Source organism: Tachypleus tridentatus, chromosome 8 (assembly GCF_004210375.1).
Source record: "Tachypleus tridentatus isolate NWPU-2018 chromosome 8, ASM421037v1, whole genome shotgun sequence".
NCBI classification, from domain to species: Eukaryota; Metazoa; Arthropoda; class Merostomata; order Xiphosura; family Limulidae; genus Tachypleus; species Tachypleus tridentatus.
Genome location: NC_134832.1, coordinates 84,766,609 through 84,886,988, shown reverse-complemented (window position 1 = coordinate 84,886,988; position 120,380 = coordinate 84,766,609). Strand labels below are relative to the sequence as shown.

General features: G+C 34.2%; 2 protein-coding genes across 2 annotated transcripts in view; one reads left to right on the top strand and one right to left on the bottom strand.

Annotated features, from left to right (window-relative positions):
- The first annotated feature begins 22,600 nt into the window (after positions 1–22,600).
- PolG1 (DNA polymerase gamma, catalytic subunit tam) lies at positions 22,601–116,506 on the top strand. The gene is made up of 26 exons (XM_076452422.1): positions 22,601–22,748; positions 29,731–30,127; positions 36,611–36,924; positions 46,269–46,467; positions 46,660–46,857; positions 48,251–48,397; positions 56,833–56,973; positions 68,559–68,638; positions 70,041–70,223; positions 73,367–73,529; positions 76,238–76,350; positions 76,869–76,965; positions 84,458–84,597; positions 87,225–87,378; positions 87,739–87,840; positions 87,998–88,155; positions 88,492–88,545; positions 89,369–89,486; positions 94,172–94,307; positions 98,429–98,535; positions 105,529–105,668; positions 106,930–107,016; positions 113,030–113,144; positions 114,460–114,711; positions 114,990–115,107; positions 116,366–116,506. Exons 2-26 carry the CDS (start codon positions 29,756–29,758, stop codon positions 116,461–116,463), a joined length of 3,786 nt encoding a protein of 1,261 aa, XP_076308537.1. The 5' UTR covers positions 22,601–22,748; positions 29,731–29,755; the 3' UTR covers positions 116,464–116,506.
- Positions 116,507–120,048: 3,542 nt separating this feature from the next.
- Positions 120,049–120,380, bottom strand: part of mRpL43 (mitochondrial ribosomal protein L43) — a 1,562-nt gene continuing 1,230 nt past the window's right edge. Inside the window, exon 1 of the mRNA XM_076449907.1 lies at positions 120,049–120,380. This exon is cut by the window's right edge and continues 1,230 nt beyond it. The gene's annotated coding sequence lies outside the window, so the exon portion shown is untranslated.

Sequence of the window (120,380 nt, the reverse complement as noted above, 5' to 3'; positions counted from 1 at the left end):
ATTGTCCTTTCTCTGATCAGGCTATATGTGAACCCTATTATACCAGTTGGACTTTCAGGCTCATATATAACTGAATTTGAGTGTTTCAGTTGAAAGTCAAATCAAATAACTAAAATCGAGTATAGTTCGATCTTAAAAACATATTTTACACGTCCATATTTTCTCTACCAAAACGATATAAGAACTTATCCTAATTTTAGCAACCACGTTTTTAATATAGTAAGCAATGAATGTAAAAAATACAACTCGCGATATTGAAAACAATGCTGTTGTTGAAAGATGTGGTTTTTCATAACCTCAACAAAAAACGTTAAAATCAATACCCAAAAAGAATGTTATGTGTGCCAGAATCAGGTAGAAGTAAAACGTGGAATGGAAAGTTAAAGTACTGCGTTAATTAATATTTCTAAGCCAAAAATAATAAGTGTAGAACTTAATTACATCTTGCTGTCCTTCAGTAGAAATAAGCAGTATATATTTTGAATAAATCAGTTTAAAGGTTATACAATTACACGTAATTACAAGGCACACATAATATACACTTTAAGTTTAGAGTATGTTTTGTACAGATAACTTTTAGGCAGAAAAATTCAGTAGGCGTTGCTTACCTTGTAAAAATGACATTGTTGATACTTTTGTAATAGCTTTTGTCGTCGAGAGTTTTTTGGTTTATTCAGTAAGAATAAAAATACAAAGTCCAGCCCACATAATAATATGAAAGAATTTTATTTCATCAATTAAAAGTCCTACGCATTTCATGTATTGGCCTAACGTTTAACTTGTTAGTTTTCTTCCGCACCTGCGCCACGTTTTCATATCTCTTGGTCTTTAGTTCTTTATTGAAACACAAGCTCAGTATTGTTACATATTAACTAGATACTGCTTGGCCTTGGCAGACAAAGTGACTAACAAATGCTATTAAAATAACTAAATTAAAGCCTATATATCCTCAATGTATATTTATTAGCTCAATATTTCGCTTAATATAAGTTTATTAATCCAGTTGAAATTCTCCTACCTTTGTGAACTTGCAAAACATCGTCAGCATCTGACGAAGGTATGAAAGCGATATATTGAGCTCAGACAGAAACATTCTGGAAATGTAGGCCATGCATTTAGTTACCTTAATAGAAATGCCTCGTAATAAACTCTAGTAAATAATAATAATCATGACTAACAAATTTGCTACCTCAATAATTTCTCATCACTTATTATCTAATTCGTGTTTTTATACCTCACAAATCACCTTTTAAACTTTTGAGACGGTTCGAATCATAAGGCTCAAGCTTATCACGTGACTACAAATCTCACTCTGGCGAAACGATATAAATATCTGTTTGTTTTGTTTGTTTTTGAATTTCGCACAAAGCTACTCGAGGGCTATCTGTGCTAGCCATCCCTAATTTAGCAGTGTAAGACTAGATGGAAGGCAGCTAGTCATCACCACCCACCGCCAACTCTTGGGCTACTCTTTTACCAACGAATAGTGGGATTGACCGTCACTTTTATAACGCCCCCACGGCTGGGAGGGCGAGCATGTTTGGCGCGACGGGGATCCGAACCCGCGACCCTCAGATTACGAGTCACACGCCCTAACACGCTTGGCCATGCCGGGCCTTAAAAATAAGAATAGATATAAATGTAAATAATGAGTGTTTTCTTACAGCAAAGCCACATCGAGCTATCTGCTGAGCCCACCGAATAAATATCTGAATTATATAATTTTACTCTTGTTATGTATTTTTATTTTTAATTTCGGACGAGTCACCAATTTATTACGTCATGTAAAATATGTGTTCCTATCTTAAATAGTTTCTTTGGTTTGTTTCGAATTTCGCACAAAGCTACATGAAGGCTATCTGCGCTTTTCTTTGTTTGTTTTTGAATTTCGCGCAAAGCTACTCGAGGACTATCTGCGCTAGCCGTCCCTAATTTAGCAGTGTAAGACTACACCAGCTCTTGAACTACTCGTTTACCAGCGAATAGTGGGATTGATCGTCACATTATAACGCCTCCACGGGTGAAAGAGCGAGCATATTTGGTGTGACGGGGTTTCGAACCCGCGACTCTCAGATTGCGAGTCGAGTACCTTAACCCCCTGGCCATGCCGGGCCTACTTTCTTAAATAACGGGGAAGTTGAATTTGAGCTTAGTAGTTAATTAAATGTTAATATGTATTAGATTTATGTCACTTTAAAACAAGATTGATATATACAATTTCCTTTTTTAACACAAATATATTTTAATATTCAAACATAAAAACAATGCAATTTATAATAACGGTTATTACAAATGATAATTTATATACAAGAGTTTTACATACTTACAGAACTAAATATTTTATCGACGATCCAGGTCCATGACAAACAAATTAATTCTAAGTTAATATTACCACCACACGCTTAAGATAGCTCGCTGTCGTTTCTTAGTTGGCCTTACACTAGGTACTGATGAAGATATTTAATGTTCTCATAGAAATTCTAACGTCCGAAGTAATTTGCTGTAGTTGAATGGTTTGTGATATTCGAAATCTATAAACGTTCCTGGTCCAACTCTGTAGTTTTCCAATTAATAGACGTTAATCACAATTATAACTACCTAGGCTTACAGCGCGCTGACTGTAGTTGTCCAGTAATATATATATCCGTCTCTTGGCTAGTCGCTTTTGATAAGAATCACTCGAGTTTGTAGAAATTTCAACAAAATTCTCGTGCGCTTTCGTTAAACAAGTATTGTTGATTTTTACACTTTCAAGAATTCTCAACAAATTTTAAGAACAGGCGAGACGTGCGCAATACACAGTTAAGAATATGCGTCACAGGCAGGAAAAAAAAGCTATAATGGAAGTAGCGTAGGCACACATATGTGAGCTGCGTTTTCAAATATCCGAAAAATACCATGTTTTGTATAAAGAAAACAAGTTTATCCAACTTCCTTTTCATCTCACAAGAGGGCGGAGAGAGTGTGTATGTGTTTTCTTACAGCAAAGTCACATCAGACTGTGTCTATCGAGGGAGTTGAACGTTTAATTTTAGCGTTGTAAATCCGAAGAACAGGGAGACAGGGTGGAGAGACGAAAAAGGAAATAATTCTTTCATTGCTAAAATACTTCCTTTTTTTCTATATATTTTTTCTTAAACATGAATCATTTGTTTGAGCATATTTTCATCACAAAAAATTAAAGATGGTGTTTATTTTATATGTTTTTGAAATATTTATTTGTTTTCGGAAAATAACTGAGCATACATCAACTTGATTAATTTGGGAATAAAAAAACCGCCCAATACAAGTCAAGATATCGCTAACATATAAATGTTAACTATAATGTGAAAAGGATTATTATGACATTTGACCTGTGCAATTTTTTTTCATATGCCATATTATGACATTTGATCTTTGCAATTTTTTCACTCACCAATTGGACAGAATGAGATGTTCTTAGTTATACGAGACATTGCGTAGGAATTTTGAATTACAAACTTACATTTAAATATCAATAACTGAGAATTCAGTAGTCATAAGTTATTTCGTAAAAACAGACATATTAGAAGGTTAAATAAATAAGTGATATAGAAAGTAGCGGCCTCTCGTAGTGATAAACTTCGATCAGAAAGGAGTATTAGATGTTTCATGAAATAATGAGGAGTAATGATTGTTTTTTAATTCAATATAAATCTCTACGTCTTGCACAAAAATAAGTTCCATTTTTTCTTATTATTTCTATAAAATAATATTTAGTCTTTGTGTGTGCGTGCGTGCATTTATCTCCTTTTAAGATGTTTTCTGTCGCTTATATTTTTTATCTTGGTATCTGGATTTTAAAACGTAAAAGTTTCGCTTTAAACTTGGATCATGACTTTATGGAATGATACCTTAAACACAATAAGATCGCCTTCTCTAGTTCTGAGATACGACAATTTTAAGAACGTTTATTTTGAAAAATACGTTGAATGTCTTAACATTAGAAAATATTGTATCTTAATCAGAAAATAGCAAGCTGAAAGCTTTAAAAAGTTTCGAAAGTTTTGTTTTTCTCAGAAACATAAAGGTTATATGTTCCACATTTTGGTGAAAACGTTAGTGTTTGTACGTAGCAAAATATATGGCAAAAATCACACATGGTATAAGAAATATATAGTTAACAGCCATGTCAAAACACAACTCGCACAAGTACAACAATAGTTTGTATGTATAATAAAATACAATAAGTTACAAATAACGAAACAAAAGACAATTAAAAAATAATGCAATTTAAAAGTAGTTTTTAAGTATTGTAACTTGAAAATAACAAAAAACAATGACAAATATTGCCTTTCCAAATATTTTAAAAGTTTCAACATTGAAAACAATATCACAGTGCATGATAAATATTATAGTACATGTTTTATTTTTAAAGCAGTATAAGTAATCAGATAGTTAAAAATCATAAAGAATATTACAATGTGACAGATTGCACGACTGAATTTATTTTACACATACTTTCCTTAGCCGATTTTATATGGTTTACAAGTATTTGAATACTTTTATATGGTGCGGTATGGTCAGATCGTTAAAGCACCCGACTCCTAATCTGAGAGTCGCGGGTTCGAATCCCCATCACACTAAACGTGCTCGCCATTTTAACCGTCGGGGCGTTATAATATGATAGTCAATCCCACTATTCGTTGGTGAAAAAGTAGCCCAAGAGTTGGCGGTGGGTGGTAATGGCTAGCTGCCTTTCCTCTAGTCTTACACTGCAAAATTAGGGACGGCTAGCGCAAATAGCTCTCTTGTGGCTTTGCGCGAAATTCAAACCAAACTCTTAAACATTGTATGGGAGAAACACTAAATCATTAATACTCCAAACATTTTTTTTCTTTTCAAATGTTTTTTAGCAAGAACAGTTATCAGAAATGCAAATCATAATTACTATGCGCGTAAAACTAATAAATACGAAATGGAACTTTGACAAAATATTTCCTATTGAAAAAATGAGAGGTTGAGTAACGCATTTTATTATACACTGCGAAACTTTAGGTAAAGTTACTAAGACCTGCAATAATGTGAATGCTGATCGTAATTCAGTACAATTACAGTTTATCCCATATAAGACATTTTCCATAACATCATCCAACAGAGTTAGTTGTGATATGTTGTTGCTTACTGGAATTGTTCTGTGACTGTTGAATGTAGTAACATACAGCCCTTCAACATAAAATACTTAGAAAATTATTTTTTGCTTAAGTTGTTTCTTTATAAAAATAATTTTTTGAATAAACATAATCGTAAAATCACCCCTTCTGTTTCAGTAGAATTCTCTCAAAATTTAGGTTTTCCAGACTTAAGTCATTTGAAATAATCTATGTATATATATATTAAGCTGAGTTGGCTGATGAACTGTTTGTAATTTAAATTTTACAACCTACGGATGAGGTTTCAACTGAACGAGAAAGTTTAAAATGAAATTCGTGAAGTTGACGCCAAACGAAGGTAACATTCGATAATGCGCATAGTACGGATATCCTTGCAATGGATAAATGGTTTATGTACTACTTCTTAAAATTATGAAAGGGGGCGGCCCTTGCACTCATTTACAAGGGTGCAAGATATTACAATCTGATAAAGATCTATTGTTTCCTTGTTGTTGGTTTTGTTGTTTCTATGTATTACAGAACACCTTTTAACTGTTACGAATAGGCGAATAATGTTCAATGTATTAAGGCTTTCAAAAACAAGTAATAGCCTTTTCTATTTTACAACTTGGCCTGGCACGCCCAAGTGGTTAGGCCTCTCGACTCACAATTTTAGGGTGACAAGTTCGACTCCCCGTCACACCAAACATGCTCGCCCTTTCAGCTATGGGAACATTATTATGTTTTCGGTCAAACGCACTATTCATTGGTAAAAGAGAAGTCCAAGAGTTGGTGGTGAGTGGTGATGCCTAGTTGCCTTCTTTCTAGTATTACATTGCTAATGTAGAGATGGTTTGCGCAGATAGTCCTCCTGTGGCTTTGCGTGAAATTTTGAATAAGAAAAAGTTTCCAATTTTCAGTTCTATGGGATAAACATTGTCAAATCTATTAATTTCAGTTAGCAAGGAAAATGATTTTATTGAATGAAACACGTTGGCGAAAAAGTTAATTTTTTATGTTGAATAAACTTACAATGTTAAAATCTAGGGCTCGATTCCATGTTATGGACAAAGTGCATGTAAGCCATTGACTAACTTTATGCTGAAATACCATTAAGAAGCTTCGTAATTTGTGGGGAAAAATAGGTTAATAGAGGTTTCTTCTCATCAGACTTAATGATAGGTATTTTTGACCACATTTTGTTGTTATTTTGATAACTAGCCTTTTTTATTTTTTATTAAAATTTGATGAACTTAGTAATTTTGAAACTTATATCCTGGAGTTACTGTGTTTTCTTAATAGGCTTCTACTCTGACGCGAAAACAAGTACCCGAAAAGTTCTAGTCTTTTTAATTACCATGTCTTTCTTAAATATCCCGAATGAGAAAAATTGACATCGTTGACCACATTGTTTTTAATTGTTTGAAGCTACTGCCATCTATGGGTAGAGACAAAGACTATCGTCTCCATGTTCCTACATAAACGAGTGAAGGCTAATCATTTGATAATTTCAACATAGACCATGGATGAGAAACGTATTTTAATTATTGGAAATGTAAAACATACATATAAACCCTGGTTGGATTTTGACTATAAAATATGCGAAATCTGTTTATATCTTTAAAAATATACCAGTCAGTGTGAGCTAAAATCTACAATATGGATAGAAATTGTTGCGCTACATAACAGTTAAATGGAAAATAGCATTTTATATGCATTTTCAATTTCAGTTCCTAATATAAAACTGGTTCTAAAAATTAGCATGGTAAAAAATAAGACAGATAATCGTCACCATTTCATGCAAAATAAGAGTGTTTTACGTAAAAACACTAACAAAGTTTATGAAACCCATTTTCATTGATTTAAAGTAATAAATTTTATTACAGTTATTTTCAAAACCTTTGATTTCTACAAGTGTAGGTGATCTTTTCACACAACACACGCACATTAGTCAAAAAAGTCATTAAGTTCCTTTCTATCTAGCTGCCTGTTGTTCTGGGTCAATAACTTAATGTATCACCTTTGTTTCTATAGAGTTATACATGCCAAGTGTGAAAGTAGTCCTTTTCACTGGCAGATCAGATGATGTTTTAAGATGTGCGCTTTCTTATAACATAACCACATTGGCTACTATGCTGAACCATCGACGAGTGTGTGTTTTCTTATAGCAAACCCACATCGGACCATCTTCTGAGCCCACCGAGGGGAATCGAGCCCCTGGTTTTAGCGTCGTAGATCCGTAGACTTACCTTTGTGCTAGCGTGGGGCACCATCAACGAGAATCAAACCCTTGATTTTAGCATTGTAAATCAAGACTTATAACTGTCTCACCGGGGTACTTATGGAGGCTATGGCCCCATTATGATCAATGGGAATGACGTTGGTAGAATGCTGGCTAAACGACTATAGCCAACATGGTGCCAGTAATATCCCAAACCCCACAATAGCACAGCGGTGTGTCTGCGGATTCACACTGCTAAAAACCGGATTTCAAAACACGTGGTGGTCATAGCATAAATTGCCCATTGTGTAGCTTTGTGCTTAATTACAAACAAACAAAAAGTAATAATAATATCCCAAATTTAAATATTAATTACCTAAGTAACCAACCAAGGTTGTTTCAACATTAGCTCAACATAAGTAATCATATTTTAAACTGTTGACCCAAGAAATTATTCATTTTGTTGGATATTGCATACTTTGCTACAAATTTACGGAACGTTACATTTGATAAGATGTTAATGCAATATTTTCCAGTACATATTGTCAGTTCTAAAGGAGTCGAATTGTTCATAGTTGATGTCTGTGGCTTTTGGCGATAAATTCCATCAATAAACGAATAGCACATAGTCTATTTGTTTTAAAATAATATATTAACAACAAATCAAACATGTGCACGAATATTCTTTAATCGAGAGGATATCACAGTTGTACTGTAAAAATAAGTAATTATCTTTTATTCTCAAAAGACAACACAGACTAGTTCCGTTACTTTAGACCAAACCTGATAAGACAATTTTTTCCTATCTCTGTTATTACAATACAGATATAAAACACATTATAGAATTCACACGTTAAGGCTAATCACTTAAACGTTGGTTAACTTCACGTTTTCTTCCACTAATAACTTTTCTGACTGAATTTCCTTGCGCTTACTTTGTTGCCTATATAACTTGTTCAATGAGGCCTAAAGTTTTCTAGAAATTACGAAACGCTATGATGTAACACTATTCATATTAAAAATGTAAAACGAAAACAATACAGACAATTTGAGAAATGTGACATCGAAATAGAAAAATTGAACTACACACAATGCACGGCTTTTTCCGAATTGCGTAGCAAAACTTGTCACTACTATCGCCTTTAAAATAATTACTTTAACACTCATGTTATGAAAACTAAATAGTCATTAAATAATAGGTAACCAAATGAACTAACTAATAACTCTTACACTAAACAATCTTGTATATCCAATAATAAGCTTCTCTTCAAGAACCCCCAGTGGTACAATGGTGTGTCTTCAGACTCCCACTGCTAGAAACTGGGTTTCGACACCCGTGTCGTCTAGAGCATAGATAGCCTGTTGTGCAGATTGGTGCTTAACTTCAAACAAACAAGTCTCTTCATTCCCACACCAAATCTCCACATATCGTCCACACCGACATTTGAAGTTCCCTTCTTGGTATTTCTTTGCATGTAGCAGTTGGTTGGACTTCATCTTAACAATATCCTTCGTATTGACCTTGCATTTCTTGAGGTCTGTCTTGTTTAATCTATCTGTACATTGGCGTAGTAGATCGTGTAACTCTTTCTTCTGCTTGACACTTCATTCTTGTGGTGAATCGTATGTGCTTTCTTGATTCTGTTTCTTTCTTTTAGCAGCCGTATCCAGGATGACAATCATTCTTTTCTTGCCAACACCGTCTTTGTAAATAGCTCTAGCTGCTTTATGTTCAAATTCTGCTGTTGCTTCTTAGTGACGAACTTGCACTCCTTTACAAAATACCCTATCTTATTACAAACACAGCATCTCTTTTCCTATGTATCTATTAATATCTATCCTGTCACCATTGGTGGTTCCTGCTTCTAGTCAATCATCATTAGTTTTGACTTTAATTGTTTATTCTTGACCTTGCCAATTGTACTTCCTCCATGGGCTTCCATATGCGGTTCTGCCAGCTTGATCAGCTCGTTCATGTCTTTTTTTAGCTCTCTCCTTTAGGAACAACGACATGTCAGTTGAGCACGTGAACACGAAATATATGAAATTGACTATTAAGTAGTAACAATGATCTATTACTAGTCAGTTTGACTGACTCTTAATCAATTTAAGCAATTACTCAGTTTGACTACTTCCCAGTGAGAATGACCATGCCCCAGTCAGTTTGACTACTTCCCAGTCACCTTGACTATTTCATAGCAGCACTGCTATGCTAGTCTTAAAGACTACTTTGTGGTCAGGAAGACCAACACCATAGTCAGCACTAACTCATGAACTGACACTCTTGATGTTTCTTATATCATTAAGGTGCAGTTCAAGCAAATGACTGTATACATGCATTTTGTTCCATAAATGCAACAATTGTAACGTGACCAGGGCTAAACTTTGCAAGAATTTATTTATTTATTTACTTTTTTTTTTTTGGGGGGGGGGATAAATTTCTTTCACAAAATATAAATCTACCTAAATAAATCTTATTTATCGACCACTACTATTTCTTCACTGTTTTATTTGACAATTGTGTGTTTATATTGTTGTGTGCGTGTGTTGTATTATTCGAATATGAAATCCAATAGTCAATATATTTATTATTACAATCCACAACGATCTAAGTTATGACTGAAATAAGCTTTCCCCACGTTGTTAACACTCGCGCTGATACTACATGTCCGAGAAATGCATCCGATTCGTATAGTGGTGCGCAGCGAAAATCGAGTACAAGTGGAAAGCAGCTATATTAGGCGCGAACAAGACTATCTCTTTTCCAGAGGGGTGTACCAGGTCGAGTTTATCTGAAGGCGGGAGTTCCTTGTGCAAGGAGGGATGCAGGTATTATTTGTGGAGAGAGGTTGATCATTTCTCAAGGTGGTCGAGGGGGGATTTAGGGGCTCACATACAACAATACATACACGGGGGGTGAAGACACACGGTCCACTTCTTAGCGGCAGCCGAAGGTAGGGATGAAACTATAAACCCAAAGGGGACGGGGGGAGAAATCACACATAGCAATATTTCGTTGCACATTGGAGAATTACATATGACATTTATAGAATTTATAATGACCGAAACTTGTATCGACATTGCATAATTGCCATGCAACCGCGCAGATGACGGAAAGAAGAAATCCCAAGTAAATATTAATCGTTTATGTCTTATTTTACTATACTATGTTTCAATAAAACAATATAAGAATACGAATGTTTAACTTGCTAAATTAGCTAAAGTGAATCTGTCCGTATTTTTTTGTACAACTCGTTATGTGTAAACAAGGATGGTTGCCCGTTACATTGTGTAGGTCTGTACTACTGTAGTCTAGTTGTAGTAGAGTATGAATATTTATATTTAGGTAATGCTTTGAAGCAAGTATGAAATCTAAAACATTCCCCAATCTTGACATCACAAATGCACATATTTGGTATTTTGAATGCATATCCTGTGGAAGAATCAAAAGCCCGCAATGATCCATGTTGCTGCTCTGTTAAATTTAGCGCCAACTACACCGCTGCTACAAAGATTTATTACAGTCACCGCTACACAGATGAAAGTTGTATACTCATTAAAAGAAACCTCGTCTGTTATTACTTTATAGACCTTTGATAACGAAAGATGACATACGATAATACGTAAATAATAATTCCTTATTTTTAATAAATCAGCAGAGATACAAATGCTAAAGCATACACACTTATGCGACGTGTGTATTATGGCGGGATCCACTGACACAGCCAACAATGGAGTTACAAATGGGGGCGGCAAGACAAATCATTTGAAAACAGCGAAAAAGTGAAACATATATTGTGTTTAATGTGTGTTTCTTTAATTTAATATCACAAACTATCTAAAAATCGCTTTAGGTACAAAATGTATTTAAATTTTTAAACTCTATACTTTGAAATCGAATGGTGCGAGACAGGAGCCAACGTCAGGCCGTACACTATAAATAGAAGGCCTGTGATCCTGCAAAATATTTCCCCGACCCCTCTCTCTTCTTTGACCTGACTTATCCTGTCAGATTGCCTGTGAATTCCCTTGGTGAAGAGCGAAACCTTGTCAGTGCATTTGTTGGGGAAGGCGATTTTGTCACCAAAGCATCAGGTTGTACAGTCAACTGCCTCGCATACAACACAGGGACAATGGTTATCAGTAGCTATAAATTCGACAGTCTTTAATTTTCTTCAGTGATCTGTTGCTTTGTTCTTTGGGGAAAACCTTTTTTGATTGCCAAAGATACCAAATTGTTGATTATCACAGACATCTTCATGCTTACATTGTAGAGCCAATGAGAAGCTATGAACTCCTGAGCATTCCAGATCTTTATGATCATTACCCATTGCCTTGTTATGTGAACAAGTGTGAAAATATGATCATCCTACATCACTACATTCGTGACGACTGAATGATGACAACTTTTAAACAGAACTCGGTAATCAGTGGAATATTTTAACCTATTTTATGTAACTTGGTGTGTACCTTCCAGTGACAATTTTCATCAAAAGATTTGACATATTTTATGTAAATTTGTTTTTTCCTTTTTGTGACACATTTCATCACAATTTTCAAACACAGAGAACTTGTGTCATATTAATATGCATCATACATACTTGCACCAAAATAACCACTATCATCACCATCTATTGAGGTTAGACTACTTATATTTGCTTTCACCTTTTAAAGGCTACTATTTGTTAGGGAAAAAACCAAATTGCTCACTTAGCTGATTTATACCAGTCCTGCTGATGTTAAATTTATGGGAATTTAATATATCTTTTTGGTGTTTTGTTGTTGTTCTTCAATGACAACTTTTCTGCATGTGTATACATATAACTCTTTTTTGATCAGTACCATACCTTTAGATTCCAGAGATATGGCTTTTTCCTACCACATTACCTACAATGAAATAAAAATTGTGGTGTCAGTGGATGACCTGGGATTGTTACCCAGTAAGATTTCTGACAACCTAAATCTGGATGTAGATGCTACCAACTTGTCAGCTTAAGTGTACATGGAAGACTGGCAGGACTGGGTGGATGTTCAATGGTCTGACATTCCAAAACCACGAACAAAGTTGCGCGTTTCTCTAGTTTCTAATGCTGGGGCCTCTGACGGAGAGATAGCTGTTGTGGTAAGTCGTTTGTAAGAATGCGCAACCCATTTAAATTTGAGTGATTATAATCATTTATGTAGTCATTGGAAATCACTCTGCGAAAACTTTATTCCGAAGAAAAGAAGTAAAATTGTTTAATATACATTATTCAACATAGCACAATTATTATTGTTAATTTTTTATTACAAATTTAGACCCGTTAAAAATGTATTGTTGACCAAAATCCATCGAACCCTGAAGTGCCTTCAAGCAAGCAGAGTGCATCTTCACTCGGTCCCAGTACTGAACAAATTCAGTCCATATCACCATGGTACGATATGTCCTAATGAATGTCAAACAAATCTTTCAATCTGTTGGAGAAATAGTTTCATCTTTCACTTGAGACAATTAGGCATTAGTTAGTATTTCATTGCAATCAGTCAACCCCAATTGTAAGTGTTGTGAACTATTTGATATTTTCTTTGGTCAGCATCTTACCATTCAAGCTTTAAGCTGAAAATTTGTCAAGTCTGCCTAGATCTAATGCTTTGCTGTTATCGCAAGGGAAGCCTGTTGAAAAAGAAGGTCGCTTCCATTTACTGGATGCAGTCTACACTGAGGGGCCCGGCATGGCCTAGCGCGTAAGGCGTGCGACTCGTAATCCGAGGGTCGCGGGTTCGCGCCCGCGTCGCGCTAAACATGCTCGCTCTCCCAGCCGTGGGGGTGTATAATGTGACGGTCAATCCCACTATTCGTTGGTAAAAGAGTAGCCCAACAGTTGGCGGTGGGTGGTGATGACTAGCTGCCTTCCCTCTAGTCTTACACTGCTAAATTAGGGACGGCTAGCACAGATAGCCCTCGTGTAGCTTTGTGCGAAATTCCCAAACAAACAAACAAACAAACTACACTGAGGTTTCCAACTATACCTTGTAAGTGCTGTGCAGTGAATACAATGTGTATCATTTATGATTACAAGCGTGTAATTATATCTCTTCAGATGTCTTCATCTGTACTTGATAGCCTGCCCAACTTCTGTTTTTCAATATATTCCACTTCAAGGCAGTATGACCAAGTAGTGGATGAAATATTTAAGCGCTACCCTTAGCTGTCAGATGCCCCAAATCTAACACCCAAGGTGTTCGTGTAAGTACTATCCACATGTGCATCATGTTATGTTTGTTGTAAGATATATTTTCATCACAAATATGTTCCTTTATCTGTACATTTGACTTCATGAGCCCAAAAGCCAATGAGCCCAATAAAATTCGTCCTAAAGTGCATAACAGGAATGACCATATCACCACTTGTAAGGGTGTAAATGTATTCTGCAAAAAATATGTTCATTAGTTACAAAATAAATAAAATGGAATTTTTATGTTGCATGATATTAATGAAGAAAAAGTGAAAATTTTGTGGGAAGTTATATTGTTTAAAATATACACAAGTACATACATCTACCAAGGAGGTGTTGTGGAAAATACTATTTTGATACTTTGAAGTATTTGTTTTGTTTGTATACGATGTAACGTGACTCAACTAACGAAGCTCAACTAATTTGACACTAAAGAGAATACATTGTCATGATGAACTCGTACAGCTGATTTATTAACCAGTATGTGTATGACTTTCAGTTTCTCAGATTAAACCTGAAAAATGCCAAAAGTGGTTTAAAAGAAATACTGTTTAAAATAATTATAGTTAGTTATACCAGGGCAGGTTTGTTATTCATTCTCAATAGAACTATTTCTGTCAATTCTAATTGCAAGAGCTGTGGAAGATGAGGCTTCGTCAGAAATTCCAGAATAATAAAAAGCGGAAGGACTCATCATTGCCTATAGTCCAAGAAAGAAAGAAAAAGACGAAAACTGCAACAGGTGACACCCCATCTCCAAACCACATCTCAGAACAGAGGATATATGGATTTAAGCAGTACTTGTGTAAAAAGCCAGTTGGGGAGGATGAAAACCCGTCCGAATTGCAGAAAAAGGGGTGATATTTGTAAAATGAACTTGCTTATGGACAAAACTCTGCATGATCGTAGGAAACTGGTCATTGACAACACTCCTGTCAATGAACTTATAGAGCATTATCCTTTTCTTTTGGCATCACCAGCACAGCTATTGAATGAATTTAAGCGGTTAGGAAATGATGCAGAAAAAGGAGTGTCCAACTTTCTCTCTCAATATAAGGACTCTGTAAATTCTCACCTGCAGGACAGAAACATATCACCAGAAAATAATCCATTGCTAGCATTTCTTATGAAACAGTCCTCACACATGCCTGATGTTACATCTAGTATTGCAATTATTGGTATCCCTTTTCTTCTAAAAGAAAGTAAAAGTATCATGGTGGATACTGAAGTTAGGGAACCTGCTGAGATTGGTATATACATTCAATGTGGTTCAGTTCCTCAGTTTTGTGATCAGGAATTCAAACTATATGTTGATGGCTTTGATATTTGTGCCACTGAAGATTTTGTGGAAGCATTCACTATGTATGTAGGAAGTTTTTATATCTTCAACTTTGCATTTCTAACAAAACTCAAGAAAACTTTCAACTTTGAAAGAGTTGTTCTGAAGCTCTATGATGAGTCCAGGAAAATTACCAAATCTGAAAAAGATGCAGACAGATGTGTTCTTCAGTTGCTTGATCTCTTGAATGTCAAAATACATAGCAGCGGGAAATCTGTCAAAGCATCCAAAGGTAAAGAAAGAGGAAAGTGTTCAAAGCCATAAAGTTATATTAGATCTGGTAATAGTAACTTGTCATGTGTATTTGATCCAGGGTGAATTTTCAAAAACCAAGTGTAAAGTTCAGTTTTTTATTTTCAAATTGTTGCTGCATTTTGAATTTTATTTTGGTACATGTATATTGATGTACACTTTTGTTCAGTTTGGAATAAAAATAGTGCTGCTAAAATGCATTTTATATTTTTCAGGATGGTAGCAGGTTACTGGGACTTAGGTTGAATCATCAGATGGCAGCGGGGTTGACTACTCAGTGCTGGTTCTGCTGACCAGAACTGACTGACGATGGTCTCTTTGCCTAACTGTGACATTGCAGAGATGGTCCTGACCAGGTCAACATGAGTTATCTTCTGTGGTCGTTGGATAGTCATAATGACAACAGTTCATTGTTAATGGGTAGTCATAATGACAACCGCTCCTTGGACGAATAGGGTCACACTGACTATGTCATGAACACTCTGTAGTGGTTTGCAGGTAGGCAATGAGACTATTGTCAGGTAGTCAGCATTGGTCAGAATGACTACCTAACAAAAGTCACAACGACTATCATAGAACAGTCAAATTTATTACCTGCCAGGTATCCCTGCCATCATCACCTGACTATTTTCCGACTACACAATAGTAAAAATGACTCATATTTAATGGTCATATTAGGTATTAATCGATTTTGGCGACTATTTGGAAAGTCTTTTTTGGCACCGCTTGACTATCTGATTTGCTATTCACAAGTCGTCGCCTTGACTAGTTCTTATTTTGAGTGTTGAACGGACTAGGACTCAGTTCGCCAGCATCAAAATCCAGAGTTTTATCAAGTCGTCATGATGGTAAAGTATAGAAGACTTTTTAAAAGAAAAAAAAAGAAGCGTCGCGCTAAACATGCTCGCCCTCCCAGCCGTGGGGGTGTATAATGTCACGGTCAATCCCACTATTCGTTGGTAAAAGAGTAGCCCAAGAGTTGGCGGTGGGTGGTGATGACTAGCTGCCTTCCCTCTAGTCTTACACTGCTAAATTAGGGACGGCTAGCACAGATAGCCCTCGAGTAGCTTTGTGCGAAATTCCCAAACAAACAAACAAACAAACAAACTATAGTAGTATAAATTCGTTAATTTAAAAGTTGTCACAAGCGCATCTGTTGACAAAGGTGTTGGAGAAGCATATGAACTTTGACCTCTAAATGGACTGTAACTGTGAAATATTGATTATTTACATTCTAGAACAGTTTGGTGGTTAAAAGTTATGATCTTATTCTCATGCTTCTAATAGCCAGGTAGTTAGGACGCTTCACTCGTAATCTAAAGGTAATGGGTTCGAATCTGACCCACAAAATATGCCTATTCTTTCAGCCATGGAAACGTTATAATGTTACGATCAGTTTCATTATTTGTTGAGAAAGAGTAACAAAAGAGTTGGTGGTGATGACAAGCTGCCTTCTTTTTAATCTTTCACTGTTAAATTAGAGACGGCTAGCGCAGATAACCTTCTTGTAGCTTTGTGCAAAATCCAAAATAAGCAAATAGAAAAATAACCGTTAAAGTTCTATAATTGTTGTTTTATATTATATGCCATTTGATAAAGTAAGAATTTTGACAATAATTTTAAGAAAAAGAAGAAAAAATAATTTTGTTCATAAAACGTTACGTCCATACATCTACACCTCTTTACATATAATCATTTATTTACTATTAACAAATAAGTTTACGTTTTAATTCGGCATTTTTTCCTTTCATGAACCGATGTTACATGAGCACTGAGCCAACAGTTAAACAAATAGGAGACTCAGCTTGGATTAGCTATGAACTAGGATGTTAGCCCAACTAAGGAACAATGCGCAAATTAAGAAATAGATTTGCCTTCATAAAGGAGGCCCAGCATGGCCAGGTAGTTAAGGCACTCAACTCGTAATCTAAAGGTCTCGGGTTCGAATCCCTGTCGCACCAAATATGCTCACCCTTTCAGCCGTAGGGACGTTATAATATGACGGTCAATCCCACTATTCGATCGCTAAAGAGCAGTCCAGGAGTTGGCAATGGATGGTGATGACGAGCTGTCTTCCCTTTAGTCTTACACTGTTAAGCAAGGAACAGCTAGGGCTGATAGCCCTTGTGTTGCTTTGCGCGAAATTTTACAAACAAACAAAAACCTTCATAAGACACTATGTCATTTATTTTCGATGGATTCAGCAGATAGCCCAGTGTGCCTTTTCCATTTATTTTCTGGAATAATCTTGGAGGGGCGGGCTTGGCTTTACCGGTTATCATACTGTGAATTCAAGAGTTCATAGTTTTTGTACTGTTACTGCTATATGAGCCTGTTGGTACTATAGAAGAAGGGCTGTCAAATACCACTTTTCAAACAGAGTATCCGAATAATTTGCATTGGATGCTATTGAATAGGTGTCTTCCCTCTGGCGTATCAGTTGAAAGTTAGGGGTCACTGTGCACTGCAACATGTACACTGTTGGCCAAAATCTTGAGGTCAATGAACATAAAGAAAAAATATGCATTTTGCATTGTTAGACTCAACCACTTATTTGAGTAGAGCTTCGAAAGATGAAAATAAGAAAAGTGAAAATAAAAATAACAACTTTTTTAGCATTTAATAGGGAAAATGTGAACACTATGAAATTAACCTAAATACTAGCTGTTCAAAAATTTAAGACCATACCAAAAATACGTCCTAAAAACGGAAGGAAATGCCTAACAAGAAGTCTCAGTAGTGAGTTGCATGGCCGTCATTGCGCATAACTGCAAACATTCGCTTTGGCATGGTAGATATAAGCGTTTGCAGAAGACTGGCTGGAATGTTATTCCAAGTGGTGAAGATGGCTTCACGAAGATCATGCACTGTTTGAAATTGACGTCCATTTCTACAGGCTTCCCTTGCCATCCCCCTCCAAACATTTTCAATGGGGTTCAGTTCGGGCGAACACGCTGGATGGTCCTAAAGAATCGCGTTATTCGCCATGAAAATGTCCTTTGTCCTGCGGGCATTGTGGATTAAAGCGTTGTCCTGCTGAAAGATCCAGTCATTTCCACATAAGCGAGGGCCTTCAGTCAACAAGGATGCTCTCTCCAACATGTCAATATAGTCAGCTGCTGTTTGATGCCCCTGTATAACCTGAAGCTCCATTCTTCCATGGAAGAAGAAAGCACCTTAGATCATGAGGAAATCTACTCCACTGTGTCGTGTAGAAAATGTCTCTGGTGGAATATCCTTATCGTGCCAGTAACGTTGGAAGCCATCTTGACCATCCAGGTTAATTTTTTTCTCATCAGAGAACAAAACATTCTTCCACTTTTCTACGTCCCATGTTTGGTGCTTCTCAGCACAGTTTAACCGAGCTGTTTTGTGGTGTGGCTTTTGAAGACGTTTACGGTTTTAAAGCTTTTCTCTCGTAGATGCCGTCTTATTGTTCTTAAGTTGCATTCTGCATTCGTAAGGGCCTTAATCTGGTTCGACGATCCTGGGCAACCCTTCGAATCCTCCTGCTCAACGCCGACGAAATTTTCTTGGGCCGACCATTTGAAATTCTCGTTCCGTATCCCTCAGGGTCTTTTAAGAAATTTGCAACAGCAGCTTTACTTCGCCCAATCTCATCAGCACTGGCACGTTGAAAGAGACCTTGCTTTTGCAGTGCAACAATTTTGCCACGTTCAAACTGTGTCAACCTTTTAGCCTTTGCCGTGTTTTTACCCAATGTTACACAGGAGATGTTGACAACGCAATTGCTTGAACACAAATGACTAAATTTCGTTACGTGTTTACCGATTAACGCTTCGTTTCAGTATGGTCTTAAACTATTGACCAGCTAGTATTTAGGCTAATTTCATAGTGTTTACTATTAAATTTTCTCTATTAAATGCTAAAAATGTTTCTTTTTTTTTCCCCTTTTCTTATTTTCATCTTTCGAAGCTCTTCTCAAATAAGTGGTTGAATCTAACAATCCAAAATGCATATTTTTTCTTTATGTTCATTGGCCTTAAGATTTTGACCAGCAGTGTGTATGAAACAAATAAATATTAATTTTGAATACATAAATTTCTGTTTTACAATAAATATAAATGTGATATATATTTAATCAAACAATTTATTTGAGTAAAAGTGCCATTCTCATATGTTAATGCTTTATTTATTCTTTATGTTAGTAAATGTTTGTTTGTCATTAATTGAAAAGCTACAGAATGGGCTATCTGTGCATTGTGTAGGAAATCATGAATAGGGTTGTTGAAAGAGATGAAAGAAAAATCTTGCAGATCACTATTGTATATACAGTAAAACCTAAGGCGAAATCGCCCGGGACCGAGTAAAATGTCTGGCTTAAGCAGGTTTTCTGGCTTGGACATTGTGAACGTGCATTTCCTTAATTGTATGTAATTGTTGAGCGGAACGTTATACTTGCTTGACTCAAGGGATGTAAGACGTTTGTGAATGAAGTTATTATACTGTTTATGCTATATTTATTCGAATAAGAACTAAAATAGGAATTCAAAACACAAAATTTTAATCAAATTTGTTTGAAGAAAGTGTCTAATTTAAATTGTTTCGTTTTGTTTTTTTAATGGGCTTTCTCGCCAATTCTACGGCCTTTTCACGAAGTTTATTTTCTCCCTTCCTTTTTGCATAAAATTTGATAGCGTTAATATAACTTAACACTTGCGATGAAGTAGAAATTTCTATTTTCTCACTTATTTTCCATTTTGTTCACCTTCTAAATCTCTCACTCTGTTACCATCTTGCGATTCTATTATAGATTTTAACTAAGTTTCTGTTTCTGCGTTCACAGTTTGGATTTCACTAGAATCGTCATAACAAACAACTTCTTCACTATCTCTGCTATTATGAAGAACAAATCCACAGTTTCGAAAGCACTTTATTACGCATTCATCTTTTACGCATTTGATTGAATGACTTAAAAATGCAATTGCATCTAACACATCAATTTTCATGGTCATCTCAGATGCTCTCTTACAATCGTTCATGTTTGCAATAATATGTTGAAGCATCAATTGTCCATATTTCAATTTTATACAATGTATAATTCCATCATCTAGTGGCTGTAACACAGATGTTGTGCATGGAGGTAGAAAGACAAAACGAACATTTGAAAGTTGAACTTTTGGGTGATAAGTTGCATTATCTAGGAAGAGTAGAATGTTCTTATTTTTTTGTTCCATTCTTTTGTTTAATTTGTTCAAAAAATCCTCTAATATAGCACTTGTAAACTATGCTTTATTATTCGCTTTTCATTTCGCAGGAAGTTGATGCTTCCTTAAATTTTCGAAACAGCGCGGATTTTCACTAATTTTCACCATGGATTCTCTACTTTTCCATCAGCAAATACGACCGGAAGTACAGTCAATCGTTCTTTCGAATAGCGACTTCCAGAAAAATGACGGCAGATAAAAAAGCAGAGTATATTTAATCAATACGTACTGTAACAAAATGTCCAAGAATTTATTAATATTTAAACAAATTATTAATTAATTTGTTTGTTTGTTTTGAAATTTCGCACAAAGCTACTCGAGGGCTATCTGTGCTAGCCGTCCCTAATTTTGCAGTGTAAGACTAGAGGGAAGGCAGCTAGTCAATACCACCCACCGCCAACTCTTGGGCTACTCTTTTACCAACGAATAGTGGGATTGACCGTAATATTATAACGACCCCACGGCTGGGAGGGCGAGCATGTTTGGCGCGACGCGGGCGCGAACCCGCGACCGTCGGATTACGAGTCGCACGCCTTACGCGCTAGGCCATGCCAGGCTCCATTATTAATTTAACACGAATTTATTAATATTTCAAAAGTTATTAAATAAATAAGAAATTAATATTCAATCTAAAACATTTTTTCTCACCTTACTTGTTGATAGATGAGGAAGGTGAAAGATAGTTTTCCGTCCGTGTTACGCAGAGTCGCAAACGCAAACGCAAACTAACGTGGCAGGGGTTTAGTTTAGAGAGAGAGAAATCAGAAGAGAAATTTACTATGATTGATTTGATACCCTGTGACTGGGTGAACGGCCCTTTTCAGAATGAGGCTGGGACCTACAGGTCCGATGCCAGAGATTTTGCTGTGGGGGGAAACGGGAGTACCCCGAGAAAACCCACTTTCACGGCCTGGGCGCCGAATAATCTACCCAGACCGTGCCCGGAAGTAGCTGGGAAAAGAAAGAAAGAAAGAAGAAAAAAAAAGAAACTGATGAACTATGTTGGTGGTATACGTGGAAACTGTTAGCTGCAGTCTTGTACATCAGGTGGTAACTTCGTCATGAACTTGTTTACACACTTGAAGCCCATTGGTGCAATTGAAAAACGTAGTCTCGGTGGTGGAACTACTGACTGTTCTTCGGTGAGTTGTTCTTCGCTGGTCTATGATGCTTTGTTTCTTCTCGAGGTTTTGGTTTGAGTTTTTTGCGTGGAGGTAGTTTGTTTTTCAGTTTGTACTGTCGCGTCGATGGTTATCTTGGTAATGGTTTGAGTCTGGCTAGTTGTTGAATTCTGTGGAACTGGGATTGAAGTCTGGCATGAACTGTCCTTTTTCTTTCTTGAACTACTGGAACTTGGCGTGTTACTAACAGTGGGAGTTGTCGTCTTCTGAGTCGAGTTGTCTGAATCTGTCTTCATGTTTCTTCTAATTAGATCTGGACTCGGCGGTATTTTGGTAGTTTCATGTTGGAAGATTTCCGTTGGTTGTTTGCGATATCTGGGTGCTTTGTTTGAACCAGTATTGAGTGGTCGTCGATGTGGGCGTTCGGCTCTAAAATGAAATATATGATAATAACAGCCGTCACGTAACATACAGTCAGCACTGTACTTCGACGTTGTCACTATCTTCATGAAGTGCGTGGGATGGTTACTGTTCTTAGAAAAAATTCGATGAACTGCATATACCTTGGCTTGTATTTGGGGTTTTGTGTTTGTCTAATTTCTTCTGGTTGAATTGATGGGTCGACGCCCCTGAGGAATACAGAATAAAGATTGACTGGACTTTTAGTGGGGGAACAACTTACTTTAAATTCAGTGTTCCATGGCTGGCACGGATAAATTTGGTCTGCAGTAGTGGCTGGTTGGATGGGGATTCCTCCCCGGCGTAAAATACGGGTCCTGGACGGTTCCGTCCGCGTTACGCAGAGTCCGCCATATAAGGGGTCTTTTATAGGAGAAATCTTAAGATAATGTTGCAAAATTTTGATATTTCCGGCTTATATAGGTTTCTGCCAGAGGCAGTTTCCGTCTCAGGCGATATTTTTTGTGGTCTATCTGAATACATAAAAGTAGCTATGTAATTATTTAAAATTATTATGGAATATTTTGTTTTAAATTGGTGTAATAATTTACAAGTCAATAACGTATTAACTCAAAACACAAATAACATGTTATAATTATAAATGAGATATTATTATAAAAATCTAATCTTATATCCACAGAGTGGCGCATAAATATAAACTGACTGTTTTTCGGTATATCGATAGTGCATGTGAAATCAGTGTGGAAATGTTTTTGAATCATTTTTCAACATCAGAGAAACGTGTAACTGTAACACCTAATTTTTAAGACTAAAATCGAAGTTAACATGGTTAACTGTGAGAGTAAGTATAAACAAATATTATTTGTTAATAATTATTAAAAAATAATACACATACAATGGAATTTGGAAACAAGTCAACACAAGATAAAACAATAATCACATCAATTTTGAACGTAAGTAAAAACTGTGAAGTTTCAAGAACGATTATGATTTCGAAGGAGGTTAGACAACAAATGTAGGAGCCACTTGCTATATATTTGTACGTCCTTAAATTGAATAGTGAGTAGATACCGGAAGATACGCTGGCTTATATTATTTCTCTATTTTGTGCTAAAATGCAAGGAAGCTCATAATTATAACTTCTAGGCCTTATAGTTTTTCATCAGTGATGAGAAGAGATTATGAAAGGCCAATAAAAGTGCTTTCCAAAGTCATTTTCTAATTTTGTTTCGTTGTTAACATGATTTCAGTAGGGGAACATTGTGCCTTACTTGGCTTTCAACATTCTTTGAAGAAGGTATTGCTAATGTAGATGAAAGCATGAGAATGTATTTGGTATATCTAGATTTTTCAGAAAGCATTTGATAAAATGGCATGAAAATTGCTACTGTAGATATGGGGGGGATAAGTTGGTATTGGATAAAAAAAGTGGTTGGATGGAAGAAAGAGGAGGGTTGTTGTAAATGGAGTTCACTTGAAGTGGATTAATGTCATAAATGAAGTACCATGGGGTTCATTATTAGGAGTTTTGCTCTTTTTGATTTACATTAATGACAGATAAAGGAATAGTTAATAAATCATTTAAATGTACTGTTGATATTAAAGTGTTAGGTGTTGCTGGCTGTGAGAAGAATATTGTTGCTCTATGAAAGGTTTTGGATTATTTGGTGATTTTGGCAAATAACGATAGGTGGTCTTTAATTATAATAAACATAAGGTATGAGTATAATTTTATGGGAATAACCTTAAGGGTGTTATCAGAGAAAAGGATGTTTGTGTTCTGGCTGATTAGTCTTTTAAGCCATCCAAGTAATGTGCTGTTGCTAGTGGTAGGGCATATATGATTTTAGGTTGCATATATAGATTTGTTGAAAACAAGTCAAATGAGGTTATACTTCAATTGTACAATCCACTGGTAGCCCACATTTGGAGAGTTATGGACATTAAATTTTTGAAAAGAGTTCAGAGGAGGGCTTACTAGGATAATACTTGAGATAAAAAGGCTGTTATATGAGACCATGTTAAAATCTCTTCAAGTTATTTTCTCTTTAAAAAAAGTTGAGGGTATCTGAATGAGGTGTTGAAAACTTAAGGAGATTAACAGTGTTTCTGTATTTGTTTATTTTTTTGCATTTAATGGTGAAAATAGTAGAACCGGGAGACAAATATAAATTTTGACAGGAAAAGTTATATTTAAAGAATGGGTTGCCTTTGAATATGGTTGATGCACTGTGTTCAAGGAGGATTTGGTAAATATTTTAATAAGGTATCGCTTTGAGTATTTATTTTGATTTTAAAATTTTAATGACCTAGATAAACATTAATATCTGCCATTAAGTTTTGTTATATTAGTAGTACTTTGTACATACTGACTATAATCATGATCTTTGGCCATTGATTGTCATACTACCAAGCTTTATATAACAAGCTACTTACATTTAACTAAATTAACTAAACTGCATTATTGATTTATGACTATCACATGATGAAATAATTATTTTAGAGCTGTACTGAATAATATTTTCTAAGTTGTAACTTATCTATATTGATTATGAATGTGAAGACAGTTTTTTTGAGATTTTATGTTGAAAGATAGCATGTATTACAACTTGCAGCTTGAAGTGATCAATTTTTTTTTTTTTATATAAACTTGCATTATCATGTATCCAAAGACTGAACTGGATAGTGTAATTTTCATATGTGTATTCTATGACCTAGAAAACAATATAACATGGGACAGAAGTAATATTTCACATTGTTTTTGTTGACATTTGAGACAAAATAGATAACCAACTATGCCAGTCTTGAGTGCTATAATTTTGTCCTGGATCTGTGTTTAAATTTGTTTTAGTGTGTTCAGGATATTTGGATTGATGAACAATTTGAAAAACCAAGCAAATAAAAGAAAGAATTAAACTCATACAAAATATTGTCATATTTTCAGTTTCTTAACATTTATAAGCCTGGTATGCCCAGGTGGTTAAGGCACTCAACTCATAATGTGAAAGTCACGGGTTCGAATCCCCATCACACCATAGATGTTCATCCTTTCAACTGTGGGGGCATTATAATGTGACTGTCAATCCCATTATTCATTGGTAAAAGAGTAGCCCAAGAGTTGGCAGTGAGTGGTGATGACTAGCTTCCTTCCCTCTAGTCTTGTACTGTTAACTTAGAGACAGCTATCACAGATAGCCCTTGTGTTGACTTGCACAAAATTCAAAACAAACCAAACATTTATAATAAATTCCAGTATGGTACTTCACTCATAAGATTAGCTATTCTCATTTGTTGCATACCACAAGCTTTCCATGCTCTACCTATTGGAATCAAATGCTTCCAATGTGTGTTTCATGCAAATCATATTCATGCATTGCTTATCCACCAACAGGGGCATAGTACACTCATAAGATGCATGTGATTCCCTCTGTGCACCTCAACTGAACTATTCCTTCTCTTTTGGCAGTACTTGCATGTAGACATCTTTTTTCATCTTGTTTAGTGTTTGAGCTTAAATTATTTTCCAAAGCAGTTTCCTTTAACATACTCGGGTTTTGTTTTTTAAAGCATTTTGGGTTACCACTGTAAATGTTTTGTATTCAACAGGTGCTTTCCCACAGGTTTCATGTGATTTGTCTACATTTATTTGCAGGGAGATGGAACATTACATGTGTCAACTTTTGTCTTTGGACATTGCTCCTCTTCCTCCAAAACCTGTGGAATCTGGTAGGCTGACAAGGACCTTAATTACCTGTTTCCATCTCTTGAATTTGCATTACTTTCTAGTACTCTCCCTGAAGATTCTGTTCAGCCTTCTACAGTTTTTTTTACTTCATTTATTGGGTTTGTTATGTTTTATCCCATGTTCCTGTGTATTATGACCTGCATCCTTTATTACTGCCTTCCAATGGCATACCTGTATGTCTGCAGACTTACACTGCAAAAAACTAAGTTTCGATACCCAAGGTGGACAGAGCACAAATAGCCCATTGTGTAGCTTTGTGCTTTATTCCAAATCAAAACTGTTGGGTTCTCCTTTTTCCATTTGTGGGTGGTCTCTAAATCACCCGTTAGTCTCACCCATACCCCATTTTCCTGTCTTTGTCTTACCCTTGCAACTCTTGTGTGGTGCCTTTTCATAATCCATCTCCTGTCTGAGGCTCTTCACAGAAATTCTGATGGGTTTTCTGGGGATATACTCTGCTTTCTTACCTCCACTTTGGCTTGTTTGTTGCCTTTGGTTTTGGCTTTACAATTGTGTAATACTTGTTGTTGGGACCTTTTAGATTTTGATGATGTTTTAATGGCTTAGTTTTTAAGATGTTTTGTCTTCAATATTGTTTCAGAATCCTTGGTGTCTTGGGTGGCATCCATCCAGCAACAATCTATCATTTCCCTTTGCTAGCCTGTTTATCTCGGTTGGACCTTAGTGTGACACCAGTTCCCTTTTCCCATCCTTCTTCTTGAGGTGTCTCAGCTCATGCTTTTTTTTAATGATGCACAGTATTCGTCCAACATTTCTGGTGGCAGCTTGACTTGTGGCCTTAATTCATCAATGGTACTCTTTCATCACTAGTGTTTGGGTTCTTTGAGTTTTGTGAGGAGAATTTGAAATTCCATTTTTGTCCCACCTCCTTTATCCTGGGCATCTTGTTTCCTTTCCTTCTCCTCAGGATTCCACAGCTTGCCAGCATCTATCAGAGACAGTACAGAACTTCCTCATTTAATGAACTGTTGAACCTGTTCATGTCGGTCAGTGGAGTTTTACTTCTATCTACTTGCTATTCTTAGAAAGTCCAGGGACTGAACCTCTCGGTGTGGATTCCTGTACGTGGTGAGGGGACCTCCCTGGAAAGGTTCTGTTTTTTCAGTTTACCTTCTCTGGGATCTAAACATCCTCCCACGTGTTTGCCAATGAGTGGCAGCCAGCAAAGGGGAAGAGAGGATCCTGGTGGTTGAGGGGTCCAACCCTAACATACAACTTTGGCCTTGAATTCCTGTAGATGGGAAGCCTTGGATTGGCCCCCCTTGGGTCAGTTGGCTGGTTCACTCAGGCTAGGGTCAGCCAAGTACCAGTGTTGGATGTTCTCAACAGGTGTTATGGACATTACTTCTGATGCTGGTGTTTGGGTATAGTGCTCACGAAACCCTGGCATTGCTGCAGTGCCCTAGTTTGACATTGTAGTGCATCCCCTCATAGGGCTCCATGGTGGGTGGGGTCAGTGAGCACCGAAATTTTCCTTTCTTTATTATGGATACTCCACTTAAAATCTTAGTAAAATAGTGAAAAAACAGTCTATAGGTAAACGACCACATCTTAAAGATTCTGAGCAGCAATCCTCACCATCCTGTACCACCTGTTGTACCTCATTTTCTTATATTGCACTAACTTTTTGACAAACCTTTAGGGCAAATGCCTCCTGTTTTCATTCAGAAGAGACGAGAGGGACTTGCTGGCCTCTCCCACCTGGGGTTGTGTTTTCCCTCCTTGATGGGCCATGCCGTCTTGTTCCCATAAGGATCGGAAAGAGGAAATTGTTCTAACTAAACTACGAATTGGTCACAGTTTTTTAACTCATCATTTTCTTTTATCTAGAACTGATGCACCAGTGTGTACTTTGTGTAACACTCAGGTCACAATAAGCCACATTTTACTTTCTTGTCATCATTATGATTTTCAACGACGGCATTATTTTAAGTATGTTCTGTTCCAAGATTTGTCCATAGCGTTAGACAGTGTTATTGGTTATTGTGACACATTCTACCTTGGTAATGTTTTCAGTTTTTTAATGCCATTTAAGTTTTTTAATTTATACTTTACACCTTTTTAATGTGGCTCCCTTTTAAAAATCACAGTTCATCTTTTTCATTTTGAAATTAGAAACTGACCATAGCATTAAATAACTCAAAACCAGGACTGGAAAGGCCAACTCAGGTGACTGACAGTGGTTTTTGTACTTACCTGTTAGTCTTCCTGGTGAGTTACGATTATTACAGTCAAGCTACAGAAAGTCCTTTTACAACTTGAATTACTGTAGTTTTTCTCTTGACGTTGTAGACAAGATGTAGACATTGGTTTTATGCTATTTATTTAATTTTTGACTTTGTTTTGTTTTACCTTAACTTCCTTTTATGAATTTTCCTGAATTACTTCTTACCTCAGTTACTTTGTTCACCTTCCACGTTTCACCATGGAGTCCTATCTCAATTTTTGTTGTTGTTGGGTTGTTGTTTTTTTCCATATCTATCAATGACAAAAATGGACATCTTAAATGCTTATATGGCCCATTCCTCATAACTTCATCAGTTAGATCTTGTTCTGTGATGAATGGTGCCTGAATAAGTATTTAACTCTTAAATATGCACTGTGCACATATTGACTAGTGCTTTCTTTTCCGTGGCTCTGTACTGTCTGTCACCTTTGAGATGGGGTGTTTTACAATATCACTTGTAGGTGAAACATCTTGCAATGTTTGTTTAACAAATTTGCCCATCCTGGACTGTACTAACCATGGACTTCAGTGGTAAAACAGAAGATGGTTGCTCATCCCTGCGATGCCTTGATTGAATAAATTAGTATGGTCTGCTTTTCAAAATAGTTTTTATGATCATCCATTGCACTGCTTCAGGTGTTAATGTTCCTCTGGGCTCTCCAGCACCTTTTCATTGACCTTCCTTCTTGTGGAGTATGGAAGTCCTCACTACTTAACAGTTCCAAGCTACTAAGGAGTGGTTGGCTATGGAGACACTCTGCTGTATAGGTTCCTCATAAACTGATTATATAACCATTCAATTCAGATAGGGTGGTCATGCTCTGTCAGTTTAGGTGATGTATCTTCCAATTTGCAATTAAACATATGGTGGATTTAGATGTCACAATGTGGTTCATCTGTTTGATTGGGAGCCCTCATCCTACCATTGTATGGATGTTGGTACCTTGCAGGCTGGATTTGGATTTTGAGTGAACCAATCAACACAAGTTCACACACAGGTTTCAGGTTGTCTATTCTCTTCCCTCAGTTGCTTCTCCTGTGTTTTGGGTCACAGCAGAAATATGCAACACTGTTTAGGTACAATCTGTGGCTCTTCCTCATTATTTCTTGTTATGGAGATGTTATTGCCCTTTAAATAGCTCAGGTCTGTTTCACATTGTGGGAATTGATTGCATGATAGACTTTCTCTTGACACCAGATGTCAAATTCCTGGATTGATATTTCAGAGCTAATACTACATTTTCAGTATAGGGAAATTATAAAATTGGTTATGAACCTTTATTATAAAATAAATTATGCAAAATCTTGCTAGAAAAACTGTGTGAAAAAACATTTTTCTTTAATTCTAGCCATTATTCAAGGAATGACTAGTACAATCTCTGATCTTAACTTTAAAATAATTACTTGTTGTTTTTCAATAATAAACCAACTAAATATTCAAGTGCATATCGCTAAATGACTTGTTAATTAAATCTGTCAGTTATTATCACCTCAAATACATGAAACCTCCAGCTTGAAATACTGAATACACATATACATACTCATTCCATATCATTTAATCAAAATTAACCAGGAATTAAAAAATTTTTACAAATTTTTTATATTATGGTTCTAGTGAGGTTATTCTCTTAAGGTCTGAAAGTGTTAAGTTGTATACTTGCTTTCTTAGAAGTTATCTAATTTTAATTATCAGTATTATTCTAAATAGTTTCTTCATATAGTAATTTAAAATAAGTGTCTGTATGCTATTCATTACCTTTTATTTCCGACTTGTTCTTATATCATAAAAGCTATTAAATGAACAAAACTATTTTTGTCTTTTTACATGAGTGTGGGAATTTATGGTGGATATGAAATGAGGAACTTTGGTAAAACAACTTCAGCTTTTGCCACCTACTGGAAAGAATGGAGGAGAAGCCATGACCAGTTTATGGTAATTAGGAAATTACAACCATCCCAACACCATTTTTCTACAGAAGTGTTTAAAATGGTTTCAAAGGAAAAGCCAGATCTAAAGCAGATATGTAATAAACATCAGAAAACAGTTGGACAACAAGAAATAAGCCAAGAGTTCATATCAGATAATATAAGGGTGAATCCCATTGGTATACAGATGTTGTCAGAAGGACTTCATAAGCAAATATTTAAAAAAAATGTTACCACTTCTGATGCTGAAAATATCAAAAAGTGCATAGAGCACTTAAAGAAGCATGGATTATGGGGAAAGGTAAAAACCATAAATTTTTCCAATTTATTCTTAAATTTTGAATTGTTAGTGAAAATAATAAGATGCAAAATGTCTAAAAGTTTTGAGTTGTTTCTGTAGACATAAATTCATATATATGTGCAGTTTTAATTTCATTAGTAAAAGAATAAGAAGCTTTGAGTGGGTTCTTGTAGATCCATTTGAAGTAAATCTTGATTTTCATTACACACACCACATGGCCAGAATTATGTGGACACCAAGTCATAACACCAATATGTGCTTGTTGAACATCTCATTTCAAAATCATGGGCATTAATATGGAGTGATTCCCCCCTTTGCTGCTATAACAGCCTTCACTCTTCTGGGAAGGCTTTACACTACATTTTGGAACATGTATGCAGGGATTCACTTCTATCCAGCCACAAGAGCATTAGTGAGATTGGGTGAGAAGGCCTGGCTTGAAGTCAACATTTCAATTTATCCCAAAGGTATTCAATGGGGTTCAGGTCAGTCAAGTTCTTCCACGCTAATCTCGGCAAACCATGTCTTTATGCATGGGGGTAATGTCATGGTGAAACAAAACAGGGCCTTTTCTAAACTGTTGCTACAAAGTTGGAAATATACAATTCTCTAGAATATTTCTGCAAAAACGGCTTGTTTTGGGTTGAGAAAATATTTTACGTAGAAGAGCAAACAACGCTTCGAAACATAAAAATTCTAAAAGCAGATAAAGGTAACACTATAGTCATAATGAACACGAATGAATACATCCAAAAAATGAAGAACATCCTATCAGACATGAACAAATTTAAACTAATACACACAAATCCAACAAAGACACACGAGACGCAACTAAACAAATTACTACTAAAAATGAAAAAAGCCAACACAATTTCACAAACACTTTATTCCTACCCACGTAAAACCGACTCACGCACACCACAAATATATGGCACCCCCCAAACCTCATAAACCAGATTGTCCATTACGACCAATAATGTCCACATATGAATCGTTTAATTACAATCTTGGTAAATACGTAGCATGGGCATTCTCCAAATATGTAATATCAGCCAGCTCATTCATCAAAGACTCTTTTAATTTCAAGTCTAATCTAAATCAACTTAATCATAAAGCCTTAAAGGCCAGTTTCGATGTTATATCCCTCTTTACAGAAGTTCCAACCACTGAAGCTTGCAAGATAGCCTTAGAACACTATATCCGAGACCCTAACCCAACTATAGACATTCCCAGCAACCAATTAGCAACCCTCATAGAATTCACCACGATTAAGACAAACTTCATGTTCAACAACCACAACTATGTACAAACAAATAGCCTAAGCATGGGCAACCCAGTATCACCAGTTCTAGCCAATATTTTTATGACACAAGTTGAAACACAAGCAATTAACACAGCATTACATCCACCACTATACTGGTACAGATATGTAAATGACACGGTTGTGGGATTCAGATCTACAGAGCACTTACTTAATTTTTTCAATCACATTAACTCTATACATCCCAACATTAACTTCAGAAGTGAACAGCTAGAAAACAATCAAATATCATTTCTTAACCTCAAAATTACAAGAACCGACACAAATTTCAAAACAGAAATCCACTTAAATATCACCCATACTGAACTATACATTCCTTGGGACTCAGTACATGAAACAAAACAAAAACTCAACATACTAAGAAACCAAATAAACACAGCCATAAAACTATGCTCACCAGATAAAATTAACGATGAATTAGACAAAATAAAACAATACTTCATCAACATCAATAAGTTTTCTCCTCAAACCGTAGAAAAATTATACGCACACACCTAAACGGAAAGCAAAATCAACCAACAAAAATAAATATATCTCGCGAATCAAAAAATCACAAAACAATATACTGCTGTATACCATATATTCCTGACATCAGCAGACAAATAACCAACATTTGGCAAAAACTAGTAACAAAATATGACATTCCAGTTAACACCAAATTTATTCAAAAACAGTCACAAAACTGAGGTCTATACTATGTAAAAACTACACTGACAAACACCACACCAACATTATTTATAAAATACAATGTGATAACTGCCACAACTTCTATATTGGAGAAACAAGTAGAAAAATGGAAACCAGATTCAAAGAACATAAAAAGTCACCTTCACACGTTTTCGAACACTGCAAGTCAAATAAACACAAAATAACCATAGAAAACACTCAAATACTAAATAAACAGACAAACACAAAATTAAAGAAGCCTTACTTATACAACAACTTAAACCCAAAATAAACAAATATAAAGGAAAGCCTTTATACCTATATTAAATATAATAAAATACAATTATATATTCAAACATCTAACACCACCCTCTACATTCTGACACTCAGTTACACAACTCCTTCCAAGCACGTGGTCAGCTTCCGGTCAGTTACCTCTTTCTTTCTTTGTGAACCTGGCGATGACCGAAGAAGGTCGAAACGTTGTTTGCTCTTCTATGTAAAATATTTTCTCAACCCAAACGAGCCGTTTTTGCATATATATTTCTCTACAAGTGAATTTTCTTGACATCACTGAATTCTCTAGAATGTCATTGTATGCTGTAGTATTAAGATTTCCCCTTCACTGAAACTAAAGAGCCTAGCCCAAATTATGAAAAACAACTCCAGACCATTTCTTCCTCCACAAAACTTTACAGTTGGCACTATGCATTCAGACAGGTATTGTTCTCCTAGCATTTGCCAAACCCAGATTCATCCATCAGACTGCCAGATAATGAAGTGTGATTCATCACTTCAGAGAACACATTTCCACTGCTCCAGAGTCCAATGGCAGTGTGCTTTGTACTACTCCAGCCAATGCTTGGTATTGTGCATGGTAATCTTGAGCTTGTGTCTGGCTGCTCAGCCATGGAAACCCGTTTCATGAAACTTCCGACAAACATTTTTGTGCTGGTATTGCTTCCAGAGGCAGTTTGAAACTCGTTAGTGAGTGTTGCAACTGTAAATAAATGATCTTTATGCAGTATGAGCTTCAGCATTTGGTGTTCCCCTTCTGTGTGCTTGTGTGGCCCACTGCTTTGTGGCTGAACTGTTGCTGCTTCTAGACATTTCCACTTCACAACAACAGCACTTGCAGTTGACTGGGACAGTTTCAGCAGGGCAGAAATTTGATGAACTGATTTGTTGGAAAGGTGGCATTTTGTAGTGCAACATTAAAAATCAGAGCTCTTCAGTACAACCCATTCTGCTGCCAATGTTTGTCTATGGAGATTGCATGGCTGCATGCTTGATTTTATGCACCTGTTAGTAATGGGTGTGACTGAAATAGCCAAACCCATTAAAGGGATTTCCACATACTTTTGTCCATATTGTGCATGTGTGTGTAAATAAATATAAACAAAAACAAGCCAAAAAATACTGCATCATTGTTAAAATATAAAATGTACCCTAGGTTTTGGAGGTGAATGTGGAAGTTGGACCCATATTGTAGTGGGAATACACCATCTGTCAGTCTTAACCTCCATTCACCAGACTCATATAAAGAAATAAAGGAATAAAAATAGAAGTTAGGAGAGCAAGATTTTGGTGCTTACGCCCATGATGTCCCTCATCTATTAGCACACTTCATTACCTTCAGACAGTCGTGGAAAAGTGACTGCTCTTCGAAGTAAAGAAGAAAAATAAACAAAAATTAAATAATAATAAGGTACTACCACTTGGGGGGAAGCAAATTAAATAAACTTACCTCTTGAAGTTAGCGTTCCATCTCCTATTATGGTGGTAAGGCACAAATTGGTAGGTCAGTAGACAAATTATATTAATATGAATGATTCCAACCAATAATCTAAACTAACTAGTATAACTCTCAATTACCACAGATTAAGTGTAGTGTAACTACCAATTTTCATTTTAAAAGTACATTACTTTTAAAAGAAATAGACCATATATTGGAAAAGCAAAATATTTTCTTTTATAAAAAAATATTTACACTGACATCATTATCAATTATTTTAATTTCTAAATCTAAATAATGTGCCACTATATTTGATATTGAATCATTTTCAGTTTCTAATTCTACTGGATAAATAGTGGTAATAACATTATTTATTTCAGAATTACTTATCTTAATTAAATCATCTATATATCTGAAAGTTAAAGCAGAAATGTCTGGGTTTATGTAGTTTTTAATAAATATGTTTACATAATAGTAAAGATATAAATTTTCTATACAAGTAGAACAGTTAACTCCCCTTGAAACTTCTATTTCTTGTTCAAAACCTGGTTATTGAAAAATATATAATTATTGTAAATAAAGAAATTTAATATATCTTTTATGTTTTTACAATTTCTTAGATATTCTAAAATAGGTTAATTATTTTTTATTATCCAAAAAGCATATTTTTTTATTATTAACACTTTTATATTTTTAATTTTATTGAATAAAATATTAAGTAATTTATTAAATAAAATGACTGGTTGTTTAATAATTGTTCTTATTGAAATAGAAATAAATCTTAGTTTAATCTGAGATTTATAGAGTTTGGGAATAGCATATATAAAAGGTAAATTTACATAAGAATTTAGTTCAGGACAAAGTTTTTTTTTATAAGCTTTAATGAATTTATTAATTACTGTATCTTTAGATTGGTTAATGAGCTTAAATGTTTTGTACTGTTAATTTATTTTATCATAATTAATACATAAAACTTTTTACAAATGATACCAAGATTACAGTTACCCTTATCAATGGGATAATGTGTATCCCCACTGCAATGTGGATCCTACTTCTTCAGTTTCCAAAATCTAGGGTACATTTTATATCCCACATTACAGCTTGTATGCTGGGGATCCTTTCAATTGTTGCAGCATCTTTTATTTTTGTTTATAACCAACTAACATTAGTCAGAGGTTTAGATTTGCTGTTTTTAATGCAGTCCTTCCTTTTGGTTTTGTTTTATTTTATTTTACTTAACTCTCCAGTATTAATATTCTCTGTCTCTCCATTTATATATATGTACATATACTCACCCATAACACATTTAAGTGAAAAGTCCCACAAGTTATATAATCATTTATCTATGAAACTTTGATTTCTCATGCTGTAATCATTTCAATGGCAACTTACATGCAAATAAGAATGGTCATTATAGACGTTTTGCATGGTACTTGAGTCCTGGTGATTCAGGGTATCAGGGAATCTTTGTTCCAAATCTCAGTTACCAAAGATTTTCAATTTGTTTTTGGCTGTTACAAGCTTTATGCTTCATGTTAATCATTTTGATACTTCTGGTTTTCAACTAGATTGCATAACATGTTAATTGTTTTCAGAATAATTGCAAACAAATCTGACAAACAAAATGAAAAGCTGATTATGGAATGTAACATATTTCTATAAGAATATAAGTTACACAAATGAATAGATTATCACTCAGCTCACCAGTTTCCCTCTCTGTCCAAATAATATAACAATTTGCATTTGTATATATACTCTAGAAAAGTGTAGAAAAAACAAAACTCTCAGTTTGAACTCATCATGGAGCAAAAAGAAAAGGCTATAGCTAAGCAAGATATAATTTTGTCAAAAAAATCTTCATCCAAAATTCTAGATCTTGAACCTGTTGACTCTTGCATTTAAGACTTTCTCATTCGAACACTTGGACCATCGAAAGATAGATTAGATTGTCTAAACCTTCAATGATTTTGAACAACTGAACCAAATAATTTTTAATTCTTCTAGAGAAAAATAAGTTAAACATTTTAAGACTTTTCATACTTCAAATTTTGAATCTTTACTTGTTTAGTAACCCATCTCTGCTCTACCCTCTTTCTAACTTGTTGTTTGTGGCCTGCACTGCCTGCAGAACCCTAGTTATGTCTGTAATTCATATCCTTTTTTAGCTTTAGAGTAAGGAAGTATGAATATAATGTTGTTACAATGCATTTTTTACATTCTAACTTATTCAAAACTGTAAGTTTGAGCAGATAAATATGTAAATTAATAAGTATTGTGAATTTGTACCACTGGAGGGAACACATTGTATATGTGTTTATCAATAAGTATAGTGGCCTATCTATCTGTCTTTAAAAGTCCAATGAAATCTTTGAAAAAAAAAAAGTGTATGCTTCTTGTGAAGCTGATTTACTACATATAATAATGTGGATTACACACAACTAACTTTTAGAAGGTGTTAAACATAACTGTAGTAAATGATAGTTCATATTTCATATAATAGTCTACCTCTCCAATAATTCACAGCTACAACTCTTAATGGTATAGAAAAGGAAATTCTCTTTGAATTTTGTTTTAATCCTAAAGTAGTAATTTTCAAACATTTAACTTTGATTCTCCACTTTTTTGAGTAGGAAATTTAAAGTGTATTTGTGAACTATTTTTCTGCTATTATAATTTATTTGTATTAATATGTGTTTCTTTCTTTACTAAATATTAGTATTTTTAATACTTTCTCAAAGCTGATAACAGCATATTTTCTCAGGAAATGACAGTGCAACCCAATGTTAACTTTGCTTTGCCCACATTCTATGGAAATAATATAGATGAACATTTCCAACATCTTGGGAACAGAGTCTCTATGGATTACAAAAAACTATTAAATGATTTAACCAATGTTGAAATTCCAAAAATACCAGAAAAATGGGAGTTTACTGCTGGGTGGACTAGATATGCAGTTAATGGAAATGCAGAAAAGGTAGATTATCCAAGTGAGCCAGTGTTAGTGTTTGATGTAGAAGTTTGTTTGCAAGAAGGAAATTTTCCAACCTTAGCAACTGCTGCTTCTCCACAAGCTTGGTAAGACTGTTATCTTTGTTTGTTTTTATGTTTTTTTGCATATCTAAGGTTGATTTTATTCTAAAATTTAAGGCAGAATTTTCAAAGTAAATAAATGTAAAAATACTAAAATCGTTTACTAAATAGCTTAATTGCAAATTCATACTCTGATCTCTGGTAAATCAGTAACAGAAAGTAAATGCAAAAATGTTTTTCAAAGCAGTGAATGAAAACACAGTAGAAAAAAACTATCAAAAAATATTTGAAATAGCAAAGGATTACATTTACAAATGGTAGCTATTTGCAAAAAAACAAGTCTAAACAATGCTGTGCCAACAAAAAAAGGAAGGATTGAGGAGGAATAGCAGAGAGAGTTAGCTGCACCAATGTAGGTGGTGCAATACTATTGGTTTAGGGTAGTCTTCCGAAATAGTGCAAAATTTATGTGGTATGTAGACTGGTGAATTGATTGCAAAAATATTTTAGTAGTGGTTAGAGGGCAGAAGAAAATTAAGATAGCTTTGAGTTAGAAAATGTTAGTACCTATCAGAAATACATTTTCAATGTAAGAAAATGTTAACCTCTGACTGTTATTGTTTTTTATTATTCAAACCATTCAGTAATTGAAACTGAATAAATTGATAACTAAAATAAATAGATGTATAAAAAAATTAATTGATCAAAGACCACACATTTTAGCCTGATGCAGCTTGACTATTAGAGATGGGTGATTAACTCATTTAACTGAAATAATCAGTTACTAATAGATAAGCATCAGTTGTACCAATTAATGTTGAAAAATATTAGTTAATTGAAGTTACAGTTGAATCAATTATTTTAACTAACTGGTAATTGAAATTATTATTAAATTAACTAATATTCATGAAAATAATTGATAGAAATTAGTTTTTGATTATTTCAATTACCCAGTAATCAAAATTACAATTAAATAAATTAATTTGTTTAATTCAAGTTTGTTCAGCTGACTTGATTGGTGGCATGACTCAAACAATAATTAACTAATTGTAATTAGGGCATGTGAATACAAATATTATTAATGCTAAACATTGAATTGTGAAGCCTATATAGGTCATTGTATCAATTCCCTTGGTGTGGATTCCTGTACGTGGTGAAGGGACCTCCTAGGGAAGGTTTTGTTATTTCAGTTTACCTCCTTTGGGATCTGTTTGTCATGCATGGTGACTCATGAAGGGGAAGAGAGAATCCTGGTGGTTGAGGGGTCCAACCCTAACACACCATTTTGGCCTTGAATTCCTGTAGATGGGTGACCCCCCTTGGGTCAATTGGCTGGTCCATTTTGGCTAGGGTCAATGAAGTACCAGTGTTGGATGTTACCAACAGGTGTTGTGGACATTGTATGTGATGCTGGTGATTGGGTATAGTGCTCACAAAACCCTGGCATTGCTGCAGTGTCCTTGTTTGGTATTGTAGTGCATCCCCTTGTAGGGCTTCATGGTGGATGGGGTTACTGGATACCAAAATATTCTTTTTTTTTCTTTTTTATGGATCCTCCAAATAAAAACTTAAATAAAATAGTGAAAAACAGTCCATAGTTAAACAACCATGTCTTGAAGGTTCTGAGCACCAATCTTCAACATCTGTAACACCAGTACCTCATTTTCTTATACTACATTCTTTAGGGCAAACCTTTAGGGCAGATGTCTCCATTTTTTCATTCAGAAGGGACTAGAGGGACTTGCTGGCTCTCCAAACATAGTAAAGAAGCTTTTCTCTGGTGACATATTTGTGGAAATATACACAGTGAACTCCTCTTGCATTTAAAGGGGACTGGGGATATACCTGTTGAGGTTATGCCCCATGCTACTTTGAATTTGTCACGAGGAATTGTTGTTGAGAGGAATTTGAAGAACATCCTCGAGTTAGAGGTTCTTGCTGGTTTCTGCAGTGAGAAGTATCTCCACTCAAAAAGATGGAATTATGATGCTAACCAATGTCTTCATTCTGACATTTACATCACCACATCCACCTGCCACCATCAGGGCAGGTTATATTGATTGCAAGGTACGGCCATACATTCCAAACCCTCTCAGATGTTTCCAGTGTCAGTGGTTTGGTCACTCAAAGACTTTATGTTGTGGTTCCTTGACATGTGCTTGTTCAAGGACCACAATGCCTATGAGTTTTAAACGGACCCTTATTATGTCAATTGCAATGGCTGTCACCTATCCTACTTTTGTTCTTGCCCTAAATGGTTAGAAGAAAAAGACGTGCAGCATTTGAAAATGATTCAAAACATTACTTACCCTGAGGCTCGAAAGTTACTGTCCACCACTTCATCTTGGATGTATGCTGCTGCACTTCATTCCACTACTATGGTGGGACTGCAGACAGATCTCTCTGTGCCTCCAAAAGAATTGTTCTCAAACAATATACATTCCAGCAAATCCCAAGATTCACTTCTTTTGGTTCTGGATTCGGGCATTCCCTCAGGCACATCTTTTTCTTCCACCCCAATATGTGAAACAATCATTTGTTCACGTCCTCAGTCGCTGGAATCCCCTTCCAACAGCAAAGACCTGCCCAATCAACACAGGGCAGGATCCATGGAGATCAACAGACCTCCCTTAAATCAGGACAGTAAGGAAAAAAAGACGTGGTCATAAAAAGAAGGGTTCCAAACCCAATTTGCCTACACATAAATAAAAATGACCATCTTGATGCAATGGAACTGTCGAGGTTTACATTCTAATCTGTATAACATCAAAGCACTGATTGCTTCCTGCCATCCAGTGTGGGTTCCGATAACAGTACTTCACCATGGACCACCTGATTTAACTTGAAACATCAATCAGGGAAGCCTTTCTCAAACGACAACATCTTGTATCAATATTCTTTGACATTGAGAAAGCTTATTTTACAACATGGAGGTATGGCATATATATGGGTTACATTGTCATTTGCCCATTTTTATTAAATTGTTAATGGACAGATGATTCCAAGTTCATGTGAGCTACAGACTGCCCACAATCATTTACTGAAGTGGACGACAGCAAACGGCTTTAACTTCTTTCTCTTTTAAACCAGTTTTGCATTTTTGCTGCCAACAGGGTATTCACCCTGATTCTGAACTCTGTATTGGTGAAGTTGTAGTGCCTGTGGTCCATAAGACAAAGTTCTTGGGGCTTATTTTTGACCATAAGCTGACCTTTATACCACACATCAAGCATCTACGAGTCAAATGTACAAGAGCACTGAACATCCTCCGTGTCCTGTCTTTCACCATATATCGTGCTCTTATTCGATCAAAACTCAACTATAGATCACTATTCTATGGCTCTACCAAGACCTTGGCCTTAAAGATGCTGGATTCCGTTCATCATTAGGGACTTCAGCTCTGCACTGGGGCTTTCTGCATTTCTCCAGTTAAGAGCTTATACATAGTCTCATGAACCTTCTTTGCACCTTCTTAGGTCTATGCAGGAATACAAACACATTTTCTATTTTGTGGTTTTTGTGGGAATTTTTGCATTTTGTTTTTAGCACTACCTTACCTTCTGTGGATGGATCTTCACCAAATTTGTATGTAAGTTCATTGGGTCCATGGAGAGATACATTTTAGTTTTGCAGTTTTTACCACTGCTTTACCTCCTCGAAATGAACCTTCACCAAGTTTGGTATGACGGTTCATTGGGAGATACATACAGGTTTTCAGTTTTGTATTTTTTACCACTATCTCATGTCCTCTCGATGGATCTTCACCAAGTTTGGTATGAAGATTCAGTGGGCCCATAGGGAGATACATTCAAATTTTTTAGTTTTGTATTTTTACCACTACTTCACCCATTGTTGATTTATTCCCCCAAATTTGATGTGAAGGTTTGTTTGATCCATGCAGAGGCAGATGCAAATTTGCAGTTTCACATTCTGTGTTTTGCAATTTTATGAGCAATTTACACATAAGGGTCCAACTTTTCATGTCATAAGATAACCTTTCATTGATCATGAATTTCTATAACTTCCATCCAGAGGATGAATACTCTACTTAGTATTATATATATATATAGACACACACAGACATACATGTACTAACACTCTAGTGCTGTTATTTCACATAAAAATATTCCACATTTTCTATATCTGAAGTGAATTACCATATATTTCTCAGTACTAAAAATGGGCTTCCTCATTCTCACCTACTCATTAAGACTGTCAAAATCCCATTATTATTAACAGAATCTTATATATTTATATATTTAAAAACAGCTGATATGGGTATAGACACTAATAGAGGAGTGAACAATGTTTTGACTTTTTTTGGTCATCATCAGGTTCACAAAGAAAAAAAGGGTTACTGACCGGTAGCTGACCACATGTTTGAAGACAGTTGTGTACTTGATTGTAGGGATGTAGAGGGCATGCTTAGTTTCTTTACGATCGTAGGAGTGTGCACTGTCAATAGTGGTGTACTGTATGTTAGTTCAAACATAATGGTTACATAGATAAGTACAAATACATGAAGAAAACACAAAGACTTGCACTTCTTGTACAATCACCATGATGAAATAAATAATCTGTACCAGCCTTTTTTAAAAATATAATTTTCTCTACAAGTAGTTTTTCTCATCATCACGGATTATTATTAACCAAATCATTCTTTGCCTTTTAGTATCATTAGCAAGTTTAGAAATATTAATGTTTAAGAAAAATTATGAGCAAAAGAGGTCCTAAATCACTCTGAGATACATTAATGGTTACATTTTTTCAGTTTACACAATAAAACCTGTATTTTTTTTCTACTTAGTTAACATTTCTGTTAAGCCTATAACCATCCAATTGACAAAGTAATCTTTTTACAAATTAGAAGGTTTTCTTAAAGTTTGTGTGCAACATCAACTGGGATTCTCTAATCCAAATGAAGAGCCCATCTAAAAACTTTAGAAGATAATGAAAAGAATTATTATTTAAGTTTCTTCCTTGCAGATGATTTTTTTATTCCTGACGTTATATTCCAAAACTGTTTATAGCAAATAGTCTAAATCTTCCGAGACATTTCCTAACCTTTTTAAATCTTCACAAGTTGATTTGTTAGTTTGAAATTATTAATCCAAATGAGGGTTTTATATTAATACTGTTTTTGATTATTTTAACCATTAAGTAAGCAGAATTATGATTCAATTGGTTACTGAAATTAATAGATGTCTAAAATCTCAATTGATCAAAGAGAACAAATTTTAGCCTGATGCAGCTCAACCATTAGAACTGGGTAATTAACTTGATTAATCAACATAGTCAGTTACTTATAATGATCAATTATATCAGTCAATCAAAATTATGATTAAATCAATCAATGTCTAAAATATATTCACCTAATGTTTTCAATTATTTAGTCTATCTAATAAGGGAAATGTGTTTTTCAGTTGTTTCAGATGTACAGAAATTAGTGTCACATGACTAATCAGCTAATAGAAATTAGTATTTCTGATTATCCCAACTAACCAATAATCAAAATATATTGCCATTATTATTTTTGTTCAAGTTTGTTCAACTAAACTGATTAGTATCGTGACTAAAAAAAAATCAACTAATTAAAATTAGGTTTCTTTTATTACTATTTCAACTATCTAGTTATATAATTTTTAATTAACTATGAGATTTATTTTAAAAAGATTTCTGAAGCTTTTTTTTTTTTTAAATAGCAACTTCTTTACATAAGTTTTCAGTGCGTGCTGTTGGCTAATGACTTGACCTCTAGTGTATCAGTTAAATATCTGGGATGGCTAGTACATCAATTTTTGTGTAACTTTGTGTGAATATCTAAAACAAACCAAACTTAGTATAAACAGTACCTAATAAAACCACTTAGAGCTTCTTGAAATACATTGCACTATTTACCAGTGCAATTAAATGAAGCTAAACATGTGCAAACACCTTTCCCTTACCCTTATAGATCTAACCAAATTGCTTTTTGATCCAAACATTTATTCTAGATGATTAGTGGAATTTGATAGTTAAGCAGTTATATTCAACTAACTAGATATTCTTACAAGACTTGGATAATTGGAATAATTGAAAATAGTGATAATTGTAAATGCTGTTAGATTAAGTTGAACAATTTGGAGTTAATCAAATATAGGAAGAAATCACAATGGCAATAACCTGATTGCTTGAACAGTTGGAATAATAAAAAACAGCAATAATTACAAGTAATTTTGATTAGTTGATTATTTTGATGACATTAATTTATTATTTTATATAGGATTAACAAAGGATAGATTTTAATCTTTGAAGGTTCAGGATACATTATCATATGAAGGTTTGAACCTTTGATAGTTCTAATTTGCATTTGGTGGACTTAGCAGATAGCCCAATGTGGCTTTGCTATAAGAAAACACACACTGACGCAATGTGATTTCTGCCCAGATCAAACCTCTCATCCTTTGACCAATCACACTAAAACCAAATTAATCAGGTCATCAGTTCAAATTCCACTATTTTATTTACTTGGTTTTCTATTAATATCAATCAAGATAATCAGTCTTCTTCATATTACACTCACCCAATAACCAGAACTTAGATAAAGCTAATCCTAAAGAATATAAGAAATAAAACCCCAGGACCAGATAATATCAGTAATATAGTTGTTAAGAACTTGTCTGATACCAATCTCAATCACCTAGTCTCAATTTTTTACCTATCCCTGTTTTCAGGATACTACCTGAACATTTGGAAAACTGCTGTAATTAAAGTAGTACCTAAAAAAAGAAAAAAGGCTAAGTAATCCAAATAACTATAGACCAAATAGCCTTCTGAATACCCTAGGAAAACTTATGGAAAAAACAATTATTAACAGAATTAACTGTTTTCTTTACTCCAACAATTTGATCAACAAAAACCAAAATGCAGGTAGAAGAAAAAGACAAACCACCGACCATCTGGTCTGTGCCAACTGCAAACAAACAACTATTGCCTCCTTTTTAGATGTTGAAAAAGTGCTTGACTCAGTCTGGCATGATGGCCTCCTGGTATAAAACTCTAGCCCTAGGCATCCCACAAATTTTAGTTAGATGGATATCCAGCTTTAGTCAAAATTCATACATTAGTTTCAAATCCATTCAACTTAAATGCAGGTGTACCCCAAGGCTTGATGCTTAGTCCAATACTTTACAACATCTATGTTAATGATATACCTTTTCCCTCTTAATTACACCCTTATTTCCTAGTATGCTGATGATATAGCAATATGGAGCACCTCCAGCAACCCCGATACAGCAGTCTACAGGGTCCAAACAACAATAGACTTTGTCACTCAATGGTGCAACAAATGGTGTGTCACGTCACCTTAAACCCCACCAAAACTCAGGCCATAGCCTTTCATTGAAACGTCAATAAGTACAGGTAAAAATTTAACTATAAAATTGAGCCTTAATAATGTTGATATAAATTTCACCAATTCCATCACCTTCCTAATCCTCACCATGCCTCAGAATTTAACCTGGACATAACACTTTCAAAAAATCATTACTCAAATAAGTAACAGAATTTTCTTTCTAAAACATATTAGTGGCCCTAATAAAGGTTGCTCCCCCAAAATCATTCTCACCATATACAAAGCATTCATTAGACCCCTTTTTGAGTACAGCAGTGCAGTCACATGCAGCATGTCTGAAAAACAATAGTCAGTATTACAGAACCTCCAGAATAGCACTATCAAAATTGCTTTTTGCCTTCCCAGTTACACTCCCACAACATACCTTAAGTCATTAACAGAGATCTTACCAATACAAGACAGGTTTATTAAACTAGCTTATCACTACTAGACCAAACCAAAAGACAGAAACTTACAAACACATCAAATATCTCGACTAGCAGACACACCCCAACCCTGGGCCAAGTACACATCACCACTAAGTTGGATCATTAATCACACTGATTAGTACTATCTTATCTATATGTTTATAATGCTTTACATTTCAGGTTGGGCACTGGGTGGGTAGATTTTTCGGCACCCACCCAGTGAAAGTGATTTTCTCTGGGCACTCTGGTTTCCTCCATGACTAAATTTCTAGTCATTGAATTTATAAATCCCCAGCATCCAGGCCTTGAAAGGACCCCTTTTTCTATAACTTTTTTCTCCTTTTTTCCTTCTTTCACTCTCTCTTTCTCTTTTTCTTTCTTTCCTGTCTTCTTCTGTTATTTCTTCTTTCTCCTTCCCCTCTCCTTGCTCTTTTAGTTTTTTTATTATTATTAGTTTTTTCTTTTTTTTTTTTCTCTCTCTCTCTCTCACCATTCTCTCTGCTTAGATCAATGAACCCTGTGATAAAGCGTGACAGACTGCAGTTTGCATCTCTCTGCTTCGCCACAAGTTTCTTCATCAGAAGACCTTATTATATAGTAAATTCTATTTCTTTTTTGGCTACATGTTCCACCAGTTACAAAACTTTGAGTATATAAAGATAAACCACTGTTACAAATGCCTTAAGAAACTGCACGTGACTTAGATGTCTTTACGTTAGCTCTAGTTTTTCTACTACTGTTATGTATATAGAAAACTAGTGTTCCCATTATTAAGAGCAAATGATAACCTATTTAACTAACTTGCTTGTTTAATCCTCTACTTTTACAGTTTTTATTCAAAAGTAATCCACTTTTTATATTTGAACTTCCACCAACAAGTGAAGAATGACTTAAAGTACTTTTAGCTACAGCTGATAAGTCAGTCTGTCTTGTTTTATTGTATTGATACATTATTCATACTATTAAAGTGTACACAGTATTTTGTTTTAGAAATATTCTGTAGTAAATACTGTAACAATCTGAAATTGATAAAAGCTATGTGCTCTGATCAGGATTTGAATCCTCAGGAGTCTTGTATCATAATAGTGTTTTAACTGCTCTTTATCAAATTCATCACAGTATTAGTATTACTGAAAACTATTGAATAGTTAAAGTTAAGGCTTGTTTATGTTTCAACAAATAGTATATTATTGGTTACTTAAAGAATCTCAATCTCATGAAGAAAATACATCTTTTAGTTGTGTGTGGTATTTTTAACTGAGAAGGGAATTTTGTTATTAACTGGTGAACATATTTGAACCACTGAAGTAACTTGTGACAAATTATCGTAGGTATTTCAATAATCTGTGAAGCAAATTAGACAAGCTTCAGAAAAAGAAAGTATAAACTAGGAAATACATCAAAATAGACATTTTAAACCATATAGTTTTGAAAAATTATTTATTAAAATAATTAGGGAAATATAATTCACTTTTTTGAAAAATTTGGGATATGCATGTACTTCAAAATGTCTTACATTTGTAGAATTTGTGTTTGACTAATTGCTAGTCTCTTTATTTGATCCATGAATTATATTCTTCTGTGATTAGGTACTCGTGGTGTAGTGAGCAACTTATACAAGAACAATTTTCCTGGGACAAGGAAGTCACTTTGAATGACCTTATTCCACTAGAAACACTACCTGGACAGGTAGAACCCTCTGATGGACAACCCTGGCAGCCTCGATTGGTTATTGGACATAATGTTGGCTATGATAGAACCTACATAAAAGAACAGTATTTTCTTAAGGTATTAAACTAACTTAATTGGTTTAATTTAATCAAGTGGTACTTCTATACACATTTTTAACCCTTTCGGTGTGGTTGACGACTGCAGTCGACTTGAAGGCTCAGCGTGGCAGGCGACCTTCCTTTATTCCTGTTATTCTTATGTATTAAATTTAACATATATAGTATTGGGTGCAATCACTGAATATTACAGTACTCGTGGTGTAGTGAGCAACTTATACAAGAACAATTTTCCTGGGACAAGGAAGTCACTTTGAATGACCTTATTCCACTAGAAACACTACCTGGACAGGTAGAACCCTCTGATGGACAACCCTGGCAGCCTCGATTGGTTATTGGACATAATGTTGGCTATGATAGAACCTACATAAAAGAACAGTATTTTCTTAAGGTATTAAACTAACTTAATTGGTTTAATTTAATCAAGTGGTACTTCTATACACATTTTTAACCCTTTCGGTGTGGTTGACGACTGCAGTCGACTTGAAGGCTCAGCGTGGCAGGCGACCTTCCTTTATTCCTGTTATTCTTATGTATTAAATTTAACATATATAGTATTGGGTGCAATCACTGAATATTACAGGGACTTTTGTTGAATTATTGCTGAGATATCATGCTTTTATTACTGATACCGTAATTAGTTGAAATATCAAACATATATATTCAGCATCATGCCAAACATCAAAATTTTTTATTCAGTGCCGAAAGGGTTAATGGTAATTATCTCATTTCAAGATTTAATTTATTAAAGGTGTTATGTTTTTTTCTGTAACAGGTTTTTAAATAAGTCACAATTTCATATAATTTATTTATACAATAAAATATAATTATAAATATATTTGGTTTGTAAATGATATATCAAGTTATTTGAAATCTTTCTTTTTGTTTTGTTTTACAAAAGTTATATTACTTTATATACTTTTTTTGTGTTAGTTTGTTTTTATCTAATATGAAAATCTATATGAGAAGCAGTGGGGTACTTATATTTTCATAAAAGGTATTTTCTCACATGTCTCATAACAACTGAGATACTCATAGTGTGTTACATGAGATTGTCTTGATAATGTTGTTTTCCTATTGAGTTCAATTCTTAGGCAGCTGTTAGAAAGGGTAGCTTTGGCCTTTACTTAATAGTGTCAAACAATGTCTTTTGTTGCTATCCTTCCACTGTGCCTTGTAAGATGTTCATTGATACTTTAGATGTGTGGACCACAAGGCTAAACCATACTGGTTTTCTTTTGCTTATCAAGGTGAAACAATATTTTTATACATCAGCCATTAATTTTATTTGGCTGTAAACACATTTATTGATTTTCTATGTAGTGTAGGGGATTTGACAGATGTTTTCAGGATTCCTTTGTTTCATAGGTTTGCATCTTTTCCACATCTTCTGTATCAGTATTTGATTTTGGTATAGGTGTTTCAAAAATCAATATTTTAGAAAGTATTAAGAAAGTTATAATAAAATAAATTTCTATTTTATCAATGACTGATAAGTGTTGTTGCTGAAAGTTGTATACACAGTAATTGAATATTTTAAAACTGACCCTATATATGTATATAGATATAACAAGTTATTTTGCTTTGTATAACCATTTGTATATTATGAATATCAAAGAAGAAAATTATATATTAGCCTTTGATACTCTTGACTGTTTCTCTGTACAAAACTTAAAAGGATTTGCTTTAAAATTAATTGGCAAAACAAAGACATTCTTAATCAAATACAAAAGTTGGTGATGATTCTATTTTCAAATGTTTGTTTTTGTATTTATTTATTACAGGGTACAAAACTCCGATTTGTTGACACACTTTCATTGCACATGTGTGTCTCAGGACTTACTGGACTTCAGAGGGCACTGTCGGTAGCATATAAGAGTAATAATAAGGAAAGAGAAAAGCAAGAAGAACTAATTTTGAAAGGCCCTCCTGTAAGATGTGCAACAGTAGTAATGGTTTTTGTTTTACATAAGTGAATAATCCTTAAGAATGTGATTTTTATTAAGTATAATATATCTTATTGGGATTCACTTATTGTAACATTGTATTTTTATTTTTCTGTCATAGAAATAACTAACTAATGACAGCAGAGCATTAAACTTAATACAGACTTTCTTTACATATAGTGGAAGTATATTAAGTATCAATGATAAAGCAATGCTTGGTGTTAAATAGTTTCATTCTAATCATGTGTCTTTGATAAAAGATGATGGAAAAATTTGTTACCACTTCCAGTGAGCATCAAGTTTCTCATTCTTTAACCATCTCACCATGGTTAGGTCAGAGTTTTCTGTCTTAATATTCTGTGTTTGTGTTTGAATAATAAATTATTTAATATAGTGGCACCATCAGAATGAAAAAGTAGGGTTAGGTTTCATTGACAGACTGATAATTGACTGGATGATAATTGTCATTGCTATCATTAGACCCTATTTGAGCTGCTGCAGCATCACTTTCACTGCTACTACCAACAGTTTCAACTGTGTACACATCATCATCTGATAACCTTCTCATATACAATTTGTTGGTAGAGTGGGGAATAAAGCTATGATGTGACCTAATACCTGCCACAGTTTTGCATTTTCCATAGTGCTCAAGTCGATCAAACTTTACACAATTCTGCAGGACTGATTCCTGATTGATAATAAAGAACTGAATGCCCTAAATGTGGTCCTTTGCCCAATGGTACATATCAGAGACACTTAAACTTTGATAATTTATTATTTTTCACAACCTTCATTTTTTTTTAAGATCATGTTCAGAGATGTAAGAATATATGGTAAAGGCTGAATAAAATATTTCAGTGGGATTTATATATTATTTCAAAATTGTATGGATATATTTGCACACAGTAACACACCTGAATTGAGGTTTTTTTTGTCAAGTAAACAACGTATGGTCATAGGATACTTTAAAAAATAATAACTCAAAAAGTAGGTTGAACACCATCCTGTTTTTTTTTTTTGTAGATAATATTCAGAGATGTAAGAATATATGGTAAAAATTTGAAAAGGCTGAATAACTGGTAACATGGTCAAACTGTGGCCTGAAGTAGGGCTATTTTTAGCTAAATCATAAAGGAGTTGCATGCAACTACATTTTTTTACAGAACTAACAGACTTTTAATTACAACAGTTGCTGATTTATCAAGTGATATGTTATAGGAAATTTGAAAACAAAATTCAGCTTTGTATTATGTTACGTCTTAGAGCTATGGCTTATTAAATAAACCAATGTTTTTTATGATTTTGGTTTTCAGGTGATTTAACAGCCTCACTATGAAAATCCTAAAAGAGATAAACTTGGTTTGAAACCATTTTTGATTTCTTTGACATTAATTCAGTCAGTGTAGCATATTTTCAGCCTTCTCTTGCAGCTTTAAGCAGCCAAAGTTGCCCGAATATGAATTCGCCAAAAATAACAAGAAACTACTTAAATTACAGGGCTGTAAATCAGAAACTCTTAGAAATATTGATCTAATCTTTGGCAATTTTTCATTATATGGGTAGATGAGCACATGTGATTTTTTTCAAGGCATTCTGTGGGGGCCACCTGCAGCCCTCTGGATGATTTGACATGGAATGACCCGTAGTCAATCTTTGACTATATATATTCACAGTAATAGTTACAGTAAAAATATTTTAATAAAAATTTTGCCTACAAAGAGCTTTGTAATATTTACAAAAAGTTTGCAAAATTTTGTGAAGGAACATGTTTGAAGATAGTTTTGAAATTAAAAGTCAGTTTGGGGTCATGAACTGTGTTGAATAAACCAAGGCAGTGTGAGAGAGTCAATCATTTAAATCAGTTATGAAATCAAATCTTTATATGGAAAACAATAAGTTAGTTCTGTTTGTGAAATTTACAAATTTTTGTTTATTTGGCTGGATTTGAGATTCAAGATTTGAAACCTTTTAAGACAGCATTTATTTAAAAAAGTGGAAGTTAAACATGTTGTTGTCATGATTAGTATACAATGACAAAAGTACATTGATTAGTAAATAACTTTTTCCTTATATATATGTATGTAAAATTAGTTACTAATTGCTGACTTGTTTCTCCTAATCTTCAACTGCTGATCTGCTGCCAGTGCCAGGGAAGTCTTTAGAAGGACTATTTTGTGTTGGGTCCTCTTGAACAAAGTTTAATGCATTTGCCATTTTAACTGGATAATTTATCAGGACTTTCTGTTGATTGCATTAAATGAACAACCAAAAAGTAGGGTAAAAACTAGTTAGGAATTAGGATCTAATTATTTAAAAAAGTTATGAACTGAATGCCACTAACTAATTATTCTCCTTTAGTTTTGGGTTCTTTTTTTTCTTTGGAAATTCATTGCACCTTTTGTGTGCTATCAGAATTACTAATTGATAAATAAATTTCTTATACAGGTTATCATATAGGCTATGACAATGGTTCATATCTAATTGCCACAATCTTACTGTAAGTATTTAAACTTAAATGACTAAGTGTGTAATTATGGTTCCTGAAACAATTGTGACAATAGTGAATTCAGTAACAAAGCTATATAGGCTCTATATTATGTTCTGAGCATGAATGATCTTATGTAACTTCAAGACAGTATTACATAAATTTAACAGTTTAGTGTTGACTTGTACATTCCTTAAAAGGAATGTTTCTAGTTTTTGTAAGTCGTCAAACTCAATGAAATTTTGTAACTGATACTAATCTGAACAGATAAAAATAAGTTTAACAGTCATTATTAAGCTTACTTATAAGCCACTTCATTATCACTACACATACTCTACTGGTTTTACTAGCAGGCTTTATACTTTGCATCTGTCAGCTACTTGTGAATTTGTTTTCTTATTTAATTTTGATGCAAGGTGTACTGCTGCTTGAAATTTAATTATAATTCAAAAGAAAGCATATAATCATATATAATAGTAAAATTTCTCATTTGCAGAAAGTTAATGAAATTTATTTAAATGATTATTTCTCCCAATGAACTGGTGTGTTGCAGTAGATGTGAACTGTGATAAGACATACAATACATTTAGCACCTATACATTCAGTTCACTCTGCATATATGAATATTCAACAGTGCAATGCTGCTAAAGGTAGAATTATAGCTGAAGGAAACATTTTTAATTACATTGCATGAGGTATGGTTATAAGAAAAATATTTCTGATCCAAGAAGTCTGCAATAAAGCTAGGCATATTACCTAGAGATAAAAAGAAGATAAACAAAAATTTGAAGTTCACAACAACTTGGGACTAAAAGTTTGTAAGCTTTTAACAACAAATCAGCAGCTGTTTTATGAAAAATATCTTATGAAATTGGAGTCACAGCAACTCTATTCGACTGTATACCTGTTAAGTCCACCAATTCAGCTTCAGTGGTCTTTGGTTCCAGGTACAGGCATTTCCTCATGTACATCTTCTTCTCCCACCCCAGATGCAAAACGATCATTTGTTCATGTTCTCAGTTGCTGGAATCCTCTTCCAACAGCAAAGATCTGCCCAATCAACCCAGGGCAGGATTCATGGAGGTCGAGAGACCTCCCTTGAATAAAGACAATAAGAAAAAAGATGTGTTCATCAACAGAAGAGCTCTCCACCCAATTCATGTACACATAAATAAAAATGTCAACATTGATACAATGACACTGTCAAGGTTTACATTCTAATCTGGATGACATCAAAGCACTAATTGCTTCCTACCATCCTGTATGTCTTTTCTTCCAGCAAGTATTTCTGAAACTTGATGATACAGTCACCTTTCAGCAGATTTCTTTGTACAGAAATGACAGGCTGTGTGATGGACAGGTGCACGGAGGGGTGGCACTGTTAGTTGATAAGTGTGTGCCTGCCCTGTCTTTGCCACTTGACACACCCTTGGAGGCCATGGCCACCCGTGTTTCCTTGTGTTGTACCATCACTGTTTGTTCTCTCTATCTGTCACCTGGAGAGACCTATGATCAATCAGACCTTGATGCTCTCATTGAACAGTTGCAGTCTCCCTTTTTAATCCTGGGGAAATTTAATGGATGTCATTCCCTCTGGGGAAGTACTGGTATTGACAGGAGGGGTCACTCCGTAGAGCATATGCTCTGATTACAACCTTTCTCTTTTCAATAGTGGTTCTTATACTTATTTTCATGCTCCTGACTTGTCCTTTACTGCTATTGATCTCTCAGTTTTCTCCCCTTCACGATTCTCCAATTTTCATGGAAGGTTGACAATAACCCACGAGGCAGTAATCAATTTCCTATAATTTTAAAAGAGACTGTTCATGGTCAATGCCACCTGACCCGCATGCTTCAGTGGAAGCTGGATCAAGCAAACTGGCCCTTTTTCACTGCCCTTGCAGAACGTGATCAAACCATCAATAGATAACTGTGTGGCAGCAGCAACTGACTGTATTATACAAGCAGCTGCTCAGTGTATTCCTAAAACCTCGACATGTTTTCCACGATATCCTCATTTGTGGTGGAATCCTGCATACCACATGGCACAGAAGGCTCAAAAACAAGCTTGAGATACTTTTTGTACATATCCGACACTCTTGCACCAGGTCACTTTCCAGCAGGCCCTTGCACATTCTCGATGGGTAAGACATCAATGCCAGAAGGACTCTTGCATTAAGTTCACAACCAGCATATCTTCTGCCACCAGTTCCACAGTCATACAGGACAAGATTTGAAAGATCAGTGGGCAATACAATTTTATCCCCCTCACAATTTTGCTTTCTGATGGCCAGGAAGTAGTTGCTACCCAGAGCATCGTCGATACTCTAGATGAAAACTTTTATTGGGTATCTAGCACTTCTACTTCTTCTTCCACCTTCTTAGCCATCAAGACTCAGGCAGAGTGATCACCTCTTTCCCCTCGAGCTGATTGTCTCTATGACTATAATCGTCCCTTTTTACTGGTGGAACTCAGACTGGCTCTTCATCGTTCTAGCAGTACATCAGTCAGACCTGATGATGTACGCCATGAAATGCTGCACCATCTATCTCCTGCTTCTCTTGCTATTCTTCTGATTGTTTTCAACTGGATCTGGCAGGAGGATGTTTTTCCTGATGCCTGGCACCAGGCTATTGTCCTACCTTTCTCTAAGCCTGGGAAGAATCCCAAGATTCCTTCAAACTACCTTCCAATTGCTTTGATGAGCTATCTCTGTAAGACATAAGAGGAGATGGTTAATGTTTGTTTTGTTTTGTTCCTCAAATCAAACAACCTCCTCTCACCCACCCAGTGTTGGTTCCAATGACAGATGTCCATCATGAACCATCTGATTCAACTTGAAACGTCAATCAGAGAAGCCTTTCTCAAATGACATCTTATATCAGTATTTTTTGACATTGAGAAGGCTTAGGATAAAATATGGAGATGTAGCATTTTTTGAAACCTCCACTTATATGGGTCATGTGGCCATTTGCCCATGTTTATTAAAATTTTTTTAATGGACAGGCAATTCCAAATTCATGTGGGTTCAACACTTTTCCATTCTTTTCTACAGGAACTTTGAGTTCCTCAGAGTTGTGTTTTGAGTGTCTCACTTTTCAGTATAAAGATTAATCCCATCACTGAACAACTCCCTTTCACTGTTGCAAATGGGCTCTATGTCTACAACTTTCACATTTCATGTCAGTCGTTGAACATGAGGTATATTGAGCAGCAGCTATAGACTGCCCTCAATCGTTTACTGAAGTGGACCACAGCAGTTGGCTTTAACTTCTCTCTCTCTAAAACCGTTTGCATGCACTTTTGCCCACAATGGGGTATTCACCCTGATCCTGAACTCTGTATCGATGACATTGTGCTACCAGTGGTCCCTGAGACAAAGGTATTGGTGCTTATCTTTGACTGTAAGCTGACCTTTGTACCACACATCAAGCAGCTATGGGTCAAATGTACAAGAGCACTGAACATCCTCCATGTCCTCTTTTCCACCACTTGGGGAGCAGATTGATGTTCTGTGTTAAAGGTATATCATGTTCTTACTTGATCAAAACTCAACTATGGATCACTTGTTTATGGCTTTGCCAGGACCTTGGCCTTAAAGATGCTGGATCCCATTCATTATCAGGGACTTCGGATCTGCACTGGGGCTTTCTGCACTTCTCCAATTCAAAGCTTATATATAGTCTCATGAACATTCTTTGCAACTCTCTTTATTTTCTGTTTTGAAACTTCATTCTTTATCAAAGCATCCCAGTGGGGTTGTGTTTTCCTTCTTTGTTGGGCCATACTTTTTCAGAACAGATGATCTGCCATTGCTCCTTTTGGCCTTCATATCTAGGCTCAGTTGGATGCATTAGGTCTGCCCTTGGATAACATTGCTGTATCCACTGTCATCCCATCCCATCATGGCCTCTTAATCCCCAAATGTGACCTATCTTTAAGTCATCTGAGAAAAGCAGACACCCCTGATTAGAAATACTGTATGTTATTTGCTGAACATCTTTCAAACCATCCTTCCATTCCTATTTATACAGATGGTTCAAAATCAGGTTACTGTGTAGGTTCTGCCATGATTTGTTATGGTTTGGTGGTTGCACACAGAATTCCCTGCTGAACTGTATGCCATTTCTCTTGCCCTGGATCACCTAGAAGCTAAGCAGTACTCAAATTGCACTATTTATACTGACTAGTTTAGTTCTCTATTGGCCCTGGAATCACTTCACATTAGTTTATACCCTGTTCCTGCTGATATTAAAAACTGACTGGCCTATTTCTCTTTAACATCTACTTTTGTCCAGTTTTGATGAATACCAGGCCATGTTGATATTCGTGGGAACGAGCTCGTCACACCACAGCTAAGTCTGTCTGCTCTGGCACTGTCACTGCTCTGTCTGTCTCATATGTGGATTATGGTCCTGTATTCAAGAATTGGCTCTGTGCCAGTTGACAATTTAGTTGGAGTGAACAACATGAAAACAAGCTTTTCCCAATAAAACCCTTTATTGGATTTTGGCTGTCTTGCTTCCATAAGGATTGGAAAGAGGAAGTTGTTCTAACTAGGCTATGCATTGATCACAGTTTTTTAACTCATTGTTTTCTTTTATCTGGGACTGATGCACCATTGTGTTGTCTGTGTAATACTTAGGTCATAATAAGCCACATTTTACTGTTGAGAATCGTATCAACGGCACCGTTTTAAACATGTTCTGTCTCAAGGTTTATCCGTAACTTTAGACAGTGTTATTGGCAATGGTGACATTGTTCACCTTAGAAATGTTTTTAGTTTTTTAAAGGCTATTAATCTTTTTAATGCTATTTAAGTTTTATAATTTATACATTAGACCCTTTTTAATGTGATTCCCTTTTAAGAATCAAAGTACATGTAGTTCAATTTGAAATTAGAAAATGACCATAATGTCAAATAACTCGAAACCAGGACTGGAAAGGCCAGCTTTAGGTGACTCATGGTGATTTAACTTACCTGTTATTCTTTCTGATGAGTTATATTAATTACAGTTATGCAACAGAAAGTTCTCTACAACTTGTATTACTGTAGTTTTTCTCTTACTGCTGTAGACTAGATGTAAAAATTGGATTTAATGCTATTTATGTTTTTACTTCAAAAATTAAACTTTGTTTTGTTTTACCTTAATTCACTTATATGAATTGTACTAAGTTTACTTTAATTTTAACTTTTTCCGGATGTTTGGAGTAGATAGCATAGTTGCTTTGTGCCATAAAACACCAAACCAACAATAACAACGTTTGAGAAGAGATCAAACAAAATAAGTCAAGCTTGGAATAATAACTATTGTACTATAAGATATTTAAATTATAAGAAAGCTCAACATTCCACTATCACTTTTTGCAGATGAAAAAAATGAAAAATTATTTCTTAAGGTGTTTTCATCTTACTTCAGATTCAAAGATCTTTCACTCTTAGCACCACCACACCATGTGTTTTGGTTACTGAAAGAAGATTAATTTAATTAGTCTCAAGAATTATAAGAATGTTCAAACACTATAAAAACAAAGGTGTTTGTTATCACTTAACTTAAACAGAAAAAGATAATGTGTAATACAATTTAACTTAACAGTGAGATTTTGTGATTTGTCTAGTTTAAGGTATTAATAGGTGCACAAGCAATTGCACCAAAAATTGATGTGTTATCAACAGGCATACATAATTTTATTGTATATGGCTATTTTTTTAATGACAAAAAATATATTTATCATACTGTTTTAGAGAAAAGATTGGTGAGATTTTATTTACCTTTCAGAACAAACATTGAATTAGTTCCTTGTACAGTGTATATACTGATATTTTTTCTGAGCCTCAATTGTGGTAGAATGTTTATAATCTTTACTCCTTGGTATCAAACACGGTAGAAAATTAACATCTTGAAGTACTTAGAATTTTATTTTTCTTATCAGGCTCAAATGTGGCAGGATATCAGCTCCCTGAATAATCTAGTTGATGTCTATAGTCTTTATTGTGGAGGTGCTCGTTTGGACAAATCTGCTCGTGACATTTTTGTTACAGGAAGTCTGAATGATGTGCGGCAAAATTTTCAAGTAGGATGTTTTATCATTAATTTACAATTTATCTGTTAGATAAATATCAATTTTTCAAATTAAGTAATTATTTCTTTGCTCTTTCTGCTTGATGAAAAGTACATTATGTTTGAACCTTTTAATTCCAAATATGAGAAACTTGTTACTTATAATTACAAAAATACTAAAATTATATTTTCCATGGATGAAAGTTTGTTAAAACACAAAAATGAAAGTAAAATTTTAGTGTGCACAAATGGACAGCAAAGAATGTGATATTTAATTTGAGGTAATAGTCAGTTGCTAAATGAAAACTTAAAAGTGTATAATAGCAGTGTTTTTTTTTGCTTTAGTAGCTTCTCTTTTATGCTTTGATCAGTGGCATGGTTAAACTTATTTTGATGGTGAAGCTGTTTTATAAGCTGGTCATAACTATATTTATGTGGAAAAATTATACTTAGACAGAATAAAAATGTTAAACTCTACTCTCTAGTGCTATCAAAAGAAATACAAATCCCAATGTGTAAAATATTTATTAAGTTTTACCCAAATAAGTACACAGTGTGAAGTATGAGGCATCCATTCAGAATATTAGAGAACACTTGTTAATGTACTGTAATTTTTAGTTTTAAAGCAGTAGTGTCCTGTGGTGGAACACAGAGAAAATATCATTAGTTACTGTTTATTTTTGTCTTGAAAAGTTCTCAGGATTGCCATGTCAGGTAGGCTGATTGTGAGAAACTGACTAAAATTTTCACAAGTGTAAGAAAGGTACTACATGTGATGATCTGAATTCATGCTTTTAGTTGGTTATTTACTTCATATATCAGAAGGCAAATGAATTTAAAAGAGTTTCAACACATTAAGATAGGAACAAAAGCATTGAGTAGGAAGTGAGTATGACTATTTGGAGCAAGTGTTTGTAAAAAGGGTTATTCTTATGAACAAGACTGGCAGCAAAACAAAAGTAGGGCTGCCAGCTGTGTCTTGCTTGCAGTTTATAGACCCTATTCTTCTGTTCACTTATTCTCAGATGTTTCCCCACCTCCTTTTTTGTTGTGGTGGCTATGTGGTTTGGGGGAGAGGTTATCCTGGGGTCTAAGTCCTTTCTCACATCCATTCAGTGTTTGGTACATTGGAGCATTTTATTCCTCTTTTGCATCAACAGAGTTCTGCCTTCTCTTTATTTGTGAGCTAAGCTATGACACATCTGGTCAACAGATTTTACACTTCTTATTCTCTTCCTGCACTAGAGGTTCTTTCACTTTAATGAATTCTAACGTCCATGGAACCCTTCATTCCTTTGGAGCAGGCACTTATGTGTCTTATACAGTGAACCTTGTAGACCCAAGGTTTCCTTTCTTGGGGTCTGTTGCCCTCTCGTGTGAGCTTCTCATTGTGGAATTCTCATGGTGGCTTGACTGTGCCTATACTACTTCAATTTTCCCCTTACCACCTCTCAAACGACATTTCTTTCTTGATTCCTTCTCTAAGATGCATCTCTTGCACTTACTATTCATGAAGTACCCATTGCAAGAACTTTTGCTTTCAAGTATTAAACATACACTTCTTATGCCTATTTTCATTGGGTTTATCTTTTTGCCTATATTTTGCTAGAAGCTTATATCTTGGTGGTGGGCTGCCTCTTTTGGCCAGTCTGTTTTATTTCAGTGGAGTGGTCTCTTCACCTCCAGGTCATTTGTGGAATTTACTTTTGGTTGTAAATGCCTCTATTGGATACATTTATCACCATTTTCAGCTATGGACTACCTCTATTATGGTTCCATATTCCTCATTATTCAGCTCTGTTAATTGATTTCTCAACAAAGCCCATCCTTATTTCTTTTTGAATGCTTATACCTTTATCTGTCTCCTCTATCTTGTTCTTGGCTTTCCATGCTTCTCTTCTTCTTGGGCCTTATTGTTGGTGCCACAAGGTGTTTTTTTCTTGTCTTCTCCGCTCCTTTGTGCTCTCTTCTCTTCTTTTCTCTGCCCATCTTCTGTGCCTGTCTGAGGCCTCACTGATGTTTTGAATGTACTTGTGCTTTTGATTTCCTACTTTTTGTTCTTTCTCTCCTGGCATGTTTCATCATTTTTCTCACCTGTAATTACTATTGTTCAGTATCTATCCTATTGATGATTTTCCCATCCTCTTTCACCACACACTCTCCTCTACTTAGACTGATCTTTCTTTCTTCAGACTTTGAGCACAATAGGTTCTCTATACTTCTCTTCTTCCTCCCCTCTTATACCTCTTGCTTATTGGACCATTTGGTCCTGGATTCACTACTGTCCACTTTAGTGTATTATAACATATCTTTTTCTTTTGGGGTCTTCTTTTTTTCTGTCTTTATCTTAGACTTCTCTTTTTCCAAGGATTTCCCTCCTCCCTTTCCAAGATGGGTCTATTAATGCTTCCACTTAGTATGTTTGTGTCAGGATGTAGGTGCCTCCAGGCTTTCACAGTTCTTCACTTTTTTCATTCTCTTATGCTTATTTCTTCATCAGTCCTAGGATGAACTTTTCCAGGTGAGCATGCAGATACTCTCCTCACATTTATCTCTTTTTATACACCCTCTGGCTGTTTTATTTTTTAATAGTTTTCAGCTTTAGGAAGTTGCCATTCTTCAGTCTCCTCACCATTTCTGAGAAGAATACTTACTATTTCAGAGTCACTTTTTCATTTCATGAAATCACACCACATGGCTGGTATTGTTTCCAAGGTTATATTTACTTAAAATCTGCATTGAACCAGGATTATAGAAAGTGAAAATTCATTTTCTCTCTTTGATTTAGCATTTGAGTATGCAGTTTCTTGTACATGTTTTGTCATTAGTGCATTATTGATTCCTTTGCAACTTTTTGAAAACTGATTTTGTCTTGTTTTTAATCACTTAGCTTTTCTGCAGTTTTCTTTCTTACCAATTTTCCATAACATGCATTCTTAATCCAGTGTCCTTAAAATGATTTAGTTGTGATTCCTTCCACAGTTAACAACCTACTACTGCAGCAGTTGTCCACATTGGTGCACCTTTCTTCTTTTGGTTTGAAATACCTCTCTTGAATACACTTGTCACCATTATCAACCCTGGGCTTCTGTTATAGTTCTCTGTTCCTCATTCTTCATATCTGTTAGTTGATTTCTCAACCAAGCCTGATCTTGCCTCTTTTTATACGCTTATTCCTATATTTGTCTCCTCTCTCTTGTTCTCAGCTTTCCACACTTCTGTTCTTCTTGTTTTTACTCATCTGTGATTATCATTCACTGCAGATTTTTGGATTCTTCAGGTGTTGTCAGAATGACTCTACCTTCATTTTGGACCCCTTCTTTACTATCCCCCAGTTCTCATTCCCTTCCTTCCTCCATGGAATCCTGTTTCATATTAGCATCTGTTGGAAATGGTTTGAGATTTTTTGCTGAAGGACACTATCAATCCCCTCAAGTCGCCCTGCTCCAAGGTTTTATTTCCAAGGTGTTTATTTTTCTCTAAAAAAGACTGGCACTTATCCTTATCCTATCATCAACCTTTCAAATCTTAAATGCATCATTGACTTTCTGTGTTCCACTTGGAGTCTTTTATTATGCTTCAGTGGACTCTCGCTATGGGTCTCTTGATGTCAAAAGTTTATCTCAAATGCATATACCTCTTTATAGCCTCCAGATAATGCCATAATGTTCTTCACAGATGTTGAGGTTTTCCATTTCTGTCTTCTTCCTTTTGAATTGGCATAAGCACTTTCTGTCAACTTACATGTGGTCAGAGTTTTTGCCTGCCATATTCATGATCAAGATTTGCAGTTTTATCACCACATAAACAACTAATTACTTTTAGCATCTCTCACTGGCACCCAGTTCCTCCTCTGGGAAACTGCTAGAGTGGGGTGGCTAGTAAACTGGAAAAGTTTTATCTTAAGTCACACAGAACTGGATTCATTTTGAGGTGTCTCTCAGCACCTTCCTCAGATACATCCAACTTTATCCTATTCACTTGCAATCAATGGAACTTTTGATTTCCTAAGGAAGATTCTCTTTTTTCTCTGCTCATGAGATTCTTTTTTTTAGAATGTGGGTGTCCATGAAATTTCTTCTTCTGTGGGGTCATGCATATGTGAATGTTGCACAATCAATGAAATCTTGTTTCGGATTCCTTCCCATCCTGAGTTGAACCTGTTCACTGATGTTCGTCTCTGAGTGTGTGAATGTGTGGTTTATGTGGGTTATTGGGAATTCATTGGTTATTAGTGGTTAAACCTTCTTCTCCACATTAATATCTTGGAAAGTATTGCCATTTGTTAGGTGATGGTTCATTTTATACCTTCAATATGGGTTCAGTTGGCAATTATTTGTTCTGACCATTTAACCATTGCCTATTATATAAATTGACAAGAGGACTTCAATTTACCTTCCCTTTGTTTTCAGGTGTTGGATCTCATTTTCTTTCCTAATATCAACAGATTTGCCTTGTGGCTTAATATATCCCAGGTGCTCTGAATCTTGTAGCAGATTGATTATCTTGTTCCAACAAGATATTGACCATGAAGTGATCCCTCGCTTCCAAGTTTTTTGGTGGCTATGCTTCCAATTTTGTACTCTTCTGCACATATTTGTTATTCATCTCGCTTTCAAACTTCCCTTATTCTAATCTCCAGTTTTATGTGCTTTGGATTTGGATTCCTTCAGTCAGGATTGGCCCAACCGTTATCTTTATGCCTATTCTCATATCTGTCTTCTTACTCTTCTCTCTTAGGTCCAAATCACTTTGTGTTGGGTCTTTCTTGTTGCCCCATTGTGACCTACATATCTGTGTTTTTCAATCCTGACCTTCCTGCAGTCAACCCTTTCAGTACCTCTTCCTATGTGGCACTTTCTTCTGCAGCCATGTGTCATCCCACAGTGGCCATACACTGGCTTTCACACATAGTGTTTATTTAGTATTTTGCGAGAGGATCCAGGTTCTTTATGTACATTTAGCTTCCCTTCTTTCTTGTTCTGTCCACCTCTTGTTGTTATCTGTTTACCAGAGAAAATGCTGCATTTTTTGCTATTCTTCTTTGTGCTATGGTTTCTTGCCATCCCAGCCTGCTGCTCTTCACCTTTCAGAATTCTTTACCTGCCTGTTTGATAATGATTTGTTGGTATCAATCACTGCAGACTATAAAGTGGCCTTATCCAATACTTTTCCTTTTTCTTATTGCTACAGCATTTTGTCCTCTCCTGACCTGTCTCTCATTTCATTCATCCACCCCATAAACAAAGCTTCCTTGCATTTATCCTTCCTCCATGTGAACCTGTGACTACCTGTTCTCTTTGTACCACCTTTCTTTAAGTATATATATATGTGTGTGTATCTTTTTTTTAATGTGGGTGTTATCAATTAAATATTTTTGCTTTCAATGTCTCCCACATCCTGTATCATTGTTCCTATGTTATTCTTTATCTGAAAATATTTTTTTACCTAAGATATCTGCTGCATTTCTAATTTGTATTCCCACTCCATTCCAGATTGTTGTTTTTGTCCTGTTAGTACTCTTCGTTGTTAAGTCCTCTTGAGGTGGATTCCAGTATGTGGTGAGGGAACTTCCCAGAGAAGATTCTGTACTTTCAGTTAACTTCTTTGGGATCTAAACATCCATCCACGAGTTTGCTGTGCTTGACAACCTGTGAAGGGGAGGAAAGGATCCTGGTGGTTGAGGGGTCCAACACACCACTTTGGCCTTGAATTCCTGTAGATGGTTGACTCCCCCAGGGTTAATCAGCTGGTCCACTTGGGCTAGGGTCAACTGAGTACTAGTGTTAGATGTTCTCAAAGAGTGTTGTAGAGATTGTGTCTGATACTGGTGTTCGGGTACGGTAATCACAAAAGTCGTGTTGCTGCAGTGTTCTTATTTGGCATTCTAATGTGCCCCCTCGTAGGGCTTCATGGCGGGTGGGGTTAGTGGGCACCAAAAAATTGTCTTTGTTATGGATACCCCATTTATGAAAAAATAAATAAAAATGAAGAAATTGAAAAAAAGAAACAGATCATATGAAAATAACCACACATGGACAATGTTGTATGGTCAACATCACAGTCAGATTCTGTACCTTGATTTCTAATTATTCATTCCTTATCTAATAAATTCTCAGAGCAGATGTACCCCTTTTTTATTCAAAAGGAATTAGAGGGACTTACTGGCTATCATATGTCAGTAAAGAAGTTGTGCTCTGGAGACATTTTGGTGGAAAAATCACCACCATAACAGACCAAACTCCTCTTGAAATCTAAGGCCATTGGGGATATACCCATTGAGGTTACTCCCCATGCAATTTTAAATTCTTCCAGAGGAGTTATAGTTGAGAGGGATTTAAAGAAAATTCCTGAGTCTGAGATTCTCACTTGTTTCTCCAGCCAAAGCATTTCTATGGTGTGCTGAACCTCCACTCACAAAGACAGAATTATGGTGCCTACTGATGTTTTGATATTGATATTTGCATCACCATGTTCTCCTGCCACAGTCAAAGCAGGTTATCTGAACTGTATGGTACAGCCATACATTCTCAACCGTCTTGGATGTTTTCAGTTTCAACAGTTCAGTTGCTCAAAAACATTATGTTGTGGTTCTTTAATATGTGCTCCTGGTAGTGACAAAGACCATGATGCTTACGAGTGCAATCTAGAACCATGCTGTGTTAACTGTAGTGATTCACACTCCTCTTACTCTATTTCTTGCCCTAAATGGGTGGAGAAGTAAGAGGTCTAATGCTTGAAGACTATAAGTAACATCTCCTATCCAGAAACTTGGAAATTGTTGTCCCCAACTCCATCTTGGACATATGCTGTTGCACTCCTTTATACTGCCACAGTGGTAATGTAGAGAGAATTCTCCATGCTTTCAGCAGAGTTGTTTGCAAAACATCTGAAGAATCTTTTGCCTTCCATGATTAAAAAGGTTGACAAATCTCTCTCTACTTTCATTTCTATTCCTGCCACTCCTTCCAGTGACTGCCTGGTTCCATTTCCTTGGGTTTTGGGTTTGGGTATTTCCTTGAGTCCATCTTCTTCTGCAGCCCCAAGAAGTAAAACAACCACTCGTTCATGCCCTCAGTTACTGTAATCTTTGTCCACAGACAGAGACCTGCCTACTCAGCCAGGGCAGGATCCATGGAGGCTGATGAGCCTTCATCCAGTAAAGAAATAAACATGGTCAAAAACAGAAGGGCTCCCCACCATTTTCTTTCTCACATAAATGAAAATGGCCACTCTAATCCAGTGGAACTGTCAGGGTTTTTTTTGAAGTATAGATGATATTAAAGATTTGATTGATTCTTACTATCCCATGTGGTTCTCCTCACAGGAAACATTTCTGAAACCTGCTGATATAGTCACCCTTCAACAGTTTTCTTTCTGTAGAAATGACAGGTTGTGTGATGGATGAGTGCATGGTGGGGTAGCACTACTGGTTGATCAGCATGTGTCCACCCTATCTTTGCCACTGATGCACCCTTGGAGGCTGTACTATTTGTTCTCTCTACCTGGCAACTGAAGAGATCTGAGATCAGTCAGACCTTGATGCTCTCATTGAGCATTTACTGTCTCCCTTTTTAATCCTGGGGGATGTTATGTACATAATTCCCTCTGGGGAGGTGCTGATATTGATGGAAGGGGTTGCTCCATACAGAGTATGCTCTCAGATCACAACCTTTTTCAATACTGGTTCTTATACTTATTTTCATGTACCTAGTCAGTCTTTTGCTGCTATTTACCTTTCTGTCTGCTTTCCTTCACTTTTCTCTTACTTTTCTTGGAGGGTCAACAGTAGCTCATGGGGCAGTGATCATTTTCCTATCATTTAGAGAGAGACTGGCCATGGTCAGTGCCATCCAATCCACATGCCTTGATGGAAGTTGGACCAGGCCAACTGACCCTCTTTCACTGCTCTCTCAGAACTTGATCCTGCCATAGTCTGTAAGCCATCAATAGACGACTGGATAACAGCAGTGACTTACTGTATTGTCCAGAAAGTTTATCAGTGTATTCCTAAAACCTTGACACATTTTCCACAGATTCTTTGTTTTTGGTGGAATCTTCCCTGCCACTTGGCAAGGAAAGCTCGAAAACGAGCTACCTTTCATAGATATCTCACACTTTTAAATTGCATTGCATTTCAGCTGGCCTGTGCACATGTTTGGCAAGTCAAATGTCAAAGGCAGAAGGAATATTGGATTAAATACATCTCTTCTACCAACAGTTCCAAAGTAGTGTGGGACAAGATTCAAAAGATTTATAAACAGTATACTTCTATCCCACTTTTGATCTTGTTTTCTGATGCCCAGAGCATTGCCAACACTCTCGGTGAAAGCATCTAGCACTTCTGCTTCATCCCCCACCTTCTTAGCCATCAAGACATGAGCAGAGCAATCACCTCTTTCCTCTTAGGCTGATCATCTCTAAGACTATAATTGCCCCTTTATGCTGGTAGAACTCAAGCTTGCTCTTCATCAGTCTGGCAGTACCTCAGTCAGACCATATGTTATTTGTTATGAGATGCTGTGCCATTTCTCTTTTGCTATTCTTCTGGCTGTTTTTAACTGGATCTGAAAAAGAATGTTTTTGCTAATGCTTGGTGCCATGTTATTGTACTCTCTTTTCCTAAGCCTGGGAAGGGTCATAAAATTTCCTTGAACTACTGTCCAATTGTTTTGACAAGCTGTTTCTGTAAGATCTTGGAGAGGATGGTTAATGCTTGTCTTATTTGGTTTTTCAAATCAAACAACCTCCTCTCACTCACTCAGTATGGGTTCCAACAATAATTCTCCACCATGGACCACCTGATTTGACTTCAAACATCAATCAGGGAAGCCTTTTTCAAGTGACATCATCATTTTTCTGAATTTTTGACTTTGAGAAAGCTTATGATACAATGTGGAGGTATGGCATCTTGTGAGACCTCCATTTGTACAGGTTGTGTGAGCAATTACAAGTCCATGTGGGTTCAACACTCTCATGTTCTTTTCCACAAGACTTTGGAGTCCCTCAGGGCTGTATTTTGAGTGCTACACTTTTCATTATAAATATTAATGCCATCAGTGGACACCCCCCCTCTACAGTTGCTTACTGAAATAGACAACAGCAAAAAGTTTTACCCTTTCTCATTCCAAAACCATTTGCATACACTTCTGCCACCAACAGGGTATTCAACCAGATCCCAAACTCCATCTTAGAAAAGTTATGCTTCCTGTGGTCCCTGAGGCAAAGTGCTTAGAGCTTATCTTTGACTGTAAGCTGACTTTTATTTCACACATCAAACAGCTATATGTCAAGTGTACAAGGACACTTAACATTCTCCATGTCCTTTCTTTCACTTCTACTTCTTGGGGAGCAGATTGATGTTCTTTGCTAAAATTCTATTGTGCCCTTATTCTTTCAAAACTGGATTATAGGTCTCTGGTATATGGCTACGCCAGAACCTAGGCCTTGAAGATGTTGGACCCTGTCCAGTATCAGGGGTTTTGGCTCTGCACAGGGGCCTTCTGCATTTCTCCAGTCCAGAGTTTATGCACTGAATCTCATGAACCTTCTCTTTACCTTTGCCATTTGCAATTGCCTTTAGTGTATGCTTCAAAACTTTAATCCTTGCCACAGCATTCCACCTGGGGTTGTGTCTTCCTTCCTCAGTGGATTATGCTTTTTTGGAATAGATGGTCTGCCATTGTCCCTTTTGGCCTTTATGTCCAGGTGCAGTTGATAAACTGGGTTTTTCCTTCAATAGCATTGCTGTATCCATTGATCAGCCCATCCCATCATGGCTAATTACAATCCCCAAATGTGACCTTTCTTTGAGTCATCTGAAGAAAGCAAATACTTTTGATTGGAAGTGTTGCTTTCTATTTGCCAAAATCTTTCAAACCATCCTTCCCTTTCCATTTGTACAGATGGTTAGAAATCAGGTGATTCTGTGGGCTCTACCATGGTTTGTTATGATTTGGTTGTTGCATATAGAATCCACTCTACAGTTTCTGTGTTCACTGCCAAATTGTATACTTTTTCTCTCAGGTCACGATAACCTGTGTTTTACCGTCATGATGTCACTCTTGATCCTAATGATAGTGCCATTTTAAACATTTTTTTCCCATGGGTTCATCCTAGCTATTGGACAGTGTCATTGGCAATGGTGATACACTATCCACCTCAGTTGTGTTTTTTAAATTTTTAAGGGCCATTGGTCTTTTTAACTCTATTTAAGATTTTAATATGAAAATTGGATTATGTTCTGTTTTAGCATGATTGCTTTTTACATATTTTAATGATTTTACTTTTTTTTTTACCTTTTTCCCTGTTGTTTGGCACAGATAGCTCAGTTACTTTGCACCAATAAATGCTAAACAACCAATCAACCAACCATTGTTATGTTGCCCTCACTGCTTCCTTTTATGGTTCCTGTTCCTGCCTCTTTATACCATGGAATTCTTACTCAACCTGGAATTTCTTTCCAGTCACCCTTACAAATTTGGTAATAATATATTTCCATGTCTCTTTGCACCAAATGTGTCATATTAACCTTTCTATAGCTGTCTGTTTCTATCATCATTTGTATAATAGTAATCAGGCTGATATATGTATCACACAACATAAGTTTATAGATCACTACCTATCTACTTTGGCTCTGTCTTCCTCTTCTCACTATTGAATGCAACCCATAACCATCCTCCACACCTCATTTTCACTCTGAGTGAGTACATTTTTTACTTTTCTTTCTTACCATTACAATGGCCCTTTTTTTGCTTTTGGATCCTGTTTTGTGGCAAATGATGCCTGTCCAAGTACATTTTTTACTAAATTCTGTACTATTTAGCCACTGTCAATTTCTAACACTCACTGCTGAGATGGGATTTTCCAGAAGACTACTTAAGGACCCCTCACAGTGTCTTGCTTTATAAAGTTAGACTGAACAAAACCATACATACATGAATTATGTATAAAGCACTGTTTTCTGCTGTTGCATTCCTCCAAACGCTCCACAATGTTGTTCCTCCCTCTTTTAGTGGAATATGGGAGTTCTTGCCACATTTCAGTTTCTAGATGCTTGGGATGTGAACCATGAAGATATTCTCCTGACTCTGTGTTCTTCCACTCAATCAAAAGTAGGGCAGTAGTGTTCATTTGGTATAGATGGTTTTATTGTAGACTGGAATAAAAAATATCTGATATCACCTGTTTTTGGACTGGAAAAATTTACCATGCAGTTCACTCCCTTAGATGGCTTTCCCCCATCCTACCACTTCCTGGTGTGTCAGTTATTGAGTGGTTAGGTGCTGGATTTGTGCAAGACCAATCAATATAATACCTCACCCATGTAGTTGGTAGGAGTCATCCTGCTATCGCAGACAGAATGATAAATTTTGAAACTTCCAAATTTTTGGACTGGATTTGATAGCTCTATTACACGTAATCACACGATGGTATGTGGGAGCATCAAGACTAGTAGTGAGTAACAATTGTACATATAGTGTGTAGGAAAATGTTAACTTCCAATTACCTGTATGTAAGTGCTAATGATTGCTTCAGTAATAAACTGCAATTTTGACAACAGTAAACTTAAGTGAAGATTTTTTGTTTTTTCTATAGGAACTAGTTCATTACTGTGCCCAAGATGTGAAAGCTACTTATGCAATCCTACAAAAACTACTGCCTCTTTTCTTTGAAAGGTTTGTATGAACTAAGGCTAAATAAGGCAGTCTTTTGTTTCTTGTGCTCTCTGTGTGTTGTAGAAATAACGTGTATGAAGAATTCAGATGTCCATGTTCCATGATAAAGAGGTTTTCATTTGTTAAAAAATGTCAGAAACTATAATTATGTGGAGCTTAATTGTTTGCACTAGGTATCCTTTTAGTTATGGTTTTAAGACTTGAAGATAGATTGTTGCATAACCTTCCTTAATTTACATTAATGTTGTTGTTATTAGTTACAAAGTTTTTGTCAGTGCTTCCTATATGAGAATGTAATATTTCAAAAAAATGTTTGAAAGGGTAAGCTTCAAATCTTGTACACCAAGTGTTGTGTAATCTCTGATTCTCATAAATTTTAAAATTAGTAACCACAACTAAAAGTCCTGTGGTTTTTAAACAAAGTTGTTTTTTACATTTTTAATCATTAAATGCTTTTTTAAATCTCAGTTGGAGTAAATAACTTTGTTAATGTAGTATTGCTAATTCAAATGTTATTGTGAGTGGTGAATGCATTTTAGAATTTATTTTACTAATTATTTTTAAGTAGATGTGGAAAATTCAGTAAATGAGATTTGAGTGGTGAATGTATTTTAAAACTTTCTTTACAGTAGATAGTGTAGGTAGGAATGAAAAATTCAGTGGATTAATTTTGAGTAGTGAATGTATTCTATAGTATTCTATGCAATTGGTAGTGTAGGCTAGACTGGAAAATTCTGTAGATGACTTTTGGCCAGGTTGAATGCAGATATCAGGAAATTTATGAAGAAATTTAGCAGATGTTTGATGAAGAGAAGGTACAAGTTTTGGGAGACTGATATGATATTCACTTATTTAAACTGCAGACTTGTTATTCATCTTAAGATTAGCACATTTTATTTTTCTCTTATGCATCTGTTTTAATTAGTTATTTTTATGCTTAATTTAAATCACAATTAAAGCTTGCTAATTATGCATTCAGTGTACATTATTTCTGCTAATTTGATCAGTAGTATTGCACTTTAAAAATTGTTAACCTTATGATGTACTTTTAAATTGTGTATTTTTCTTTTTTTGCAGTCACTAAAAGTGTAAGACAACAGTGGAATGATAGAAAATATCTTCATTTTTCTCCCACAATTTCAACTGTTTTATCAGTTCAGTTAAATATGGGGGATTACTTAAATAAATTGTTATGAAAAATAGGCTGTTTACTTTCTTAAAAAATATAATGCATAAAGTGTACTTAGTTAGAAGTCTGTTTATAGAGATCAAATAAAATTACTACTTGCTTTATCTTGTAAGAGTGAACCAACACATGAAAATTGTATAAGTTACAGATTAATTAAAAATTTAAAATTTTGTTTCATTTAATAAATGACATTTGTATCTTGAAAAAATACAGATTTCCACACCCAGTGACATTTGCTGGAATGCTTGAGATGTCAACAGCTTATTTACCAGTGAACAAGAACTGGCAACGATACCTGAGAAATTCAGAAGATATCTACCATGATCTCCAGAAAGAACTGAAACTTTCTTTAATGCATCTAGCAAATGATGCTTGCAGTCTCTTACATGATCAGAAGTTAGCTCACTATTATCTATTAATTAACTTTTCTTTAACATAGCCAGAAGTTATTTTAGTGAAGTTGGTTATTTAATTAACTTAGTATTTTCATTGGTTAGGAGAGTTCAGCAGTCTAGGTCTGGTACATGACCAGACCTTACTCTCATGCTTCTGTTTGTAACTGACCTAATATTCTGAAACATAAATAAATTTTTACTGATGCTGTTGCTTGGAATTGGTCCAGAAACTTCATACATGATCATACATTATTCTGGTGATGGTGGTGTGTAATTGACATAGTGCCCTCATATATGTATGAATAACTAGATTTTGACATCAGTTTATTATTTTCTTTAATTAATTTAATGATTCCTTTATTATAAAATTTTACATTGATTTATCTATTTCATCTAGTTATTTTTTAAAACTAAGTACAAAATAGATTCTACCATTAATAAAAATTGTTTGTTGTCATAGCTTTCCAGATACTGAAACATAACTTTTTATAATTTAAGCACTTTAATGGCTGTTTTACTTCATCTTTTTGGAATCTGAATTAAACATTTTATCATTTATCTCAAGGTATTTTAATTTCCCATTTTACTTCCATTTATACTTAAACCAACAACAGTTTGTTTGGTAATCATTTTTCTCTATTTTATTTTAAAGTAGTTATTAGTTGGAATAAGTAAACTATGTAGGTTTAAACGTTTACAAATATAAAGACAAGTTTCCATCCAGGCACCTTATTTCCACTTGCATACAAAGCTATTCTTGTTCAGTGCTGCCCTCTGTTCACAATAATTTGTTTCACATGTTGCAAGCATTTCAATCTCATGCACCCCTCGATTCACATTGCTTAAGTAATTCTCACATGTAAATTATAGTACAACAAACCTCCAACAGTAGTAGTGCCACACACCCATGTGACTCCCCATGTTATTCTACTTGACTCTTATCTCTTCTTGTTTGGTAGTGCTCATGTTTGAACATTTAGTTTATACTCCATTCAAGTTCTCTATTTATTATACAATAATCACATTTGTAATTTATTCCAAAGAGGAATTATTTTATGTTTCTACACAGTTAAAGAACTTAATACTTCATTCCAAATCATTTTGAATATGAATTCCAAATTCTGAGTTGCTGCTTTAGAGATTATATCTTATATCACCATATTTACATATGCTTTAGATGGTGGTCCTCATCTAGGGAATTACAGGCTTTACTTCTTCAGGATATTGAATGTTCAATGAGCTGATTTTTGTCAGACCTTGACTTGAGTTTGAAGTCCCACACATTTTGAAATACAGGCTGTTGTGTTATATGCTTATGGTTCTTGGATATATTTACTAACCTACACTTTGGTGTCTTGTGTGAAATATTCTTTTTGTCATATTTATTTTTGTATCTTCCACCTGTGTTTTTGGTCGAATCTAGATGATCTCTGTTTTCAAGAATTCTTTCCATTGACTCCTTTTTGTGAATTTTCATTCTCCTGCACCACTCCTCTGATTGTGATTTTTTTTCCCCTTCCACCCCTACCCATTGGGCTCAGCTCGTGATTCAGTTATCCTTTTATTCCTTGTGCTCTTCTTCCCCTATTCAAGTTATGGTGTCTTCACCCCATTTAGGAACTGTACCTTTTACCTGCAGCTCAATACCATTGTTCCTTGAAAGGTACTTCCATCTATCATGCAGTGGGACTTTACCTTGTACATTCATCTCCTATTATCTGTTTTGGGTCGCTGTTGTTTCTCCATATGAATACTATCTTCCACTTGTTACCATCCTTCACTCTTCTGTGAGACTGTAACTGGGTAAGTTTTCTTTCTTTGGTTATATATATTATTTTTCAGGAGCCTGTTCTATGTTTTGATCAGAATCCCACCCTGTGGCAAGTTGTGTCTGTCCAGGTTATATTTTAATCACTTCAAATTGTACTAAAACTCATATTGTAATGTCATGTAGATTTCACTTTCATAATTTGCATGAGCACAAAATGCATACTGTTCATTACAATCATATAAAACAGAGCTGGTGTGTTCCACAAGATAGCTCATGGTATATTCCTCGTGATATCTTTGCTTTATAAATATGCCTGTTTCAGACTATACTAACCCATGAAATTCATGGATAAAACAGAAGAGGATTGCTGCTGATCCCTGCAGTTCCTTAGATTAATAAATCAGATTTGATATGCTTTTCAGAATATGGTTTTTGTGGTCACCAATTGCACTGTTCTTTGTGTGAATGTTTTTCTTGACTTTCTACCGTGGTTGTCGAATGTCAGTTCCTGAAGGTTGAATTTTGGATTGTAGTTGGCTTTTGTGGTATGATCATCATTCTATCTCTGCATGGATGTTGATTTCTGGCAGTCGAATTTTGGACACAGTTGTGTTGCCATTTATGATTTGTCATGCCTTAACCACTCCACACGAAGGGGCACACCTCCTATTTTACCCTCATTCTGTTCATTGATATATTTTGTTTTGGATTACTGTATAACCCTTTTCTCTTCCATTGGAATGTGCTCCTCACAATTTTCTGCCTGGATCTGTCACACCTTTCCCATATTTTGGCAAAGAGTATACCTTGTACAGAAGTGGTGCAGTTCTCATGTATAATTAGAGGGCCCCCTCATTTGTGTTATTTGAATTCTTTGAACTTTTGAAAGAAGCTTCTATTTTCTTCCTTGAGCCAGCTCTACCATCTATTCAATGTTGGATTTTAGCTATGCATGTAAGAAGAAGTAAGCCAAAGTAAGGTACCTTGTCTGAAGTTATAATTTTTTACACTGAAAATATATGTCCGACAGGTACTTCCACTTTTATTTCCCACCCTTCCTCTCTACTGCCAACAATTGTTTGCATTTCTGCCTAAACTTGAAATGATAGTTTGGTAGAATAGCATAGGATGTGTGATACTAGTATTGGTGAAAGTTTGTCTTGTTGTAATTTGCATGAAAGAATCAGTAAACCATGTGAATTGAGGGGTGTGTGGGAATGAAAGACTTGTGGCAGGCAAAAAAAAAATTACAAATAGATGGCAGCACTGAATGAGAATAGTATGTGAGCAGAAGTAAGTACCTGCGGGAAATACATTTTCAGTGTAGGATAATTAAAAGCGTGGTTATAATGTATTTTTGTGGTTTATATCAGATATAAAAATGATCCATGGTTATGGGACCTTGACTGGACAACCCAAGAAATGAAATGTAAGAAACAAGTAACAAGAAAAAGGAATACGAAAGAACAGGAAAGAAAGGATAAAGTTAGTAATGATGTCAAGTTGGTAGATGCATTTAAACCAGAATCAGTAAAGGTATAATGCATTTCACTTCTCAGTTATGCTTGTAAAGGAAATATCAATATGTTGCTAACAAAATAAAATATGAAAAGTTAAGATTATTCCATTTTAGGAGCAGATGTAAAAGTTATGAAATCTGTTCCATTGTACTAATTTCTAAAAAAAATTGTAATAATGCATTTACATACTGTACTGTTGTAATTAATGGTCATTCTTATACCCATAATTAACTACAACTGGTTACTCATCTGTATGAAAAAAAGAAATTTTACTTAGCTTTGTTCTGGCACATTTTGTTCTGCCTTGTGAAAAATAGTTTGGAATTTCTTACTATTGAAGTTTGTTCTTTGTAAAGAATTAACTGGGCCTATGTTCTTGCACACTAAATTTTAGTCTGTAAGAAATAGATTGAAGTTTATATATATATGTAGAATAGTAGGTTATATTTATTGAAAGATTTACTGAAGCTTTATTCCAGCATGGTTATGGTACTTTAAGTTTTACTCATTAACCCTTTTGCGTATATGTGAGGGTCAAACTGTTGTGACTTTTACAGCATTACATTTAAAATATAATTAAACAACTCAGTTATCAATGTATGTCAGTAAATGTAGTTTATAATTCAAATGTTAATATTGATTTGTATAAGTTGATTTCTGAATTTAAAAAAGTATATTTAAATTAATTCTCAGTCTTCATTTTTATGTGTCATGTGATGTCTCTCTATTCTAAATTTTCCATTTTAGATTTTCTTTCTCTTCTTATAAGGGTTCCAGAATGTTATGAACAACCAACTTAGTAAGTAATATAAATAAAGATAGCTTCCAAAAGCAAAATCTCAATCATAAAGTTGTGCAACATTTCTTATTTTTCACGTTTAATTATTGGTTGATATTTATTAACACAAGTAACTAAATATGTAATTAAAATCTCATTAGATAAGGTAAAAACACTCAAATGAAAAAAATAGTAATATTTTTTTATTTAATTTTTTCCCTGATGGAAATAAGTAGTTAAATATTACATGATGTATACCTGAAACTTTGTTTATCCTAAACTCTCTGCATTTTTAATGAGTGATTTATTGCTACTTGTGGCAGCTAGATAATAAAAACAATAAAACCAGTAGAATGAAGCAAAACAGATGTAAACCAAGACTATTAAGGACAGGTAGAATTAGATCATTTTAGAACCTTTTTTGTTGCAAGGTTTGTGAAATAAACTGAATCCATATAGTGTTAAGACAGAGAAAATAAGAGATAAAATATAAAGTTTAACTGAAAAAAAAATGTTTTGAAAATATATAGGAGGCTCTAAAGTTTATGCAAATGAAGTTTGATAACTGTGAGATGAATAATATTGTTATTTTTAACAAGAAAATTATCTTGCACTTAGAAATTTCAGTGACAACTCATTAGTAGAAGTACTTTATTAAAAATACCAGTGTTTTTGTGTGTAACATACTTGTACTGTTGCCTATGACTTTCCAAATTTCTTGAAGAGACAGCGAGTAAATATGAAATAATTTTAAGCAGTATTTTGCTTATAAAGGCTTGAATTAATGAATTTTTCCCATGTTCCTAGAGTTAAGAAGTAGAACTAAAGATTCTATAAGTAACATCCAGTTCTAGTTTACATGAAGTATTTTATCTGTTCTAGTTATTTTTCTTTGTTAAAAAGTTGATAGGAACCATTAAGCAATAATATTTGTTGTTTGTATACCATTAATAATATTCAACAAATAAGGGTTTGACTCCCTGGAATCTTTTGCCATTGTTTATATTACCCTGTAAGTTTAACTACACTTGTCATAGAAAAAAAAAAATTCCTATAGCTCTCAAACAAATGTAATTTAACAAATTTCATCTTCAGAAATAAAAGAACATTCGAAAGAGTTATAAGCAAGTTTTCAGAAGTATTTTAAAAAGACCAACAATGGCATTGCTTACATGCCAGGCTTGTCAAGGTTTTGCAGACTCGTGTATTTTAACTTTTTAAAAAAAAATTTCATGAATAACATGAAATTAATGTTACAAAATGAGATATTATCAACTTTATCCTTTTGTTTAAATGTTGAAATAGAGACAGAGTTATTATTTTTCCTTATATTATAGAATTTGATATGTTTGTTTATTTGATATATAAAAGAAACTTACAGATTTTGATAAGGTTAGTTGGAAATTAGTTGTGGAACATTAGGTTTCACCATACAAGTAGTAGTCTGGAGCTTTGTTCTGGAACATTTGATTTAATCATACAAGAGGTACACTGGAGCTATATTATAGAACACAAATGTTAACCATACAAAAGGTAGGCTGGAACATTTGTTCTAGAACACTAGTTTTAACCATACAAGAGGTATGCTGGAGCTTTATTCTAGAATACAAGTTTTAACCATACCAAAGGTAAGCTGGAGTTTTTTGTGGAACACTAGAGTTTTTTACTTAGTAAAACTAAAACAAGAGTTCTTTCTTCTGTTATGCTGTTCTAGGTTTTATGCCATGTTTTTGTTTCAGATAAGTTGATTGGTGCCTTTTCTGGCAGGCTAGGTTTTACTATGAAATTTTGCATTCTGTTTTGCTGGAACAACTTTTTATCAAATTCATTTCAATTTGTATTTTCTTTTACTGCTATTGTCAACCAACTAGTTAATGTATTATGTAATTTGCCTGTTTGTTGCAAATATTTTTATCACTGAATTATTGACATCTGTGTATCTCTAGAATTACTCCATGTGTGCACAAGATGATGAAGATTTAGATGAGGACTTAAGGAAAGTTTTTGAAACAGTGGACAATCTGTATAAAACACAACCATTTCTTCCTGGCTATCCTTCGTAAGACATGTTTCCGCATATGTTTTAATACTGGTATCACACATTCTGATGTGTGTGATGTATGTGTAGTATTGCAGTCATTTATTTATATAACTGGTAAAATTTCAAATGTTATCTTCACATAACAGTATGCTGATTATAGTTATGGGTTGTGATGTTGAATTCATGTGATATAGCAATTTAAGAAATTTAGTTATTTGCTACATGGTCTAATACCCAATTGGTGTTTGTAAAGAGTCAATGTTTAATTCACATCATAGAATTGATGAAAGAGCAAAAGAATATAAGTAACATTACTCAGCTTTGTAATCATGTTTTTATGTTTAACAGGTAGCATCATGTTACTAACATATCTTCCTTTTATGTTTTAATAAGCTCTAAAGATGAGAACTATTTGAAGTTAAAATTGGCTGATATGTTTGATGAAAACAAAACAAGTAGTTTATGTATGACAATCTTTGCTGTATTATGTCATTCAAGGTTGGTTTTGAAAACAGTTTTATTTATTACTCATGTAGCTGGTATCGAGATTTATCTGTTAAGCGAAAGGAAGGTAATAAAGATGACAGTAATGAAGATGAATGGGAACCTGGTCCTACTCTTATCAGTACACAGGTGTGTTAATTAAGTATGTCTAAACTTTTCTGTGTATATAATTTTAGGAACTAATGTTTTATAATTTAAAACTAATTTTTCCATGAATATTATTGATGTATACATTGTGTTAAGTGACTTCTTTTATATCTTTCCATGAAATTAGTTATAGGAAATATCATAGTGGCAGTTTGAGACTATTATTTCTATTAATGTGGTAGTAATTAGTATTCATAATGTAGTAAGAATTATGATTCTCTAATTTTATTTTTCCATGAATGTGGTTATACAAAGTTTGTATGGTAACTTGAGATGAACCCTGCAATGAATGTAGTTGTAGGAAACATTGTATTGGTAGTTTGAAATTTTACTTTTCAAGTATGTAATGTTAGTTTTCATTTAATGCGTAGGCCACCCTAGGCTCTGGCCAAGGGTCCTGGTCAAACAAGAGAGTCCACCAACCAAAAATCATGGTTTGTAGAAATAGAAGTAAGAGTGAGTGAGTTGTTGTTATTATTTTTAAATACTACCAGGGCCTAGGGTTTTGCTAAACCTCAATTTGGCTCCTTGTGTAATAGTTATACTTATCATTTGAATGTTTTTTGTTTTTTTTGTTAATGAAACTAGGAAGCATTGTGTGGATGATTCTTAGATGAATGTTTTCCATAAATGCAGGTATAGAAAAACTGCTCATGAAGTATAAATGTTAAAATATTCAGATACAACAGTGCTGCAGAAATGATGAAAGGTGCAATTTGGAATGGTTTCATTCCATCTTTTGGCATTTTATTTCTAAAGGAGTTAAAAACACAAGAAACACATGATACATGGATAATACTTTTTTATCATTCCATTCCAAAGGTAATGTACCTCAATTTCTCAAATACTTCATGTCACCTCAACGTAAAATTTACATGTGAAATTGGAAATAATTTTATTCTGCCCTTTTTAGGTATTTTAACCCTACTGAGACAGGTGGAAGTCAAAGGACATGTTATCACATTTATGAACTTATATTCAAATTTTATTGAACTACTATTTTATGAATATATGTCATTAAACTAGATATCAAATTGTAGAGTTTAATTAAAGTTTTAGTATTATGTGTTAATTTCTTAATTTGAAAGTAAATACCAAAACATGCTAAATATCGATTTTTGTGTGTCACACTGGTAAAGTGTCTTCTGTGTTCAGTCAGTTTACATTTTATGGTGCCTACAATACAATGTCTGCAGTTTCATATGCATTATAAACTCAAATTTCCAATATTGCCAAACTAGAATATAAAATAGGAACCTCATTCCATATGTATTTGCTGAGACATCATGATATTTATCCAGTCCACCATTTTGCTCCACCCTTCACTTCATCATTTGAGAATACTCATTTATGTACGGTTCCTTTTTTATATTTATGAGTTCATAACTATCTGAAAGCTCTACATTTCTTCTATGTAATGCTGTTAGTCTTTCTAAATATTTATGAGAGTGCAGCTCTTATATCATTGGAGAGTTTGAAATATTATTCTCAGTGCTATTTTCGAAACATAAGTTAGATTTTTTTAGATCCAAATATAGCATAGTTAGGAAGCCTGGTCAGTAACAATAGATTTTTGATTTTTGTGGTATCAGTATAGTCATTTAAAACTATTTGGTATTCAAAAAATGCACCTATAAAGTCTACAGAAAGTTTTCCTACATTGACATGTGAATTTGGACAAGGCTTATGATGATTGATAGCAAGTACGACTCACAGCTGCAAAAACAGAACTTCAAATATTATAAGTGTTGGAGATCATTGTTTTCTGAATAATTTATATTTACTGTTCTATGGTTAAGGAAAAATAACTCAAATTTAAGTAACCAGTAATAATATATACACACATACACATTAATGTATGGTAACTGAAACCTCACTGTACCTTACAGAATATTTGAAATTACATTTTTATTGGTTACTGTGGTAAAATAGGAAATAGAATGTTCATAAGCATGTTCACATCTATATTGACTCTAAATCTTGACAACCCTAATTGGATTAGATATATAGAGCCATATCAAAAATATCCTCTTAGTTTTGTATAATTCTTTAGGCAGTTGTTGTTATAACTACTGTACTGTGTAAACAAGCTAATAAATACTACCCCACTGTGATTTCAGAGCCAAAGTTTGAATAGACTCTGTAGGAAACATCTGTTTATCAACCAACATTCAAATACCTACCAAATTTATTGAATCAGCCCAGATTTTCTACAAAGCTGTAGCATAAGTATTTTATAATACTTTATACAATTCTGTTGTAACAGTTAAACTATCAACAAGTTGATAAACCCTGCCCTACTGTGTTTTCAAAGGGAAAGTTCTGAGAATTGTGCCAAAAAAGCTTATTTGATACTGACAGTGTCAAAAGTACTCCAATTACAGTAATAGCTAAACAGGAATAGAGATTCATTGCTTTATATTTGTCAGGTTTCTACTTTGGCTGCTAACAGTAGAATAGACATAGGAAATAGGTATGAAAAATTAGAAAAACTCAGAAGATTTTCTCTGGAAATTTAATGTCTGTACTTAATAGGACAGGCAGTGTTATTCATTCTGTTTTTTTCTAGTTTCTAAGCCATCTGCTAGCAATAAAATAAATACAGAAAATAATTGTGAAAAAGTGAGAAGTGTAAACTCTAACCATAAGTACTTTGAAATTTTGTGATCAAAACTAGCAATACTATACATTTTATTCAGTATTTGCAACTGTTATTTTTGTTATACTTTGATTACTTATCTAAAACCTGGAGAATCAAGTATAATGTTACAGTAAAAAAAATACCAGATAAAATATAAAACTATACTGAAAGTAAAAAATGTTTGATATCTAATTATGTTTTTTTTAATTTTTCATTTCTTTTCACTATTTATTATAAAAGTAACTAAAATATAAAAAATAGAAATATATTACATAAATAATGAAAACAAAATAAAAATCTTCATGGGGTATACACACCTGCAGCTTATGCATTATGCTATTCAGTATGGTAGTGCTAGTTATACATGTGCCTCATGATTTTTGATTTAGGTCAGTATTTTTAGTCAGACGTGATTCAAAGGTCAATAAAACAAAAAAATTAAATATAAATAAATGTATACTGTTACAAGAATTAAACTATTAAGATTAAACATTTGTTGTTTCCTCTTACAGCTTGTAGTTATCCTATAACAAAAAAAGTTATTTACGTTTATTTTATAATTTTTATGATAAAAATGTAACACCACTGTGTAGGGTTAATATTGACAAAATAAAAGATTAAAGATAAAGTTTTATTCAAAAAATGTTTGATGATTTCCTAGAAGATTTGCATATGAAATCTGGCAAACTTGAGATAAAGAAAAGTAATTTTTATCTTAAAATCAAAATTACTTGGCATGTTGGATAGTGAACATTCTGAAAGAAAAAATTCTGTAGCAAACCATTAATAAAAAATCTTAATACTTCATATAAAAATATCAGGTTTTTAAATTCAAGCCTTGTAATGTTTATTAATAATTTGCAAAATTATGTAAAGATATGCATAGATCATTAAAAATATATCATTAGTATAATTACTCTAATGGATACTTTTATGGTCATGAACCATTAGTGACCTTGATCTGCTTACGTAGTCACTGTGAGAGGTGAACACCTCATGGATATAGACTACAATAAAGAAAAGTATTCCCATCAATTATAAGTAAAAAGGTTCTAAAGTTGGTGTATTTAGTTTATCAGCATAAGGTAAATTTACATTGCATTGTTACAAATTATAATTCTTCTTTTTTAAACCTAGTATGTGAATACAAAGTAAATTTTGTGTACATTATTAATAATTATCTTGTTTTAGATGTAGTAAACAGCCTAAGATACATTTACAGCACATTATTAGCAGAGATGCCAATCATTACGATTTTGTTGTATACATTACGACTATACTCTCATACAGACAAATATTACGACTTGCTGCAACTCCCAAATTATTATATATTTTATAGGCCTATACAATAAAGTGATAAATTGTTCCCCCAGGGCTTGAAAGGGGTGAAAAGAAAATTCCTAGTGAGATACAAATAACTTTTGATAATAAATAAAAGACATAGTCCAAATGGTTACTTGCGATAATCATGTTTGTGCTTGAAATAATAAAAAATATTCATATCTCTGATGTCTGCCAATAGTTTGAGTGCAGTGCTTCTCCATACTGGGTACATGGGGGAATCCATAGTTACGTAATCAGTACTCACATAGATGGATATTTCTTATTTTCTAAGCGGCATAGAAACACCAATGTGATCATTCACAAGATGGAAAAAAAGAAGCCTCGTTCACCAGATTGTCTTGTTTCTGGCAAATCTTAAAGGACTAAAACTGTGAATTAAAAATTTAGGAAAGAGTATAGTGCAAAATATCCAGTCATTGCATCAAAAGTCAGTGACAGTCATGCATTTTGTACAATTTGTCACATCGATTTTACTGTGGCACATGGCGGGATAAACGATTGTTTCAGACATACAAAATCGGCATCTCACCAACAAAAGGTTGAGGTGAAGACAAAAACGATGCAGATAATGACATTTATGAGTAAGTATTCAGAATATGAAACCATAAATGCAGAAGTGATGTTCATGCAATTCATCATTGCTCATAATTTACCCCTGGCTGTAGCCAGTCATGCACAACATCTATTCAGAAAAATGTTCCCAGACTCTGATATAGCAAAAAAATATGGCTGTGCTAGAACCAAAACTACAGCCTTGAAGTTGGGTTGTGAAGATGACAAAATGATTTCAAGCATACTTATTAACAGTGTTTACATTTTAGCCACAAATGGATCCACAGACATGGATGACTCAAAACTGTATCCAATGATTGTATGATATCTTGACCCTTTGCTTGGAAAAATTGTTTGTTCTCTTTTAACAATGGTGGAATGGAAAGAAGTTTCAACAGGAGAGAATATTTTCAAGCTTTTGGGGCATGAACTGACAAAGAGGAAAATTCCATGGGGAAACTGTCTTAGTTTTTCTTCAGACAATGCCTCAGTTATGTCTGGTACAGGTAAAGGTGTGATGGGATACATCTCAAGATGACAGCCTAGCATTTACTTCATGGGCTGTGCCTGTCACCTCATGAATATTGCTGCCCAGAAAGCTTCCAGAGAACTGCCCTGCCCAGTTTCTGATATATTGATGGATATCTACTATTTTCTGGACAAAAGTGCTAGCAGAAAACAACATTTCAAAGAGTTTCAAGGATTGTATGACAAAGAAACAAGACAAATTCTACAACTTGTTAACATAAGATGGCTATCACTTGGGGTGTGCCTCAACAGAATATTGGACATGTGGAAACCATTGAAGTATTTTCACTGTGAAAAGGAAAAAAACTAGATTAAAAAGGATCTAAATGTGCAGCTCAGTCAGGCAGCAAGACTTTAACAGTCAGGATATCCTCTCAGCCACACAAGGACACACTCAAGACACCCTCTCAGCCACACAGGGACACACTCAAGACACCCTCTCAGCCACACAGGGACACACTCAAGACACCCTCTCAGCCACACAGAGACACACTCAAGACACCCTCTCAGCCACACAGGGACACAAGACAACAGTCTCCAAAAGCAGACAAAGAAACGTTTGATATAACTCAATATATGTTTAGGCAGTCTGACCTTGAACTAAAGAAGAGACAATCCATGAAAAAAGAGAATAAAACGAAAGCTAGCAAGGAAGTAACCAAGAAAAGTTATGCGCAGAGCAAGTTAGATAAGTTAACAGTTATCTTAGACAACAAAATGAACTTGTTATTTTGTCTTTTTCTTCAGTGTGCAATTTCTCTATTTGAACAAACCAATTTGATATTGCATAGAGAAGAACCTTGCATACACATTATGCATAGAACTCTGATTACACAAGTTAAAAATATACTTGTCAGATAGATCAAGCCAGAATATCTTGAAGGCAACATCACTGAACTTGACTACAACAATGAATCCTTACACAAATCTGATGAAGCAGTTTCTATTGGAAATGCTGCCAAGGAATACACTGTTAAATAGGAAAACGACTTAGACCTGATCAGCTTCTACACCAGTCTCTAGAAATACTGTATTAATAGCAGCTACAAATTACATGATGAAACATTTTCCTCTAAATGATGAACTTCTGATTCACACAGAGGTTGTTGATCCAAAACTGAAAGTCAGCAAAGATTTCTCTTCTCTATGCTTCTTCACAGACAGGTATCCTGTCCTTGTCAATACACATGAGCATGACACTATTGACAAGTTGGAAGGGCAATATTTGAATTATCAAATTGATACTTTCTCAGAAACCGTCCTTCAGTTGAATGTTGACAAGTTTTGGGTTCAGCTGTCTACAGTTAAGGATGGAAGTGGCAACCAGAAGTATGACATTCTGTGTAAGGTTATGCTTGGAATTCTTACAATCTTCCATTCTAATGCTGACAGTGAAAGGATATTTAGTTTAGTGACTAAAAACAAAAGCAAGTTCAGACCAAACTTGAGCACTTCAGTTTTGAGCAGTATTATAACACACAAGATGTGTATGCAGTCAAATGGACAATGTTGTTATAACTCCCCCCCCGCTAGTACAGCGGTATGTCTCTGGATTTACAATGCTAAAATCAGGGGTTCAAGTCCCCTCAGTGGGCTCAGCAGATAGCCTGATGTGGCTTTGCTTTAAGAAAACACACACTTGTTATAACTTCCAACCATCCAGAGACATTCTCATGAAAGCAAAGGCTGCAACAGCTGCAAAACTATTACAATAAGTGTCATAAACATGATATAAACTAGACCTCACACAAAGGCTTTTTCTGCTTACTGTTTGTGCATGTTCAGTGTTGTTTTACCAGTAAGTTTGTTACTCTGAACTGAAGAAAAGACATAATTTCAAAATATTTTTTTAAATTTATTTATTAAATACACAAAACACAGTCATAAATGAGCAATCTATAGTAGTAATAAATAATAATGGTTATAATAATAATATAATAATGAACAGCTTAGAGACATTGGTCAGGCTTTGTAGCTGCAAATGATAAAGGGCTCTGTCTACCATCATTACACTCAGTCATTTGAAATAGTTGGCATCTCTGTATTAGTAATTTTATTTTAAAGCTAAAATATGAACAAAAGATAAATTTGTAGCACATTATTAGTAATTATTCTTTCACTTTTTACTTAAACTACAAACAAAGAAAAGGAGTAAAACATACCATACAACAGATATGTCCAGTTGACACACCCAGGTACCTAAAGAGTTAACAGCAAGGGATAAGAAAATAGCAGACTTATGAACTGCTAAGTCATTCCTTTGTTATTTTTGTTTTTAAAACTTACTTAAATATATGATCAATAGGAATAGCCACATGTTAAGAGAGAAGAGTAGACTTGTTTCTAACAACCTGTTATAGAAACTTGTATTTGTATACAGTTTAAACATTGATTACATTTAATTGGCAGATGCGAACTGTTCCTAAGTTGATGAGGTTGACATGGGATGGATATCCTCTCCATTATGATACCAAACATGGGTGGGGCTATCTTGTACCAAATAAACCACCAGATGCTGATACTGGCAATGTAGAAGAAGAAACTTCTAAAAAATGAAGACAGTTTAGAATTTCCTTTAGAGTAAGTATTCTGTTACATTTTTCTTATAAATTTCATAGGTTATTTATTGTTCATAGTTTATTTCTGTCATTGATCAATTGCAGATGATTAAACTTGGCATTAGTCAAAACTACAGTCCTCATCCAGCTACATCTACAGTTCTCATCCGACTACATCTACAGTCCTCATGTAGCTTTGCTACATTAAAAATACTTTCTTGTATATGTCAAGCTGAAACAAAATTGAATAAAAATCTGAAATACTGTTAATAAATTGTAAAACTGTTTTACCCCCTGTTACATTTTCATGGTTGTCAGTTTTCCTTTTCTTATGAATGATTTGTTATATACAGTGATATTCTAAGTGTAGTGCACTTGAATTGTTTCAGTAAGTACATACTCTTAAGAAATAGTGCTGGAAACACAGTAATGAAACCATATAGGCATAGTGAAGATGCATATCCAATACACAAATCCTAGACTATTAAAAATGTAAAGGTTTTGATGCAATTTAAATTTTAATTAAATATTTGTGTATATTATGTATAAATTTGAAGGTTTGTTCACTAGCCAGCAATTCAAAGATAGTTCTGACATTCAATTAGCATTCAAGCAGTGTTAGATTTTATACCTTTTCTCTCTAAATAACAGAAACTGTTTGACAGTGTTTGAGCAGTGATTACACATTCAGTATAACTCGCATGGAAACTATGATGTTTTGATTTATGTAACATCAATTATTTAAGGAAGAGCTCACGTATTGAAATGCACAGACATACTACCAAAACATTATATGTATCAGTTTTTTTGTGTGTGTGTTGGAACAGACCATTTTGACAAAGCAAAGAGGAGATACGTTTAGTGGCCAAGTTTCTTCAATATAATGTACTGAACAGCTAGTATACAAGATGGAAGAGAAATGTAATGATAATTTTAATGTTGAAAGAGAATCATCATTGGAACTCTACACTCCCCTTCTTCCCAATGCATAAACTAAATTAATCAAATTTGTTAAAAACTATTGACTAATAATAACACACTCGTTTTTAATTTTTTATTACAGCTGAAGGTCTCTGCTTATTTTCTAATTTAACTGTTAGTTTTATTCTGTTGTGTTTTACTATTTATTTATTATTATGTTTGTTACATATTTAATTTATCAACAATTTTAATTATAAAAAGATGGACTGTTAATCTGCTTTGGCATAGAGATTTGTTTTGCTTAAGTCAGCTGCAGTTCTTTTAATTCTCCAAAATGTGGTGCTCTTGCAACACAAACTTACTGTATGTAGCCATGTGAATATTGCATTTAAAAATACAAAAAAAATTATTTTTTTTTTGTAAATAGTGTATTTTACAACTGCATGTGAAAGTATTGTTTCATTTGCATTTATTTATGTATGAAATATTTTTTTTTTAATTATAACTTAATTCACATAATTGCCAGTACTCTGCTGTTATAGATAATGTGTTGAAAATTTGTGTTTTTAACTGAAGTTCCATTTTTGAAGCCTAGTGGTTAGGGTACTTCACTTGCAGTTTTCAGTTCATGAGTTTGCATCCCCTCATTGAACATGCTTATTTTTCTAGCTGTGGAAACATTATTATGTTGTGGTCAATCACATTATTTGTTGGTAAAAGTGTGGTCCAGTAGTTGCAGTGTGTAATGTTTTCTAGCAGCCTTACCTCTAGCCTTCACTTCAGAATCTTCAGGAGCTGTATACAAAGTTCAACAGACAAACAAGCTCCGTTATAATTGTTGATTAAAGCCTTTTAAGACCTCTCCACTTCTTATTGTTATAAAACATTACTTCTGAGTGATTAATAGGTAATATTTATTAAAGAAGAGATTGCAGTAACATATGACAATTATGTTTAAACAACATAATTAAATGCTTTTACATTGTTTCAGTGATAGGAACAAGATGTGCAGTTTTCAGAGTACATTTGTATGTATGAATTCTCTTAAGGAATAATAAATTACAAGAAAAATTGATATAACATTTCAGAAGTTGAGCTTGCTATAAAACTATACAGTGGAAATATGTTCTCTAATTTTATAAGTCACTCTTTTATGCAAATACTTTTTTTTGCACTGACATTTTCTGTTACAAAACCATAAAAGCTCTAGATCTAGTAACCCATATTGCTGTGCACTACCTGTTTTGTGTTTATTCCTTATTAGTTTTTACTGCTGTTGTACTGTGAAATTTGTTCTGTTGACATGACTTATTAATATATTGTGTTATCATCATTACGATATTTTTAACATTTAACATTTTCTAGCTCAAGGTAACAGTTTTAATGTGTTATGAAATATCTGGCTGTTGGTTTTAATGTACCTAACATTTGCCTATCTGTGTTTGTACTTGTGTTACCAGCAGAAAGTTTGAATTTAAACTTTTTGTAATTTTGGTAGTAAGATGATAGTCTTGCATTGTGACACATTTAGGTATTATCGGTTACTTACGTTTTTGTATGCAGTGTCTCATAATTTTTAACAGATGTTCAGTCCTTCACTTTAAACACGTTTCATTATTTTCTAAAATACATACATCCCAATAAATTTTAGATATAATTTTTTAGAAATATAGGTATCATTATAATATCTTTCACAGAAACCTTTTGAGATTATGTCCTCACTTGGATGTCGAGAAAAAAGAAGAAACTGTAAGTGTAGTTCAAGAGGCATGGAAAAATCTTCAAAATATTCCTGAAAATTCGTTCGAAATAAATGAACAGTGGAAGGCAGTATTAGGAAATAAAAAGAAGGTAGAGCCTTTTGTTATGTAATATTTCCTTTTTTGTAGCTATTTGTGTGCGTGTCTCTCTTTAAATATATATATATATATATATATTTAAAGTTAAAAGTAAAGTTTGAATTACAAGATATTTAATATATGCATACATCCCTTTTTGCTCACATACATTGTTGTGTGTGTTTACAGGTTGAATATATTTATATAGAAATGCAATAAAATATTTAGAAATCAACTAGATATGCACATGTCAATTTGTATAGAAGTATTTATGACTACTTATTAAGTATGATACAATAATATATTTTTAAGTGTTTGGTGAACATGAACATAAAAGTACATCAGTGTTTCATGAGAATTATTTTAAATACAGACTCGAAAAGCAGCTCATGAGAGAACCCTAGGTCACCATGGTAATGGTCCATTTAATGATGTTAATATCAGGGGATGCTGGTTCTTTAAGTTACCTCACAAGGTATGTGTATATTTTTATATTAAGATAATAATAAAATAATGAGTAAATATCAACATCCAGATATTCAACTTCATGACAAAATTTGTCTGCAAATACTTAGATAAATCGTGAATATATATTTTCTCTTTTTTTTCATGTGTCATAATGATGTGTTTAGGATGGGCTGCATAAGAGAGTTGGTAACCCTTTAGCTAAAGATTTTCTTAGTAAAGTAGAAGATGGGACTTTGAGAGCACTGGGTGGAGGTCAAGCTGAGCAAGCTTTGAGGTTGAGTAAGATGGTGTCATATTGGAAGAATGCTCGTGATCGAATTTTGTGAGTTTTTCATTTGTTGGTTGAAAGCCATAATGACTAATTTACTTTATTCAACATTGTTATATGTTTTTTCTGTTTTAATGAATAAATAAGTACAAAAAATCATACAGAACTTAAACCCATGAATTGGCTTGTTCTTACTGGATCATTGCAGATGTAGTGTGGCAGACATATTCTGTTTTGTTGCTTTCATTCATGGAGTTTTATACTTACAGGCAGTGGTATTTAAATTACAAGTTAAATGGCTTGTATAATCTGTAGTTTATGTGCATAAATTCTATATTTTAATTACTGAGACAGGATTAAAGATGTATTTAAAAAGCGTAATATTTTCAGGTCACAAATGGTGGTGTGGATGAACCGAAATGAACTTCCCGCTGCTGTGACTAGGTCAGTGCATTTACAAAATTACTTTTTTGAATATAATGCTTACATTTTAGGATTATTTTCTTTATATTCTTTGGAATAATGTAGATTTTTAACCTTTTTGAATTTTCAGGAGTTTTGTGAAGCTTCTGTGTACATTAAAAACAATAAACTTGGTAATCTTTGATAACAAATCCAGAAATAGTGGACTAAAGTTGTACTTTATTTCAGCATTCTTCACTGTTAAACTCATATGGTTCTAATGAATTATATTGTAAAGTAGACTGGCCTACTGGTTAGCATGCTAAGAAGCAGATTGAAAGATGGAAGGTTTGAGCTCATATGATGCTGCTAAACAAGCCCTGCACTTTTGTCATTGGGCAGGTAACAGTGACAGTAAATCTGGCTATTCTGTTAAGAATAGCTTTGTATGTAGCAGGTGCTAATGACTGGTTTCTTTCTTTCTGGTCAACAGATATAAATTAAAGTTGACTGTATCTAATACCTGAACCTTGGGTTCTATGAACTGTCCATTTACATCATGTGTCAGACAAGATGCTTATCATGTTAAAAATACATAAAATGTATGATTATTGTAAGATATATAAATATACCTCTGACAAACGTTTTATAAAAACTTCTATGAACTTAACTACCATAACAAAATGCATTCAAGATAATTATAGATATAAATTATAAGGTGTTTTTATTGTTTTTCTTTTATGAAAATATTTTTCTTAGATTTTTTGATAATATTTTTAAATCGTGAATGGAGAACAAAACATTAAGTTTATGTTCATAAATGATTAGTATTTAGTCCTTACAGTTTTCCAATTATTAAAATCAGCAATTCCTGTTATGATGAAGATTTTCTCTATGGAGCTATCTTGCCTCGTGTGATACCAGCTGGAACTGTTACCAGGAGAGCTGTCGAACCTACTTGGCTTACAGCAAGTAATGCATATGTAGGTGTTCTGTAATGCAATACTTTGAAAAAGTACTGACTGTTGCTTACTTTTATAACTTATTATGTAAAGCTATGTTTTTGATTTGGTTGACTATCCATTTTTGTGCAAGTCATTATGTTATAGTCAACTAGACTTATTGATGTTATGCAGAATGTGAAGGAACAGTAATTCCAAACTACTTCTTAGTTTTTCAGTAAACCTAGTGGGTGTTTATATCTGTCTGAATGAAACTCTATATTAAACAATGGTTAAAAATAAATGTAAAGCTCAATATATCATTTGATTTAACAGTTGTCACTGAGTTATGTTAGTTATATCGGTGACAAGTGATAAAATGAATGGTAGATTGGGTCTTGCATTAATTATTTAGTATTTTAAATAGTTTGTCAACTAAAATATTCACAAAAATAAATTAGTAAAATTAATTCTGCAAATTCTTGAAATACTTAAAAACATGTTAAACACTAGGTAATTCTTCATCCATTAGGTGTGTTATTTCGCTAGGGAGATTCAATAAATAAAACAGTGATACTTTAATCACATCTCTGTGAACATTAGTGAACGATAAGCATTACATTGATTAACTACTAAGCATTGCTTTAGTTGTTATAATTGTTGAAAAGACCACTGCTTTTAACTCTTTGAACCCTGGGCTCCCCACTCTTTCAGTACCAAATCTAACAGCATACTCTCATTGATATTTTTCTCTAATTTTTTACCTTTCCTTTCCGTCTCACACAATTGTTTGGTTAGAATTTTATGTTTTGGCTGACTACACTATCAAAACAATGCTAACTTATCCAGTGAATTATCTTCCCTTTCATACTGAAATGCAACAATAACGACTCAGTCAGTATATTTTTAAAAACGAAAATCCAGTAGACTCAGTGATGCATGCCAAGTAAGAGGTAATTTAACACTGGCTGCTTTACTGGTCAGGCTAGTGTGTTTGTGTGTTTTTCTTATAGCAAAGCCACATCAGGCTATCTGCTCAGCCCACCGAGGGGAATCGAACCTCTGACATTAGCGTTGTAAATCCGGAGACATACCGCTGTACTTGCAGGGGGCCTGGTCAGGTGAGAGAATTGGTCTTTCAGGTATATACACCTCTCCATTAGATTGGCTTTCTGGCCTGTAGGGTTCAAAGGGTTACATACAAGATGAATTTTGTATATCTCTTTTGTCAGAAAATTTATCTGATAAAATGAAAAATTCTGATTATCAATTTTTGCAAGAATGACAAATATAATACACTATTTTTTTACTCATACAAGACATGTTATATGTTATTTGCTGATAATAGATGTATCCAGTAGTGATATAATGACTTGTATCAGCATACCTCTGAAACCAGCTGCTACAAAATGAAAAATAGCTTTATCTGAGGATATAAAATACCTGTATTACATGTCTGTACCACTGCATCTATGTCATTTACTTTTAGAAAAGGCTTCACATTTTGCATAAACATTTTGAGCATGCATATGCAGATTTTAGCCCCAGTAAGTGAACAAAATATTTGTATATTAATCAATGTGTGTAACACACTAAATCAGGGGTTCTCAACCTTTTCTGACTTGCAGCACACTACAACAATCTGAAAATTTTTGCAGCACACCTGGAAAGCCTTAACAATTTTTTTAGGTACACGTTATATGGCAAGCGTTAAAAGCCTTAGAACGAAAATCACGGCCAAAGTAAGTGATAATAATGTCATTGTGCATCATGTTTAGATACACGTAACACAGAAGAGTTAACTTAAAAAGTCTTAGAACGAAAATCACGGCCAGAGGAAGCGATATTAATGTCATCTGCATTATCGTTTGCTTTGGCCGTGAGTGTTGTTTTAAGGCTTTTTAATGATATTCTGGTATAGCAGAAAAATTAAAACTTTTTATTTTACATATGTTTTCCATGTGACGCTTGTGCCTGCTTTCAAGAGCAAATCAAATTGAAGCAAGGCTCTAAGGTAGAAAAATAAGCTTGCATTTCATCATCGACTGTAAGAAACCTCTCTCTCTTTCTGGCTTTAATTTCAGTCATTGCTGAAAATCCAATTTCTCAAAACCACGAAGATGCAAATGAAGGAACTTCAACTGCTTTTGAACTGATTGCAGGATACAAGGAAACAATGACTGTTAAAATTTATTGTTTTGTAAATCAATGAGCCGTTCTTCCTCCTCAGTTGTAAGAGTAGTTGTCTCATTGATTCTGAATGAATAGGTCAACCAGTTATATTTGTCGAGAGCAAGTAACGGGAAGTAATGTTTTAGTACTGACTGTAGGTCGCTTAATGTGTTCAAAATTTGAGGGGCAATTTACTTCTTTGATGGACATTCGTTAACAGAAGGAAAATGATCGAGGACTCCTTTCGAGATCTTATTCTTCCACAGTGTCACCTTTTCATCTGAGGCTTTCAGTTTGGACGTTGCAGTAATAATATTTTCAGATGGTCCTTTGAGACTTAAGTTCAGAGAATTTAATTTGTCAAACAAGTCAGAGAGAAATTGAACCTTCAGCCACCATATCTCATTGTGGAAAAGAAAATTCAAAACCAGCTTCCTCAACCTCCAAAAAAGAAATTACTTCAGTTTTTAGTTGGACAAGATGCTTTAACACCTTTCCTTTTGAAAGCCATCAAACTTCAGTGATACAGTAGCTTTTTGTAGTCTGAATCCATCGCCTCACAAAGAAGACAGGAAAGTTGAGATTGAAGTGGCCGAGACTTGATAAAAATGACCACTTGAATAACTTGATTCATAACAGACTGCAAATCTTTTGGCAAAAATTTGGTGGGGAGCATCTCTCTGTGAATCATGCAGTGAACACACCTAATGTTTGGATTTTGTTTGCGCACCAGAGTGACGAATCCCTTCTTTTTCCTTGCATTGAAGGACAGCCATCCTGACACAGTTATTCCAATGTAATTTTAAGAGCAAAATGATCTCATTCACCAACTTAAAAATGTCTTGGCCTTTCGCTGTACTTTTTAAATCTTTGCAAAATAAGTATTCATTTACAATTTTTCTGGCTCTTATGAATCGAACAAAAGCCAGCACTTGAGCTTTTCCACTAATATCAGTAGATTCATCAATTTGAAGAGCCCATAGCAGAGATAATTCATCTTCAGGTGCTTCGGAGTGTTTGCAAACTTGATCGTTCAAATCCAACAAGTCTACAATCCTGTGTTAAATTGTGTCATTGGACAGTGGAACTTGCTTAACCTTTTTGACGGCATCCATTCCATGCAGTTTCAACAATGATTGCTAATGCTGGCGCAATGACTGATTCGGCCTCCATATGGGCTTTCTTGTGTTTTGCCAACAATTGAGCTACCTTGTAACTTGCAATCAATCCTTTTTCAGGCAGCTTCCTGTAGTTCACAAGCTTTCTTGATTGTTCATGTTGTTGAGCCACGAGATTCTCGAAGTATTCTTTTGGTTTATCCTTCCCAGCTGAATGTTTTGTTTCCAAGTGTCTCTTCAGTTTGCTAGGAACAAGCGCCTCGTTTGATAAAGCTGCATTGCAGAGTAGGCAGAATTGTAATTGAGAATGTTCCGATTCCAAAGCGATAAAACTGTATTCGTTGTATTCGTTTTTGTATTTTCGTTTGATTCCTTGCTTTTGATTCAACACATTCTCCTTTACAGCACCAGACTTATTTAAATATTTTTCCATGGATAAATGATAAAGCTAATTCATACACGATAAGCACGAAGTTCTGCAGTTGATGTAAAATTCCTACCTACAGCGTAGTAGCTGTAGTTTACTGCAGAATGAGAATGTGTTCCAGAAAGCAGTTTGATTGTTTGATACATCGTTTATGACATACGAAGTGCTTGTTGCACCACAATTAAACTAACAGTCGAACCATTGCAGTAGAGAATGAAATTTAAGTATGAACTTCTCAGTGCTCGAGTTTAATGAAAACCATCGAATGTTTTGGAAGGTTTCAGAGTGTCTCTATAGTAGCTTTTATTAACTGATGTGTTCGACTTGCTTGTAAGATCCCAAGAAACACCACGGCACACCTGCCAATCTCTCACAGCACACAGGTTGAGAATCACTGCACTAAATCAAAGGAACTTTATAAACTTATTTGTATATTAATCAATGTGTGTAGCACACTAAATCAAAGGAAATTGACAAACTTATTTGTATATTAATCAGTGTGTGTAACACACTAAATCAAATGGACCTCATAAACTTATTTGTATATTAGTCAATGTGTGTAACATTAAATCAAAGGAAATAGACAAAGTTATTTGTATATTAATCAATGTGTGTAGCAACTAAATCAAAGGAAATTGACAAACTTATTTTAGGATAACTGAAATGTTTTTCATGTATTTAGTATGCTTCTGAGTATGGCTTAAACAGCTTTAAAAAACTTGTTTTGGTATGGTTATCAAAAAACACTAAAAACAAACTGCATCAATTCATTTTGGTGATGCAGCTGTGATGTATAATTTCAAATGATGTTTTAATTTATCTTTTATTTTTTACATTAAATAATAAAGTAATATTTAATTTATCTAAACCTTTAACAAAGATGTATTTTCTTAAATGGTTAAAATTTTTAAAGCTTAAATATTTGCTCTCTTTTATGCACTTTGCACTTGACTTTAAATTTTTAAATACCAGTTAACATTAGAATGTTTTTATTACTATATTACATGCAGATCGACAGAGTTGGCAGTGAACTAAAGGCTATGGTACAGGCTCCCCCTGGTTATCACTTTGTTGGAGCTGATGTAGATTCTCAGGAATTATGGATAGCAGCTATACTTGGGGATTCTCACTTTGCTGGTTTACATGGTTTGTATTTCTCTCATTGTTATAGCCTATCGTAATTGTGTTTAAATACATATTAGCATGTACTTACTTGAAGCATGATTTCTCTACCTTTGTACTCGTATATTAGAAAATACATTGACAGGCTACTTTATCAAGAAACCTACCTACTATCACTGTGGCCCACTTTGAGCCAGATTAATTGCATGGACTTCATGTTCAGTAAGCATCATAAAATTCTGGAGGGTGTCGTGTTTGGTTGTCTCAGTCTGTTAAGCAGTGATTGTAATGGCAAAAGAAGATGTCTTAAGTTACTGTCATGTTTTTAATAAAATTTGGGTGATGTAAATGTGGTGAGTTATTGTATTGTTAATTTGTTTGTATAAAAATCAAGTAATGTGGCTTGATATGATCAGGCATTCTAGAAGTTGATTTTTATTCTAAAGAGAATCAAAGTACCTGCTCCTTGCCTCATGAATGTTCTGCAGTAATATATTCTACCTCTATCAAAATAGCAAGATGAAATCCTTCATGTGGTTTCCTTCACATTTTGTCTACACTGTTGGTACAAAAAATGACAGAACTCTTGTCACAAGAATACATCAGGTATTCTTTATTCAAATTTTGTACTTTTGTCACCAGTGGAGCCATGTTTTTCTATTTACACCTGAGAGAAACATTTTCTTTAGTATTTGTTAGCTGTCATTTGACAATTTTTGTAGAATCTTAACCATGGTAAAGTCAGGTAGTTAAATCACTGTCACTTTTGAAAACATTGGTCAACAAGGCACAGTGTAACTTTATAAATATGTGTAACCCTCTTTTCCTTCAGTCAATTATTTAATGGTCAGCTCAGTGATGTGTATATATATGTATATATATCATTTTGACTACCATTTGAGTAACAAATAGTTTTATTTAACACTAAAAAAATTATTTGCTAATGATGCTCTTGCTAGATGGAGACTAACTGTCATTCTCCTTAAAAAAGTTGAAGAGATCTATGCTTTCATTCATTGTTTTGCAGAGTAACCATGTTATAACTACAATAACTAACTGCTTTGTATAGTTATATTATTAGATTTCTTCCTCATATATACACACACACACACACACTAATATGACACACTGTTTGTTTGCACATACAAAATAACTTGTTTATATGTATAAGATTACAAACTGTAACATAAAGAGCATTTTGTTTTCAATGATTAGATATTACTTAATAGTAAAATACTTGATTTTATAAGTGTAGAAGAAAAATGCAATTCATTATATTATGATGCAAAAGGTACTACATTCAATCAAACAATATTAGGTGTTTGATAGGTATACAAATACTTAATTGTAATTTTTGTCTCTTATCATAATGTACTTTTAAGTGAAGAGGTATGATGTAGTGATGGTTGCCCAGAATGTATTGAAGCGAGTTTATACTAAAATATGAACTTACACATTAACATCCTTTCTTTAAAAAAAACAAAAAACGTTTACACAACACTAAGTAATAGAAATGTAATTATTGTGATATTTCTAATGAATAAAACCACCAGAGGATCCTATCACTGACAGTAAGAACTATCTTTGAAAAAATTAGTTTATTTACATACTAATTAAAGTCCAAACTCATGTATAATATATTGCATTTTTTTTGTGTGCTGTCTTGTGAATAATTACAGTGAATATATTTGATTGTGTTGTGTTATCTTAACTGAAGTGTTTGACAGTGTCTACAGAATTTGTAATAATCAGGAATGAAACTTATTGACTTATACTGCTTTAGTCATGAAATTATTTGTTCACAAGGTGCAGAAAAAAACTCATTATCCAGTGTAAACATTTAGTGTTTTAACAGCAGAGTTTAACTTTAGAAATCAGAAACCTAATATCAAGATAAAGCTTGCTAACTACTCTATAATTTATGTCTTAAAAATGAATCTTACTTAAAGTGAAGATAAAGAACAGCTTGAACTTGGTATATTGCACAGTTTATTAGCTCATGAGTGTATATATCCTTCATCAATTGAAGTTGGATTCGACTCTAATGAATTAAGTAAATGTTTGTAGCTCAAACTGTGAACTTCAGTATTGACTGTTAATAAACCAAGCACTTGGAAACATTTTAAAGACTGATTATTAAATATCACATGGCAACTAAGTAAATAGAAACTTTTTGTTCTAAGGGCAGTTTAACTGTAAACTCCAGTATTATAAACAACCTATTGAGTAATACTTTAATATAATTAATATTAGATAGCCTTATTATTCAAAATCACATTTAACTATGACATTAAAGTCAATGATTAACTATTACACTTTTAAATAGTTAACATGGAGACACCATTAAATTAGCTTTCTAAATGTAATGTATTCTTATTTGAAAATAACAGTTAATTACTGCAGGTTTTTATTTCACATAAACTACTAGCAAAAAATACAAGCCTATAATATAGTTCAACAATCTAATCCTACAGTGACTTCTCATGCTTATTGATCACATACTTAACTTCAAAAACAAAATCATGTTAAATGTAATAAGCAAGAATAATGATGATATTAATACCATACATCTTTTGTCAATATATTCTAAAGATGGCTAGTATGGGTATTAAAACTTTAGTTAAAATATAGAACAACGTTTTGACCCTCTTAGTTTGCCTTCCAGTTAACAAAGAGAGCTTGCAACTGACCATTGCTAGTCACCTCTCAGAGACGAGAGCATAAATGGGTGTGAGATTGTAAAGGGTATTGTAGTTAGTTTTCAGTTTATTATTTATTACAGGTATAATGGTGTTCCTTTATATAGGTTAAATTTTGGTTTCAGTTCTTGTATAAGTGGGCTTCTTTGATTTTGTGTTTATTTGTATTTGTTTCACTAAGGACATTGGTGTTTTTTATGGTTATGTTGTGCTTATTTGTCTTGCAGTGTTAAAAAATGTGCGAAGGCATTTTTTTCTTTCTCGTGTAACAGTTGTGTCAATTGTTGCATTGTATTTTACAAATAATGTTGGTATTATGTTTCTCAGTGTAGTTTTTATATAGTTTGATTTTAGTTTTGTACCCAGTTTTTGAATAAATTTAGTGTTTACTGGAATACTGTGTTTTCTTGTGAGTTTTTTTCCAAATGTTGGTTATTTTTTCAATAATTTTAGGAATATGTGGTATGCAGCAGTGTAAGGTTTTATAGTGTGTTGTATCTGTGAATTTATTGTTTGTTTGTTTGTTTGTTGTTGGTCTAGGTGTGTGTATGTGTACACTTCATTGGTTTTTCAAGGAAATTTGTTGATGTTGATGAAGTGTTGTTTTATTTGGTTTCTTAATATGTTGAGTTCTTGTTTTCTTTCATGTGCTGACATCTTTCATCAGTACTGTTTACTTTAAAACAGGGGTATCATTTCAATAAACTCATAATATTTAACCATTGAACTGTAAATGTATACATTAATCAATCTTTCTGGACCTACCAGTATACCACTGGAGGACAGTGTGTACCACATCATTCTGGAGATCAGTGTAAATAAAGTGTAATTTCTGGGTTAATATGCAAGCTAGAGATTGTACATGTTAAGATGATAGTAATATTTCAATAGAAATGCTTTTGTACAGAATGAAACCATACAAAGTTATTTAAATACTGTATAATATGTCTAGATTTAGGGGTGAAGTTATTTTTTTAGGTTAGTAAAAAACTGTTTTGGCCTACGTCAGCTTGAGCCAATTAGCAAACGTGTAATTCTGTTTATTGTGAAGAGTGGAACTTCAAGTAATTTCTCAAATAAGAATTTTGGGGTGGGTAGGGAAGGGTTAGACTATCAGGATTGTGCTTAATGGTTTTATTCAGGGTACTTAAAAAAATACAAGTGAATTTATATTAAAATTAAAGTTTAGTGTTTTTGTTGTGGTTTTTTTTTATTTTGTATTTCCTAAATATTAAGCATGGCTCAGTGTGATATTATTGTAGTGGTATTAGTGTGTGATACATATTCACAAAAATACTTGATGGAAGAGTAGTAATAACAGCTAAGACAATGTGAATGTTGTTAAATTATTCTTACAAAATAAGAATCAGTGATTTTAAACCATGAGAACAAACATTGCTAACTTTACACCTAAAAATTAATGCTGTTTGATTAATATTGCAATAGGTTGTACAGCTTTTGGTTGGATGACGCTTCAGGGAAAAAAGAGTGAAGGAACAGATATGCATAGTAAAGTTGCTGCATCAGTTGGTGTCAGCCGAGACCATGCCAAGGTTAGCAAAGAAACAGGATTTATTTTCAGCTTTTAGTATTAAAGATCATACATATATACAGATGTTTAGGCAAAACTCTGTATTTGAAAGTGTTGTACAAAGCCTTAAAGAGAAAGAAAATATATTGATTTATGAATAAAATTGTTCATTGCTTACTTCCTTGAACTATTTTGCCTCATCGGTGTGGATTCCTGTATGTGGTGAGGGGACATCCCAGGGAAAGTTCTGTTCTTTTAGTTTACCTCCTTTGCAATCTAAACTTCCAGCCATGTGTTTGCTGTAATGGTAACCTGTGAAGGGCATGAGAGGATCCTGATGGTTGAGGGGTCCAACCCTAACACACCACTTTGACCTGGAATTCCTGTAGACAGGCAGCCTTGGGTGGCTCCCCTTGGGTCAGTCAGCTAGTCCACTTGGGCTAGAGTCGACCATGTACCAGTGTTGGATGTTCTCAGCAGATGTGGTGGACATTGTATCTGATGCTGGCATTTGGGTATAGTTCTCACAAAACCCTGGCATTGCTGCAGTCTCCTTGTTTGGCATTGTAGTGCATCCCCTGTAAGGCTCCATGGTGGGTGGGGTCAGTGAGCACTGAAATATCCTTTTTTTATGGATCCTCCAAAAACATTTAAATAAAATAGTGAAAAAACAGTCCACAGGTAAATGACCACGTCTTGAAGATTCTGAGCAGCAATCTTCAACATCTCTAACACCTGTTGTTGTACCTCATTTTCTTGTACAACATTCTCTTTCAGACAAACCTTTAGAGCAAATGTCTCCCTTTTTCATTCAGAAGGGACTATAGGGACTTGTGGCTCTCTAAAGTCTGTAAAGAAGCTTTGCTCTGGTGACGTATTGGTGGTAACATCCACATCTCAACATAGTGAAATCCTCTTGCATTCAGAGGTGATTGGGGATATACCTTTTGAGGTTACACCTCATGCTACTTTGAATTTATCACGAGGAGTTATTGTTTAGAGGGATTTGAAGAACATCCCCAAGTCAGATATTCTTGCTGGTTTCTCCACCCAAGGAGTTTCTGTAGTGAGGCACATATATATCCACTCGCAAAGATGGAATTGCAATGCTGACCAGTGTCCTCATTCTGACATTTACATCACCATGTCTACCTGCCACCATCAAGGCAGGTTATCTAAATTGCAGGGTACAGCATACATTCCAAACCCTCTCAGATGTTTCCAGTCTCAGTGGTTTGGTCACTTGAAGACGTCATGTTGTGGTTCCTTGACGTGTTCTTCTTGCACTGCCAAGGACCACGATACCTGTGAGTGTGAAATGGACCCTCATTGCATCAGTTGCAATGGCTCTCACCCATCCTACTTTTGTTCTTGCCATAAATGGTTGGAAGAAAGAGAGGTGCAACATTTGAAAACGATTCATAACTTTACTTATCTTGAGTCTCGAAAGTTGCTGTCCATCTCTTCATCTCAGATGTATGCTGCTGCACTTCTATTCCACTACTACAGTGGGAGTGCAGACAGATCTGTCTGTGCCTCCAAACTAAAGAAAAGTCTTTTGACCTTCCTGGTAAAGAAGTTGATTCATCAAATTCAACACCTATCTCTGTCCCTAACATACATTTCAGTAAGTCTCAAGATTCACTTCCTCTGGTTCTGGGTATGGGCATTTCCTCGGGTACATCTTCTTCTCCCACCCCAAGGTACAAAATGATCATTCATTCAAATCTGCAGTTGCTGGAATCCTTTTCCAACATCAAAAACCTGCCCAATTGACCCAGGGCAGGATTCATGGAGGTCAATAGACCTCCCTCGAATAAAGAGAGTAAAGAAAAAAAGACATGGCTGTAAACAGAATGGTTCTTCACCCTATTCACCTACACCTTGATACAATGGAACTGTTGAGGTTTACATTCTAATCTGGATGACATCAAAACACTAACTGCTCCCCACCATCCTGTATGTCTTTCCTTCCAGGAAGCTTTTCTGAAACCTGCTGGTACAGTCACCTTTCAGCAGTTTTCTTTGTACAGAAATGACAGGCTATGTGATGGACAAGTGCATGGAGGGGTGGCACTGTTGGTTGATAAGCATGTGCCCACCCTGTCTTTGCCACTTGACACACCCTTGGAGGCTGTAGCCATAAGTGTTTCCTTGGGTCATACCATAACTGTTTGTTCTCTCTACCTATCGCCTGGAGAGACCTGTGATCATTCAGACCTTGATGTTCTCATCGAACACTTGCTGTCTCCCTTTTTAATACTGTTGGACTTTAATGGACATCATCCCCTGTGGGGAAGTGCTGGTATTGATAGGAGGGGTCGCTCTGTAGAACATATGCTCTATGATCACAACCTTTCTCTTTTCAATACTGGTTCTACTTATTTTCATGTACCTAATCATTCCTTTACTGTTATTGATCTCTCAATTTGCTCTCCTTCATTATTCTCCCATTTTTCATGGAGGGTTGACAATAATCCATGAGGCAGTGATTATTTTCCTATACTTTTGAGAGAGACTGGCTGTGGTCGATGTCACCTAACCTGTGTGCCCCAGTGGAAGCAGTATCAAGAAAACTGGCTCTCTTTCACTGCTTTTGCAGAACTTGATCCTACCATCATTTGTGAGCCATCACTAGACGACTCTGTAGCAGCAGTAACTGACTGTATTATACAAGCAGCTACTCAGTGTATTCCTAAAACCTCAACACGTTTTCCCCGATATCCTCTTCCGTGGTGAAATCCTGTCTGTCACATGGCACAGAAGGCTTAAAAACGGGCCTAGGATACTTTCTGTAGATATCCCACACTCTTTCACCTCATCATTTTCCAGCAGTCCTGTGCACATGGTCGGTGGGTAAGAAGTCAAAGCCAGAAGGAATCTTGGATTTAGTTCACAACCAGCATATCTTTTAACACCAGTTCCAAAGACATATGGAGCAAGATTCAAAAGGTCAGTGGGCAGTATACTTCTGTCTCCCTCTCAGTCTTGCTCTCTGATGGCCGTGAAGTAGCTGATTCCCAGAACATCACCGATACTCTTAGTGAAAGGTTTTGCTGGGTATCTAGCACTTCTGCTTCTTTTTCCATCTTCTTAGTCATCAAGACCAATCAGAGCAATCACCTCTTTCCTTTCGAGCTGATTGTCTCTATGACTATAATCATCCCTTTACACTGGTGGAACTCAGACTGGCTCTTCATTGGTTGGACCTGATTGTGTATACTATGAAATGCTGCATCATCTATCTCCTGCTTCTCTTGGTATTCTTCTGATTATTTTTAACTGGATCTGGCAGGAGAATATTTTTCCTGATGCCTGGCATCTTGTTATTGTCCCACCTTTCCGTAAGCGTGGAAAGGATCTCAGGATTCCTTCAAACTACCATTGTGTTGCTTTGACGAGCTGGCTTCTGTAAGACCTTAAAGAGGATGGTTAATGCTCATTTTTTTTGGTTCTTTGAATCAAATAACCTCGTGCCCACCCAGTGTGGGTTCCGATGACAGTGCTCCACTGTGGACCACCTGATTTGATTTGAAACATCAGTCAGAGAAGCCTTTCTCAAATGACATCTTGTATCAGTATTCTTTGACATTGAGAAGGCTTATCATACAAAGTGGAGGTATGGTATTTTGTGAGACCTCCATATACATGGGTTACGTGGCCATTTGCCCATTTTTATTGAAAATTTGTTAATGAACAGTAGATTCCAAGTTCATGTGGGTTTGACACTTTCCCTTTATTTTCTACAGGAACGTGGAGTCCCTCAGGGCTGTGTTTTGAGTGTCACACTTTTCAATATAACGATTAATTCCACCACTGAATAACTACCTTTTACTATTGCAAATGGGCTCTATGTTGATGATTTTCACATCTCGTGTCAGTCGTCGAACATGAGGTATATTGAGTGGTAGCTATAAATTGTTTTCAGTTGTTTACTGAAGTGGACCACAGCAAACAGCTTTGACTTCTCTCTCTCTAAAACCATTTGCATGCACATTTGTCACCAAGGGGGTATTCACTCAGATCTAAACTCCATATCAGTGAAGTTATGCTGCCTGTGGTCCCCAAGACAAAGTTCTTAGGGCTTGTCATTGACCGTAAGTTGACTTTTATACCACACATCAAGCATCTACGAGTCAAATAACAAGAGCATTGAACATCCTCGATGTCCTCTCTTCCACCATTTGGGGAGTGGAGCAATGCTCTGTGCTAAAGATATATCGTCTCTTATTTGATTGAAACTCGATTATGGATCACTGGTCTATGGCTCTGCCAGGATCTCAGTTTAATATGCTGTATTGCATTCATCATCTAGGACTTCTGCTCTGCGCTGGGGCTTTCTGCACTTCCCCAATTCAGAGCTTATACGTAGAGTCTCATGAACCTTCTTTGCACCTCTCCTATTTGCAACTGTCTTTACTATATGCTTCAAAACTTCATTCCTTACCAAAGCATCCTACCTGGGTATGTGTTTTCCTTCCTCAGTGGGCCATACATTTTAAGAACAGATTTGCCATTGCTCCTGTTGGCCTTCATGTCCAGGCACAGTTGGATGAATTGGGTCTGTCCTTAAATAACATTGTTATATCCACTGGTCAACCCACCACAGCTTCTTACAGTCCCCAAATGTGACATATCTTTCAGTCATCTTTAAAGCAGACACTCTCGATTGGAAATACTGTCTGTCATTTTCTGAATATATTTCGAACCATCCTTGCTTTCATTCCTATTTATACAGATGATTCGAAATCAGTTGATTGTGTGGGCTCTGCCATGATTTGTTGTGATCCAGGGCAAGAGAAATGGGGTACAGTTCAGCAGTGAACACAGAAGCTAAGCAGTACTGAAACTGCACTATTTATATTGACTTGCTTAGTTCTCTACTGACCCTGCAATTGCTTCACGTTAGTTCACACCCTGTTCTTGCCAATATTCAATACCAACAGGTCCATTTCTCTCTACCATCCACTTCTATCCAGTTTTTCTGGATATCGGGCCATGTTGGTATTCGCGGGAACGAGCTTGCTGACATAGCAGCTAAATCTATTTGCTCTGGCACTATCACCGCTGTGCCTGTCCCATACATGGACTATGGTCCTGTATTCAAGGCTCATCTCCATGCCAGTTGGCAGTGAACTTGGAGTGAGCAACATGAAAACAAGCTTTTCCAGATAAAACCCTATATTGGACTTTGGCCGTCTTGCTTCTGTAAGGATCGGAAAAAGGAAGTTGTTCTAACTAGACTACGCATTGGTTACAGTTTTTTAACTCATCGTTTTCTTTTATCTGGGACTGATGCACCAATGTGTTGTCTGAGTAACACTCAAGTCACAATAAGTCACATTTTACTGTCTTGCTATTGTTATGACTCTCAACGACAGCACCATTTTAAACATGTTCTGTCCCAAGGGTTATCCTTAACATTAGACAGTGTTATTGGTGATGGTGACACTGTCCACCTTGGAAATGTTTTTAGTTTTTTAAAGGCCATTAATCTTGTCAATGTTGTTTAAGTTTTTTAATTTATACATTAGACCTTTTTTAATGTGTATCCCTTCTAAGAACCAAAGTTCATCTAGTTCGATTTGAAATTAGAATATGGCCGTAATGTCAAATAACTCGAAACAGGACTAGAAAGGCCAATTTCAGGTGACTAACACTGCTGTTTGAACTACCTGTTAGTCATCCTGGCAAGTTATAATTAAAATTTTGTTACAAGTCTTTTAAAACCTTTATTACTTTACTTTCTGAAAATGGCCTTAACATCAAATGACTTGGAACCAGGACTGGAAAGGCGAACTTCAGGTGATTGATAGTGGTTTTTGAACTTACCAGTTAGTCTTTCCTAGTGAGTTATGTTAATTACAGTTTTGCTACAGAAAGTACTTTACAACTTGTATTACTGAAGTTTTTCTCTTAATGCTGTAGACTAGATGTAAACATCATATAAACATGCTGTTTGTTTTTTAAACTTTGTTTTGTCTTACCTTAATTTCCTTTTATGAATTTTACTAAATTTACTTTAATTTTAACTTTTTACCAGATGTTTGGGGCAGAAATCTTAGCTGCTTTGTGCCATAAAACAACTAATTTGCCTAACTATAATTTAGTGAAGTTTTACTTCCAGATCTTTAAAACAAGAAGTATGTTACATTTAACTTAATAATATATAAGGTATTTTTTCACTATGTTTATATATATACACACACACACTAAAAGATGAAACTATGTATGTCTTGCAAGTACAGATAATAGCATTATTAACTGTTAACAGAATTTTGTGGATTTTATCTCTTACTCTTTTTAATCATTCAATAACATTCTATTCTCTTATAGCTTGTGTTTCTATACTACCTGTTTCTACCTACAAATATGATTTTACATCCTGTTATAATAATAAATTTTTCTTCCACAATTTCACTTTTGTAGTTGGGAAAATTTAGTTGTTGTTGTTTGTTTTTTCAAAAAATGATTCTGTAAGTTGCAATCACATATTTACAACAGTAATAAATTATTTATATTACAACAACATAATTAGTACTGTATAAAATTACAGAAACAGAGAGGTATGGAGGAAATTTCCTAGTTTGTAAATTTTAATATGTAGAATGAATACTACATAACACATTGAGTATTATCAGAACTAAAAACTTGCAACTTAACATTCAGTTGATTTTGCAGCTTAAAGCTACTGTTTTTATGTATCATTTGAAACTACACATGATTTGTATTTATTGTTAAACTTTAAGATGGCTATGTGTACAAGTACTCTAAAATTTTCTGTCAAACTAACATACTTGAAATCATATATGCAAAGTCATGTTTTTGTTCTGGCTTATTTTTTGGTACTTGTGTAATTTAAAATTTGTAAATTTAGAAAAAACTAATATTTTAAGTCATGGTTCAGTTCTTTTTAAATGTTTATGAAGCAAATGTCTCAAATACACATCATCATGAATTAGGTAGAAAACTGTAGTTAAGTAAGAAGTATAATAAAGGGATTACAATTTTATAGGTGATAAATTATGGAAGGATATATGGAGCAGGTCGACCTTTTGCTGAGAGACTACTTATGCAGTTCAACCACAGATTAAGTATGAAGGAGGCTAAAGATAAAGCAAGGAAGATGTATGCTGAAACGAAGGGGGTTAGAAGGTTTGTTTATAGCAACTGAACAATTTTTTAGGGTGATATGGTAACTTAGGAAGGTAGTCTTCTTTCTTGGGAATATACTCTGCAGTTTGAGACCAGGTGTGACTTTGTAGTTAGCATACCCAGATATTAATCTAACTTCATGGTTTGTAATGACCTGTTCTTGCAAAAATATAATCTGCATGTTGGAGCTATGGGTTTATTATAAGCATAATGGTTAAATCCCACAATTCATTAAGATAGAGTAGACCAAAATTTAGCAGTTGGTGCTGTTGCCTTCCCTTTAGTCTTTCAGGTTAACTGCACAGATAACTTTTGTGTAACTTTGCACAAAATTCTGAAACTCAGATTTCCAAACTTGTAGATGCCTATGCTTCTCAGTTCATTTGAACAATTTTCCAGTGCATACTTTCTGAACTAAATCTGTGGCAAAGAAATATGTATATTTATTACTGTAATTATAAAGTGTAAGCAAATACACAAGTTTTACAATAATGAAAACTTGTTCAAGTACATAACAAATAATTTGTTTTAGCCAGAAGCAGTAAGAAATAAAACATTTTCCAACCCTCATACCCACAAACAAATAGTTGTTTCAAGAAATCAGAAAAGAATTGATTTAGTTCTTAACTTACTATTGGTTAATTATATTCATATTAATTCTAAAGTGCAAGAATGGAGATCAAAGTACACATATCGTGACCTTTTACATGGTGTCATTCAACATAGTATTTATTTCCTTGATGATGAGGAAACCCACTTGAAATAAAAATGTATCTTAGAACGTACATACTAGCCGTTCTGAAATACATAGTGTTTATGTGTTTGATGTTGGTTATCAGCTATTAATTTTAACCCTTTATTGCTAATTAATAAAAGTTCTTCATAGAGAAGAAAGTGAAGCAAATATCAGATACTATTTAAAGGGACTGAAAAACTAGATATGCATTTCAGGTAACAAAATATAATATACAGTATATACAATGAGCAATATTAAGTGACTTCTTCACACAAGCACCACCTTTCACTCCAACTTGTTTGAATAAAATTGATTCCATTAATACATAGGCATATCATGAGTACAGACACTTTTGTAATACATAAGACTTTTCTGTTCAATGAACAGACCCAGTACATGTTCAGTTCTACACCTGTTATGACAAATTTACCTTTTAATTCCTTATAGAAAGAAGTTCATTAAGTAAACCTAGAAGCATGATGGTTTTATGTTATTAAAATACAATATTAATCACACTGTTTGCAGATATCTTCTTGAAGATTATGGTGAATATGAAGTTATCCTTCAATCCAGGGATGATGAAACTTCTCCAAAGATTTGGGTTGGTGGAAGGTATGGTCTTAGACTAAAGAGATGTGAATATTTTTCTCTTCAGTAATTTGCATAGTATTTCATGTCCATATGCTTGACACAAGTTTAAGGTTTAAATTATTCTAGCTGTTTAACTTTTTCTAAACTTGAAGAATGACACTGATATTCTACAATTTTCTTTTGTTCCCTCACTGGAAATGCATAAACAAATAGCATGAAATTACTAAAGTTACTAAATGGTATCCATTTTTAGCTTTAAAAAAATTGATGTAGTTTGATATTTTTCTATTGTTGTTAAATTCCAAAATTTTATTTTGATGCACTATTTTGACAAAAAAATTAAATATAGAACCTTTGATCTTGGAATTTAAAATTTTTTTATAATGTTCATCATAAAGCATTATTTTATATATTCATTCAGTTTCAACTTTACTTATTTATATTCATAAATATATTTTTGATATATTATTTGTCACCTCTGGCTATATATTGTAAAGATAAAGAACAGCCTAAACAAACAAAAATGTATTGGTGGTGTATGACCTGACTATTCAGAACTGCACCACATCAGACTAGGTAACAGTATTTTTACAATAACAATATTCTTGACAAAGATCAATCTAACTAGTATTGGTGCTGACTCAAGTTCAAAACTGAAAGGTGCAAAAATGAGAACTTGAGCCTATTTTCAAATTTGTATATTGTTTATTTATTTTTTATGCTTTACAAAATTTAAATTGTTTTTCCAAATACACAGTACAAAAAGTGCATAGTGAATAAATACATATAAATAAAGATTAGGCTTTAGAAAATGAAACTTTGAGTTTCTGAAAGTGGAACTTTAATTTGTCTATATTAATGTCTCTGGATATTTCATTTTTTATAGAAATTACTGCCTAGTCTAATCTCTCTTGTCTCATTGTGGAACACAAAATTATTTTTATCAACTTTAGTCACAAAAACAATCTTTTGCTATTTTTCACACTAACAGGTACAGAAAAGAAAATTCTAAAAGCAATAAATGTATTTGGAAATTTTTATTGTTATTATTTGGCTTTCATATTTATATAACATGATCTTGTATGGAATTGAATTTTCTTGTATTTGATGTGATATTAATTTAAGTTCTGCACACAAACTTTCACCACAAGTATCTCTTCTCTGCTTATTATTATTATTTTTTTAATTTTCATTCCCCAAAAACTTTAGAGTAGGTTTTTCTATCCTTTTGAGCCCATTTTGAACTGGCTCTCTCTTTTTAAATAAATTATAATCTCTTACATTTAAGTGCATTGTTTGGATTCTATGCACATAATTATAATATTTAATAAACAAAGATTTCAATCACTGGAGCATTTTGCCATAACCTACTTTATTTATTAAATCTAATTAAAATTACTTGATGTTCTACCATAGAAAATTTTGAAGTATTTATTATTTTCAGTAACATGAAAACATCTAATGAAATTATAAAAAATCTAAGATCTGTATTATAAACTTTATTTTTTAGTTTTAAATATGAACTTATTTGGGATTCCAAAACAAACCTTGATAAGTATTTTGCAGGCAAGGCTTCTTAGAACTGCACAGAAGTGCAACTCTGAACATTGTTCTTGTTTTTTTGTGAAATACACTAAATAAATGTTACAAAATGATTTAAATTTCAAGATATTTTTGAGTTCAAATTTTTTGAAATAGATATACAGGTAAAAGTACTCTGTGGCTTAAAAATGGTTAAATGTTTGTTTTTTATATACTCCCTAGTAATGGATAAGAAGCTAAACCCCATTTTGTTATTTAGCCTTTAAACGAAGGATATTATGAATTGATGTCGCTACCTACAACATATCTGCTATTTAAGGGTTATAGCTGAATTCAGGTTGCAGCACAAACATTTTGAAACCTTAATTGTATCTTTTTTATTACCATGCATTATATACTCTTCAAAAAAAGAAACGCAAAAGGCAAAATTTGAGACATATTGTTAACAAGTTTATTCCGGGTAGTTCTGTATGACATGTGTGAAACTTTGCACAGTCACTGCTGAACATCCAAAGTCTGCAAAGGCGAAGTCCACGCACACTAGTTGAAGTTTAATGTCACTCAACGTCAATAACGAGTATGCTCCCCGTGAGCATCAATAACTGCTTGGCATCTCCTGCCCATGGAAGAGATGAGATGACGAATCACATCTTGTAAAATGGCTGTCCACTCAGCCTGCAAAGCTGCTGCTAACTGAGGTAGAGTCTGCAGTTGAGGTTGTCGCTGTTGCAGACGTCGGTTCAACTCGTCCCAAAGATGTTCGATGGGGTTTATATCTGGTGATATGGAGGGCCAGGGAAGAACGTTGATGTTGTGGTGTCTCAAGAAGACAGTGGTGAGTCGGCCTGTGTGAGGACGGGCATTGTCATGTTGAAAAACGTCATTGACGCTCATGACGCCCATATCATGACGCTGCCACCACCATATCTGTCAACATCTTGCACACAGTTTGCTGCAAAACATTCACCTTGGCGACGGTAAACACGGGTCCTTCCATCCTGCCTATGAAGCATAAAATGTGATTCATTGCTGAACCAAACATGCCTCCATCGTCGATGAGGCCATACCCAATGTGCCCGAGTCCACTGCAGCCGTGCTTGACGATGTTGCTGGGTGAGGATGACGCCTCTGACTGGACGTCGAGGTCGGATTCCTGCATCTCGTAGACGGTTGCGTACGGTCTGATCGGAAATCCTACGCAGCCCTGGTATGGTTGAGGCAGTAGACGTCACAGTGGTGGTCCTATCCCGAAGGTGACATAACCGGATGTAGCAATCCTGTGCGGGCGTGGTCACACAAGGTCTGCCAGATCGTGGACGGTCACGAGTTGATCCATGTTGTTGGTGACGATTCCATAGCCTTGTGATGGTGCTTGGGTGGACATTCACAGCTCTGGCAACATCTGATCGAGATTTGCCTGCTTCCAAGCGACCAATGGCGTTGTTGCGTTGTGTTTCAGTCAGTCTTGGAGTAACTGTATTGCGTGTCGGTGGCTTAACACTGAGCTATGGAAACAGAGAACCCGTCACTTTTATAGGGATTTTGCACTTTCAGAACATGCAGATCTCTCAAACAAATTTATTGGACACGCATGCGTTTTGGCGAAAAATCCGATGTTTTCCTCCTTTTTCAAAGTGCACAACTTTTATTGTCATTTTGGGCTGACAATCAGTGCCTTAACACGTGTAACATCACATACTCTGAGCTTGTAACGTTATTACATATATTTCTCTTTAAAATAAAAAAATATCCCTTTTGCATTTCTTGTTTTGAAGAGTAAATATCTACATATATAATTTTTTTAATTTAGAATGAAGTTTCAAATTTCATTAATCAGTATTTTTTTTTGGTGGTATTCACCCTAATATGGTGTTAGTAAACTAGAGGTTGTGACATGGTTATTGTCACAGTTTCTTCAAATAAAAAAAAATATGCAACATACAATAATATGAACTTGACCAGTCATAAACTGTAATCAATTTAAAAGGCAACAAATAAAAAATAGTTTTAAAAATTAGGTATGATTCACATGTGAAAAAAATAACATTAACATTTTATGAGCTGATAGTGTGCAAGATTTCATGTTTTAGTATTAAAAGTATCTGAGGATATGAAAAGTAGTAGTTTTGTCATGATTTTGAATATCCAATCAAATTTAGATATTTTTAGACCACATTGTAGATTTTCCCATATTTATTGAAAATGTACCAGAGGTCAGAGAAACCACTTCATTATATATATATAGTGTAGTATTAAAGTGGATACTTTGTTATTATTTTTTCTTTCAAGAATAATGTACTTGGGAATGTACAATTCCATATTCCTGTTGTTTGGATTTTGCTTGCCATTGCACTTGGTGATGTAACCATCTTTGGCACATAATAGCAACACAATGATTAGGCATAATGTTTACTGAAACTACATAACAACTGTCTGTATTATGACTTATTAAAAATACCAGGGCTTCCACTCATTAATACTGGGTAAAATGCTTCTGTGTTTAGAAGTGAGTAAAAAACACCAATGGGCTAAGCAGTGCAATATGTACATGTGATGTATGTACAGTTAATATCTGATTATATATTCTTTTCAAATTAATAACTCATCAGAATTAATTTCAACAAATAGTGCATTACTGAACTGATTAAATATTTAGCTCATCCCTATAAATGTCATAAATTGCTAGCAAAACTTTGTTTGTCAGAGGGTTGTATAAACATACCAATTGAATAATTGGGTAAATCTATAAAATTCACAAGAGCATCAAATAAACAGGAGAGAATGGAGTTAAAAACCTTAATGGTAGCTTAGAATTTGATATAAAAAATATATTAATTGCACTCTATATGAAAAATTATAAATAAAATTTGTTTTTTAAATATGTCAGATTCAAAAATAATTATAACAGCTATGAGTGTAAAGTTCAGGTTCACAGAACTTTAACTCTGTTGCAATTTTATTTTCATGTACAAAAACACAGTTTTATATAATTACTTATATCATGCTTATTACTTCTTATATCACCCTGAAATGCTTCTTAAGAGAAATGTTTGAAATATTCTACAGGTGATTATTTTAAGATTGTAAGAAGTATTGAGTAAAATAATTATTTATGAATTTCTAAGATTTGCAGATTTATTCATTTTTTTTTAAAATTAATTATAAACTTACTGATTTTACTTCATGTCTCTTTCTCAGAAGATTTATTTAATATCATACTTTTCAAAGTCAAAACAAAGGCAATACAGCATGTTTTCATACAAAGGATTGGGTATTTTAAAACAAATTTGAACATGCAAATCAACAAGTCATATAAAACAAACAGAGCCAAGATAGTAAAGTGTGGTGGTACAGCTTATATCTGAACAACATTTTCATAATGATTGTTACTTCATAGATTGTGTGATACCACTGAAAATGGATTTGAGAAGGGCATATAATAGCCCTTGTGATGTAAAATATCTTCATGCTTCTATCATAAAGATGTGTTCAGATCATGGATTAAGAATGTTCAAGGTAGTGATATCCATTTTATTTAATAAAATTAGAAAACAAAGAGAATATAATTCACTTGGAACATCCAAATCATCAAGAAAGAAACCTGCAGTAAGTTTTACTCATTCTTGGTGAGTAAAGTATTATCTTGTGACATGTGAAAGTCAATGAACACAAACATTGGTAGCAAATGCCATCCATATACTTCCAAGCAATAGTACGCAACATAATAAAAAGATCTCCACCTGGAAGTGAGGTAAACGAGGTAGTTGTTCACCAAGCTAAGGCTTCCATTCATATCACCTATTCAGTCATCACATGCATGACACAGATGGAGAATGAAATTGGTATTCATGCTACTCCATATGAATATCTACCAGTCAATTCACTGTATGCAGCACCTGTGAATTTCTGTGGTTAGACTTTTTAAACAGGTGCTTTACTGCTACTATTCTCATACGTTGAACAGATTGTGGAAGGCATACAAGGAGCAGTAATATGGTTTAGACATAACAGCATTTTAGTGGACAATTTCCAATGGAAATGGGATTGCAAGGCTATTGTCAAGAAGCACAGTCACCAGGTAGAGCATAGTCAGATATGACAAAACAAACTGTAATAACATTGTGAGGCTTCAAATTCATTTTAATATTACATATTCAACTTGTGTGTAGGTGTCTGTGGCAATATTAAAAATATACATACCTATGGCAATTAAGAGTTAATATAATTTTTAATAATCACATAATCTTAGCTCTAAAACGTTAAAAAGGAGATAGCACAAATATTAGGTAGACTCAAAAATAAATTTAGTATTTTGTACTAAACATTAATTTGTTAAAAGATTGTACTTTTTGTATCAGTTAATGTTAATAGAAGATTAAATTAAGTCTTGTACTCATTTAAAAATAATTTTAGCAATAAAATTATTGCACGTTTGATTTTGAGTATTTTAGGCCACACTTTATGATGTATAATGGATTAATTTTTGTTTTAGTGAGTCTCACATGTTCAACAAGTTAGAAGAGATTGCTCAGTCTCCACAACCTCAAACACCTGTGTTGAATTGTCAGATCAGTCGAGCATTAGAACCACAGACTGTCAAAAGTAACGTATGTGTTTAATCAAGATTTTTATTTTTACATTAAAATGTTTATACTTAGTTCTAAGAAAAATTACTTCTTTAAACATTTGTCATGCTTATAATTAAAAACACTTAACTGCACATAATACCAAATATTAACACTATTATTCTTGCTTACATTTTTCTTTCTTTTTTTATGAAGTGAAATTGAATCTCTCTTTTTTTTTCTTTTAATTCCAATTATAGATGTTAGATTTATTTGTTTGTTTTGGAATTTCGAGCAAAGCTACTCGAGGGCTATCTGCACTAGCCGTCCCTAATTTAGCAGTGTAAGACTAAGAGGAAAGGCAGCTAGTCATCACCACCAACTCTTTTACCAATGAATAGCTGGATTGACCGCACATTGTAACACCCCCATGGCTGAAAGGGTGAGCATGTTTGTTGCAACAAGGATTTGAACCTGCAACTCTCAGAGTACAAGTCGAATGCCTTAACTCACCTGGCCATGCTGGGCCAATAGATGTTAAAATATATATATATATATATATATATATATATATTTGATTATTTCTTATTTAGCGCCTAATCCTGACCATGGACGTAAGGTTTGTGTTTAACAAGATTGTTAAACAATATATAGCAAAAGACTTAACAATTTGAAGAAGTTAAACTTTCAAGGAAGCTGGAATGCTTGTGTAATGTAGCTTTTAAGATATTAACAGTTTGCATTACCCCAAAGAAACTGGAATCATGCCAATCTCTTTTGACCACAGACTTCTCAAGTCACACATCTGATGTAACTTCCATGGACTTTTATGCCTTTCTGCTTCAACATGGTCTTAGAAGCCAACATCCACATATGGTGCAGGATCTTTTGAAAGTTTAGGATGTATGGTCTAAGACTAAACTTGCCATTCTTCCAAAAGGCTTGATAATATTTAAGCATCAAGCAGTCATGTAATCATGACTATCAGATTGACACAATCAGTGATGAATAAAATAGGTCTCAATACAGAGTAGGACTTCAAACATTGTTCTTATAAAATGTAATTAATTCTCAGTATTTCTTTGTTGCTAGAAATATTGTTCTTCTGCATATAAGGAGCATGTGTATGTATATATATATGTGTGTGTACACATATATTGAAAAGCTGTCATGGATATCATGATCAGTATTTAAGATAAAAAGTGTATGAAGTTAACAGTGTAAAAATTTAACCTTTATTCAATTTATAGCTTAACTATATATACATTTAAAAATATTCTTAACTTCCTAGCAACCACTGGTTCATGTAATGTTTTTTTTCTGAGTAGTTTTAATGTCTGTATATTTAATGATATAGTTTATGACAAGCCGAATCAACTGGGTTGTACAGAGCTCTGCTGTAGACTACCTACATCTTATCCTGGTCTCCATGAGATATTTGTTTGAAGACTTTAACATAGATGGTCGTTTTACCATTAGCATTCATGATGAAGTTCGTTATCTAGTAAAGAGTGAGGATCGGTACCGAGCAGCCTTGGCATTACAAGTATCCAATCTCCTAACGCGATCCATGTTTGCATTTAAGCTTAAGATGGATGATTTACCTCAGGTTTGTCAAGAACACTTTGATAAAGTTGTGGTAATTTAACTTTATAAAACACCATTTATTCCCAAACATAATTATGATCATCCTATTATAATGTAATTTATAAAACAGAAATTTTATTTATAAATATTGAATAATACTATCTTAAATTTTTATTAATGAGTCTTAGAAGCAGATTTAACTGTAATGACCAAGAGGTTGTTTTATATCCTAAACTGAGTGTTTGAACAAAACATTATTGTAAAATAGTTACCTTCAGAAACAAGTTTGATTCCTTTCAGTCTGTAGCATTCTTCAGTTCTGTGGATGTAGACTCAGTTCTAAGAAAAGAGGTAAACATGGACTGTATAACTCCTTCAAATCCTCATGGCTTAAAGAAAGGCTATGATATACCTCCAGGTCAGTTGTGTAACCGACATGTAAAGTTGAACTACAAACCTTTTTAACAGTCTCCAATAACTACCATTGCTTATATTCTTCAGTATAGAATCTGTATATAATAAATATCATTGGTAAATAATCAAAATAAGTTGTAAATATAGTATTTTGTCGTAAACACAATTACTTGCAAATCATTTTTTTTAATGAAAAATCCATTTATGTATGCTGCTGATACAAGTTTGACATTGTTTATCAGTATATAAGTATTCAAAGAATAAATGTTAATCAAGTGAAAAAATTATGAGGAATACTTCATATCTTATATTTCTTTGTTATGAGTCATTCTATGTTTTTCTTAAGTCAGGCTGCCCTGAATAAAGAACTGTATATTTGTTTCTAAAGGTTGTAAATACCTTTAGCTTGTCACTTTCATCAATATTCAATATAAACGTATTTCCAAACTACTTTACCCCTTCTATCTGCAACTGCATAGACTAAAGAAACAATAGTTGTCTTAGCAGCTAATAAAATTCAACATTATTCATGTGATGAACAAGTTAGTGTGTTAGAGATTTCTATTTCACTTCACTGATTAGTACTGAAGTTAGTAAAATAAACAAAATATGCTTTATTTCACTGTAAAGAAATTTGTAGTGAATAACGAATTGATATTACAATATATTGATTGAAGTACCATGTTCAAAATATTTGTTTGGTTTTTCATATGAAGTATTATTCACTGAAATATGCATCGGTACTCAAGTCATTTAACTTCAAAATGTGTTAACAGAAGCTAACTTCTGTCTTACATTATACATATACTCTTGCTGATTCCCACTGTAATTTCCTTTCTTCATTTTTTATATTACTTCCTCTTACCTTGGTGTTTGATATTATTAACTTCCTTGCTTTCTCTAGCTAAATTGTGGCAGCTTGGCACCAATAATAATAACTGCTAGTTTCTATTTCTCTTAGGTCTTGGAATATCCATCTAATTAAATTGTGAGCTGCATTGTTTTCTTTCAACCCATAAAAAGTAATCTTGTTCAACCTGTTTATGTCATACTTGGTTATCTAGTGTCTTCTTAAGCTGTCTATTACATCTTGTGTCTTTCATACATTCTATAAACTCCAAGTAAATAGTTTTTGACAACCCTTAAATTAAAATTGCATTTCATACATAAATTGTCTTAAAACAATAATTATTTCTATATTATCCTTCATTGTACATAATTGAGAGCAGTATTGTAATAAACATTTTTCTTTATCTCTGTAGGTGAATCCTTAGACATTTATGAAATTATCAAACAAACAAATGGGTCTCTGCAAAAAACAGTTGTTGATGCAGTTTCAGAAAGTATTTTACATGTATAAGCAGATATGTTTGTAAATAAAATTATTTTTGTGTCCACTTGAATTTTTGTCTCTTTGCTAATATACGTTTAAAACTCAACAAAGTAAACACAATGTCAAAAATAGCTGTTTTTCAAATAATTTTTTCTCCCCCAAAGACAAAGTAATGAAAAGCTACTTTTTTATGTTTTTATATTTGTTTTTGTAACCTGTTATTAGAATATGTTTTTCCTCTTCTGATAAGCAACTACAATGTATAAAACAAAACAAATAATACAGAATTAAAATAACTAAACAATACAACAAAGTATTTGTCACTACTGAATTGTGCATGAATGAATATTATTTTTCTTAAACTAGCTTGGTAAGCAGTTACCTAGTAATATGGTGAGCATATAATTTGGGATTATAAGATAACAATGGACTAACTGTAATTAGAATATTTATAACCTTGGTGAGATGGGGGGGTATGATTCTGTTTTTGTAATTTAGGCCTCAAATTTGGCATTTTAGTGCACTTTAGGGCAAAACTTGATTTTTTTAAAATTAAGATTCAAGTGAACTACACATTAATACATGGACTGTACTCGAGCAAAAAAAAAAAAAAAAAGAAACTTGGTGAGTTAAAGAATTATAGCATGATTCTTTTGAAATTTATAATAAAATTGAAACATTTACTTTAATGAAGTACCATTTATGGACTCCCTGATGTTGGAAGAAGTGAAAAATGTGGTAATAAGATGATCATGTTCAATAAAAATTTCCCATTCTATTGTCACCAGTAATAACAATTGTTCTTGGTTGGTTGGTTGTTGCAAAGATAAGTTTTGAGCCTTTGCAAACACAAAAATTACTTTTCATAAAATGTGAATTTACAGGTACAGTCAGAAGAGTTTGAACAGCATTGCAATCATTGAATTAAATCTTTATAACACTTATTTTTAAACATACACAGTGTTCCATACAAGTGTGGAACACTGTGTATTTAAAAGAATTCAAATCTAAATGCAGTGACCAGAAAGTTATGCATGACATGTTAGAGTTTGATTTTAGTGAGTCCAAGACTCAGTAGTTAAAGACTTGTAAATTTTATATACAGTGTCTTGTACAGTTTATGATGCTTATTGTCACTGATTTCAAGAACATAGCTAAATTAGTGGACTTAAACTTACTAGAAACTTCTGTTTAAACACTGAAAAAAATGAGCAGTGATATAATGGTCATTATTCACAAATTACTTTCTTTTTTGCTAATTAGAGACACAACTGTAATCACCATAACAAATTTAGTATCAGTTTTAGAATTTGTTTACATCTACTAAGCTTATGGTGTTGACTGTTATAAGGTTTTGCATTTTTAAACATACACACAGTGTTCCATACAAGTGTAGTATTTTCTGCCTTTTTATTTTCATGTAAAAACTTTCAACATTTTTATTTATTCAAAGTCTATGCATGTTTCATATAACAGATGGTCCAGAAAGTAATTAACTTAGTTTCTAACTGCATTTGTTTTTGTCTTTCAGTGGGAGTTATAGTTGTGCAAGAATGTACATGCTGGCAGTGTTCACTGTTGGTAGATTAGATGGTAGCTGTAGATTACAGCCTCCACTACGTTGAAAAAGAATAACCAGCTACATCAGCAGAATTAGATATTTCAGTTCATCTCAAAATTCCCATTAGACTTAAAATTTTAAACTCTCAAATGAGTTACTTTATGGGAAGACATCTTAAGGGTTCAAAATCTGTAATCTATTCATGAGTTAATGAAAGGTGACCAGCAAATGTTCAACACAAATAGACACACTGTTTTTGTCTTTGCAAATAAATAATTTTGTTTTTGTGTCACACACCATGTTCAGTCTCTCTATATCTCAGCTTAGTCAAACTTGGCATTACTTCAGGATTTACCCTGATGATCCTCTGTTATAAAGTGGATCTACCTGTTACTTTTTGTAGATATCAATTTACCCTGAGAGCACATAAAGTTAACTCATGATATTAGGAAAATGTAGGTTAAAAAAATCAAGTTAACACAAAAATACACAACTTTATAACCTATATGCTTTCAAAAAGTAAACCTTTCTTCATCACTGGAATATTATAACTCAGTTTCCTAGAGATACATTTTATCTACTATTTGTGAACATCATAAGCTTTTAAACAAACAAGGAATTAGTGATACTGCAAGAATTGCAAGCTTCTATCTTGCATGTAAGTTATATTCCATTATTTTTTAATGTTGGTTTCATTAATAATATTGTTTACTAATTCTATTATTTTTCATTCATTTGTTCTATATAGACATATATTATTATGATCTCCTGAGCTGGCCTATGTGACACTACTTGTATTATGGCCAAAGTATATTGTTAATAGTGAAAGTATCAAGCTGAGGAACAAATACACTCTCATCTACTGAGTCAATTTTTAATTGATCTATATAGATAGTGATCAGAAGTGGAGAAGAATTAAATTAACAATATAAATTTCTGGTAAAGAAGAAAATTACTCAAAATTCGATAAATACATAAAGATAAGCATTTAATCTTGAATTTTGAAACTTGTTTTAACCTTCAAAACAAAATGTGAAAAAAGATACAACTAAAGTATGTAGTTTTGTGTTGTTTTTTTAATTTCATGCAAAGCTACATTAAGGCTATCTGCACTAGCCATCCCTAATTTAGCAGTATAAGACTAGAGGGAAGGCAGCTAGTCATCACCACCCACCACCAACTCTTAGGCTATTCTTTTACCAATGAATAGTGGGATTGACCATCACATTATAATGCCCCCATGGCTGAAAGGGCAAGCAAGTTTGGTATGACAGGGATTTGAACCTGCAACCCATAGATTACAAGCAGAATGCCTTAACCCACCTGACCATGCTGGGCCTAGTTAGATATTAATCATTGATAAACAATAGGTTAAATATGTGTTTTATCGATTTGTTGTCTTGATTTACTGTCACATCTGATTAATAAATTAAAATTTACATTTTACTTTTCTACTTTTCATCATGGAGAACCAAATTCAACAAAATGTATTTTGTACAGATCTTTGGTAGAACTACTGTTTAATTTTCAGGACAAACAATTATATTGTAATTATTATAATGTTTTAAAGATATTTTGTACTTGGTATAACATTCCAATAAAGCCAATACATTAATTTATTTAATGTATTAAATCTATTAAAACTGAATTCATACATTATGTTTACGTCAGTAGTTCACAACCTGTGGTACATGGAAATCTTTGAAAAATACTAAAAGAAAATTGGAGGGGATAGTCTCACTCTTAAAGTATTTAACTTTTTTATTAGTAACTTCATTCTTAAGGCCTGACTGCAGGTATGTTACATAAGAAAGGATTAGGAACCACTGTTTCAGATTATACATACACTAACGTAATTATCAGTGTTCATAAAATGAATAAACTTTCTAATTTGTCTTCTAAATGATGAATTATTTAATTTTTTAACATTGGCTAATGTTAACTGCTTTCATCAAACATGTCTTTAAGAAATGTTGAAGTGCTTTATGAATTATCTTTTATAGAAAACATTTTACAATATGGCATCTTCTTTACCACGATCAATTACAAGTGAATTTCAATACTTTATTCCATGATTCATAATTTTTTTTGTGTCAACAACTCCAAATTGGGCAAAGCTATATACACTACAATAATTCTCCTCATTCAACTGAGCAATTTATTTCATAATGTGTTAATACCCTCCTCACTATGAGGGGCAATCAACATTTTTAAACAGTCATTTGGTGTTACCCTTATTATTGAAATAAGAGTACATGTTATCCTCTTTTCATATTTTGAAAATCTAAACACTTGTAACATCAACACTTAATATAAAATCAAAAATTTCTTTTCTTTAATCATGACTGTTATGTTAATGAAACATCTTGCCAAAACATGTTTT

Coding starts and splice junctions, on each gene's coding strand:
- PolG1 (XM_076452422.1), top strand. CDS start 29,756: ATGAGGAACTTTGGTAAAACAACTTCAGCTTTTGCCACCTACTGGAAA. Junction 84,598..87,224: donor GTAGAAGAAGAAACTTCTAA/AAAATGAAGACA, acceptor TATCTTTCACAG/AAACCTTTTGAGATTATGTC. Junction 98,536..105,528: donor TCAGCCGAGACCATGCCAAG/GTTAGCAAAGAA, acceptor ACAATTTTATAG/GTGATAAATTATGGAAGGAT.